The 144179-nt window shown below is 39.5% G+C and overlaps 3 protein-coding genes across 11 annotated transcripts; all 3 read left to right on the top strand.

Annotated features, from left to right (window-relative positions):
- Window positions 1-8953: 8953 nt before the first annotated feature.
- On the top strand, window positions 8954-35555 carry sema3ab (sema domain, immunoglobulin domain (Ig), short basic domain, secreted, (semaphorin) 3Ab). The gene is made up of 17 exons (XM_075469728.1): window positions 8954-9729; window positions 19748-19908; window positions 20310-20372; window positions 23551-23670; window positions 24656-24746; window positions 25560-25679; window positions 27238-27380; window positions 28550-28664; window positions 28775-28844; window positions 28955-29099; window positions 29224-29443; window positions 29583-29674; window positions 29767-29808; window positions 30404-30561; window positions 31423-31490; window positions 32489-32634; window positions 32972-35555. Exons 1-17 carry the CDS (start codon window positions 9612-9614, stop codon window positions 33497-33499), a joined length of 2400 nt encoding a protein of 799 aa, XP_075325843.1. The 5' UTR covers window positions 8954-9611; the 3' UTR covers window positions 33500-35555.
- An 11179-nt stretch (window positions 35556-46734) lies between these two features.
- Window positions 46735-65638, top strand: sema3e (sema domain, immunoglobulin domain (Ig), short basic domain, secreted, (semaphorin) 3E). 2 transcript variants are annotated; one of them, XM_075469727.1, is made up of 17 exons: window positions 46735-47852; window positions 55497-55657; window positions 55901-55960; window positions 56832-56951; window positions 58654-58747; window positions 58992-59108; window positions 59452-59594; window positions 59686-59800; window positions 60023-60092; window positions 60173-60317; window positions 60668-60893; window positions 61088-61179; window positions 61931-61972; window positions 62273-62439; window positions 62776-62843; window positions 63101-63234; window positions 63639-65638. In XM_075469727.1, the coding sequence occupies exons 1-17, from the start codon at window positions 47720-47722 to the stop codon at window positions 64125-64127; spliced, it is 2376 nt and encodes a 791-aa protein (XP_075325842.1). In that variant the 5' UTR covers window positions 46735-47719; the 3' UTR covers window positions 64128-65638. The 2 variants fall into 2 exon arrangements, with proteins under 2 accessions (XP_075325842.1, XP_075325841.1); XM_075469726.1 differs by having other exon boundaries at window positions 62773-62843.
- Window positions 65639-78551: 12913 nt separating this feature from the next.
- On the top strand, window positions 78552-143912 carry pclob (piccolo presynaptic cytomatrix protein b). Of its 8 annotated transcripts, none has more exons than XM_075469718.1 (39): window positions 78552-78631; window positions 80030-81140; window positions 81597-82415; window positions 84052-84864; window positions 84996-85865; window positions 86086-87042; window positions 87276-88220; window positions 88430-89374; window positions 89597-90544; window positions 91562-92404; window positions 92618-93835; window positions 94127-95263; window positions 95715-96731; window positions 107885-108733; window positions 109305-116106; window positions 116560-118124; window positions 118319-118584; window positions 118965-119793; window positions 121131-122184; window positions 123858-123926; window positions 124242-124268; window positions 125506-125594; window positions 125733-125808; window positions 125916-126041; window positions 130479-130587; window positions 130814-130881; window positions 130984-131216; window positions 132035-132082; window positions 132212-132342; window positions 133204-133230; window positions 133642-133735; window positions 134454-134525; window positions 134884-135190; window positions 135388-135582; window positions 137779-137917; window positions 138053-138111; window positions 139238-139375; window positions 139505-139650; window positions 140669-143912. In XM_075469718.1, the coding sequence occupies exons 2-39, from the start codon at window positions 80250-80252 to the stop codon at window positions 140810-140812; spliced, it is 25065 nt and encodes an 8354-aa protein (XP_075325833.1). In that variant the 5' UTR covers window positions 78552-78631; window positions 80030-80249; the 3' UTR covers window positions 140813-143912. The 8 variants fall into 8 exon arrangements, with proteins under 8 accessions (XP_075325833.1, XP_075325832.1, XP_075325835.1 ...); XM_075469717.1 differs by having other exon boundaries at window positions 130981-131216; XM_075469720.1 differs by lacking the exon at window positions 123858-123926 and having other exon boundaries at window positions 130981-131216.
- Window positions 143913-144179: the final 267 nt, after the last annotated feature.

Genomic DNA, 144179 nt, shown 5'->3' with positions numbered 1-144179 from the left:
GCTTGGTAGTTAGTGATACTTTAGCAAAGGGGGGCCATACAATAATACCCCCTTCTCTTTCTGCGTGTTGTAGGGGTTCTTCCTACTTAATGTGCTGCAGAAACAGTAGTCATTGAGTTCACTATATTAACTTACACCCATGCAGGCTTTTTAAATAAAAGTAAAACTAAACACACTGCTCTTTCATAATGACATGTTTTTGTCTCCAGAGCACATATTTTTGTAAATTATTTTCTGTGACATGAAATTGAATCCGTTGAAAGTGGTTTTGTGTGTATGAGAGTGTGTGAGTGCAGTACTGAAATCAGCAACGTAAGGTAATTGCAAGGCTGAAAGTGAGGTTTCATGCAAAAGGAACATGATAATCAAATGTTATTTATGTAGTTGCCCCTGGCAAGTGCATGCGTCCAACAGTATACCTTGTGAAAAGGTTAAATATTGAAGACCAAAAACTTGAGTAAAGTTGGATGTGTAAGTCCGGCGAGGGGGAAAAAAAGCAGCATTTGTTTTCATGCAAGTATTGGTTAATTTATTATTCAAGAACATGGATATAGGACTGTGCCATGACATCCTGCAACAAGCTCAAATGACTGTTGGATTTACAGTGCCCTCCACAATGTTTGGGACAACGTCACACTTTTTTTTGAATTACTCCACTGCTCCTCAGTGTAACGTTCTAAATCAAACAATTAGGATGTTATTATAGTGCACATTCCAGATATTGATTTAAAGTCATGCCCCGAGACGAAAAGGAACTGCTCAAGATCCAAAGCATACCAGCTCATCTGTTAAACATGATGTTAGGGTTGTTATGGCTTCGGTATGTATGGCTGCCACAGGTACAAGCATATCTTCATTGATGTAACTGCTGATGGCAGTTGCACAAGGAATTCTGGGGTGTATAGAAACATCTTATGTGTTCAGGTTCCAGTAAATGCCTCCAAACTCATTAGACAACACCTGCAGCAACATAATGATCCCAAACACACTGCTAATTTAACACGAAAGTTTTTCATAGCTAAAAAATGGAAGTCAAGACAGTCATCTAATTAAATCCAACCGAGCATGTTTTCTATATGCTGAAGAAGAAACTTGAGATGGACAAGGGACAAGCCCCCGGAACAAGTAGATGTTGAAGGTACAGTCGAAACTTGGCAGATCATCACTGGAGAAAATACTCAGCACCTGGTGATGTCTATCAATCACCAACTTCAAGCAGTCATTGTGTGCAAAGGATGTACAACAAGGTACAAAACATGTCTACTTTAATGTACCAACCATTACTTTGTCCCAAACATAATGTGACACTGAAATGAGGGGGACTTTGCATATAAAGGGTTTTCATTTCTACATGCGATAAATTAAATGTATGAAAATGACTTTAAAAAGCCTGGAATGTGGACTTCAATCATGTCAAAATTGTTTGATTTATAATTTCATACTGAGGAGCAGAGGAATGAGTCAAATAAAAATGTGACATCGTGTCAATGTGAGAAAAATGACAAAAAAACTGTGGTGCGGTAAAACTTAAACTGTCACACGCATTGATTTAGCAAAGCAAGATTACTTTCAGTTAGTGTGGCCCAGTCCAAGGCTGAATGAGGATCATTTGGTTCATGTCAGTGCCAAGGTTCTGATGGAAGGTATAAATCTGGGATGAGGGATAGAGGCATTCTCTTTGACCTCAGCTCCATACCAGAAACCCCATTAGAGGAGACACCCCAGATGGATATATCACGGTTTTGCCTCCATTAGACACCCCTGCTCTTGACAAGGTCAATTAATCCACCTTCAAATGTCAGAACAAACTATGTTTATAGGTCACTTGAAACTGCTGAAGTGCATACTCTGGGATTGGTTGTGGAAAACAAAGTGACAATCAAAATGAGCAAAGACAAATCACATAAAGATTCATCAAAACCACTAAACCAAGGCTAACATTAATGCATTAAATTCCCCCTGACATGAAAATTAATCTTTAACTTTTATTCCATTTTATATTAATTCAACCAAATCCATATTTTCCACGGAAGATGATGATTGATCTCTGATTTATATTGACTGATTTGTTTCCAGAATTCTGGAGCTACAGACTCAAATGTTATAGTTAACCGTGACATAGGCTCTTAGTTGACCTCTTTTTCTGATCAAAGACTCAGCAGGGGTATAATCCACTGTGTTCAGTATTAGTTTTTAATTAAGTCTAAACTTTAACCCCCTTAAGCCTCATCAAACTATTACAATGCTAACTGCGATGCAACTGAGTTAGACTGACATGTTGACTCCAACAGCATGTAAAAGTATACACTATATTAGCCAAAGCTCACTTTTAACAGACCCCTTTTTTGTTCCTCGTTGAGAAAAACCATTGGAAAACATATTATTTCTGACTTTTGTTTGAGTTGGCAGAGAAGAGTAAGCGGGTAAAGATGCTTCTGTTAAAAGAGTATTGTATCAGCAGGTTGAAACTGGAGAAACAGTACAATCTGTGTGCTTCACTAACCACTACCTGCAATGAGCCGGGGGGGGGGCATTTTGCCTTGAAGAAGTTATTGTTATGTCTCCTTCCAGAAGGTATACCATTACATACTTGGCTAATGTCTTATGGTTCTTTTTTTCTTTCACTCTTTCCCAACCTCTTCCTTTTTTACAATGTAAGCTACTTAGGACTTTGTGTATCAAATACCAAAAAACAAACAGTTAAGTGTATGCTCTTGTCACTTCAGTTTTAAAAACTGTGAGAGGGGTGAGCTTTGAGGTGTCTAGACTGCTGCCAATCTGAGCATATAGTCAATAAACAGCACCACTGATCAGCTTTTTCTCATGCACCGCACACACACACACACACACACACACACACACACACATACACGTTCACACATCTTGCAAGCCAATCCTCTTCTTGCACCTTTTGCTCCTCAGACTGCCTTTTCCTGTTGGCTGAGGGAAAATGAAAACTGAGACTATGCTTTGACACATCAGCTTTGCAAATGTAGGTGAGTTATTCTCAAGTGATGTATAACTTTTTTCTACTGAACATGTGCAAAGCTGCAGCAGTTACCCAAGCCTCACATAAGCCGCTTTCGGACAGACCGTTCTAAGAAAGTAGTTATCAGAACTACCCTCCTCGAATTTCGTTCTGATAACTATCCTTCCCCAGCGGAACTGTTTCAGTCTGCATTCGCACATGAGTCAGGACCTGATAGGGACTGATGCGCCGCGCGCAGCCGTCTGCTTCAGTGACGTGTTAGCCGTTAGCCGTTTAGCGCTACATTCAAACACAAAACAAAAAGGTAAAAGTAAGGAGAGTAGAAAAAACACCACCAAGAAGCTAATATGGAGAGCGGGGAGGCCACTGTGTTTATGATCTGCATGATGGTGATATTAATCATGGACAATCACATCAGGCGTCTAATATCGAGGCTGGAAAAGCTCACAGAGAGAGTCAGGAGATACTTTTTTATTTCATGAAGGAAGAAAGGAGAGCAGAGCCTGCAGACAAATGAGACCAGTGTAAGTTTAACTTATTAAACACCCGCCGGTTGTGTCCGTGTATGAGTAAACATTTCAGCCGTGATAGCATGACATGGGGCGTAGCTACCGACCACCACACACCTCCGTTAGACTCGTTCTATAAGAACTATGAAAAGACCCGACCTCGGAGAAGGAGCTATAGTTATAGGAACTAAGGGAGAAAGCCCCGAGTTCCTGTATGTCCGAACACGGGAGAAAACGGCCCCGCGGATTAAAAGGTTATTAGAACTGCCAAAGGTTCCTACAGTCCGAAAGCGGCTATAGTCTACAATATATGTGACAGATATCAGATTTAAAGAAGATCTGAAATAGCCTAAAAAAATAGGTTTTACCCTTTCCAGAGAGTTCAGACCATGTGTCATATTCATATCTGTTTCAGGTTTGTCGTTTTGCTAAGTAGCTATTCATTGCTAGCTCGCAATGTCCGTTTTTCTTGAAAAATACTGCACCTGCTTTGTTGCAGTAACACTGAATTACTAGTATTTTCGGACAGAGCCACAAAGCCACAAAAGAGTGTCTAATGTCTTTGTATCTGCATGTGTTTTCCTTCAAAAAGCAGTATTTTTGTGTCAGGATCAGAGCTGACATTCATCAGTGAGCTACTCAGTAAGATAAACGGTTTATAGTTTCCAAGGCATGTTTATGAAAGAAGATTTGAAAAGGCAATATGGATTGTAGCGTGAGATGGTGTGTGTGTACGTGTGTGTTTTCCCCTAAAGAAGCAATTACACTAATATTATTCTACAGTTAAGGCAGCGATATACAGTTAAGACAGAAATGATGCATTAATTCTACGATACACTGCATGTCTGGTATCTTCTAACTAATTGCATAGTTGGGACAAATACGATTTACAACACACGCTTTTCACCATGTTGGCAGGTTGCAAAGGGAGAACTCTAGAAACCCAAGCAATCTAAAAGACTGTCAAGAAAATAAAACATGTCTGCTAAGTGGTGCTGTGCAGCTTCTCCTAGAACTTGGAACCAAAAGTAAAACCGTTGTTGAACATGTCTGCAGATGATATCCTCAGATATCATAAATACGGCTTAGAAAAGTTGGGGGCGATGCGGTATAAACTGCTTGGAGAGGCCATCATACATTGGGTTTATAATACTTTAACATTAAACAAATTCCTAAAAACTCTGCCAGCTCTAATGGCAGGCTTCTACCACTGATCCTGCACTCTACCTCATGGAAGGTGGATATATAAGAAGTATTTCATTATGTGTGGCTTTTATGTTGTTCATGATGTCATTAAAATTTCTTTTCATTTCCTGTTTTCATTTCCCTTTTCATTTTATTTCCCAGTGCTGACAACTGTTCCCTCTCTCAAATTATTTAGCATATATTGTGCTTTAGATAGTAAGGTGGTAAAAAGATCTAATATATGGATTTTTGCACCAATATCTCCTGAATGACTCAAAGAACCCTCCCTTATTTACTGTCAATAATGCCTTAATTATTTTTTTTCCTAAGTTTACAACCCAAAAACTGCCAAAAAAAGTTGTGGGTAATGTTGCTGTCTCAGCTCGCTCTTTGGGTCTAAGTCACTAGTGGGTAGATACATGTGACTCAAAGAGAGGCTTTGAGGCGTATGTGTTTTTGTTTTCTCTATCGACTTCTGATGCAGGTAGCCCAGAAGGCTGAAATATTGATGGATGAGGATAAATTCATGTTGCTGGTGAACTCATGAAGCCCATCCAAACCGACGTTGCACCCTTTGATTTCAGTGTTAATGTCTATCTGGCAAACTAGAAATGCCCTCTAGAGGAGTTATGTTGCAAATAATTTCTTGTCACTATATAGTGAATTTTGAAGCTATATATGCTTCAGAAGTTGGGGTGCTTATATTTTTTCTGCGTTCCCTATAAGTCCTATATATGTATATATATATATATATATATATATATATATATATATATATATATATATATATATATATATATGTATATATACATATAACCTAAATCACAGTGAGCACTTTGGTTGCCACAATAAGAATGTGTTTGCCTCAGTGGTAACAATTATACTCCCAGGATATTATTCATAGCTTTGAGGTTTTTTAGTATTTTTTTGCTATATACATATCATTAATTTTTCACTAAGAAAGAGTAAATTTCTAACATAATGTGGTTTGCTCTGTCATGAATAGTGCATTGAATACTCTATTTGTGCCATACTCTCATGGGTCTGCTTACATAGAGTCGGAGTGGATAATAGTCTTTCTACACTTTGTGTGATCACAGATATAATTGCTCTCTGAGCCAACTTGTGTTCTAAAATGAACAACCACTGTTGAACCATGGTCAGATTAGATGTGTTTTTCTTGTACATTGTCTCCCAGATACCCCTTGGGTAAATTGGTGAGGGTTTGAACTGATCCCAGTAGCTTCCAATGAACTGGGATCAACATTTCACTTCATACTAAACCCTACTGGCTCAAACAGCTGGCTTTCATCACTGCATGCTTATATGTGTGTATGCCTAAAATAACCACAATATCAATACATCAGGTCTGTCAAAAGTAGAAACCTTATATCCATACCATTGGGGCAAAACTGCGTCACTGCATCATGTCATCTGGGACATAAGAATATATCTAAAGTTTCATGTGGTGCATTTTAATTCTCACTAATACATTTTTCCACTCAGAGGCACTGATGGCTGACGGACTTTGGATCTGAATACTAGAAAATATTTGCCAAACCTGTTCTTAAATTTAGAGTATTAAATTTGACAGTTTTTATAATTTTTGGGGGGTTGTTGGGTTGTTTTTCTTGAATCAGCAATATGTGAAGCTCTATCCAAAGGTGAACTTTAGAAACTGGCGTTCCAAAAGGGTAGGTGGGTGGCAAAAGTGGTTAATTTGCCTGTCTTGGACTTATGGTTCACTATGCTGAGCCAAATTATTTCATTTAGAGGATTGCAGCAGGTTAGAGAAGACGAGGTGGAGGTCAGAGAGGATGAAGCAGAGAAAAGAAGAGGTGGGGTTGGTGGGTGTTGGGTTAGATGGAAGAATGAAGTAAGTAATGGGGTTTTTGGGGGGGTAGTTTGTGCATGTATTGGTGTGAAGTGGAGGGAGGTCATGTTGAAAGAGAAGCTGAAGAGGAAAACCTATTGTCCGTGGAGCGATCTGAGGGTTTGTGGTGTACTTTGTTGGGAGAAGGTTTAATGAGGTAGAGGAGCACTATCTAAGGAGAGCAAGTGAACTTTGATGGTGGGGGCTCCAGCTTTAGAAGGGGTATTGACAGATCCATGGCTGTTCCCACTTCACAGATCCTCATCAGCCCCACTTCCAAACATACCACGCCTCTTGACAAGTTAAAGAAGTCCTCCCCTCCCTTGGTGTACTCACACATATAAGCTGATGAACTCTGAGATGGTCAAAGTGTTCTGAGTCCTCTGCCTTAGTGAATAGAAGAGTTTAGACAATGTTGAATTGGTGCTTTAGAAAGGGACATTCTGACTGAAGCACATAACTCCTTTGGGCTCTGTAAAAACCTATGCATAGTCAAGGATGTGTTCGTCTTTTTATTTGATCGCTGTTGTACAAGCATGAACCTAAGCACGGTGGTGAAGGCAAAGAACACTGTGTAGCAATTTTATTAGAGTCTGTAAGATAAGAACATAATATTTTTTCAGTCCATTCAGTTAAACTAAAAAATTGAAAGTTTATAAAGAGCAAGGTTACAACACAGTTATAACAAAAAGTCAACAGAAAACGCTTGAGGAAAATGAAAGAGTTAAGGGCAAAATATCTAAAATGAACAATGTGATCGTTACCACAGACTCTGTGTTATTATTAGAACCTAGAACCTCTGAGCACCAGCCTACATTTGCATAACCGTGAGGCCCATCCCTTTTCTACGGGATTAGTTCAGCTCTCCTCCCACTGTCTGATGGCTCTTTATCCAGATCGACACAGCCTGTTAGAGGCCTTAACTACACCATTACTACTTGAGTCATTATCATTCACCACGAGCAGAAATCAGCTCACGGAGGCTCAGCTGTTTAGCATGAGACTGACATCTCATTTGGGATGGTTTCAAAGAGGGCAACTCCCCTTCAGACAATGATGGAGTAGCAAGTAGGTGCCCAATCGATCCATCTTTGAGACAATTTTAGACTGTTAATCTGGCCTTGTAAAAAGCTTGTAATAACCACATTCTTAAAACCAGTGGACAGACAGGCCTGACAAGATGTATTTGCTTATTTATTTAGATAGTTACATGCAAATGAAGAGCCACAGCTCTGTAATGTCATCACCCTCACAATAATAAATCAGACAAAAAAACTTCTGATCTTCTACATCACACAAGGGCCATTTAGAGTAGTTATGGTGTCTCTGCAGTTTCACTGCCTGGATCTACGGCAAAGGAAAGTAAAAGCTAATTTGTGATGGGATCATTGATATTCTTTTCTGGAGCCTGAAATAACAAAAGAACTAAAAGTGGTGGAAATTATTTCAGTTATGATACATTTAGCCTTTCAAAAAAGTATATATATTGAAGAATAGTTGTCAAAATAAATTAATTAGCTGAAATAATTTACCTAGTGGAGAGAAGAAAACACAAGAAGCTAAAGTTTGGGCATGGATAATGATGTATGATTGTGCCAGAAATGATTCATACCCAAGGCAACTTTTTGGAAGGTCTAACATTTTTCATATTATATTAGCAAGTAACAGCAAAGCCTTCGCTTCCAATGAAAGAAGCAAACTGTTTATTTTGTTTTCTCTCTTCTCTCTTCTACAAACATACACATTGGCATTTGCCCAAATTTTACATAAAATGCCTGCATTTGCGTAAAAATGATTAAAAAACATATATACATCAATAACTAAATATAAAATAGATATGTGGCAAATAACCTGTGGCAAATAACTTCTTTACTGGTCATTTGCCACATGCTTGAATAACATAAATTGTTTTTAACTTAACTTTTCTAACAAAATAGATGAATCAAAAATAATTTGATCTCCCATTTTGATCCAGAGTTGGTGTTTATTTTATGTGTTTTTATACCTTTTAATACAATTGTTTTTCTGTTCAATTGTGCTGTCAGCTGTTTGAGAGTATCTTTTATTTTACGAGTATTACCTTTAAAACTTTTCAACATAAAAAAAGGCAAAAGCAACCTGAAAGTAAAAATTAAAAAAATCTCACTGAGTTTTTTCAAAATGGTCCACTAGATTCTCTGCTGTTTTTGTTTTTTCACACTCTCTCTAACCTCTTGCCTTGCCCTAACCTTTTCTTTCCAACACTCACAACTCAGAGTTTTCTTTTCTCAGATGCTGTCTTTGCTTGATTTCACTCCTTCTCCCGCCCACACTACACTCACCATTTCTCAATCCCTCTCTCTCTCCCTCTCCCACCGCCTCATGCACTCTTACTATGCTGCCTGCCTCAGCTGTTCTTAGTTGCACTGAGTGCCTTGTGCGGTGGGGACAGAGTAGAGCTGGGCTGACTGGGGCTGAACTAGTTCAGAGGAGTGTTAAGTAGAACCAGAGGCAGATAGAAACACAGCCAGTGAGGATTGTGCTTACCAAGCAGACAGGATGAACAGCTGAAACAATCTGGACTGTTTTCCTATCGTTAGCTGAAGGTGTAACTAAAGATAGTGTCAATGGCTGTTTATTTAGAGTTATATGCTGGCTAGAAACTAGGACAGAAAACTATGGCAGGCATACCCAGTTCTTCTTTGCATTTATAATGGTGACAAACTCTTCTGCTTAGTTTGGTTTAGTTTTTCTTAGGCTGACTGGCTTAGGAGTTTCATTTGCAGAGGCATTGACTTATAACCCCCAACTCTGCTTTGCAGGTTCTGTCTCCTCTTGAGTTGGACTCTAATTTTGGCTTTTGACCTCTGAAACGGGAAAGGGATTTTAATCTGGCACTTGGAAGACCTAATGCGAGCCAGCCTGGACTAACCCACTCGCATTTTTTTTTTCACAATTACTGGACAACACTTCCATTCCTCGCAGCACCACTTCTTCCTCCTAAACCAGATCTGAGATTGTCTGCACAGGAGTTGTTTATCCAAAGGACCTATCTGGACTCTTCAGCCTCAAGACCATGGGCTCTCTCAGTGGCAGCTTTATGCTGCTGTGTGGGATGACTTTGCTCAGGATGCAGGGCGGCGGAGCTCAACAGACCAAAAACAATGTCCCCCGGCTTAAACTCTCCTATAAAGGTGTGTTTGTGAATTTGCATTGTCCTTATTTTACAGTAAGTGAATGAGCTCTTCACTGCTTTGTAAAATGGTAAAGCTTATATCCAGCCTTTACCTTTTACTCAAGCAGGTTTAAAACCCTAAACCACACATGGTTTGTGTCGATATGTGCCCATCAGGGGGAGAGAAGCTTTGGCTGTGGTTATTTGTGCAAATACTAGTAATATAAATGGATTTGAAACCAATAAATATATCTTTGCAAGGTAGTTTTACGTTATGGGTTTCTGCTCTGGATATTTGACAAGTTAATGCATCTCTATGCTGTACGGTTTAAGACGGGTTGGAAAGTCATTTTAAAAAAGCAGAAGTATTTATGTTCAATTACATTCAATCAAGCTTGGAAAAGGAAACTGTTGTGTTGTCATGGAAAGCTTGTTGAAGTGTTAAAAGTTTTTCTTTAATAGCTCAGCATTCAGCTGGGACTAATAATGAATTAGTTGGAATCATTAATTACACATGCCGTTATCCCAAGAGGACAGCAGTTTAGTGGAGTTAAGTAACTGAATGTGCCAGACTTTCCAGTCTGATGTATGTCTGGCCAGCTGAATCGTTTAATACAAAAGTCAGATAAATTCCCTCTTTCTCCCTCTCCCTGTCCCTGTTTTGATCAACTGCTGCTGTCAGCTTTGCAATGAAAAGTAGTGCCAGTTTTGGACTCCAAGGCAGCTGAGCATCATTTATCCTCCTCCCTCTTTTTTTTTTTTTTTAATTTTCCTGAATGTCATTTTTCTGCTCCATTCCCTCCTGCATGGTAATTATGCTCAGGATGAATGGTGCAGGTCTGTTTCAGCAGATGGCAGTATCAAAGTGAAATGTTTCTCGCTTAGCACTCGGGGATCCATAATTATACACACAAGTATGCACATACGCACACACGTACACACATGAATACATGGCCATCTGTAGATAGCAAATGATACCTGTGAGGGTATCAGTCATTTGGAACCACATGCTGTCAGTTTGGAGAAACACGCCCATGCGCTGATATCTCTATTGGAAGCCTTCAGGTTGCAGTCTGGCAGGCTTTGTTATTTCGCTTTAATCTCTACCTTTAATTTTTCCATTAGTACTCATTTGAATTTGGGCTGGTGAAAACCATATTTGGCACTATCCCCGACAGCAGAGTGATGGAAATATTGTTCATACAATAAAACAGAATTTCTAACATTATCCACTGTGGATCACATTAAAGTGACATGGGATTATTGCATCATAAATCATTTATATCCTCATATGAATTATTCATTACCCATGTGATGCGTGAATCTGATTTACTCATAGAGGAAATCAGATGATTCACTTTACAGAATTACAAAACAGCGCCTGCCCAGACAATAAGAGATCTCCAGTCCTGAGCAAATAATGTCCAATCAGTTAAACATGCGATTATGAGATGAAGGAACTCTGACACCTACAGGTCAATGGGGATACTGGAAATACATTTTATGTTAAAATTAATGTGTCAGATGTTGTGGACTGTCCAACAGACTTAATTGATAGGAACAAAGCAGGAGAGTGTTTATCTGAAAAGTGTAAACCTCCGCAGCAGCTTTCTCCACCATAATATGAGTCCCCCCCTGCCTGTGACCACATACTCATTGAAACATACATACCAACGTCCCAGTTCAACTATCCGCACCATAAACACAAGCCAACCCTCCCTGTTGAGCCCTAAGACTCCAACAAATCTTTGAAAGAGAGGGTTGAGATGCAGGAGGCCAGTGGAGTAGGGGGAAAGATAACAAGGGCACCCCATGGCTACCTCAACATAAAGTAAAAATCCAACTGTATCAACAACTGTGACTGGGTGATAATGAGGATATAGGAATAGGTGGCCATGGACTTACAGTGCACAGCAGCATCATAAAGTATATATAATCATAAATTGATTACAAGACAGACTCACACCCCCAGAGTGAATGGGTCCTTTGGGAAGTGAAGAGAGATTCATATGGTGTTCAAGTTTATTGGTCGTAAGAAGCAGACCACATGTTTTTAGCTGTGCAATGGAAGAAAGAGAAGGTACTTGAGTTTATAGGATGTGAGTGTTCTGCCAAAAATACTCTTTTTCTCCACTTGTCCACCCCTTTCTTTCGCAGAGCCAATGGGTTGCATAGAAGGCACATATTCAATCCACAAACACGTATTTGGGCAAATACAATAACAGCGGCTCAACCAGTATTACTTTTGAATACCAGGGCCAAAAAGAGCAAATGACACGAGAAACCACCTCACATTATCACTGTCCACATAATTTCTCTTTAAAAGTAAGAAATTCAGGTTTTTATGTTTCATGTTTTCGCTTCAGTGTGAAATCATTTTTAATCAGAGCTGGATTATGAAGAAGTTTTCTTCAATACCTTTAAACCATAAGCCCATTGAGAATCTCAGGGTGGATTGGGGTTTCATGGGGTGTGTACAGAATGTATTCTGAAAAGCCTGAATGGAACAGCATTTTGTACACTCAAGAGAGTTGGATGATTTGACATTCTCTAAGTATCTCTGGGCCCTGCTCTGACAGGCTTGAGGCATGTTTAGGATTTGTTTGAAAAAGCTTCTTTATTTATTTATTTTTTTTCACTTTTTTCTCTGTTGGCTTTCAAATGAATCTTTTTGTCAGTTAGGTTAGACTTAATCCAAACTTAGAGCAGTAAAATCCTCTCTGTTTATGCATGTTGCAGTCTCCAGTGTCCATGTCCAATCGCTCACATGTGGTTATAGTGTTATGCAGATTTGAAGTATGGTCGTTTACAGTCTTAACAAGGGAATTGTTCAATATACATGCAAAGAAGAATATAGTTAAAGTTTGAGCATGTTTAAAATGCTGTTACAAATATATCCTAAGTGTAATCTTTTATTTATAACAATAGCTGTCAGACAAGACTAATTTGCAATGTTTAGAAGAAAGGTGTGTGTCAGAAAGTGCGCTTGACATTGAACAAATTACCTGAATGAACCTTTGTGGCTTTCTCCCTGAGGCATTGGTGACTCAGAGACTCTTAAGAAGTACAATGACTGCTACATTTTGTTTTTTTCAGTGTGTAATCATATTTTAAAGCATGTGAAAGATTGAATATCTGAGTGACATCTGAGTCAGGGCCAAACACCAGTGTCGTTGCCACTTGTGGATTGTTATTAAGAAGTATATTTTCCTTTTCTTTGGAAGCACTAAGATACCACTTCATGTGCCCTTGACTTGAAAAAGAGAAAGAGAAAGATGGGGAGAATGTAGGGTAAAAGAGTTTATTTTTATCAGTCTCACATGGGACTGTTGATTCTCTGCATCTATTCCATCTGCCCTCTTATTGCTCTTTCTCTGTGTCTCTTTGTCTTTTGCTTTTCAATTCTAACTCATCTCTTCTGCCTGCCTCTTACTAGAGGTAGAATGGTGGATTTTTTAATTTTTTTCTTAGAATTCAAATTATTTTTCCTCACTTAAAGCAAAGGAAGAGAAAGGTCGTCAACTGACTAGGGACAGCTGGTGAAACAAGACATTTGCAGGCTCATAGACAGGAATACCTCAACAATTATAGGGGGAAACTCAACATTTGCAAAATATGGCAGGGCTGCAGCTGCCACCTGTTACAAGTCACCGATTTCCCCATCCACCTGTCTGTCTGTCACTTTCTTCCTGTCTGCTGTGATAAACCATCTGTTAGGCAGCAAATTCAACCACAAAGGTTTTGTGTAGCACATCATCCTTTTGTTTTTCTGTGAAAATGGCCACGGAGCATATAAAGAGTCAAAACCACCTTAAAAAACTCAGCTTTTTGGTTTAAAGTTACAAGTTAAACGGGTTGAAAGCAAGTGTTGTTTAATGTGTGCATACCCACCTGTTATAGTTTTCCAGAGGGGACACCAGTTCAGACATGCATAGGCTACTACCTCTGTTGTAACTTGGAAACAACCTGTTTCTCTCGAATAACACACAACACAACCTACTCAATAAACACACATCTGGTACATACACAGGTTTGCACACATTACCCGCCGAGTATCCGTCTCTGGACAATTAGCATTTAATAACTTAGCTGTAGTCTCTGTTGAATGGGCTGTTGCCATGGACACTACTCTCATAGACTTTTTTTTCCAACCGGAGATGTGTGAATGTGGATCGAGAGTAGATCTGGTGATGCTACTCTCCTGTCTGTCACATGATGTGGTTTGTGGATAAGTGCAATCATAAAACAACTTCATCATTCCATTAGCACTTATTTGCTTCCTTTAGAAAAACAAATTGTGGGGAAAATACATAGACATGTAATTGTAAGTAGTTTATTTTTGGGACCAGAAGCAGTATTTCATTTTAGCTCTTCCAGAAAACTCATAACTGTGCATTAGAATATGGGTACAGTTCTGTATGTACCTTGATGCATAAACAGCCTCATCTCATAATAAATCACAAAACTGGCATGAAATGAAAATAAACAAATTTGTGCATATGGACATACATTCCAAAAAAATGTTGTGACATTCAGGACAAATTATACTGCAGTGAATTTCAGCTTGCCCATACTTCACTACTTTTGCAGATAGAACAGGAGTGGTCACCCGAATAAGCCAGAAAAAGAAGATTTCTAACATGCATTAAACATTGTGAGAGGGTCTATTTTAAGCTCAATGTTTTCCTGATCCTAACCAAGATGATTCTAATGCCCAACCCAACAAAACACATGTGAGGGTAAAAGTAAACAGTGAGTGAAAAGACTTTAAAACAACAAAAAATAAGACGTCAGGAGTGTTTGTCTGCCGTGAGTGTCACTCCACAGCCACACCCTACTTTGCTGTGCTGTTGAGTTACACACATGGACTTTCTTTTTTTTTTGCCCATTAAGCTGGTAAACAATCCAGTTTACCAAGTTTCAGTTTTTTTTTAAATATAGTGACACAAGAGGTTAATCAATTCATTCATTTATCCCAAAGATCAAACTGTCACAGAAGCAGTCGCTTCCAAATTATACTTCAGGCGACTGAATGAATCCTCTGCCTATCAAAGTCATGAGCAAACTTCAGTCTGGTTGCACTCAAGGAGCCACTGACTATGAAAGATTCTCATGGATCTCTCACAGGCTGTAAGCCAACTCATACAGTAAGCGTGTTTCCATAACTCTTGAAAAAACTAATTATTGTGTTAGTCCAAACAAAAACTGGCCTTATATGCGCATCAACTTTTTTTTGTCAAACTGAAGTAATATGAAATTGAGCTTTTCAAAGCCAGACTAACACATGCAGATAATGTAGTTGGGGTTTGAGTAACCCACGCATCTATACGCTCAACTGGGCTCAAATGGGCTCAAATGGGCCAAAGCACACCACACATACTCAGCATGGTGCCAGGAAAAAAAATACCAAGAAGCACTTTAATCATAGCTTGATTCCAACAATGCTTAGTGTTACAGCTTTCTTCTTCACTCTGTTGTCTGCCAACCAATTACAATGAATTTAAGATAGACTTGACATAGTGTACCTGAACCAATTTATTTTTAAATGAAAGTCAGCTAAGATGGCCTCATTTGAAAAAGCATGAGTATAAGTTTGTCATGTAAGATTTGGTTTTATTAATGCTTTTGACTGAGGTTCAGAGACTGTATCATTGATGAGATACTGGCTTTAATTTGCTGGAAGCTATTGCTATTATATTGACCATTAGAACGTCATTGTCAACCTCTAGATTGTACGACATGTACTTGTTTTTTTATGCCTACATACTTGAAAAATTAAAAAAAAAATAAATCTTTAGCTCACAGGTTGTGACAGTTACTGCTGTGTGACTATGCTGGGGTACTATTTAGAGTGGATACCCTGAACCATATTTATTTTCCTGTCATAGGGACCAAAAGTCAAATATTCCGCTGGTGCAGCATTGCTTCGCTCTGGCTTCAGCTTATTTTTCCCACACATAGTCTCAGTACTGATGGAAAAGGGTCAGAGGTATTAAGTAAATGTTATATTGCTGTCAGTGCAGGGCTTACAGTTGATCCACTCTTGATTGATCACCATGACTACAGAGATACTTTTAACAGAAAATTTTTCATAGCTTTTTGCTTCTTTCCATTAAAAAGATATAGGGTATGTCATGTGAAGACTAATGAATTCTTTAACTTATTTAACTTATGTCTAATAATCCAAGAAAATATACACAAAAAAATGCAAATAGAATTGTAGGTTGTAACATTTAACACGCAAAACTTGTGTGTTACTTAGACGCACACATGTTGGAACTGAAAAGATCTGTCAGCACTTATCAAATTATTATTTGGACTGTGTGAGGTATTCCTGGATAAAACCATCTCTGTATGTCTTATCCAGCTTTTTGGTCTGGAACCAGTCCCAATTCGTATCTGAAGAACGACGGATTAGATCTCTTATTTACGATTTCATGAATACTTTCAAATCCTCCAGGGCTTATAACTTCTGATTTAAAAGTTAAGTTCTCGTAAGACTTGGAAGTAGGGAGCCAAGCAGCCGCAGGGTTGGTCGCACAGTTTAAAGTAGACTGTCAATATCCCTCCCCATCAGGTTTGAGAAAAACAGGAAACCACCAAAATCACCACCTTTATCCGTAACAAGGATACCAACCTATTATTGAGTCTGTACACTATTGACATTAATATATAAACTACATTGTCAAAATTATTCACTCACCCAACCAAATGATTAAATCCAGGTGTTCCAATCACTTCCATGGCCACATTCAAGCAACTAGGCACGCAGACTGCTTCCACAAACGTTTGTGAAAGAATGGGTCAGTGAATTCCAGCGTGGTACTGTGATAGGATGCCACCTGTGCAACAAGTCCAGTTGTGAAATTTACTACTAAACTACTAAATATTCCACAGTCAGCTGTCAGTGGTATCATAACAAAGTGGAAGCGATTGGAAACGACAGCAAATCAGCCACAAAGTGGTAGGCCAAGTAAAATGACAGAGCGGGTCTTTACATTACATTACGGTCATTTTGCAGACGCTTTTAACCAAAGCGACTTACAATAAGTGCGTTCAACATCGGTAGGCAAAAGAACTTCAGGTCACAAGAAATCATAAGTGCATTTCCTTCTAATACCAAACAGCTAAGAGCAAAACTAGTGCTAGAGTAAGTGCGATAACCAACCAGCCTCTCACCAACTGCACACCAGTCACAGCGGGGTGGGGATGCAAACCCTGGTTCGGGTAGGGGAAGAAATAAAAGAGGTAAGAAAAGCAGGACTGGGATGCAAACCCTGGTTCGGGTAGGGGAAGACATAAAAGAGGTAAGAAAAGCAGGAATGGGATGCAAACCCTGGTTCGGGTAGGGGAAGAAATAAAAGAGGTAAGAAAAGCAGGACTGGGATTCAAACCCTGGTTCAGGTAGGGGGTAATGAAAATATAGAGGGTGCCAGTGGTGGAGGAAACAATAAGTGCGTAAGGAACTAGGACGGCGCAGATGCTGTCCTAAGAGGGCGGATCAGGGTGGTTTTCAGCCTACGGCGAAAGATGGGCAGCGACTCAGCTGTCCTGATATCAGTCGGGAGATCGTTCCACCATCGGGGTGCCAGAACAGAGAAAAGCCGTGACCGTGTCGATCGTGCGCAGGGACCCCTGAGTGACGGGGCAGCCAGGCGCCTGGTGGCTGCACAGCGAAGTGGTCGGGCGGGGGTCTTGAAGGGCATATTACACAGATGTCGCCAACTTTCTGCAGGGTCAATCGCTACAGAACTCCAAGCTTCTGTGGCCTTCAGATTAGCTCAAGTACAGTGCTTAGAGAGCGTCATGGAATGGGTTTCCATGGCCAAGCAGCTGCACCCAAGCCATACATCACCAAGTGCAATGCAAAGCGTCAGATGCAGTGGTATAAATCATGCCGCCACTGGACTCTAGAGCAGTGGAGACGCGTTCTCTGGAGTGACGAATCACGCTTCTCCATCTGGCATTCTGACTGACGAGTCTGGGTTTGGTGGTTGCCAGGAGAACAGTACTTGTCTGACTGCTTTGTGCCAAGTGTAAAGTTTGGTGGAGGGGGGATTATGGTGTGGTTTTGTTTTTCAGGAGCTGGGCTTGGCCCCTAAGTTCCAGTGAAAAGAACTTTGAATTCTTCAGCATACCAAGAGATTTTGGACAAGTTCCTGCTCCTAACTTTGTGGAAACAGTTTGGGGATGGTCCCTTCCTGTTCCAACATGACTGCGCACCAGTGCACAAAGCAAGGTCCATAAAGACATGGATGAGCCAATTTGGTGTGGAAGAACTTGACTGGCCTGCACAAAGTCCAGACCTCAACTGTTAGAACACCTTTGGGATGAATTAGAGCAGAGACTGCGAGCCAGACCTTCTCAACATCAGTGTCCGACCTCACAAATGCGATTCTGGAAGAATGGTCAAAAATTCCAATAAACACACTCCTAAACCTTGTGGAAAGCTTGCCCAGAAGAGTTGAAGCTGTTATAGCTGCAAAGGGTGGGCCAGTATCTTATTAAACCCTGTTGATTAAGAATGGGATGTCACTTAAGTCCATATGCGTGTAAAGGCAGATGAGCGAATACTTTTGGCAATATAGTGTATGTGTGTGTGAATGTCTATAGAAAAAGTTATTGTTCTAACAAGATAATACAACCAAATGTACAAATAGAGGTTTGTTACTTTGTTATCTAAATTTTCTTTTAACATTTCATCACTTTAATCAAATATAACCTTTTTTTGTCTAATATCTCATGAAAGATAAAACACACTAATATGTTCATACTTTCTGAGTTTACAACTACCAATTTTTTATTGCATGACATTTATGTCTTATGTTGTATCCTGGATATTTATTGAAAAGAACAAGCTTATGGATGTGTAAAGTAGTCAGTGTGATACTCTCTCCTCCCTGGTATTTTTTTTATCTCTTATTTCAATTTTCCTTCAGCTTCCCTCCCTCTTGGGCTCTGACACACTTCAGAGAGAGGGGCGTTCTACCTGCTAAAACATTCATAAGTGTTTTTGTTTTTTATTTTACTCCCTGAGAAACAGAAAGAGAAAGGAAGAGAACACAGCGGGAGGCATTTCTTTGTGTGTTCCATAACTGTACACATTTCTATGTGGTTGGCCATGAGAAGATTATAGTTTGGTAAGACTTTGTTGCTAAAAACAAAATGTGAGAAGGAGAGATAATTAGTGTATTCGTGTATGGTGTGTGTGTATGGACACATGTTATACAAAAGGTGTTCTGATACTATTGACAGAATGTCACCTTTAGAGGTCAATACAATAATTATGAGTCTGTCTGTCTGCTGGGAAAGGTAAAACCAGTACGTTTCTAGACTTGTCAGACCATTGTATTAAATTTCAAAAAATGAGCTGCTGCCTAAAGCAAGTGTCCTATAATTGATGTGGTTTAGTGTAAAGTAACAGTCTGCCCTTTGAAAGCTTGGTAGGGCAATATGATATTACATATTCCTCGCAGTTTTCTATTGTGAGAGCACCAAGTTTTGCTTGGCTGCTCTGATGAAGGTCACTTCCCAATGTTGACAATCTGACTGTTGGCTCTCAGTTCTGGCTCCACTTTGGCTTGGCTGTGACTCTTTGCTATCTGTTAGCCTGGCCGAGCTTTACAATTTCTAGTCACTGGAACAGTTTGTAATGGGATTAGAAACAACATTTAGGTAACAACATGTAGAAACTGTGAAGAACAATTTTGTTAAAAAAAAGTGGAATATCAGCGTTACACAGTTAAAGGCACAATATCCAAATGTTACTTATTTTCCTCTATTCACTGTACCCAGGGAACAGTGATGTATTGTATTATCATTTTCTATTATTGTTATTTAGCACGTAACAACTGAGCAGGAGAGCTATGAGTTATGCAAAATTGAGTGTGTGGCCACACAAATCACATTTCAATAGAAGAATTACAATAAACATTGACTTGATGGATTTTATCTCTTTCTCATGCACTCAATATATCCTGCTGTTTTGATTATTGTAGTAAGCTGATTTTCATTTTTCTTTCCATTTTTCTCTGCAGAGATGCTGGAGTCTAACAACCTTGAGACATTCGAAGGCCTCGCTAATAGTTCAGCTTACCACACTTTCCTGTTGGATGAGGAGAAAGGAAGACTGGTGGTGGGAGCCAAGGACCACATCTTCTCTTTTAACCTCCTCAATATCAGCAAAAACTATGCTCAGGTAAAGCCTGTAATTTACAGTCTGTCTTTGATTATTTTATACATTCATGACCTTAGGTCCGTTTATATTCTGCCCAACTTAGCATACGACCGTTCTTCTCCCTCCAGAGTGCCTGGCTCAGGTATCTTGGGATTCTCTTTTCTGCTTCTACAGAAAAGTACTTCATGTATATTTCACGCAGTTATGCACTGTTCCAAGCATACCAGGTGCTCTCTGCACACCTTGATGAATAATGTAGTAAACTGAAACAAAGTGGATAACAAATCTCGCTGTGACCCCTTCAACTCTCATAAACACACATTCAGGCACACAAGCTGTAGGTCTATTAACTGACTAGTATTGATAACAGGTACAGATTATTTTCTAACTTGTACTATACTTGAACTCTTTTTCTGTTGCAGATCCCTTGGCCTGCTTCTCCCACCCGAAAAGACGAATGCAAGTGGGCAGGAAAAGATCTCTCGGTAAGCACTCAATCCATTCACCTTGCAAGTGGGTCAACTGTTAATCACACATAAGTTTAAAATGTCTCTTTTTCTCTTATATCATGTGTACTGTACAACTTCTGCAAGTTTTGAAGAATATCTACTATATAATTACATTTGGACCATCTGTACTCCTTTTTTGAGGCATTTTAATAGTGTGTTTATGCCATTGTGTTGAGAACATGTAGCTTAGGTTGCTATAAGTCTGGTTGTTATCTCAGAGCCTTCACTGAGAGCCATCATTTGACCCTAATCACTCACCAAGCCTTTGGCCATTCTTTTTTTTTTTTTGTCAGATTTTCTGGTATAACAATACTGTATGAGTAATAAACACTTCCATATATACAGGGATCATAGGCATTAGTGTTCCCATGTTACCAGAGTGTAATTTTCTTCAAGCATCTGCTGCTGCATTCAAAATGGCTATGTGGTTGTCCATCCTCCCTTTTTTAAAGATAGTCTCAGACTAACCTCAGGGAAAACATCAAATCTGGAAACAAACTTTACTTTCTTGCTATAAAAGTGATTCTTTCAGTCAGACTGATTTGTAGTATTTGAAGAAAGACTATTTTACATCAGTTAAGTCAACCCCAGTGCTTTATTGTGGCTAGAATTCCTATTAGAACTGTTTTCAAACTCAGTTTAATATTAAACCATAGTAAAAACCACGCAGATGAGCATTACTCATACTCAATTTTTCCAATAATTGTAATATATTTGACAATGAAAAATAAACACTACATCATTTGATTTCTAAACATTTGCACTGTATATGTTAGGATAAGGATATTTAATTAGCGTTCAATGAGCTCAGGTTGAAGCTGGACCTCAAACAAATCATGAGTCGCTTACCTCACTCAGCCCTTTCATTACATCACATCTCCCTGCATTTAGCCAAGTACACTTTCAAAGCAGCCAGGGTGGTGTGGTGAAGCACATTGAACACACACCGAGAGTCTCTGCTCCCTACAAGCCATGAATTTGATTTACCAAAGAGCCTGAGGCAAAAGGCTGAAATATACAGTCAAAACAGTGCTGTTTGTGGCTGAGTTCACTCACCAGAACAGGGCAAATGCCCCTGGCCTTCAGCTCTTCTGTGTGGCACATCTGAAGCGCTGTGAAGTCTTTTGTGTGTTTTCTGTAAACATTTTGAAATGGATGAATAAGGAACCCCAGGGGGTGGTCTTTCTGTTTTACAGTTGGATGAGAGAGAGAATTCAAGGGAAGAGGAGAGAAAAGGAGAGTGAGTCTACTAATGCCCCTTGATGTGCTCAAAGCAAACAGTTGTGCAGATGAAGCACAGGGGAAATAAGGATGTAGAAGGATGGGAAAGGCATAACAGTACATCCACAAGAGAAAAACAAAAGTGGGAGAGATTACATAGCTTAACAAATGTGCTTTAAATAAGTGCCAAGAGTTAGAAAAGAAAATTAGGAACTGCCTGTTGTAAGTTATTAATCTGTACTTAGATCCTTACGCCCATGTGATACGGGCTCTCACTCTTTCTCATCTGACAATCGAATATCAATTCAGATGGTAGCTATTTTTGTAACATACTTGAAATCTATCTGTTTGTTATTGTGATGATACGTCTACACCGTCAACTGCTAATGAAAAAAAAATATTTAAAAAGTAAAATATTACTATAGTCCTCCTGTGTGCATCAGTGTAAAACATCATGGATTTGCTTACAGCAGTGTATTACTGATTGAAGTTTGAACCTCAGACAAACTAACCTGCATTTAAGCTGCTTAAATGAAGACAAAAGCTTAGACAAACAGGGTCTGCTGTTTGCAGATGACCTAGTAAGCCAAATCAACTTAGTCATGCATAACTTGTGGTTTCTGTTTTCTTCCTTTTCTTTGTCTTTTATGAATAAAAATAAAGTAAAGGTCAGGGTTACTGAGGTACGTGCTGACAAAACACAAGGAAATATATCATATGGCATCAGAGTCATGCACACGTTTGGATACATACATCAAAAAGATACATACAGATACCTGCGGAATAATTAGCACAAAAGTAAAACAATAAGTACATTTTTGTTGTAGAATGATAAAAAGGAATAGTAAGCATTCCTCTTTTTCTATGAGAATAACAAAAAGAAGAGGACTCTAGATGGAAAAGATAAGACTAACACTTTTGTAATAATGCATACATATTTCTCCTGTAACACTTCTGTGTTTTTATGTGTTATAATCATGAAGAATTATGGTTGACTTTTATGATAACTTCATTTTATTGTTTTTATTTCATCTGCCATTTTTATTAACTTCTGCCTGTATGGATTTCACAATAGCTGCATTAGAAATTGCATGTCTCATTTGAATAAAATGTGTGATATATTATTTAAATGTCATTGAAAGATGTCGCGAAGTTAAGGAAAAAACACTACAGCATGCCTGTGAGCCAAGGTGGAGCTGCAGGGGAAATTATGTTAATAAGGAAAAACAGTGCTTTTTCAAAATATTATTCCTCGAATGATTATTCAGAAAACCTAAAAGGTTTGAGGCCACATAGAATTATGATAGAATCATATTTCCAAATGAGCTGGAAAAAAACGAATGCAATTTTTGTGACCATCATTGTAAGCCGCATGAAATCTAATTTAATTTTTAAGTGGAAAAATAGGAAACTTTTTTAGCGATTCTCAAATAGCTTCTGCTGGGAGATGAGGACAGTTCATAATTAAATTGAATGAGTCAAAATATCTGGGCAAAACTTTGTGAGGGACAAAGCCAAAATCTAATACTGAATAGATTCAGTCCCTCACATACTTCTTCATGAAAACAGATAGATTTTGTTGATAAAATCATGGCCTGAGCACAGGGGAACTTCTGAAAGCCATTTACAGTAAACAAAATATAATACTTCAATTACTGATGTCTCAGGAGTCATCGTTTCAGGTCAGGGACTAGTTCAAATGGTATGATGACATGATGGTGCACATAGCAAAGGTACCTCACACATCTGTCTGTGTTGGCACTAATAATGCTGTATGATCAATTCAGGTTTTTGAAAAAACTTATTCTGACATTTAACCAATTGTCTTTTTCAGAAGAGGTCTTTCTTAGTGCAGAAAGACAGTAATAAACTACTTTCAGCAGATATGACTTTACCATTTTTATAATTCCTCCTACTTTTTCTATCTGTGCAGAAAGAGTGCGCAAATTTCATAAAGCTGTTGCAGCCTTTCAACCAGACCCATTTCTATGTATGTGGAACAGGAGCTTTCCATCCTGTATGTTCCTACCTGGAGGTGGGCAAGAAACCAGAGGTACGTGCACATGCTACCTTTCCATTATCAGACACAATAATGCATTAATGCCCAGGGGAAAAGAACAACTCCCCTCCACTTTACCTCATTTAAGTGGTAAAACTTCTTCTTATATAAGGGTGAGTGAATTGTACATCTAATGAAAGATTTGATATGTGCAAAAAATATCATTACATTTGTCAAAATGATATAGAGCATTAAACACAGGATTTGACTAAATCACCCTGATATAGAACAGCTGCATATGCTGGTGTGTGTGTGTGTGTGTGTGTGTGTGTGTGTGTACTTGGTGTTCATTTCAGTATAAGAGAAGAAAATGGTTCTTTTCTCCTTCAAATGTCAGACTAGTTAGTTAGTTAGAAGGCTATATGGAGACAATTAGACGCAGGTAATGTCCCTTAGAAAATCCTCTATTTTTTGTGGATCATAAACTTGAGATCTAACTCATTAGTGTTGAGGTCACAGAGTCGCAGTAGTAATTACATTCATTTATTTCGTCTCACTTTTTTTCCAATCATATTATCTAATGTTGAAAACAGTATTTCAATAGATGTATAATGTGCACATTCACCGACATTTCTGTATGAGCACACGTTTGCTATACTCTATATGCAAACAATATTCAAAGCAGTGTGCTACATAATGTATTCTTTATGTGTTTACTTTGGTTATAAACTTGCCACAGATATGCTCTTTTATGTTGTTTCAGGAAATCATTGTGAAACATTTGGCAACGTGATTTTCCAGCTAGAATTTTGAATACCATTCTGTTGGCCAAAATACAGCTTATTTTCACATAACAATGCAACGCTATCACAACCTGAATGTTATGAAGTGCTGACAGAAAAATGTGTCCCTCAGAGAGAATCCCCTCTCATAGTGAAGCAGTTGTTTTAGTTGTGAAACTCTGTTAGCCAGAATTTAATGTGCTTCGTATTTAATGACATACTAAAGCTTTTGTTGTTTTCTATCTTGCTTTGTACAGGACAGTGTGTTCAGACTTGAGCCCCATGTAGAAAACGGCAGAGGGAAGAGTCCCTATGATCCAAAGTTGCTCACTGCATGCATGCTGATGGGTGAGTTTAAGGCCGGATACACTGTGCTATCTTTCTGTGTACAATAAATCCATGTGCGGCCAGAAACACCCTGTGCCTTGCTCTTTCATTGCAGTAGCTATATAAAGTGTCAATGTGAATCACAGAACAAGGGCATTTCTGTCATTCATTACATGTGGACCTGCTTTGCATTTACACACTGATAACCCCTCATTGACAAGACTGTAAACTCTATTTCAACCTGATTGCCCTTTATTTAAGTGTTGGGTGTGTGTGGTCGATGACACTTTATTGCATTTCCTTTGCTGTAATTCCACAATCTGCACCATTTTCTTTTCTGTTTTTGGCAAATAAAGCTGAGACATATGAGCACAGTGTTTCTCTGTACCCTCACTCATTACCAATAATCACACTGTGTTATACCACAACGTTTAACCTAGCAGATGGCCATTTTCCAGCCCATCACCCCTCATCTCCTCTCCCTTCTCTCTCTCCTTTCTCACCAGCATTACTATGTACTCCCCTTGTCTCACACCTCTGTCCAGTCCGTCCTCATCTGACCCACCATCCATTCAACTGTCATTTGCCTCCCTTCTCAGCCCCCTGCTTTGCCCTTTGTGTTAATGTCAATTTCACACTCCTGATGTTCCTCACGTCTGTCGCTGTCTGTTCTTCCTGGGCTACAAATCTACCTGTAGTACAGCTAAGCCCCAGCAAATTTTCTCAGACTTTATACATGGTTCTCTGCAAAAAGTAGAAAAAAAACCAACTAATTGAAATGTTCTTTCCTATATCCCCTACAATGTTAAGACAAATGATTTCTCTCCCTCTCAGATGGGGAACTATATGCGGGGACATCAGCTGACTTCATGGGCCGGGACTTTGCCATCTTTCGCACTCTCGGTAAACATCACCCAATCAGGACAGAGCAACATGACTCCCGGTGGCTTAACGGTGAGTGATGACATCCCATTATTAAAGTGTAACACATTGTAGTGGACAACAAGATGCTACAAGTCTGACCACTCTGTAACTGCAAGATCAGATTTATATTCTGCAGTTGGGCCATTGGATGCATAGCTTTAATATCAGTTTCTAATTTTAAACAGATGGCAGTCATTTGTACTTGTTTTACAGAGACATTGATCTCAGGAAATCAAACATCCTTAAGGTCCACCTGAACCCTATGATAGGTAATGGTAATCAATAGCAATGCAATAATGTGTGCTATTAGTTGAATCAGATCATGTTCACTCTTCAGTTGTATCATAGATACAAATGTTACAAATGTTTAGATGACTGTCGAAAATTCCAAAGAGTTATTCTATTTAGTCTTGACCCTGTATATTATTGCAATCCACTATACTCCTACTTCACTCAAGAGGCTTTAGCCTGTCTGCGCATGGCTCAAAAATTACAGTACAAACAAAGCACAAGAAGCACATAAATGTGTCGGCTTCTCTCCACCGGAGTTCAAGTTTCAATATAAACCTTGATTATAACGAGCAGTAGGCTGTGAAGCCCTTGGAAATATGTTAAATAGTTGTCATTATATAGTAAGATGGTTGGGCTAACAAGTATGTCTGCACATTGTTAACAGCACATTGTTAATAACTCATTGTGGACATTGTGTTGAATGTAAAACTAAATAAAAGAGTATAATTATTTGCAAATCTTATAATCCTGTATTCTATTAACAATAGAAAACGTGTCAAATTAAATAAAATAGTTGGGACAGGAACGTGTTTACCACTGTGTCGTATCTCAACTTCTTTAACAGCAGTCTGTAAACTTCTGGCAACAGTGGAGAGCAGTTGATGGACCTTTGACAGAAGAAAGTTACGCCATTCTTGTCTGATATAAATTCTAGCTGCTCAACAGTTCTGGGTCTTAACAATTTTACACAGACAAACATTATTCTGAAAATCTTCCACGATTTGTAGATGCAGTTTTTTGCAGATTGCAGAACAGCTGCCCATCTTTACCTTTGAGAGACTCTGCCTCTGTGAGGTACTCTCTTTCTACTCATCACATTACTGACCTGTTGTCAAATAAGTTGCAAAATGTTCCTCCGACTGACTTTTTTTTTACTACAGCTTACTTTTGTTATGGGGCCCTTTGTTGCCCCCATTTTACCTTATTTTAGATATGTTGCTGTCATCAGTTTCAAGATGAATTTAAATTTTTCATGAAATTACAAAATTTCTCACTTCCATTATTTCACATGTTTTCTGCACTCTATTGTGAATAGATATTAGTTTCTAAAATTTGCAAACCATGACATTCTGTTTTTATGTACAATTTAAGCCCCCCCCCCCATCATTTCAAGATTGGAAGTGTAAATTTCATTCTAAGGTTTTAGTTTTAACATAGTTTTTTGATCTTCTCATTACCATCCAACTTGTTGGAAATGTAGTATCAACATTTACCATTTAAAAAAAAAAAAGAGTAAATAGATTTATCTGTCAGTGAGTTTGATTTTATTGATGTCAAATATATGTGCTTCTTACAGAGCCTAGATTTGTCAGCGTTCATCTGATTCCAGAAGGTGACAATCCAGAGGATGACAAAATCTACCTGTTCTTCAGAGAGAACGCTATGGATGGAGAACATGCTGGAAAAGCCACATATGCTCGCGTCGGACAGCTCTGCAAAGTGCGCGTACACACACAGTCACACGGACACCTAGGCTGGCCCTCACAAAAGGGAATTTAGGCATACACAGCAAGATATACACAAAGAGATGCACACCGACATGCAACCATTATGTGAAATTGCCTCTTTATCTGGAAAATATTTGTCAGGTGTCTGTGTGGCTTTCATGAAGGCAGCTTTCAGGAGATTTTATCTGTGATTATTTTTAGCCTGAAGAAGAATAGGCTTTTTTTTTTTATCTATGACACCATTGCCTCCAAAGACAGGAACCTGAGAGAAATGTTAAATGTCACCAGAACCTGAGAGGCAAAGATGGCATCGATGGTAGCTTTGTTATCCTAATGCCTTTGGCTCTTACTGAGTTGGCAACACCCCTCAGCTCGAGAGGATGGTTAAATCACTGGCCTAGTGTCAAATTTCATGTTCCAAATCCAAAGAGTTCAGTAAGCTGACTGACGATCTGATGTCCAGCCTTTAACTCGAATTGGGCTGAATATTGTGTCTTCTTCATAACAGCCTAATTACCCAGAATGTCAGGAATCTGTTAACCGCAGCACACGACAAGCCATCCATTATGCAAGATGTGGTATAAATTTGGGCCTATGCATATTTGCGTACTTTCTAATTTACTGGCATAAATCAATGTAAGTGGAATGCATTTTTATGAGCCAGCACTTTGTGCATTTGTGTTTGTGTGCTGCGTTCTGGAAAACAAACTGTGACGCAGTAGGTTACAAAAGTGGATGTTTCTTCTGTAAAGCCTAGATTATCATAAATTGTTCTGAATGGTATGTATGTGTATTGTCATGTGGGTAAAATCTACATCTCTCTGTTGACTGTAACTGTTTAAACATTTCTTAAAGAAATATAACATATTACAAATTATTACAAATATATGTAATAGCAGTATTTACAAAAAGCAAAGAGACTAAATACTGACTTTCTCACTTCTCCTGATGCCTGTCTTTTTATATTTAAGTTAAGTTAAAAAGAAGTTGAATATGACAACATCAATTAGGGTTGCCAGTCCTCATGCTTTTAGAATAAAGGTTAATGAGCTGAATATAGAAAAAGAAAAGCTATAAGAAAAAGAAAATAAAAAGATTAGGAATTTAAAGAATTTGAAAACCAACCTGGTGCTGAACATCTCCATGTTATCTCTCTGACAGAATGACCTGGGAGGCCACAGGAGCCTGGTCAACAAGTGGACTACCTTCTTAAAAGCTCGACTTATTTGCTCTGTACCTGGCAGTAATGGAATAGACACACATTTTGATGAACTACGTGAGTGTCTGATCCTGCTTCTTCTCATCATATCTGCTGAATATGACAAGCTGGATTTTTGGCGCAGAATGTCCGTCTGTTAAACATCTAGCCTTCTGTTTGGCTTTCAGAGGATGTTTTTCTTATTAACACAAAAGATCCCAAGAGCCCGATCATCTATGGAGTATTTACCACGTCCAGGTAGTGTAGGTCAAATTGAAGTTTTGAAGTCTTCCCTGTAAGAACTAAGAGCATGATTTGGGCCTTGATCTTGCCCTGTTTTTCCCTGACTCATTCTTTCTTTCCATTAGCAACATCTTTAAAGGTTCGGCAGTGTGTATGTACAGCATGACAGACATCAGAAGAGTGTTCTTAGGTCCATACGCCCATAGAGATGGACCCAACTATCAGTGGGTTCCCTTCCAGGGACGTGTTCCCTACCCACGGCCTGGCACAGTGAGTACAGTATTCTCTTTACTAGTTTGGTGCTAAGAGCTTAACATATGTGTAATTAACTGATCTTAGAGGGTTTTGGTCCTTAATGTTAAGTAACTGTTACAATAACTTAATTTCTCCACAGTGCCCAAGCAAGACATTTGGTGGATTTGACACAACCAAGGACCTCCCTGATGAAGTTGTCACTTTTGCCAGAAGCCACCCAGCCATGTTCAACCACGTATACCCGATTAACAATCGGCCAATCATAGTCAAAACAGATGTGGACTACCAGTTCACCCAGATAGTGGTGGATAAAGTAGAAGCAGAAGACGGACAATATGATGTCATGTTCATAGGCACAGGTATGCAGTTTTTACATTTGTTGTAACTCAGTGCATTGCAACCTGAAATACTGACCCAGCAAATCATTAATTCTCTGTTTGAAAAAAAAATGACAGATGGTTGCATGAAGTTAGAATATGTGCTTCCATTGTGTTCCAGACATGGGAACAATTCTGAAGGTTGTGGCCATCCCCAGAGGCTCCTGGCATGACTTAGAGGAAGTTCTATTAGAAGAAATGACTGTCTTCAGAGTAAGTTAATCTAGTACCACCTGCATAGCTTCTTTGGGGAGTTTAGAATCTGCAAGCTTTGTTTAAATAAGATTTTTTCTTTCATTTTGCAGGAACCAGTTCCCATTACAGCTATGGAACTTTCAACAAAACAGGTATAGGCTGAAGCACCTATTTCTTCTTTCAAATCTTAGGCAGAAAATGTAACAGAACAAAACACTGCAGTCGAAGTAGTTCCACTAAACTGAAATTTAAAAAAAAAGTAAAAACACAACAAGTGCAATAAAAACTGAAGGCAAGCTTACTGGATTTTAGTGCACAGAGGAATGTGTAAAAATATTTGTGTACAGTGTGTGCACATGATGTGTCCAAAAACCTGTCTGGAAAAGCTTTTTCTTGGTGGTGACACACCTTGCTTAAGGGCAAAGAGACAGAACAAAGACACGTTTGTGTGCCCTGTTTAAACACTTTGAGATACGCCGCTGTGTCATCACACAAAGATCTCAATTGTTGGGCTTTCAACGACAGTTAACTTGTCAAGTTAAACGGCAGAGGGATAAAAACGCCAAGCTAATTGACAGGTAGGAGGGGCTGAGCTCCTGTACTAAAATGGTCTTTCAACATCTTGATCTGAGCCAAACATAATTCTGTTACCTAAAAAAACATCACACACCCACACTAAAACGTACGGTATCCCTATTAAGACGTCAGATATTTGATATTGATTATCCTCTATTTTTCTCCACATAGCAACAACTTTACCTTGGTTCAGAAATTGGTGTATCTCAGATGCCTCTACACCGGTGTGAGGTCTATGGGAACGCCTGTGCTGAATGCTGCCTTGCAAGGGACCCTTATTGTGCGTGGGATGGCACAGAATGCTCCAGATACTTCCCCATGGCTAAGAGGTAGTGAATACACACTTCCCGTTCATTCTTGTAATATTATATTCTGGTAACATGATTTATAAACATTGTAATATATATATATATATATATATATATAAATATTTATATATATATGCATGACACGAATGCCATAATTTCTTTTACCTAAACTTTGTCTGGGGGAGAAGGATCTTATAGACATGTTCAATGGATGAACAAAAAGGCAGAGTAGATAAAGTTATTTTATTTGTCATTACAATGGCACAGGCCTGATTTTTTAGCTCAGTCCACCTATTCTCATTCTCTCGTTTTTATTTTTCAGTCCTTCTGAAGTCTTTGTGTTATCCTGGCTGAGAGTAAAATTTGGGGTATTCTTTTAGACTTTGATACTATGAGTACACCACCAAATAACATCTAATTATGTACAACAATTCTAAACTGAGCATACTCTTACCCTCATTTAACACCTTTGGATAAAATCATTATGATGCAAAGGGGCAAAAACTACTTTGCTTAGGTGTTCCCATAGCTGCTTGAGTTATTATTTGTAGAAAATATCCTCAGGGTAATGTTGACACTTAACATGACAGTATATAGCATCTGTAGCTAAGAACAATGACAGGCTGGTGAGATTGATTAATTTTAATTCCTCTTTCATCACACCCCGTAATTAAAGTTTTTCTGGAAAGCTATGGTCTGCCTTCTGTTTTTCTGTTTGTGTTGGCCTCCATTGTTACTGCACACCCAAACCTCAATCAAACACACACCTACACACTCACTCACACAAACTCCCTATTATATTCTCTCTCTTTCTCACAGACACACATACAACGCGAATGTCTTTGCTGAGTTGTGAAGATGTTTATTCGTGTGTTTCTGCAGGAGAACAAGAAGGCAAGACATCAGGAACGGAGACCCACTCACTCAGTGCTCGGATCTGCAACACCACGGTACATTAAATGAAAAAAAAAACAAAAAGACAAACAAACTTGTTTTTACAAACTGTCATATAACCAAGGCAAATTCACTTTTGCATGGTACTGAATGGTCCTAAAGGAGTATCTGGCCGTTCCTGACTTGATCAAAAGAGGGGTGAATCCAGTAGAATATGTGTAGTGTTGTATCTATGTGTTTTACGGGTTTTCTGGTGGTGTGAAAATTAGGGTCGGTTCATGTGAGGCTTTTAATTAACATGGCCAGGATTCCTTCAGGCCTCCTCTCAGTCGCCAAGACCTCCAGACTACTGCCCTGTTAGTGGCCTTGATCCAACATCAAGACTCCATCTGTGGTCTGATATACTCAGTCTGTAAAAAATATAGTTCTTTCATGTAGATCACAAGAAAAACGGAAGAGATGTTTATTAAAAGCTGGCAATTTCAGATGCATACTGTATCCTGGCAATATGCCATGGGCAGTAAGACTTTTATTTCTACATTTTTTCTAAAATTTCTTTTGCAAAAACTAAATATTTTGGGAAACAAAATAGATTCAGGTTTTCACGTCTTAGAATAAAACAAACCTCACTGAATTTTGAATATCTAAAACCAGAGCTCAGCATTTAAAAACCGATCCAACAGGACAGAAACTTGTCAAAAAGTTGCACTTACTTGACTATATTAAAAAAATGCTTTGTATGTGGAATTGAGTCACCGTCTATTTTACTTCAGTAACTTTAACTGTGGTACGAGTTGCACAATCAGCAAATGATTGAGAGTGACAGAGTGAACGTTGATAACAAAACGTGACAAATCAATATAAGATGCATTACTCTGACTTAAGCAGTAATTGGTATCTTAAGACTTTTTTTCGTCACAGAAAAAAGTAACGAAACGGACTGGGTTTTCAAAAATCTCACATAACATTTGCCCATAAGCACATACAAAAATGCTTTAAGAAATGTTAAAAAAAAAAACTTGTGTGCCTAAAATAGACTTTTACTTTTATCCAGATGAGCTAAGTGGACAAGCAAACCTGCTGAATAAGACTGTGTATGGCGTGGAGAACAGCAGCACTTTCCTTGAATGTAGTCCAAAGTCCCAGAGAGCCATGACATACTGGCAGTATCAACGTTCCACTGATGACCGAAAACAAGAGGTTGGTTTCACCTCAGCACCTGTGTTTCATCTGTTCAGCTCATACTTCATCTGTTTGTTATTTGAATGGACTTTTACTTTAGTTGTTACATATTCCCTGCAGAGCAGACAAATGTTAATAAATAATGCTTAATCATCAGGAAACTTTTCAGTGGATTACACAGGTTCACATTTTATCAATGTTTAATGTCACAACTTAATTAATTCTATGTGAATAAAAAAAAGCAGCAGAGCTAATTAGATTTTTAGGCAACTTGGCATTATAATAGCTCTTTTGATAAAATATATTTAATTTCGTTCCCATCTTTGTCTCTCTTTGGCCTCCAATTTTGTAACAGATCAAATCAGAGGAACGTTTTATCCGCACAGACCAGGGCCTCCTGATTCGGACTCTTAACAAGACAGATTCAGGCATCTATCTGTGCCAGGCAGTGGAACATGGCTTCATGCAGACGGTTTTAAAGGTCAATCTGGAAGTCATTGACACAGAGAGGCTGGAGAATCTTCAACATCGTGATGAAGATGGAGCAACCAGTGTCCATGCCGAGGATGTTTCTTCACCTAGAGAAACTCCCAATCAGAAGCTTTGGTACAGAGACTTCCTGTCCTTGGTTAATCACCCGACCTTGAATAGCGTGGATGACTTTTGTGAGCAGGTTTGGAAAAGGGAGAGGAAACACAAGCGGCAGAAAGCTCACCTTGTGCAGCCAGTGCAAACACGCCATCAGCAGCAGAAGGTCGTGGTGCACCCTCACAACCATGCGCATCCACAAGGGCTGGCATCCAAGTGGAAACACCTGCAAGAAAGGCAGAAGGGGCGCAACCGTAGGACCCATGAACTGGAGAGGGCTCCCCGCAGTGTCTGACCCAAAAACCTGGATTTTTCCCACTGAGGCTTGAGATGACAACCACACTCTGTAAACCTGAAAAGCTTATCATGTTTTTCTCCATCATTATGTGAAACAGACATCTTCCACAAAGACTGAGCTGAAAAGTTAAAAAGTAAATGCTACCCTGATCTGCCAGCTGGTGCGTTCAGTGAGTGGGCAGTCGTGTTTACAGTACCACAGTACGGAGGACTGCAGGAAACAGGATCTTACTGTATTACACCGGACCATTTGAGCATATCATCTCAGCTGGCCTCTGTGACCTGTACTCTGCAAAAGGACAGGGTCGACCAGCACAAGAACTGGAAACACATAACAACCTTATAGACTTGACTGACTACACTGGCCTTGACAATGTGTCACGGTATGTTAGTTAGGTGTCCTTCTTAGTGTGCACATGAGCACATATCTTAAATAGTTGATTTTCTTTTTCTACAACAAACACAAGGAGAGTAGGTCAGACTCTGCTAAAAGCACAGACTTAAGGTGGAATTCCAAACAAACAAAATAAGTAATTCTCATGGAAAGGATAGTGTGCGATAGTTTTAGGTTTTTGCATCATAAATTGGTCAATAAGCCAGCATGAGACGAAAATATGCCCTAGAACTGCAAGAAACTAGAATGATCATAGACCATTAGTTTGACAAATCTATTCATGTAATTAAGACGTGTAAATACTTTATTTTATGTCTCATCACAAGAAAGGGAATGGCTTGCAGTTGTCTTGTTGGTTCTTGTTATTTTCCCAGATCTAAATTTATTTAAACAAAATTTTGCAAAGCAGTTGTAAACAGAGATTTTGTACTAATGTGTTTGTGTCTATGCCGTAGATAAGCTTTCCATACAAAGAGATTTTAATATTTTGTTTTCTTTAGAATCTTTCTGGTTTCATTATTTACAATATTGCTTTGTCTCAGTGTCCAAAATGCCGCAATGAGTTCTTCCGTGTATACTTAATTATACGTTTTATCTACTTTGTTTCCACCACTTGTGTATTTATTGATAAAAAGTTCTATACATTGTGAAAATTTAAATGTATATATTTTCATGTTCAGGCCTTTTTTTCCCCTAATGATATCTTTTTTTGCAGGTCTTTTGATCTTATCATTTGCTGGACCAATCTGGTAAAAAAAAAAAAATTGTGTTATCGCAATAGAGGACTGGAAGTTAATACACAAGTACAGAAGTACATACACGTCAAATCAGATGCACTGAGCAATAAGCCAGTATCACTACTACAGTGTATTTCTTGCACATTATTGCATTATTGTATTATCTACAGAGTGCAGTGTAACATTTTCTTTCACTGCATGTCGCATTAAGGAAATCTACAATTTTTCAGAATATTAAAATTGTTAATCAAGCAGTGCACAGGCAAACACAAACTTGCAATATAGCTGTGAACATCATGTAAATGTAAATACTGTGGTCTCTATTTGACAAATATGACACTATGTACTAGTGCATGTGAATACTAGTGTAGTGTTCTTGTTCTGCTATGGCGATGATATACTAGTCTGATGTTGTCACCATTAAGTTGTTGTTTGCTTATGCAGTACACAACAGTAGCAATTTCTGATATGCACATGCTACTTCTGTAAGTACTCAACAGTGTACTTCATGTAAACAGGAACCCAACAGGATCTCTTTTTGGATTCCAGTGTCCACATACCACTTACGAACAATGAACAATGCACAGTTGAGCTTTGCAACACATCAATGTGTCAGAAAACTGTGTAATGAGTGTTTGCAAGCTTCATCTGCTTTTGGAAGCCATGAGGGGGGAAGATGAGAAACAGCTGGAGTTGGCCTCAAGAGATTTTAGACTAATGAGACAAGCTGAACACTAGAGCTCAGGATGTGCATATGATACGACTACCGTTATAAGGAGAAAATACAGAGGGACCTGTCTGACAAATGGTGGGAGTGAGGAAATGAAGTGCTGCTGTTGCTGCTGTTTGGCATGATGATGATGGTGGTGATGTATTCTACTGATCTAATAAATGTGTCTTCATGAAGTGCTGGTTTCATTAAATCTGTTTTTCATAGGTACTTCTCCACTGTACTTGTCTTTTCTAACTAACTCCTGCTGACATGAATATTGGCTGTTCTAAAATTTAATTAGCTGAGGTAATTAACTTAACATCCCACACCTTAAAATCAGTTTGGATTGTTTCTTAAAAAGTGAAGCTGAGTTCTGTGGTGTGGTATTTCTGCTGTCTCTAACTGAAGCATAGCATTATCTTAGTATACCAACAGGAGCTGCTGCTCAAATGCACTGGTATAACTAAGCTGTCTTTGTTTGTAGCTCAAGCAGAGCCAGAACAAAAGGAAGAAGACCATCCCCTTGCGGGGTAACGTCAGTTCACATCATTCACTGGATGTCTTTTCTGCATATGCCACAAGAAGATACTGTGCTGCCCTGCCCTCTGGTGGTTATGTCATAAGACCACATATTCATTATTAATGAATTTTTTTTTTTTCTTTTTATCCATACAACAGCATGCAATTATTGTACAGCATACATCTGTATAGGTCTCTGAGAATATGAGACCTCTTGCTGCAGTTTTATCTCAATAGGGCCTTTGTTAAAACCTTTGGCCCAAGGTCAAAGGTCAGCCGGTGTATGACTCACCAGGGCTTTGACTGTGACCCCTTTAGGCTTTTCATGTGCTGCTGTGGGATCTCATAAGTTTCAGTCTAAACAGCTCCAGACATAGTCTTCAAAGAGAACATTAGTTTCATCTGGGAGGAGATGGACCCTTTCAGAGACCATGAACAAAGAGACACGAGTTTGTCCGTAGCATATATGACCGTGGAGGGATTCATATCGGTAATATTTGTTTTTATTTGAAATCATTCACTGTTGTTATAACATCCTGCAACATATGAGCTGGATGAGTGTATATGAGGTTATGCCTGTGTAGTTTCAACAGAATGTGAGAAGTCTTGCAAGAGAGAGAACAAGCAAAGTTATTTGTGGGTTAAGATGAAACGGCAATTTAATCCTGCACTGCAAATTCTTATACTCTGGTATAATTGTAATTTTTTATGCAAGAATAGCTTAGAAACATACCATGTGATGAAAATATCATACATTATTAGATTATAGGAACATTGGGTTAGATATTGGCAGCAAAAGCTCTCAAAATCGCAAAGAAAGCATGTTCTTTTTTATCCAATCGTTTTTATTTTATATTGTTATTGTAAGGTCTCAGCAAAAGTGATAATTGTGTGATTTCATAGCTGTGCAAAAAGATATCCTTGACAGGATTCCCACTGGTGTTGCAATAACATCATAACACAGTGCATGGCTGCCCTCGTGTGGTAGAGAGGATGGCATTTATTACGGTTCAGCTCCAACATCGCACTAAACCTGATGGAAAAAAGCAGCTCCCTTTGACTCCTAGTCAAGACCATGTATGGGTGAGAAGGACCACCCTCAGTCACACACAGTGGAAAAACTGAGTAACAAAGAAAATACAGAGATTAGGGAGAGGTTAATAACTTGCTTCCTTCCTTGCTGCTGCGTGCAATGCATTGAGAAGGCTGTAGTTTTTTAACTCTCTTTAACAGGAGATTTGAATTGAACTGAAATGAATCTATTTTAAGTTAACTTCATTTCAATTGAATTGAATTTATTCTGCTGATGAAGAAACATTTTGAGAGTACACTCGAACAAAAACTGGAAAAAGTCTGATTGCCCACCTTTGTGTTTCATTATGTGAAACTGATCTTCCCCACGAAAGGTGGAAAGGTCGTAAGAAGTCATCTGGGATGAAGCTTTGTGAACATGTTAAAACATGTTAGTATGCAGAAGGACAAAATCAGACTTTTTTTCTTTAACAGTTGTTATTTCATTGCTACCACATTGCTCAAAGAAGATGTGGGAAAAAGGAATGAGTGTATCTTCTTGCATCTAGGGCGTTGGGAAAAGTGAAACAGAGTAGAGATTCATTTATTTTCCTCTAGTGAAAATACACTTGATGCTTCACTTTGGCAAGTCCATTTCTGGTGGAGACTTGTACACACATGCACGAACCACAGGTGCATTCCAGCTGCTCTGCTCTGCACCACCTTGAGAGACAACATGTTGCTCTACCCAGAACATCCATGGAAACGTTAAAAGGCAGAGGGCTTCGCAAGCTTTTGGCATTTGCATAGAATTTTGCAAATGGATATGTGAAATGTGGATTAATGCTCCTTACTAAATTTAATCTGAATTGATTTTATTCAATTTTATATGTGAGCTTTTTCCATAAACATCTACACAACCTAAGACTGACCCAACACCATCCAGTTAGAGAGGAAGATCCCACTAGGACATACCTCAGTTCAACCACCTTATTAAACTATGATAAGGTATGCTGTGTTTTTTCTCTGACTCTAGATTTCTGGGATGTTCATTTCTTCATCATAGAGCCAATACCAGTGTGAAGAGTACACATTAAGTGCAAGTGTGAGGATGGTGTTATAAAATAGTCTTTTGAAAAATCTGTCTTTGCAGACCGGTCAGCTGCAGGTCATTGTTGAATAATATTATGAATCAAGATAAGGCTTCTGTGTGTGTGCACATGGGAGAGGTTTGCTTTAAGGAGTTCCTTATAGCCAAAAAGGCTTTCTTACACATACCGTAGTTTAATTTGTGAAGATTTATCTTAACCCAAACTGCGATCTTTTGCTGAACGCAGCCAAACAGTAATTATACACTTAAAACAATAAAAACTGACAACCCATAAAATGTCAGTCAAGTATACATGGCTTCAGGAATTCTTAATACTGTCTCATTTGAGTTCCTGAAGCTTTTCAAGCAAAAAGCCCTGAAGACGAACCTACAAAAAAACACTGCGTCTGTGCTGATAGTCCTATATGTAATCCTTCTATCCACTGTAACCTGCTTCCATAAAAGCCTTGAGAGAGAAAAACAAAGCCAATCTGTTAAGTTCAGGAAGTAATCGGGTTGTGGATTAACCTCTTAAACTTTTTGTTATGTTTACTTCCTACCGAGAAACACTGTCAAATCAGTCAGTAACAGCTCCAAAAACATAAGGTCAAACTAAACAACCCGGGGTTTTGTGGAAAAGAGACGCTTGGTAGAATTCTGAAATACAGTAAGTCTCCGTATGTTATTGCAAAGGCAGAGTTAGATTTAAAAAACTCAAGCAGAATTTGGCATACTTACCTTCAACTATTCATAACTGTGAATTTGAGTTACTGGTAGCTTTAGAACGACGAGTCACAGCTGTTAAGTCTTTGAATCTTCAAGAAGAGTTCTCATCTGCTACCAAAGTTTACCAAATGTGCTGCAACAGAAATGCACAACAATCTTACTTTAGTCAAATTAGTAGGCTATTCGGCAGCTTCCTCAAAAAAATGTCACGTAGCCTTCTTGACAGTTGTTGGGAAATTATGTGTATTGTGTTTTTTGAATGAATACAGCCAAGCCAGCACAAGCATGTGCAGTTGTCATCATGTAACAAGCTTGGAATGAGATTCGCGTCTCTGTGTGTCCTCTTCATCAAGCTAGCATTTTAGCTTTGTGTTAGCTTGCAGGTGTTTGGGGTACAACAGAGGACTCTTCAGCTGTGGCAGATTCTGAAGTTTGGCAGTGATGGTGTCATTGGTATGCTACAGGGTTGGCAGGCACATCTGATGCTTCTCTGCTGATTTAGACTGGAGCTAAAAGTAGACCTTAGCTCATTTCCTAGGGGCCAATCCTTTTTTTCTGACATACTTACAGTGTCTTGCATATTATAGAACAAACACATACTGATGTCATAAAATTCTAATGCTTTAGATTTTGCAAAAAAAAACAGCAGTTCAAACTATTGTTGCACATACAAACATACGTATATTAATTTGGCAAAAGGGGGACATGTAAAATCTGATTATACATAAAATCTCCTCTCTTCTCTTTAGATTGTGTAGCTGTGTGAAATTGTTTGTTACTCTAACTGTCTCTCATTGTCTCTATCTGTACAAATATAAATAGGAGTATATTATATCAAAATACGAAATACAACAACCACTCTTTCTGTATTAAATGTTAGAGTAACAAACAACAAAGAGACAGGAAGAAACAGCAGTGGTATATTATGAAATAGCTGTTTTTACTGTAAAACACTGAAACAAGTGCAAATGCATCTAATGATGAGTACCTCTGTAGCTAAATAATTATAACACATATTTGTTGGTAACACGTAACTAAGAATGCAAAAGACTTGTGTAACACTTTTATTCCATTATTTCTTCGCTGCCTCTTCAGTAACAAAAGATAAAATCAATACCTAATTTGAATTGATATTCTGTGAATCAATTATGATTTGGTTTTATTAATATATGAATATATATAGGCTATATTTATATCTGATATGATGTCATGACATTAATTTAAATATATATATATTAATGTCATGACATCATATCAGAACAATCTGCCTTTTTTAATCCCAGACAACAACTCACAGATAGAGTAAGCAACAAAGAATTTTTTTTTTCTCCATTCACCATTCAAAGCTGATGTATTAAACACACATAGGAACCTTCTATTTACAGCGGGACACACGTCACTGTAAATCAGAAAGAATCTGTTTTTAGCATCACTGATTGTTCATTTTGCGGCCATGTTAAACATTCCAAGTATACAGTATATATATTCTGTTTTTCTTTGTAAAATCCATTAATACCACTGGCAAGTGGTTGGGTCTGGGTGAAGAATGTTTGCACTGAAGACATTGCATGTAAAGAGTTTGCATATGTTTTTTCTGTCATCTTCCTAAATCTGTTAGTGGACTTGGCTAGTGGAAAGTAATGGATTGTGTCATTATTATCATTATTGTTATTGAACTGCAAGAAAAGCGGATGGCTAATTGTCTGCAAAACCTTCAATGGAAATGAGAGAGAGGTAATGAAAACACAAGCATGAAAGCTGCTGAAAGGTGCTGATGAGATAGGATCAGACAATGAGCTAATAAGGCCTCTGGTTTGACCTCAGCTGATCCTGAGATGGGTCAAAGGTGCACCGAAGAGCGGAGGTCAATTTATCTCAAGAAATGTGTTTGGATATTGTGCCACGTGTCTGACTCTCGCTTGGCTGCTCCCTTCCACACTTCTAATCTGTAGCTGATTGAGATCTGCTTAAAAAAGGTTTAACTGGGACTTCTGGAACACATCACCGAGTGGATGACGAGGTTTTGTGTTAGTTTAGGTGGAAACTAGGCCTTTTCTTTCTGAATTTTACAAGGATTTGACCTTTGACCAACAATTTCAAATCAATTTCAGCCTTGTGTTACAGAGAGTAAACATTTTCACCTGCGGTTTGTATTATTGGGAGCAGCAGGAATCATACTTTATAAACCAAAGTGGGGAAAAGAGCATCCAAGTCTTGTAAGGCATAAGGTACAGTGAAAAAAGAAAAAATATATTCTACCAGGTGTACCTGGCTATTAAATTTCATGTGCTTTGATAATTACAAAAATCTTACAAGGCCTTTCAGAAACTGCATTGTTTTTCGGATTATTTTGATTTATCGATAGCTGTCAGGATACAGGGAGCTATTTGCCTGGAGGTGCTGTTAACAGGAGCTTTAATCACAGGTGTGAGCTTTAAGGTCTTTTCTTGTCAAGTTAACCATTAGCTGGCCTGTTCATGTGGTGTACATATGAAAAAAACACATCTGTTTTGTGCTGTCTCCACATTATCCAATTAGTGGTTGGGAAGAAAGTTCTGAGTCACCACATAATCTGCTTTTCAGAGTTCATGCTGGCCGTGTAAGACTGTGCCAGTGAGTATACACTGATGAATCAAGATATGTGGCTCAAAACAACTGCATTTCATTCCAGGAAAAGTGTTTGTCAGTTGACATATTGTGGGATTTATTGAGACCGAAAGCCACAGTGTTTACCTCGAGTTCACCTCGTAGGTTTAAAGCGGATCTTTACTGGTTTCTGTGGAATTGTAAGTCCAGTAATTATGGACGCATCAAGTGACAAACAAAACTGGTGGAGGTTTCAGAGGTATGAAACGGAAAGGAATGCAAAAATAGACATAAGTATTTGTGGCATTCTGTCCTGGTGTCAATCTGGTGCTTATTCATGGATACATAGCATAAGGGAGTTTGTCTTTATTGTCTTTATTTAATTCAATGAATTTAAGTAAAATTTAATTAAACTGTTGTGTTGTAGGTGAAGAGAGACAAATATAAACATACTAAAATGTCCTGTACTTATGACAAATGCATGCTTCTGGTTTTAACAAGTAAGAGTAACAAGTAAGCAAGACATTTCCAAAAATGCAGAAATGCAAAAGTGTAAAAGTATTACTTTGAGGTATTTTATTCCAGTGGGGGAATAAGACAATGCTGTGCCTATGTTATTTTTTTTAAACCACGGTTTTTGTACTCTCATCATCCACATTCTTGCATTTACCTGTGCGTGTAAGAGTTCACACCTACAACGTCAACATGCTTGTGTTGCAGAAATCTCTGGAATGCCTCATCCTAATCTTAATGACCACTAGAGGTTGTTAATCAGAGTTGGGAAGAAATGTAAACTAAGTGACATCTACAGATGGATTAACAGGAGATTTTGACACGAGTCACTGATAATGTCTGCCAAAGCACTGAGTGATAAAGTGTAGGTTAACAGGTTAACTGATAGCTCACCAGAAGGAACGCTTCCTGGACAAGAACTGCACTAATATCTTCCACTGAATTCTCAACTTCCCACTCACATTCTTTGTCATGTTTGTCAATAGGGAAAACTTAATCTATTGACTTGTTTTTCATGCTAATGGACACAAAAACAATTACACAGACGGATGCAGCGTTACCATATTTGATTAAATAGTCACAAATTAACTGTTGCCTAAAATTCAACGTGACAGAGTTGATTAGGAAGTCGGAGGAAGTAGAGGACAATGTTACCTCACTGTACAACAACAAAGATAAAGTTCTGACCAGATGCTCTACTTAAATACATTACTTTAAAAGACATGCTAGAGCGTGCATGGAATATACAGAATGTATTTTCATTTGCACTAACACATAGTTTTCTGTTTAGTGACTATTTCTCATTTTGTTGTGAAACCAGGCTAACGTTTTCAAGAACTTTAACTTCAGTTTTTGGCTTCCAGATGAATATCTGTCTTTTAGATTTGTTGAGCAGTTAGTGTCAGGATGTTAATATGGGAGTGGGTCTTTATTGGTCTCAAACCTTCATCTCATAGGTTTTTCAGAAACTTGCTCTGGAGCGGGATGGAAGCATTGATTCGTCATCACTTTTCCTACTAAAAAAGAACAGAGGCGCATGCATACCATGATACATACACACACAGTGCACTCATAAACACACCAAGAGGCATGGGTTACATATGCACGCACAGTTTGGTCAATTATACTGCACGTGAATAGGTTTTCCTTGTGCAAAATCAAAAATACAGTTTGGTTTATACATGACTGCATTTCCCAAAGTCATTCAGCCTCCACTGTTTTTCCATGTATCGGCCCTTGTGTTTTAGTTTCGGTGCTGATTTAAATGTGTATAAATCGTTAAGAGAGAACTGCAGTTAAGTACATGTTGGAGGCAGATGTTTAGTCTATGCCTCTCACCATGATTATTATATCTATCTTTATTTTGTCTGCCAACAGTAATCATGGTACGTTTAGGACACATGGTCAAGACAGTAACAAGACTACATTGAAGAAAACCTTTTAAGTGGCCTGCTTTTTCAATCTAAAACTTTTTAACATAAATAGTCACATCACTGTGCAAGGCATGAGCAATGACAAAGTGCAGGAGGATAAATGGGTACTTCCACATGTGGCCAAGCTTTTTAATCTTGCCAGAAGTTGCAAAAGGGTTGCCAGCATTCACCGGTAAGCACATAAACACAGGCATGCAATATTCATGCATTCACAATGATACACCCTCACTCACCTGTAGATTACGAGATGGTTACCATGATGATGGATGTGAATACACATGAGACCAGATGGTCACTTCCCCGTATCACTCTGGAGGTGTAACCCATTCCTCCTCTTCGCCATCTGTGACTGTAGTGCGTTGGCTTGGGCTGGGTTTCCCATTACTGACCCTATAACTAAAAAATATGTCCCTAAAGCTGAATCACAGGAAGAAAGAAAAGCCAAAATAGAGGCCACATAGTTCCTTTGTTGGCGGTTAAACAGAACTTAGATGAAACACTGTAGTCTCTAGCTTTATATGAGGAAAGCTCTGTTTACCACGCTTTGGTGCCTCAGACACTCATGCGAGACGATCACCTACTTACAGCCTCACCTGAGGGTTAGTAGCACTCAGTAGGATGTTAGGAAATGATGGGCTGTAACAGAATATAAACAGACATTTTTCCACTTATCTACAGACATATGTTAAAAGTGGTTACAGGTATAAATTTTTTGGTTTAGCACTGTAATGTGTGCACTCAGCAAACTCAACAAAGTCAACCATAACACACCTGGCTTTCCTGTCAAAATGGGCCGCTGCCTGTCGCTTTCTTCATTCAGTCATCTGTGGCTCATCAACAGTCACTCCCTCTCTCTGCATGATATCGCACACAAGGAAACATGAGCACTCTGACAGAATCCACAGACTGTAGAAATAGGATAAACATGTATGTGTCTGGATGAGGTTTTCTCATAAAACCTCTGATAGTGTAATCAATGATCGCAAGGAAGCAAATAGCACTACCTGCTTTTCAATTCTGATTGATGTTGGAGAAGTGTTTGTGCTGTAGTTGGCCATATGACTGCCACCTGTGTAAACGATTGGAGTATAACATGACTCTGAAACACTGGATCCTCAGAGTGCTGCTCATGTTGCTGCGGGAGACCAGAGACATGACCTCTCTTTAGCAGGGGGTAGCACAGCAGGTGGTGAGCAGTAGACATTAGGTACACTAACGTAGACACAGTATTATGTACAGATGTAGTCATACATGCTCAGTCAGTTGCCAGATCTTACTCTGAATCTGTATATTTCCTTCTCTCTCTTCTCATACATTCTGCTGTTCAGTGCATGTAGCTCGACAGCACTTTAAATAAAAACAGAGTGAGTGTGTATTCTGGTGGCAGGAAGAGTGTGCATGTCTGTCTCTGCAGGTCAGACAGGAGGTGAGAAAGGCCTCTGTTGAACCGGGTGGATATTGACACAGCATTAGCATGAATGAAAATATTTTCTGTGTTCAGTGAGCTTGAAAGGAACGCTGCGAGACATTTGGACATGGCTTGTTCAAACAAACACTCGACATCAGCACTCCATCAAACTCACATTCACAAACCCTAACTTCCTAAAAACAGCAGCTAGAGGAAGAGAGCATTAAAAAATGTGACAAGATGCAGGAATCAGTGTTGCCCACTTTAAAATTTGATGCATCTACAGAGTAGACATATTGCAGTGCCAATATTTCTGCAGTGTTCTACACACTAGATGAAAATTTTAGGTAGGCTATAGGTGGAATCTCAGGAGCATGTCTCAAAGAACTGAATTTCAATGCAGGTGGTAAGAAAGTGGGTGTATGGCTGCAATATTTATTATGTGTAGGAGTGCTGCAGGGCCCTTGGTGCAAGCTACAAGGAGAATAGTAAGGAAAATAAGTAGAGAAATGGACAATTGAGCAACCACTGTTTCTAGTCTGAGGCATATTTCTAACAGATTGCAGCTATTAAAAGGGGAGACAGAATTAGAGAAGGGAATGTGATGCCCACTGGTCAATGTGCACTTTAAATGGCTATTAATCTAAGGTAGTGGTTTAAGAGATCGGAAATGAAAATCTGCTGGAGTAGATTTTCTTCAGGCTGCAAAGCTGAAATATGCTTACATTAGTGCCTTGGTTGAGACTGATGAAACTGTGTGACACAATCAGTCTGATAGTATCAGCTCCAGGGAAGCTGACGTTGAACAGTTGTCTCACACCCAACAACAGATGAGAGACTATAATTGTACCATGCAGTGGAGAAACATAGATTGTGTATGTTACTAGACCTCCACTAACACAAAGTCCTGCTGTTCTGGTAGGGAACAGGTGCAATGTGGGAGTTGCTGTCAGTCATCAGATCCTAGGGTGGTACAGGGGTGTGGGGGTGGTACCACAGCTGCTACACCCCTATGCAATCATTTACAATTCCATTTTACTGCATGGGACTTAATTTACGGGCTTGCTGTTTGTCAATGAGAACTGATTCTGACTATGTAAATATCTCTCTTGTTCATCCTTTTTACTGCTTGTCGACCCTATTGCTATTCATTCTCTTCATTTAACTACATTTCTTTTCTTTGGATTTGGTAATAATCAGTGCAAAGATCTAAATTATAAATGGATATTGCTGCTGGGAAATGCCATAAAATATTTTCAAATTCCAAAAATATAGTCCATTCTGGATGCTTCAGTGTGGATCAGCATGACTTAATGTTGATGTCAACAGAGCCATGGGAAAGAGATAAAGACAAACAGATGTATTCCAGAGAGCTGTATAGGAGTCAGACATGGCTCTGCTCTTGTAAATGTTTGTCTGTGGGGCTTTCTTTATGGGGTATTGCATTTGCAACGTGAGTAATGACACCAGTATTATCTTGCACAATTGTTTGTTCACCTTGAGACAAAACTACAAAGACTTATTACAAAACTGCATGTTATTTAGTTCAATATTCAATATAATATAAATTTAACACTAACTGGATTACTGTTCTTATTCACTGGTAAACATACAACAATAATTTAGTATTAAGAGAGACAGTGACCGTTTTTTTTATTTAGACAAAATATAGTTGCAGGCAAACGGAATACACATGGTTTGAGGAATTAAGGAGAGCATGTAGGGACACACTGAAACAAACAAATAACTAGGTTTAAAGGAACTGACGAGAATGACTGATAGGTCGGAAGATAAATAGAAAGAGAGATTAAATGGGCAGAGAGATGAAAACCTCAATGAAAGAAAGCTTGTGCATGGAAATCCATGGTAACAGTGATAACAACTATCCACATGGAAACAAGCACAAAGAGCAAAAATTGAAAATACAAAAAGTGCCAGTTAACCTTGGTTGAGGTCCACGTCAATGCAGCGGGAACAGGAGCAAAAAGAAAAAAGAAAAAAGGCAGTGACGAAAGAGAGCAGTCGAGGAGAAGCAGGGGGTGGTCTGTGGACTGACATGGGAGGCAGCATTTTTTAGAGGAGGGGAAAGACTTTCTAAATCGCACCGGGAGAGACAGCACACTTTATTTCAGCTGGCAAGGAGGGAAAAGGAGATTTCAAGACACCCTATAGGAAAATATAGGCAATTTTAAGCCCTTCTGACTGATACAGACTCAACACATTACCAACTACCCTGACAGGCTTTTACTCATTCACACTGCATTGTGGTCGGTGGCCTCAGATCAGTAGCTGTGCTAGAAACCTTCTCAACTGGCAGAGGTCTGAGCTGAGGTTTGGATCCTTCTTGATTGCTTGAGCATGAACAGAGTTAGGAGCTGAAACGTCACTTTCTTCTCCAGTGCAGGGAGACTGCACGCCAGACACGAGGCTCCCTGCTCCTCCCTGCTCCTCCCCTCTTCCACTCTTTTTCCTGGGCTCTGGTCCAGATAATGACTGGCTCCAGAGGACCCAAGAGGGGGAACACGGACTGAACACACCATACAGCATCTCCAGCTCTACCTGCTTGCCTGCTGGGACAGACTTTGATTTCACAAATTAGGAGCTCGCCTTTCTTTTTTTTTCTTTTTTTACTTTTTTGTTCATCAGATCAGAAAAAGTGGATCTCAGCTGTAAATGTAGACAGACAAACAAACAGAAGGACTGACATATGGACAGAGAGCAGTGAGCACTGCGGCGTGAATGTAGCAACTGGACTTCTCCCTGGTTACTAAGACCAAACAAGGATAATAGCCAAAGCACTATCCTCTCCACCAAGGTAGTGGGTGGATGCAGCTTTCAGTCGGCTATAGGAGAAAGCAGTGACTGCATAGACGCTGCCGAGATACATCTATTTCATCCATATTGTGGTGATGCTTAAAAAATGGACTGTTGTCTCAAAGCAGATTCTTGTCGGATACTGAAGACTATCTCATGTTAAGCAGTGCGTGCAGGAAGTTAATACAAGGACCTGTGGATTTTTTTTTCTTTTTCATGGACTTTGTTGCTCATGCTGAGTGGACTTACGTGCTGTTTATCTAGACAAATACAGAATGTGTGTCACAGCTATGATCGCAGGATGCTTAAGGACTTTAATTCTGTTACCCATGCTGCTGTATTTGATTCTGCTTGGCATGACTCACACAGCACACAGCATCAAGCCAAGGATACGGCTCTCCCACAAAGGTAAGAAATCCCTAATGTGTGTGTCCATTAGAATACCTCAGAAACCTGTAGGAATATGGTACAAATTCAAATGCTCTGTTCTGCTACTTAAGTATTAAAGGAAACAATGATATATTATGCAGTATAGTCACTGCAGTTCAGGAACTGGCTTTCTCTGTTTTGAGCCATCACTACAGAGTGAGATTAAGACAGGTGCAACAGAACATGTCTGATAGTCCTTTTTTCTCAAATATCTATCTAAAATTAATAAAAAAATTGTGGTTAAAAAAAAACGAAAGTGTCTTTATCTATTGTGTTACTGAGGAATTGTGGTTAAAAAATTTTTTTTTAACTATTAACATTGGTATAATATGTTTAGGTAAGGGCATATAAATCATCAGGACAAGACAGTATGTGTCTAAAAAAAAACAGCAACAACAAATCAACTCACAAAAATGCACTAAAAAATAGTCCAGAAAAAAAAAGTCACGAAAGCAGGGTCCTCTGCAAGTGAGTAAAAGAAGCTGCACGTGTTCGTTTCCATGTAATGATATGGTCATTGGAGATTTATGTTTCAGCCAGGGAGGAAAAGTCACCGTGCAGAAGGGGGATCTGAGAAGGGTCTCTTCTGCTCTGTGAAGTGCAGGCTTTTTTTTCACTCACAGCTGATGCTTTGGGAGCCTCCTTGCAGTTTGTTTTGGTCCCTCGGCCATGGTGGCTGAAAATCTACAATGTGTCTTTCTCTGATTCCATAGTGGCAAAGCGGTGGGACATTTATTTATTTTTCCTTTCGGCATGGGAATGTGTTTGAGAGTGTGTGCATGTGCCTGTTTGCGTGTGTGTGGGAGTGTGTGATATGGATGTGCATGCACTGGTATGTGGACTGATTGCTGTGTATCTCTGACAATAATGAGGGTTTTATCTTTGCAGATAAAACTTGAGTAAACATAGTCTTTTTCTCACAGTTTCTTTGATCTCTATAGCAACAGAAGGTGACGATTCCACATAAGCCTGTTAGTCATGGTTGAAAATAGGTGTGGAATTTGGATGGTCAGGAACTCATACAAATGCGCTCGGAGTATATGATGAGAGATGACAAGCCTTGCACATGAGTAGGATTTTTTTTTCATTAAATATGATGAATTTGAGTTATGATGAGTTCTTCTTTTTTATGTTACAATTCCTCAGTAACACAATAGATAAAGACACTGTAAAACTCAATTCTCTAATGAAAATTGATGAATTGGATTGGCTATAGTAATCTAGAGTTCATACAGCAACCAAAGTCACACCTTAGTCACTTATTCCACAAATGTATCGGTAGTGGTTGTGACTTTCATATGTTCTTCAATAACCGCCGTAGGGGAGAGCTGCTACAGTGATTGACATCCCACCCCCGTCTCTGTCTCTATCTGTCTCAGTCGTCGAATACTTGTTCTGGCTAGCACAGAGCTCTTTTAAAACGCTGCAGTTGGATCCTATCATTATGGAATGATAAACATCTAAGTCCTAATACATGCCTCATGGGCTCCACAAGTGATTTTTGTACACACACCCTTCAGTTCACACAAACTCATACATACACATAGAGAGAGACGCATGCACAGACGGAATAGCGTGAATTCTAACAAGCTGTGGGCTTGGACACAGTTCAGAGAGATTGAGAAGGATATCGTGCTTTTAAGTGTTCATCCATAGGACTATTGCACTATTACCATAACATCTGGTATCAAAGCAAAGTGGGAAAAATTATGATCTTTTAGAGAAAGAATGATAATGGGAAGTGAAAGTTAATGATCAATACCGGAATATTTATAACTTACTTCTGGTCAGACAGGCTGTTATATAGTGGGATCAATAGAAAACTCAATAAAATATGAGATCAGCTTTCTCATGGTTTATAGGCGAGAACTCCTTTGGGCATGTTATCATGTGTTTCAAAGATGACCTTAATGGTATACTGTATGGATCCCAGCATGCTTCAATGTTATCCACACTTTGCACATGTTGTGATAGAATATTATTCTTTTATTTTCTTTTCCATACATTCCCCTTTTTCTGTCTAGACTTTTTGGACCAGTGGAGATTATTTCAAATGCATTTAAATCACTTTATCCCATTCATCCTTTCATTTACTTACACCCCCAGTTAACTCAGGGCTATTACCCAAATCACACAGAGTATTGAGTTTCAAACACTGAGGCTGTGCTGCCTTCAGAAATAATTGACCCCAATCTTTGGCTGCACAACATCGAAAGACTTTGAACTCATCTTTAAAGATGTTAATACACATCGACTGCTTGAACTTTAAACTAATCAAATCCCCCCAAATCCTGAATTATTTTACAGAGAAGTGTCCCTTCAGGCAGATAAGCTCACTACAGACCTGAAATAAAGATGTACTGTTTGGCATGTAATATTATATGCCTTTTAACAAAGCTCCATGTGATTTGAGTTGTCGTTACTCAGGTCTCTTGCCAGCTTGTTTCAGACCACTGACCCTGAGGAGTGAAATGAGCTTGTCCTTCAGGACAACCATCAATTGTACCACTAATGAAGCTATTGCGTAGTCAGTATGTGTCAGAATGTCAGCGGGCTGCAGGTAGGTGGCCAGGCTTAGATTTATTTTGCTGCTTCCACAGTTCTGCAATCATGTTTGGCTAAAACTGCAGAGTGTGATATAATGATGACCTCAACACACATAAGTTGTTTCCAAAAGCTCTTCACCACTTCATAATTAAATGTTCCAGCTAACTGGTCAAGCAGAGCTGCAGAAATACTTTGGTTTCTGTTTCTGTTGTTTCCTGTCTGTTTATTTCTTCTTTTTTTGTTTTTTTTTCGGCCAAATCCGGGCCAATGCAATACTGGTTCAGCAAAACTTGAGAAAAAGTCCATCTACATCATGGATACATGACCTGTGAATGAGTATGAAGCCAATCTGCTTTTGTTCTATCAAAAATCTTTGATGAAAGCAGTTGTGGAATAACATTTTAAAATAATTATAGTAGTCATGCATTACCGAAGCTGTCTGCCAAGGACATTCTTCCTCAAATGTTGTAAGGGTTTAGTTGCATAAATGGTTTTATTTCAGCAGACCTACAAAGGTGAATAAAGTTAGACCGTGATGTTAAGTGGCTCTGGCAGGGTTAACGTCGTACTGTAAATGTTCACTCATATAAATAAACACACGTGCTCTCTGAATTTTAGCTGGACATTTACCTCATGGCAGATTTAAACAAAGCTGGATTAAAGCCCCTGGGACCTGATTTTGCTCATGTATTGCATTTGCCCAAGCAGAGCATACTCCTCTAAAGCTGAAGAAATGAATTCATAGACATAAATTAGTAAATATATTGGTTTAAAAATGCAAATACTTTTCAGAGCATATCCCTTTCTCAGCGTCTGCCGTAAAACTGTGAGATTTAGGCAAAAGGTGCTCAGGTGTACAAAGGTGTAAACACAAGGATTACTCAGGTGGCAATTACCGGTGTATAAAGCTTCCCTTTGAACTATACAGTAATTCAAACTTTCTTCTGCAGACAAGTAAAAGCTCTCTCTGTGCATTTAACAACTTTAAATGATGAGGCTGTAGAGGACTTTCTTCTTAGGCTCAGATGGGAAATACCAGTACAACATAAAGTGCATGGCTTAAATAAAAAAAAAAAAAGGTGGGGATTTTTTATAATTTCTTTTTCTTTTCTACTTAAAGCTAATTTGGCAAGTGAGAATTCCTATTAAACTTTCTTCCGTCTGCATGTGAAGAGGCCTATATTTAACTTTTACCACAGTGGAGTGTTGCCATTGCACAGTCATACTGTAGACCTTAAATCAAACCAGTGGAAAATGGAGGATATAGCAGTGTTTGAATAAATCACACCTCTTAAGTCAGCAAAGAAAGAGTGATCATTTTTCAAACCTCCTCCCCTCCCCTCCACACTCACCTTTCTCTCCTTCTCATTTTGTCTGTGTACATCTCAGCGTCATTTTCTCCCCCCATTGTGTTATGTGTGTGCTCTCCAGTTCATTCATGAGATGTCCAGAGGGGAAGGCAGCTGGTGAAATTCTAATATCCTTTCTGACCTTTTCCTGCTGAAGGGAAGAGGGAGAGGAGATGAGTTAAGTTTGTAACATGGGGAACGAGGGAGGACAAAGATTGTTTGAGTCTTTAGGGACTGAGCTGCAATATTACTAAAAGAGTAAAAAGAAAATGAGGGATGACAACAGTGAGCAGCTTGAAATACAGAAATCCACAGTGGATATTGTTTATGATTGATTAGTAAGAGAGCAATTAAGAATTTTACTAGGATGTGCATTAAGTTGTTTGCATTTTGTTTTAAAGCCATATTCTCTCAAAAAGATTCTGAATCCTCCCCTGAGCGGTCATCTTTTCATGCCCTCAATTGGCTCATTACAGTGTCCTATAAAGTACCACCACTCTTGGTTAAGAGTCAGAAAAGAAATACAACTAGCATAAGTGTTTCAACATCAGAGAAGATGTCAGTCCCCAGTCTTTCGTTTAAGAGGCCACAAAATCCTCATAAGGATGGGGGAGGATGGAGCAGCTATGCACTGTGCTTTCAACCACTGGCCTTTGTGTGACATGAAAATGAGACCAATTCTGTAAAATGACACTTTTGTCACTTGGTAGTTGGGTTGAGGCATAACACTTGGTTATTGTAATCAGGGTTCGGGCCTAAAAAACATTCTTTTTAGAACTTGACTATACCATCACAAACTCAATTTTTATCCTCTTTGCGCAGTTACTGTCATGACCACTAGATGTCTCACATTCTTTCAACATAATCTTTCGCCTCATCTGCCTGCACGGACAAGCGCCACATGGGCATACTTTAGGGAAAAAGACTGTTTCAAGAAATTGACACATTGCACTGTGTTTTTACCCATGAAGTGTCCTCAAAGTTAAATGCAATGACATTAAATCATGCTAGTGCTAAATGCAGATTTGCTTATGTAGTGAAAAACAAAAAGTTTGAGATATCCCATGAAAATAAAAGGATATTTGAAGTTCAGTTTATCAGTCAGTAGTTTGTGTTAGAAAGTATCTGTGAGGCTTAAGCTGTTTAGTTCGCAGCAGATAGGAACAGTAATTAACTGTAATAAAAAAAAAACTGGAATTATTCATAAAGAACTCTGAGTTTTGGGACATTTTCTTGATTTTTAACATAAACATGGGGTTATTACAGAGAAGCAGACCTCTCCCTCTCTCCATCACCCAACATGGGAAAACCATATGGCTTTCATATGCTCTGTGACATCATTCCCCCACACATGGGAACACAAGGCCATATACCGTTAATGGCACCCCCTCCAACCCCACACTCAAGGAGTAAACATATCAATATGAGCTCATGTGTGTTAAACCCTAACAAAACATGAAATTATGATGGAAAGTTTAATTTGGATTTTAAAGTTTTCTGTAACGATTGTCATGTTCTTCCTTGTGTTTATTCAGTTGTCCTGATGTGTGGCAGAGAGCCCTGTTTAACCTGCACATCGTGCCAACAGAAAAGACACAGGCTCCCCAGTGTAGCTAAACAGTCTCCATACATGGAAAAAGAGGAGATCAAAAAGTTTATTTTGAATTCGCTTCACCAAATCTTCTCCAGCATGTCTCAGTGCTCCTCCGACAGCTGATGATAGTGTCTGTCTTGAGGGAGTCCTTTTTCCTCTGTGATTTCCATTTGAAGCAGGATCACAGTCGGGCCCCTGTGTCTCCCTAGATCAGTCGCTGATGGAGAAACGCCCTCCTTCTCCTCCCAGCTCCTTAGCCGATGGCAAAGGATCCCTCATTATCTGTTGATGGTGCGAGAAAGAGACACACAGAGAAGTTTGGAAATCCCCTCTTTTTACCTTATTCAGCCTGATCACCGGCTGACACACATAATGACAGAGGAGAAACCTTTGAAATACAGCTCTGAAGCATCCGTCAGCGTGTCTGTGTAATCAGGAGATCCACCAATTGTATTTTGGTAACTTTGATTACCTGTAATTATTATAATCAACACATATTTTTAAATGAATGTGACTATAGTTTTGCAATTGTTTTCTTTCTTTCTTTCTTTTTCTTTCTTTCTTTCTTTCTTTCTTTCTTTCTTTCTTTCTTTCTTTCTTTCTTTCTTTCTTTCTTTCTTTCTTTCTTTCTCATAATCAGCTCCTGCAGGTCTTTTGCTAAGTACTAAATGTCCCTATGAATCAGCTGCCACTCAACTTTATTGACAGAGACATTGAGATGAAAAAACTTGACTTGATTTGACTCATGCACCGTTAACTCCATCACTTTAAATAGCCATCTAAGTCTGTCTTCTATGTAAGTGGTAACAAATTTGACTCCACATGAAAGAGATGATTGTTTTAGGGCCAAAGTTAGGGGACTGTCATTGGTACAAGTTCTACTTAACTCAGAGGGAACCAGCAGACAGAGACATCTATGTGTAAGAGAGACAGAGCACAGCTCACAGTGTGTGTGTGTGAGTGTGTGTGGATTTTATAATTACAGGAAGCATGTCTGAGCCGTGGCACAACATAACTGCCACATCCCCTCTGTCTCTGCCACTGAACCACCCAAGACCTAATGCAGTTCAAACAAACAGCCGCTTGTCTCCAACATGGAAATCTTATTAACAACAAAATATACAGTCACCCGCTCCTCTGTGGATACCTAATCCTATTTTAAACAAATAAAAGTCTCGACAGACTGAAGTGTGGTTGCTATGAGTGATCTACAAAAATAGGATAAATACCTTCTTCTTCTATCTTGGAGATCATGTATCACTAAAAATAGACAGATGCTAGAAAAACAAATCTTGCAATTACCTCCTGCTACGCCAGCATGTTGAGACACTAATGTCAGCATTATTTGAGGTACCTAAATGGTTGGTTTAATCATGCAGTCATTTGTGAATAAATTACTCATTTAAAAGAATTTTGTCACATATTTCATGGATGCCTTACCATGTGCATAAAAGTAGGACAAACAAATCCTACAACTCAAAACCTGGTGTGTGTGGTTGAATCTCCCAAGGTCTCAGGCACTTTTAACACACCCCTGTTTTTTTGGTTGTTTTTTTTACGAGGGCACTGAGTCCAACTCTATCATGTGTTAATGAAAGGTTTTTCAGGCCAGTGCAGCCCAAAGGAAGAGCACACCTCTGGCGGTTTAAGACTTATTTTAAATCCTTCACCCACAACCTCTCAAGGAGCTTGCAGATAGGTGGTATAAGAAGAGATTAAATTTACTCAGGCAGATAAAACTCGGATTGGATGTACACTTGTGAGATGAGTACATCAAAGTGTACATCAAACTTACAGTTATTCTGCTGAATGTATGACAGTGGTTCGGTTTCCAGTTTGATAAAACTGCTTCCTCCTGGTTAAAAGGACCACAGGATAGAGACCGTATAACCCAAACACAACAGCGTTCATCGAACCATTCCTGCTATTTCGGAGTGATTGAGCTTTATACAAGGCTTAGAAAGAATCCCTTCGGGAATTTATTGATTTTTTTAAAGTTGAAGAAGTACTCAAAAATCTCGAGAGGGGGAAGTTTCAAATGTATCTATCTATCTGTCTGTCTGTCCGTCTGTCTATATAGAGATATATATACAGTCCATTGGTCTTATTATTCCTCTGTCGCTGTCAATGCAGATCTTTGGCAAATGAACAGGACCTGGGTGTTCCAGGGACATGGTGCGCCTCTTCAGCCCCAGACGATGCTACTGGATGAGAGCCACCAGAAGCTTTATGTCGGTGCCAAGAATGCTCTTTTCTCCCTTAGCCTGGACAGGGTTAACACAAACCACCGAAAGGTAGGCCTGGCTTCATTCCTTGCTGCTTGTCAGGATTTGAGACATTTGAACTCTTACACTCAAATTGGATGTGCATGAGTGTCTCATTTGTAGGTCTGTTGTAGGTCTGTAGTTTTAGCCAGAAATATCATAGAGAAAAATGCTGATTTAGAAACATCTTCAGTTATGTCGCACAATATAAATGCCAAGTATTTCACAGTATACACAGCATTGGAGATTTGGTGCAACTGTGCTTTTTTCCAGATAATCTGGAGCAGTACAGACCTTCAGATAGAGGAGTGCATGATGAAGGGGAGAGAAAAGGTAAGCACTGTACATGACTGTCGGTATGTTTGAATGGATTTTCATGTCTCGTTTTAACGAGACGCTCTTTTAACTGGACTTCCCAAAAAGAGCATTAAACATCTGCAGCTCATCCAGAACACTCCTGCTAGAGTTTTAACCCGGACTAAGAGATCTGAACACATCACACCAGTTTTAAAATCTTTACACTGGCTTCCGGTCAGTCACAGAATAGATTTTAAAAGCCTGCTGATGGTTTACAAATCCCAGAACGGTTTAGGCCCAAAATACATCTGTGATATGTTCAGAGAATATAAACCCAGCAGAGCTCTTAGATCCAAGGACTCAGGTCAGCTGGTCCAGTCCAGAGTCCAGACTAAACATGGAGAAGCAGCATTTAGCTGTTATGCTGCAAACAAGTGGAACAAACTGCCAGTGGAGATTAAACTTTCACCAAATGTAGACATTTTTAAATCCAGGTTAAAGACATTTCTTTTCTCATGTGTCTATGCATGAAATATCTTTTAACTTATCTAGACTGTTGCCTGTTTTTAAATTCATTTAAATGATTTTATTTGTTTCTCTTTATATTCTTTTATGTATTTTTAATGCTTCTTGCACTCCCTGCTGCAATGCTTTTATTTTATGTAAAGCACTTTGAATTGTTTGTACATGAAATGTGCTATACAAATAAATTTGATTTTATTTGATTTGATTTAGTTTATCAACCTTTGTTTAACCACAAATATCGACGTTATTGACGATGCAGTAAACCCAGACCTTTTTCCATTAAGCTAATTTCACTGTGAGGCCTCAACTGTTCCTCTCAAAGCACAACTTACCAACCCCACTTTATTTACATTTTGCTTCAGCTCTGTATTTTTCCCAACAGCCTGAGTGTGCAAACTACGTCAAAGTCTTGCAGCAGTACAACCAAACCCATTTGTTGGCCTGTGGAACAGGAGCTTTTAACCCCATTTGTGGTCTGGTCAGAGTGGGACACACAAGCCAGGTGAGTCCCAAGGCAAAGTTGTCTTGACATCTACTTAGTCATCTTAGCTGTGATATTTTGGTTTGTTGATCTAATTTGAAGAATTGTTTTTGATATTCTCGACTAAGTCCTTCATGTCAAAAGATGCCAAAGATATATTGCAGGCGTCGTTTAGGATTGTGTCCCACAATGGTAGATGGACATATGTGGCCAGAGCCTTCTTCACACTGTTTTGATTATATTTTAGTCAGGAGCTCCTGGAACAGTTAGTACATCTTGGACCTCTGAGCTGTGATACTCTGCACATGCTCCAGTAGATGGATTCATGCGCATGGCAACAAGGGGTAATGTGAGGTGGATATGGAAAAGACAATGAAAGAGAGATGGAGAAATTCCGTTTTATCCTGTGAGAGAAAACTATTTGGCACAGGGTTAGCATTTATACAATAAAAATCTGGCGCACGTAGCGTCCAGGTAAACAGGGACAAAAGGTGCTGCGATTTGTAGGTTGGAGGAGGTTTGCTGTCAGAGAAGACTAATGTAATATGGGTGTATGCATATGGGTGTAAGTAGAACTTAGCTGCCTTTCATACATTATGGCATGCAAGCAAAATTAGCTGCACACATCAGTGTGAGCATCTTTGGACACAGTATGACGCATATCTCCCCCAATGTCGAACACAAGACAGTCCAGGTGTGTTTATGTCTGCGTCTGGACTGAATTTAAAGAGAGGAGGGAGTAAAGGCTTCCACCCTGCATTCCTCCACTGGTCCAGCAGGTCAACCAGTGGCAGCTTCCAGATAGGAACCACGCTTAACCATCACTCATCACTGGAATGCTCACAGCTGAGCAAAACTGCATCAGATATGACTGATTTATATACTTTAAGTATAGAAAACTCAACAAAACTGTCTCACACAGATTATATACTGTATGTGGTCATGATACTGCATTCATCACATAGTTACCATTAAGTCTGAGCTGAATCATATTTACATCACAATATAGTATGATAAGAAATGTTTTTCTTATTGATCATACTAACCACAGAGTGAATCATGTATTAAATCAACAGTGGAGCCAATATTTTGATAAACAGTACCTCATATTTCAGAATACTGCTTATAAACCAATATTGACTCAGCTTATTCTCGCAGTTTTTCATTTGGTTTTCATATATTGCTTCATATGATGGATGGGTTTAAGGCAGAAACTGATTTCTGTTGCTGCCAGAGCACAGTATGCCTCTCAGATATCAATGCAGTCCGTTACATGAACCTTCAGAAATACCAGTGGCTGTCAAGAACACTGTGATTGCCCAAAACATACAGAATGAGTTGTGGTGCTTCTGGGAGTTCAGATCTGTGTGTGTTTTAACCACATTTTGGAGTATGGAGGAGTAGGAGTAGCTGCTACTCAACCATGTAAGAGTGAAGCAAAGCTGGTTATACACATCCAAATAGGAGTCCTTCATTTGGTCATCCATCACTCCTCGTCTCATCCATCTTCATCCCTGCTTGACATCCATCACTTTCTGATCCTTCCTCTCTTTAATTCATTTCTTCCACCTTCTTCACGCTTCACCTTGTGGGAGTTCTCTCAGTGATGTTAGAGCCTCTGCGGAGTCTAGGTGTTCAGTGTGTTTTCATGGCCTGTATGTTTGTGTGTAATTGTGTCTAAAAAACATTGTTCATACATGCCTGTTTTGTGTGTTGTCCTCAGGACACGCTGTTTGCTCTTGAAGAGGAGAGTGTCATGAGTGGCAGAGGACGTTGTCCATATGACCACAACAGTCCCTGCACGTCTACACTCTCCAGTAAGACACTGCTAAATGTATCGCTCATTACCTCAGCATCAGCTAAAACACAGTTGTGAGACTACTATGTATGCTTTCATTTCAGTTGGATGACAACAAAAGAGGTTTTGCCCATTCTCTTCATCTCTTAATGGCCAACACTGCCACCTTGTGGTTTTTCTTCAAGTCTGTTGCAAGCACAGAAGAAGTGGTTGCCGTTTGGATAGCATATGCATTGTTACTAATATGCCTGTGTGTTCATCAGGAGGAGAGCTCTACATTGGCCTGTACAGTGACTACTGGGAGAATGACGGTGCTTTGTGTCGGCTGAACAGCTTTACTTACACACGCACTGAAAGAAATGACAGGCAGCAGCTCAATGGTCAGTTTAAATTACAGAAAAGTAATAATATCTCCCTATGAATGCTATCAAGCACATGTATATATATACATAAAAAATGTATAAATATGTTATCAAACATGTAAAATGGTTCATAAAATGTAGCACTGATCATGTATAGACTATGCACTACAGGCCTTTCAAGTGGTATGGGTTGGCTTTATTGGAGGATTCATAGTGTGTGCTGTTTTTTACTTGAACATGGTTTGAAAAATTTCACTGAACACATTTTTAAAAATTGCATCTTCTTATTCTTTTTTAATACCATATCAACCTTTCTGCTTTTTAATTCATAAAATTGTCTCATGCAATATTCTTCCCACAGAACCTAGGTTTGTGGGTTCAGCAATCATACGTGACAACGATGACAGAGATGATGACAAAGTTTACTTCTTCTTCACTGAGCGGGAGATGGATGCTGAGGGAAAGAACAAGGCTGTATATACCCGCGTTGGGCGAGTCTGTGCGGTGAGGATGCCACAGTTGTAGAAATAGCTCTTGGTATAATTCAGGGTGTACTGACAGGACAGTCACAGTCTAATCTGGCCTCGTCTCTCAGAATGACCAAGGAGGACAGAGAATGCTGGTAAACAGATGGAGCTCATTCCTGAAGACTCGCCTCATCTGCTCTGTGGCTGGACCAAATGGCATTGATACACACTTTGATGATCTTGGTAAGGCTCCAGCAGCACTTGCTGAATATTATCTACAGCATTTTCTCTCTTTATGTTTGTCAAAAAAACATTTTTTCCCAAAATGTTACAAAGCTCCAGAGGGTTGGATTTAGCCATAGCCTATTTCCACATTGTCAAGACATTTAATAAAAAAAGAAAACTAACAGTTATAGTTAAAATACAGCTTAAAATAAAGATAAATCTCTGTGTTTTGTGTTGCAGAGGATGTGTTTGTGCTGACCAACAAAGATGATAAAAACCCAGAAATCTTTGGCCTCTTTAGCACCACAAGGTATGACATCAACATTGTGTTAATGAATTATGTTATAGAATTTTCTTCTCCATTAAACCACTGATAAAACTTCTTTGCAGCGCCGTGTTTAAAGGCTATGCAGTGTGTGTCTATCACATGGATGACATCAGAGCAGCCTTTAACGGTCAATTTGCCTATCGAGAGAAACCTGAGCATCACTGGACACCTTATGAGGACAGAGTCCCCTACCCTCGACCTGGATCTGTGAGACTTGAATTCTAAATATATAATGTTTATGGGATTTAATTACCAGATTGCCCATCATTATTCATTCTCCAGTTCACCCAGTCTATGTCCATGACAGATGCCCTTTGAAAAGAACAGTGTTGAAAGAATGTAGGGCTGCTTTGCTGAATGTCAGCACTGTTGTAGCTACCTCAGCAGGTCACCCATGGACAGTGTGACCCTTACTAATGAATATCGTTTTTTTTGCTGTTGTTGTTGTTTTTTTTTACACTGCACAGAGCTGACACAATAGACGTAGTCTTCTTTTGTCTTAGTCGAAATCTTCTCCATTTGCTCTCTTCATTCATGTCACACCCTCTCTTTGACAGTGTGCCAGCAAAGTCAATGGTGGAGGCTTCTCCAGCTCTAAGGAGTTTCCTGACGAGGTTCTGCGGTTTGTGCGATCTCATCCTGTAATGTATCGTCCAGTCCTCCCACATCATCATAGGCCCATCCTGTTGCAGACAGAGCCGGGAAAAAGAAAGCTGACCCAGATTGCAGTGGACAAAGTCCAAGCCCAGGATGGACACTATCATGTCCTCTACATTGGCACTGGTAAAAATTCATATGTAGAAGATTCAATAAAAATTTGGCTGTACAAAACCACCAATATATTGGTGAAATACTAATTCAGCTGTTGCATATGTTTGTACCTAAAAGTTTAGTTTTGTAAACAAAGGAGTTTCATTTTATCACCAGTCAATTTTTTGAGTCAGCAACAGTGTAACATAAATGCCTTCTTTCACTAGATGACTCTGTGGTTTTGAAAGTTATCACCATCTACAATAAAGACACAGACACAATGGAGGAGGTGTTGCTGGAGGAACTGCAAGTATTCAAGGTACTCAACATTTAGCTACAAAACTTGAAGATAAAGTGGACGTGTTGAATGCTGGACCTGATCCCTATTTCTCCCTGGCTTGTGTGATTCTTGTTTCGGGTACAAAAAAGTCCTGGATTCAAATGCTGGGCAAGCTATTACACGCAACAGATTTAATTGTATACAGTGAATAGTGAATGTGGCTTGTGGTCCAAAGTGCAGTGAGGGGTTAACAAAACTAGAAAAGTCAATTTACCATGCAAGTTACTCCTGTATTTCATGCCATATATATTGTCTATTCATGCAGAAATGACAACATCAGAGAGAATTTAAAAACAGAAACAACTCATTCATTTCCTTTTCGGCATTATGAGGGGAACAGCTATGAAAGAGTAGCCAGCGTGCCTAATCTCTGAGACTAATGTGCAAGCGGTTACTTTAATTTTAATTAGACATGATAGATAGATAGATAGATAGATAGATAGATAGATAGATAGATAGATAGATAGATAGATAGATAGATATCAAATCAAATCAAATCAAATTTATTTGTATAGCACATTTCATGTACAAACAATTCAAAGTGCTTTACATAAAATAAAAGCATTGCAGCAGGGAGTGTAAGAAGCATTAAAAATACATAAACGAATATAAAGAGAAACAAATAAAATCATTTAAATGAGAGGCATGTCAGGTGCCCTCCAATGATAAAGTACTTTAATTTGATTCAAATTAATATTTAAATAACAGACAATGTGCTTCCCATTTTCAGGTGCCAGCACCAATAACAGAGATCCTAATATCACCTAAAAGGGTAAGAGCCATTACTATCTATCTATCTATCTATCTATCTATCTATCTATCTATCTATCTATCTATCTATCTATCTATCTATCTATCTGTCTATCTATCTATCTATATTTTAGTAAATATAATTTCTGCAATTCTGCTGTTTAGCCACAAGATGACAACATTGGAACATTTTACATTACAAAGTACTGACATAATTCACAAGCACTGTAGCCTACTTATTGTTAATTCGCCGAGATGGATGCGGAAAAGAAAGAACAGGTATGAAATGTTTTAAATACCAATGTTCCTATTTATTCCACAGCAACAACTATATGTGGGCTCAGAAGTGGGCGTCGCCCAGGTCAGACTGCATCAGTGTGACCTCTATGGTTCAGAATGTGCTGATTGTTGTCTGGCTAGAGACCCATACTGTGCCTGGGATGGTCTCACCTGCTCCAGATATTACCCTGCTGGAGTCTACACCAAGAGGTAACAGCTCGCACACTCTTACTGCAGATCTTTGTGGGGGGTGTCAGCTGTTCTCGCCTGTACCAGCAGATCTCCTTGCTCCAGAAGTCACAATGTTCTTATGCAGGTTTACCAAGTCATTATCACATGCACTGAGAGACATGACAATAAGGTGTTATGTAAGGCCTATCAGTATGCTTCCGATCACCCCCTTCCTCTTTCTATATTTTCCTCCTTTCTATCTTTCCCTTAATCTTTCTCACACTTTCACTTTCTCCCTTCCTTTCCTCGCACATATCTTGATCTTTCATCACATGTTCAAATGACTCCCTCTCTTCCTCCCTCCCTTTGCAGCAGACGATTCAGGCGACAGGATGTTCGCCATGGCAACGCTGTACAGCTGTGCAATGGGCTGCAAATTGATGGTTAGTGGTGCTTGAGTGTATTTATGGATATCCACAATTTTTTTAAAAAGAAAGAAAACACGGAATAAAAGCCACACAGAGTCTAAAAGAAAAAAAAATCTTCATTTGTCATTTTAGTTCGAAATCACTGTGAGGTCAGTGTGTTTGTTCTGTGGAATAAAAGCAATCAGTTGTACATTACCCATCTAATGAAAGGTCAATACAGCCCATTGCCACCATTCCTGCCTCACTGCCGTTTATGATGTGTTTGTGTGTAGATGAACAATGGCAGAGAGCAGAGGAGAGGCTAGTATACAGTGTTGAAAACAACAGCACTTTACTGGAATGTGTCCCTCGATCACTTCAAGCCAAGGTCCTCTGGTTCTTTCAGAAAGGAGGGGAGAAACATGAGGTGAGCCTGAAGCCCCTATGCATGCAAATACAAATCTACAGTATATATCTGAACAGTCATCACGTTTTCCCTGTTACTTCTGCATGCCTAAAACATGCTAGTTCCAGATTGAACAGATCTGTGCAGCCATGCATTCACCCAAATTTCATTTCACATCAAGCTTAGATTTTTGCTATTTATACATGTGTGTGTTCTGGAATTGTATAAAGCAGCATATGTGTCACTGGACTGATTGAGCTCTTAAAGTGCTACTCCTTCTTAATTTGTTAGTACACTGTAGTTTTCTTATCAAAATTTCTTCTTTCTTCTGATGCAGAAACAGTGCCACAAATGACCGAATTTCTTGGCTTAAATAATTAGATCATAAACGAACAGTAATTTCCCCTCTTTAATCCTTCATGTAGGTTCGAGGTGACGAGCGGGTCATCCTGACATCCTATGGACTGCTGTTCTTACATGTGAAAAGCTCAGATGCTGGCATGTATGTGTGCCAGACTGTGGAGCATGGATACGTACACACATTATTACGGATCAGTCTACACGTGCTGAGAGGAGACAGGGTGGAGTCAGCGATCCGCATGACTAAGGATGGGGAGGGAGAAAAAGCTGAAGCTCCATGCCACTCGGTCATGGGCCCCAGCATCAGCCCGAGATCTCTGGTGCCACAATCAGTGCCACACCACAGCTCTAGGCTGTGGTACAAGGAGTTCCTACAGCTAATTGGTTATGGTGATGCTCAAAAGGTAGAAGAGTACTGTGAGAGAGTGTGGTGCTCTGATAAGAAACGTAAAAAGGCCAAAAGGAAGTATGTTCCTCTGGTTGGCGAGAAGAGAGGTAAAAGAAAGGGAGAGGAGAACTCCCACAGAGCTCCCAGACACACCTTTGACACCTGAGGAGAACAGACTCACTACACACACACACACACACACACGCACAGTGTCTAAAGGTCAAACACACTAACCATTTGCACCATGTAAAAGCTTTTTGCTTTAGCTTTCAACAAGAGCCATAACAGAAAAACAACAGGAGCAGACTGCCTCGCAATTAAAGTTCAAAAACCATGTCTTACCTTTTTTGTGCTGTGTAAATGTATCATTTTGTGCGGGTCCTGGGTGAACATTACAAACTTCGCTGTCAGCGTGGAGCCAAGACACTGGCTGGACAGATGGACAACAGGTTAAGTAATGTTGCCTATAATCAAACACACATCATGATATAACAACTCCAGTGGACTAAGCCAGCTGAACCCTGCTGTCCGTCAAAACGCACAGAGACGTTTCAATAAATCTCTGCTCCGCCACTTTGAAAGGCAGAATATCACAAACTCTTATTGTATATATTATTATAGAAAATAACAATGTTTAAGCGATTTGCTTTTTTTTTTGGTATTATGATAACTTATTTTCTCTGTTTCTACTCTGAATCATGTCAAAAACTGGAAAATAGAGTGTCTTTTTGTACAGTGAAAACTCTTTGAGTTTTATGACACTGGTAACTTGCCATATTTGCAGTCATGGTTGACAATGTGTGGTAACAATAGCCACAACAATTAATGCTACAGTGCCACTATTATGGATATATGGCATGTTTCAATTATAACTATGCCCTTAAAGAACATAGTTTCTATTTAAGCACTTGTAGAAAACATTACAGTAGAATAAGTGATCTTATCAGAGGCTGTCATTAGTATCTTATTCATCTATATCTACTACAATTACGACCACAAGTGTGGTCAAATGTATTAACACAATTGTGTGAAATGTATTTTGTATTTATCTTGGATTTCTTTGTGTGCATCTCAATATATTATGGCTATGTATAAAAAAATATAATTTCTCTCTGCTGGCTACGCTCTGTTTTCCTCTCTTACTCTGCTCACATGTTCTCTTTCCTCTATCACCTTTCATTCCCTCAGCACTCCTCCAACCGCCGTTTGTTTGTTGTCCGCAATGTTGCAGATGAGATTTGTAATCATCACCATAAACAGCAATGTACAACACCTTGTTTTCTTCATAAGAAAAGAGGCAAATAAGTGTTACAATGACCATCCAAGCATGTCATTGGAAAAAGTGAGTCTTATGAATATTCAGTTAATCTTGAGATGGCAAAAACAACCTGGTGTCACAATGAAATGCAGTGTAGTGGTTGTACTAATTGCAGTATTCTGAGGGATTGTTTGTATTTATGTGCCATGCATTATTTATTTGTTCATTTTCTCACTTGACTGTTTTGACACTGTCTAAATGGAATTCATGTTGTAATGACAACCACCTTGTCTCTGTCATAACCTTATGTCATCATAAATATAATCGCTTAATATTCCTCAGCTGAGACTATTAATGAAAATATTGTGTCTGACGTACCTTTTATGAATGCCTCTCATTAAAAACAAAACTTGCTTTCAGCACTGTGGTTTGTCAAATAAAAGACAGAGTATGTTTTAGCACATGCACACACACAAACACACATACAGAGGGCCATGTGTCATTAAAGTTTGTTTAAAATCCGTACTGCAACTACTCTGTAAACATGTCAAATGGGAATCTTATGTAATAAAGACTAAGAGTAATCTAGGAATGTAATATTTATCTTTTTTAGGGAAACTATTGTTCTGAAATAACTTTTCTCACAAAAATATCCGTATTCAAAATTACAATTTTTTCATATGCCGCTGTCAACTATTGCCCACTCATAGCAATATCTCAATTGTTTATCAAATACATGCAGTATATGTTGACAAAGACCTAAATCTTCTTATTAAACATCATAATTCGAACACATCCAATTCAAATTTGTATTGAACTAAATTTCTTTGCTGTTTCTTATGCCTTATCAATATAGCATATCTGTTGGTGGAGGTTAGAGGGGTGGAACAGGATTAACTCACTGGACCTCAACTCACTGCAGTCTGACACCATAGACACAATATTGATATGGTGATATGTTGTGTGTATATGTATAGCCTATACATGTATAGCCTTTCAGAAACCTGCATGTTCAAAGAGTCACAATGTGACAAGGTGGGAGTGACATCAGGCAATTCAGATTTTTTTAATTCAGTTTCCATGCAGTTAAACAATTCATAATACCAAATGGAGAAACTTGATTAAAGTGTTAAAGAAATCAAAAGAAAAGAAAATCCACAATTAACAGGTGGTTTGGATTCTTCTTCCTCGTCACAATGTGCTGCTTACTAGGACACCACTCTAATTCATATTCTGTCGAGGTCCACATGAGTCAGTGGGGTGCTGAAGGCATCTGAAAGTGGAATTCATGCTGCCGATTTATTCCACATGGCTACCATAGCAACAGGCTGTGAACCAGTTCAACTACCCTCCTCATCAAAGCTCCCTCTTCTTTCTCTCTCAACTTTAAAATCTGTTACTCCTGGCCTCCTCGCAGGTCCCCAGTAGTCACTTCTCAATCATATTCGAATATACAGTATGACACTGGTTGTTTTAGTTAAGTATGGAGGTGACTTTCCTCCCCTCTGGAGCTGAACCTGGCTTTTGCATTTGGGGTGAATGTTCTGTCTCTACACACAGATGCAAAATAAGTTTAATCTTTAATCAGGAACTGTATTTATCTTTTTATTAATCTAAAGAGGGATTAAAAGGTAAAAGGATAAATTTCAATGAGCAGTCTGCTTTATATGTTTTTGTGACTGTGAAGATGAAAGTGTTTTCTCTATTTCTCAATTATCTCACAGGTTTTTTTTTTCTGTCAGGAATCATTGCACCAGAATGCTTTATTGCACGTGAAAATGTCACAGAGGAAAGGAGAGGTTATTGGAAAATGAACAAACAGATCTCTAAAGCAATAATATTCAGTTTGCTGTCAGTGCAATATCCTGTATGTGTATGGAGAGGCATGTTTTTGTATGCAAACATTGATCGCGTTTGGTTTAATGGATACATCCTTGCAAAAACAAATGCGAGTCGAGTGTTCTGTACAAAGTAACTTCAAACTGGCAGCAGCTTCACATGCAAAGCACTGCGTCGATGTAACTTTTTCTTTTTTGGAGTATTACTACAAATTAAATTCATGGTTCATTGCTACATATTCATGTAAACTGTACTGTAATCTGCAGTATTTATCCTGTATCAAACTTTTTTTTTTTCGCTTTTAAATGGTTCAATGCAATAACTATGACTGCAATGCAAAACCCACATGGAAAGGCTACTGATGACTGGAGGGTAAAAAGTAGCTGGTCACCTGTGAAGCTAAACCTCTGTATAGCTGTACCTGGTAAGCAAACGAAAGAAATACAAGAAAAATACTTTTTGGGGGTATTGGTTAATTTCTTAAATTTGAGACGTAACATTTTACTACACTGAAGAGACAAACAGATAATTTGTTCACACATTTTGATGTGCTCAATTTTACTTCAATGAAAAAAACCTAAAACTTAAATGAGTCATTTCGGAGCTTCTTTTTATCCCATTCTCAACATGCCCTTAACAAGACAGCAGCTCCCTCAAAACACAGTACGTGTCTGTGTCGTGGGCCTATTAAAGACTGACAGAATTATTTTTTCACCACGCATTTCTATTTATCATGGATCATACATAAAATCAGCAAAAATTAAACCAATTGGTTTTTCCACAAGTAAGTTTACGCCTGAGTACAGAATGACACCATATGACATTGACACAGTACATTTCTATTAGTTTCTGTCTTCTCTGAAAAGGCCCCACATCGGTCATATGCATAGACGGATATGGACTACAATAACATTCAAAGAGTATGCGACCACAAGTTAGAGCACCTGCAAGTGAAGGGTAAAATTGCCATCCATGACGTCCATGTTGAGTTGTAAAAAGAATGTATTTCTGACCCTTAACATGAATATTTTCTTACCCTAGTCAAGCAGTTTGGTTTTTTTGGCTTTTATTTTTGTCCCTGTTGTGTTTACATGTTATCATGGCAACCTGTAAAATGGCAGTGACAGTTGCAATGACAGTTGCGTTGTAAAAAGAATGTATTTTAGCTGGAACCCTGATTGTTTTCTCAGTCTCATGTGTCACCACCCCTCTTTCCTCCCTAAGCTATCAGGTCCAATGTGAAAACACTCAAACGAGGCATACGATGCCTATAAAAAAGTATTTACTTCTGGTGTGAATACTTTTATGTATATGTTTATGTATATGTAAATGTATATGTTTTTCCCTTCTGCTTTAATACATGAAATCATGGTCAATACAATCACAAAAAAAAGCTTATTTCATGTCAAAGTGAAAACAGATTTTTATAAACTAATGTCAATTATTTAAAAACATATAGTGTAAAGCATATGTTTGAATAAATATTGCCCCCCCCTGACCTAATTCAACAGAGGTCCAGCTAGTTGATGCCAGCAGTGTCACAATTAGTGAAATGGAGATCCCCTGAGTACAATCGATGTGAGTCAAGTGGTTGTAGTATGAAAATATCTGTCTGGGAGTTCTAGTCTCTGGTTCATCAATATTCCTGCTACAATTTCAACATGAAGAGAAAAGAACACTCAAAGCAACTCAGAGAAAAGATCATTTAAAAGTATGTAATTCAAGAAATGGCTACAAAAGGATTTCCAACTCACTGGACATCCCATGGAGTTCAGTTAAATACATCTTTAAGAAATGGAAGGAGTATGGCACTTGTCTATTTCTGCCTAGAGCTGGCCGTCCTCACAAACTGAGTGACCGTGCATGAAGAAGACTGGTGAGGGAGGCCATCAAGAGACCTACCACTCTGAAGGAGTTAAGAGCTTCATTGGCTCAGATGGGAGAGACCGTACATCCATTTATGTTGCCTGGGTTCTTCACCAGTCAAACGCTTCCACAACACTTTTTTTTAGGCATTGTTATTCAAGAGGTATGAGCGAACGACAGATAGGACTTGTGGACAAATACAGTGGAATATAGCAAGATTTAAACCATTTTGTAAGACCGATTGAGCATTCTAAAATTGGAAAAAAGAAAACACGTACAGTATATCTGTTCCTATGTTAACAGGTGGCTCTCTTTCTCAATCATGTTGGTTCAGTTGACGCTGAATGAATATGAATCCAAAAAAACCTCCCAAAAAATAGGTTGACAGATATTAGAACAGTTGAAAAAAATAACAGAAAAATAGAGAAGACAGATAGAAAAACCAAAATGTATTTATTTGTACAGAGATCGTAGGAAGAACAGCGTAAAATTCCTGTAAAAACTCTTTTTTTTCCTCCCATTAATTCTGCAGGCTACAGAATAAAGCCTATGGGGGGGTGGGAAAGCTGTTTGTGTCTCATAAATTTATATTTACATTACAATATTTTGTTGCTCATCTTGTAGCATTTGCATAAATCATTGATCATTCCACTATTATATTTGTTTATGTGCTCAGACAGGGTATACGCCTTCTTTTTTTATATCTAAATGTTATTAGTGTGACAAGTGAAGGTTATATGTCACATACAACTCTTTTCACATTGATAGGTGAATTGATAGGTAAAGAAAAATCAATGAAGGCACAGACTTTCCCTGAGTTTCTAGATCAAATAATAGTTAATCCAGTGTATTTCTATCACGTTTACTGGGACCAAAAAGACCATTTGGGAGAGGGGGATAGAACATTGTTCCGAAATAAATAAAGTAAAACTAAAACAAAACACTGCACACAAATAGTAGCATGTCAACATGTACTGTGTGTTATCTCACTGACACAGATGTCACGGAGCTACAGTATTTTCCCAGCCAGTTAAATAATCAGCAGCAGGAGAGGTTGGACTGACCCCTATAAAATTGTATTCATCCATCCATTTATTTATCTTTATCGTCTACCATCCAGGTTTCTACATATCGTAAGGTTTGAAAAAAATCAAATGAAAAACCTATACAAGATAATGAAAATCCAATCCATTGATGCAGCATGATTCACTGGACAGCATGTGTGTGTGCTTTTCCATGATCCCTTAGAGGACCTCTGTATATGTATAAAAGAAGCTGACCACCCATCATCCTGTGATGTTTCCCACAGCTCCCATTCCTCACAGGACACAAAAGGCTTAGAGAGGACAGGCGAGGGAGAAAGAAAGATGGAAGGTGTAGATCATCTGGCTTTTTTTCTTTTACAGAGAGCCAAGGGAAAGCAAGGAGGCAGAATGAGTCAGTGAGCAAGATAGTGTTAAATGAAGGCAGAGGAGGGAAATGGGAAGGAGAATACAAGGGGGAACATGTACCCAAAAGGGTTGTGATGAGAGGCTCTCTGTTTATTCCCCTCGGGGCTATGCCTTTCTTGGAGCTGGCAATCTGAACTGGAAAATTGCCAAGAGAATGACCAAATCCAAGTAAAAACATAGATGCATGTCCAAGAAGTCCTCTAATGGAAACAGTCTCATAAGTTGTTTGTTTATACCTTTCAATAAACTCATTACAGGATGCTGTTAAGTACCAGGGGAAATATGACTCGTGTGAGCACTACCACTTCAGAGCTGACATCACTCTTAAGTCTTTCGTTTAAGAAGTCACATAAGTCATGAATTAAGAGCAGTGCTTTACACCATGGGCCCTTGAGTGACATGACATCAACATCAACATTCGATAGGTGAATAACTTGACAACACAGTTAAAATACTTTCATCACTTCCTGATTGGGTTCCTGAAAATAGTTGATAAGAGTTACTTATTTGGCTAGGGTTACAAATAAATCACGGTTACAGATAAAGACATTATTTTTACAACTGTACTATCACGGATATCATTTTTAGAGTTTATATGTAACTGCTCTCATGAACACTAGAGGTCGCTTATTTTTTTAACATTAATAGCCATACCTACCTGCGTGAACAACTGCTACAAATGCTACATGGGCATGTTTTGGAGAGGACAGTCTCTGCATATCAGATAGTATTAATTCTTAATGCTGTTTAGCACAACAAAATAAGAAAAAATAATGTTATTCTTCTGCTGGTATCATTGGAATACATTCTTACCTGAATATCTGAAAACAAATGCATTTTTAAAACTAATGTCTCCATGACTACAAGCATTAAAGTACATAATACTCAGTAAAAGTAACGGCCAGGTCATGAATGTTTATGCATCACTGACGCAGTGAATGGAGTGTCATTAAGCTGGGTGTAATCACTACATTTGTGGTCTTGTGGGGGTTGTTCCTTTCTGTAATCCCTCCCTATATCTCTCCATCTTTCTCATTACATCACTCTGACCTTTGCACCATGTCAGCCCCAACAGCTGGCCGTGGTCGTTAAACAACAAACAGCACACAAAGTCACAGAACACATAATATAGTTTACTGGTTGTACATGCTGAGAGTAATCAGAGATTCCAAGAGTCTAGAATTATTTGCAGAAGCATACATATGATAGTGGATTCACATGGGGATCACAGATATCTTGACTGCAAACACAGTTATGAGCTCTACTTAGGAATGCAGTGTGGTAGCAAAGGCTTCCCTTTGCTGGATGTCCCAAAAGATTCGTACAGGTATACATGTATGCATGCTTACTTTATAGGCAACCAGAATGCCTGCTTGTTCTAATGGTGTTTGGTGATCAGTGAGCCACACTGTTTAATCTAATCAATACACTGTGTCTTGATCACAATTTTCACTCACTGTCTGTCTTTACCTGAATGTGTGTGTGCAGAAATAAACCGGACTATATCTAATGATTTTCATTTGATATTTTTTTTGTTAGAGTCAACAAACCCAACTATGAGAGGAAGAAAAAACAAAGAATAGGGACAGATGTCCTTAGAAATGTCCTTCTTCATAAAAGAAACCAAGGACACTAAAATTCAAAATGGATTACACAATGAGGGAATACATTAATCGGCTTTCGTGATATAAACTCCGAGCAAAGGGAAGTTGCTTAGTCAGAGGGAATCAAACAGGACCAAGTGTAATATTTTGATGAGGAAGAAACATACAGCATCCCTCCACTGCAGTGAAGAGATAAGAAATGAGGAAAACAGGGGATAAGTAAATATTTTACTCAATGCTGAATTAGGGATATGCTTCACACTGAAAACTGAGAGATACCGCTTAAGGCTTTGTGGTACCAACAGATGTTGCAACTGCAGGTAGAATTATCCACAGAAAAAGCAAGGCTTTATGTGATTGATTTAATTAGAAGTCTAACGCAGACTGTTCAACCTTTATGATATTTCAAGAAATGTTCCTCCCAAGTGTCTGGTAGGCAATAACACTTTGTAAATTAGATTTGTCTTGAATGTCTAACCTTCAAGAAAATAAAAACTGCAAAATAGAGTCGAACTTTGCAAACATATCTCAGCAGTTTGTAAATATTAATGATAAAAAAAAAAAACTTTATCAAGTATCTATTTTGCAAAAAAAATATCCTTGAAAGTGATTATTCTCGTGTATGTTGTGAAAGTGTGTTGGTAATTAGCTGAAATATATTTCTCCAAATGTCTGTAATATAGCAGTACTAAAACAATGCATTGTTGGAAAGTAGTTAAGCCAATAAATAAGACAAAGGAACTTAAAACATTAAGCCTGGCTTGAAGACCAATTGATTACTCTACCACTTTATCGTTACCAAGTCAAGTTTTTGAGTATTGGTTATCAAGAATTGTTGCTATTGTAGCATTAAAAATAAATTCAATGTTGTTAAAGCAGACATGAATGATGCTTTTAAAACATGCATGAGGCCACGTCCCTAATGTTCACTCAGAATGTACACTAACACGTGACAGGAATTGTGTAAATTTGAAAAATGATTCACAAAACAGACTGTTCAAACATTGTATGAGACACTTTTTTCAGTAAATACGTCAGGAACCAATACCACTGCAATGTGTGTGCATTATAGCAGCAGCCAGCTGGGAGCCTGTGGTTGCTTGTGAATATTTGATGAGAGAACGGATCCTCTCCCTGGGCAGGTTGAGTACAGTGTGCGTACTCAATCACACACACGAGCTCTCACAGAAACACACAGGCAGACATGCGCAGGTGTACACATGAAAAGCCCAGATGGAACAGTTGCCTTGTTGCTCAACAGTTTTACACCAGGCAGGTGCCAGTGAAGGTGATATTGGAGTATATTACATGACTCCCTGATGAAAAGCACACCAGAAAGTGACGCCTGTTATTCTTCATGGTCGTCATTTTAAAAAGTGATTGGGACACACACACTCATGCACACATGCAAGGTCATCTTCTTTGATTCACAAGTAGCTGTCGAGTAGCAAGAGAACAGCACTAAGAGAGTCAGAGACAGAGGCATCTTGAGACAGGATTATTATAACTTCTCGAGTATTTTTAGCCTTCCATACTCTGGATCATTGTGGCTTTTCTCAATATTTAATTCCATCTATTAAAAAATGTATATATTTAAAAGTTGATTTGCTTTTTGTTTTTTTGGAGGTGGGCCTGCATTTCGTTACTGTCTTTGCATTTCAGATTAGTGGCCATAAACACATAAATACAATTTATCATAAACCACTCAAAATAATCCAAGCTTAGACACTTTGCACCGTACAAAAATACAAAACGTTAATAGCAAAGTATGAAATGATGCACAAATATGAATGCACCATATGAAAAGTGTCCTCCTGTAGAATCCTTGGGTTCTTTTAAGGGGAAGATATGCCTTTTAAGTACAGTACCTGTATGTATTTTTGGACACAGGTTACCTCTGGCACTGTACACTGGCAAGGCTGCACGTAGTTTAAAACCCCATCTTCTTTTACACCTCTTCAATTATATACAGCCTGCTGTCTAGACATTATCAGTGATTCTAAAAGATTTGATGTTCATTTGGCAACAACATCATAAATTGGTCCGCGATTACAAGCATTGCAGAAAACATAACACAGGTGTGGTATATTCACTTTCCAATGTCAGCATTGGGGATTACCACTGACAATAAGATATGTCTGAAGCAAGAGAAACGGCAGGCATGAAGTTCTTATTTAGGGAATTTACCAGCTTTGATAAAGGCTTACATTAGCATGGCTTTAGAATGGCTTTTTCACTATGTTCCTGTCCTCTAAACTGCCCTTGACCTATTTATCTCATCTTTCTAACATCTATCAACTCAGGTTTCTTCTTTTCAATCAGACCAGGTGTATTTATATACTGTATGGTCTCGGATTTATTTTCTTCCACCCTTTTTCTTTTTTGCCAATCTGACTGATTTGCAACAATATTCTCCTCACTGATCTGTGAGATTTGGGGGCGTGAACTGTTTTTATCATCTGAATTCTCAAATGAAATGGCAGAAAGGGGAGGGGCTGGTGAAGGGGATAAAAACAAGATAAGATCAGGAAGAGCAGATGATAAGGCCACGCTGATGTCTTGTTGACGCTGTTTCTTTAAGAGTATTTTTAGTATGGGAGATAGCAGTGGTCACTCATCAGGAAAAAGGACTGGGTGGCTAAAGAGGCTTACGGAGTGCTGTAGGAAGATGCTGAGAGAATAAGAGCAGAAAACATTCTCCCGAGAGAGACACAGCGGGCTGACAATGCTCACTGCAGAAACTCCAACTGTGCATCATGCACATTCACAGAGAGTCAAGTTATCATTTAGTTGGTTGTTTGGTTCCATGCTTGGAACATAATGTCCAACACAGTTCTGGTGTTGAGTCCCCCAGTGGAAAATGATATTTGCAATAGAAAAAAAAGACAAACTATTAAAAAAAAAAATATCAACAGATAACTTTTTTGTCATTTTTGTTTATTTGCTGTCAATGCTTAGCTTCCAACATTGCAAGTCCATATTTTCCCCCTTCTCATGGCAAATATGTAAATTTAATGACAGTGGCAAAGAGTGTGAGATCAGGTTACTGTATAGATTACTGGTGGCCCTGCAAAAAGCTCAGGCAGAGAGACCTAGAGACCTGGAGAGGACAGCAATACACTTCCATGCAGGTTACTACTCCACAGTGCTACGGCTCTTCTCCAAAGAAAACCATGCCGGGGAAAAACTGCTTTGCCTTTCTCAAGGGTCAACGTCAGAGGTGTGTCTTTTTGCAAACTAGTCCCAGTACTGAAATAGTTTAAAAAATGTTGATTGTTCAGTGACTGGTTGTTGTTGTGGAAATTGCATTTTCATCCATTTAGAAATACAGCAGAGGCTCACACTGTTCCAACGTGTGAGCTTAATTGAAACGAGAGTGAGATAAGTATTGCTTCTGAGTTCTGTTCAGTTGAGTTGGTTTGCATATAAGAGAGCCAAATAAAGTTACAGAGAGATGTGGGTGAGGACGCTGGGATCAGGCTCAGCTGCGGAGAAAGGAGTGAAAATGTTGTATAGTAGGCTACATCTTTTGAATGGAGTATGACTGAATGAGCAGAAAAAGATGTGTTGCCATCAAATGCCTCATAGGACATGCTAAATTATCTTTTGGAAAATGAAAAACAAGAGCAGAGACCAATTTGAAGCAATAATACCAGCAGGAATACCACATTGACCCGATTGTGTTCCTCACTGGTAAACTGCCTTGCATAAAAGTACCTGCCAAATGAATTAACATAAAATGTATTGTAGGAAACTGGGGTTGTGACAGGTTTCCAATGAGGTTTGATGGTATGTATTACTGCAGCACCAGAGTTTAAAGCCATGTCAGTAGACTCACCTGCTGAAAGACCCCTACGTGTGAATGTGTTGGTACGGCTCGTGATCTGTGTACTCTGCATCTCTCCCTATGAGTGTCAATCCCCGAACCTTAATGTGGATAGGTATCACCCCATGGAGATCAGCTTTCAGTTCACGCTGCAAAGCATGAAGGGAGTTTAATCTGTGCTTTATCTAAATTTAAACTGGAGGGACAAACATTTGTATTGGCCTGTCAGTCAACAGGTAATATTCTTACATACCCATTATACATTTGTATTCATTAAAGCATGGTAGCCCTTGCTTTCCTTTATAATGATGCATTGAATTACTTGAAACATTAAAATGTATATGAAGAATGTTACTTAAAGGGCTTAATGTGATGGCACAAGTCTTGTCTTTATTTTGTCAACCAAAACTTTCAAAATGAGAGGTTGATGTTGCTCATGGCTTGAAAATGTGAGTCATCTGTTTCTGTGTGCTCCTTAAGGGATTCTACATTTCATGACAATGACACCTGGAGGCAAAACACGTTTTAGTATGCAAGTTTTTCAAACCACTCCCCATGTGCAGCAAGTCTTCTTTCACCCCTCAATACACATGAGTGCATGCTATTCATTTTGGTGAATGAGTGACACGGCTAAGTCGATGATGCTTCAGCTGTGTTAGATCAGAATTTAAGTCGGCTGTGCTGACTGTACAAGAAAACCACATGACAGCACCACATCTGGTGATTGCCTGCTGTCTTTAAGTCTTACATAATACAGCTTTTGTTGTGTAGAAGGATCTAAACAAAATAAACAGAATGATGTGAATGAAACACTGATGATAATTTTAGGCAGTTTGTTTAAGTTCATGTTTGATAGATTAACAGTCCCTCTGTACTGTCTTACCATAAACTTAGTAAAGTAGTGAGGCGTAAAAATATTCATATACATTGAGATAAGTTTTTATTCTGAACTCAACAAAAATAGGAAGAGGATCATTGCTTATTAGGCACATGAAAAAGTAAGCAGATTGTGAAGATGAGGTACACATAAGCAACCTAAAATCGGGCTACGTGGTGAATTTCCGGCCATTGTACAAGCCCACAGCAAACTTACAGCCTATATACCCAGATGGAGATTGTGCTGATGAATGTTTCCTCTGCATATGTGTGTATGTGTGTGTAGTGAAGCCAAATCTGGCGCTTTCCAAAGAGAGACTGTAGCGATTCTGCTGCTCACGCATCACACATGACGTAATTCTTCCACACACCCACACAACACTTGCTCTCCATTCTTCCCACACATCTCACTCACGCTCACCACACATTGCTTTGGTTTTTATTCATTGTGTGCTCTGTGTAAATTTTCATGCAAGTTTGGACCTGCCACTGTGAAAGAATTAAAGTTAATAGAAGAAAAGCATATATTTCCCTGCTGTAAAGGGATAAACTGACATATCGATATGACATGATGAAAAAACAACAGAATCATGTCAAGAATTTGATAATGGTAAACATCTAGCTTTGATTAGTATTTTTAAAAAAGCCAGAAAGTCCTTTGTTTTCTTTTTCAAAATATAACTGTGTAGCACAGGATGAAATTACCTATGATGCCTACTTATATCAAATCTGATCTTTAAAATTACTCTTATGGGACAAATGCCAGACTAAGAAGCCAGTGTGGGAGAAAAAATAAGGTTACATTGACTGGAGTTTTGTGCCTTTGGGTGTTCACTTTCTTTGACATGCTTTCTTTCTCCCTTAAGAATTTTGGATCCATAAAAAAAATGCGTGTTTACTAGAGAATGGATTAGTGAAAAAGAATATCCATGGTCCAGACAGTTCTTTTTATATATATATATTTTTAAAATGAAAATATATATTTAATAACTTGTAATCAGTTTAAATTGGACTAATCTTCACAACAGATTCTATACTTTGAGCAAGTTGGGTGAGAGAAGGGGTATATTTGATATACTGACAAACAGGGACAAAAAAGAAATGGTAATTTACAGATATTGAGGGGATGATTTCTTATCAACACTGCTACTGATTGGATGGAGGGTGGATGTTTTTTGAGATAAGTAAGATTGAGAAAGAAGATCCATCAGTCTAGCTCCAAGGTTCTCTTGCTTTCATCAGATCAGATTGACAGATGTTCTCATAAAGACAAAGGGGACTTGTGGCCTGCCCACTCTCTGAGTGATGTCCTGACATGCAGAAATTCCTTAAAAACAAAAGACATGAGGTCTATAATCAATCCATAGAGGAAAAATACTCTGGGGTTTTCTATTGATTTTTATTCACGGTACAGGAACCAGCAAAATAAACATTAAAGTTTATTAATGTTTAATAAACATTAATAAACTTTAATGCTAATGCTCGTAGCTTTAACACTAGAACACTAATACCTGCTACGAGAAAGAAGATTTAAGTAATCATGTGGAACGGGATTCAAAGTGACTTGAATATTTCTAATGTTGCTTTTATGGCTTGGCCTGATCCCCCTATCGTGCTCATCATCACCACGATGACATTTCAAATGCGTCCACGCCACAGAGAAAATGCGCAGTATATCATGCCTGAGGGTAAAAATCCATGTTTTCCCCGCTGATCACACGTGACTCTAGAGGAAATAAATCGCTTGTCCCCTTTAATTTCAATTTCCGTGCGTGATATATATTGTGATCACCTGTCAGATGCGGCGCCTGCGCACTAGATTCGGAGGCGGAGTGGGTGCTCTCTATCTGCTGCCCTGTGCCCTCCATCCCTCGGCGATGTACAGACACGGACCGGGGATTTCCGAACAGGTCTGAGGAAAATGGGGAGGCTTATCGGCTGCTGATGAAGGTACAATTTCCGGCGATTTCACTTGATAACCGCGCTTTAGTGTTTGACATTGTGACCGTAGAGGGTGAAGGATGCTCGGCTGCAGGATGGGAGGGAATGAGCGGGGAGACACGGCGCGGATAACAGATTGTGTGTCGTAAAATGACAGCGATGACAGGGCTTTCGCAGGGTCTGTTCGCTATTTTACGCAGGTTTTTTTTTTTTTTAATAATTTGGATTAGTTGAACATTGGTATCATTTCAGAATCTGAATAGACGCCTGGTCAAGGGCATGCGAATTGGTGATAATGTGTTTTTTTCTTTTTTTTTTCTTCTACACTCACCCGTGTGATTGGACCTGTCATCACCCTCTGCGGACTTACACGTTATGCGATTTAGAATGGTCTGGCGTTATGCATGCTGTTTTTTCATTAGGGTGAACAGCTGGGGATACATCAGATCTGCCTATATGAAACATTGCTGCTTGTGGGCAGTGCGAAGTAGCCTAAACGTTTTAGGCTTAATCCAGCTGTGACAGCCCATTTAGAGAGATAGTTGCTCCCCCCTTGATGTTGCTTTCGTATGATAAAAGTATCACCCACATGCAATATTTGAAGGGCCCCCACCCGGATGCTTCTCCATACAGAGCGCTCCCTGTGTTTACTTGTCTTGCTGCTGTAAAACATGTCCTGCATGAGATTTTTGACTCCTCGACAATCAGCGCCACTTGGGCCATGGCATGAACATCCAATTTTTTTTAGGGTGGAAGAGAAATAGCAATCTAGTTCTGTCATTTGAAATGGGTTTGTAGAAGCCGGGTTCATTAATATTGCACTAATTTGTATATTGCACTGCTGGATGTGAGGGTTCTTTTAGAAACATGCGAGATCGTCAGAGCGACTCTGACACTGTCCGTGGTCCTGACAGCAACAGTCGGTGCGGAGTAAATCATTGTGGGGTTAAATACCTAATGACCTTATTTATATAACTTGCTATTTTTTTTGCAAATTTATATTGTTTAAGTCGGGATGAAAGCACATTTTATTGATAAAGGACTGGTGGATACGCAGTTTTCTCAGATTTAAAGTGCATTCAAATATAAATCCATCTGCTAATGTGCAGTGGTTGGATTTAGATAAAGATGCTCACCTCTAAATGTTAGACAAATATAATATTACAATGATGCTAGTGTAAGATGAGTTATGAGTGATAACTTGTGGAGCAGTTAATTAGTGGATGGTTGATGATATGTTCTGCATTCCTTTTCCTGTGACCATTATTGAGGATGCCATTATTGTTCATTTGCTCAGAGGGAATAGGGTGTATGTGGTTCATAAATTCCTACGCTTTGTCAGTATCTCTCCTCTTCGTGTGTTCGCTCATCTCACTCTTCTTTTCTCTTTGTGTGTAATGCATTTAGGAAGTCTGATGTAGATGCTGAGCCAGAGGAGAGCCCAGGCAGCAGCAGCAGCAGCAGCAGCAGCAGAGGGGCTGTAGATGCCCCCTCCACAGGTTCGGCTCCAGCACAGGCCACTGCTGGAGAGCCAGGACAAAGAGCAGACAGCTCCTGCTCTGACTCTGACAGTCCTGTAGATTCCAGCTCCTGTGAGGAGGAAGACGACGAGGAAGAGGACCCGACTATGTTTTCTTCCAAATTTCTTAGCGGGGCCAACCCCCTGAATGCTGTGTCTTCTGCCGTAAACAAATTTGGATTGTTTGGAGATGATGGGGAAGGGGATAAAAAATCACCTCCTCAGCAGGGGAGGAAGCCATCTGGAGAACAGCAGCCTGGAGCAGGCCATGGAAAAGACTCAAAACAGCAACCGCAGGCTCCTGCTGTGCAAAAGTCTCAGCCTCCTCCGAAACAAGGATCACCAAAGCTGCATGGGAATGGACAGACTGTACCCACAAACAAGCCGGCGGGACAACAAGCTGCTTCAAATACTGGAACAGATGCCCCCAAAAAACAACCTAAGGGTCCATCGCAGCAGGGTTCACCTATGCCTGGAGTTCAACAACAAGTTCCGACCAAGAGTGGAGCACAGCTAGAGTCTCCAAAAGCATCATCACAACAGCAGGTTCCACCTAAGACAAAGATGCAACAAGGTCCTGCTAAGACTGGTGTACAGCAACAAGAATCTGCAAAAACTGGGGTACAAAGGTCCACTAAGGATGGAACGGAGTTAGGACAGCAACAGCAGCAGTCACCTAAAATTGGACAGCTACAGCAGGACTCATCTAAGGTGGGACAACAGCAAAAAGGCATCAGGGCTACGCCTCAGCAGCAGTCTTCTGAAAGACAACAAGGCATTAGGGGACCAGGTACACCCGACCTGACACCAACAGGGTCTCCATCACCGGGAGCGACAAAAGCCAGATCTCAGTCAAAAACAACTTCTAAATCTCTTTGCCCTGTGTGCAACCTGACTGAACTTAATATGCAAACAAAAGAACCACCTAACTTTAAAACCTGTACAAAGTGTAAAACGGAGGTGTGCAGCTTATGTGGCTTCAGTCCTCCAGACTCTGATGTAAGTAATACCTTCTCATTTAATTTCTCATAATTTCTTTTATATAAGACGATTACATTTATACATGCATGTTCCTACTATTTTAGACATTCCTATTTGTTTCCTATTCAGTGCTGATTTGGTATTTTGATAGAGTTTTACCAAATGATGCTTTACTAAAAGCAATGTTTGATTGAAGCCCACACTGTAGCTATGATGCAGCATTTTCTAAAAAAACATCTCTGTGATTACCTTTAGTTAAGATGAAATTAACAATAGATAAGCCCCACCAATATGACTCGGTCAATTTGTTGCCCATGGTTAATCAGTCGTTTTTACAATGATTTATTATTGCAAGTTTTCAAGGTATTTGTGATGCCTCCTAATAAGTTTTGAGGGCAGCATTTTTACTCCCTGTACCTTTGTGTAATATGTGCACATTTTACCCATGTACATTTGTGTTTATTTTTTGTATAGGGACGTGAGTGGCTTTGTCTTACCTGCCAAATACAGAGAGCTCAAGGAACTTCTGAGCCACCCGGACCTCCCATAAAAAAGCTCTCACCCAGCAAAGTTTCTGCTCCACAAACCCAGACACAATCTCCTTCTGAACCTGTCAGAAAAGATATATCAGCAACAGGTTCACCTCAGAAAATGCAGTCTAAATCAATAAAGATGCCAGCCAAGGATGAATATGCGAAACAACCAGAAAATCAAAAGAGGGCCAGTTCTGCATCTACCCAGAAAATGACACCTGAGACTCAAAGGGCATCGGGATCTCAAAAGCCCCCTCAGACTGATCAAACTGAACGAAAGAAAAGCAGTGCCTCCCTGGCTTCCCAGCAGGAGTCAGGGGGTTTATTTGGCTTTGGTGGTGCTAAAACAGAGTCAGCAAAAGCAGAAGAGTCAGTATCTGGGAAGATGTTTGGTTTTGGCTCCTCCATTTTCAGTTCTGCATCTACTTTGATATCTTCTGCTAAAACAGAAACAACACCGCCCGTTTCTCCGAAAGCACCTCATGTCCAAAAGTCAGAAAAAGACAAGAGGCAAGTGCAACCTCAGCAGGCAAAGTCTCAACCAGCAACACAGGGTAAAGTGGAAAAGTCCTCTGCAGAGGCTCCGAAGGCAGCAGCAGCCTCCCACAATGCTCCCAAAGGAGGCCATTCAACTTGCCTACTCTGTAAGATGGCACTCAACATAGGCTCTAAGGATCCTCCCAACTATAACACCTGCACTGAATGCAAGAGCACTGTGTGTAATCAGTGTGGATTTAACCCCATGCCAAATGTTAAAGAGGTAAGACTTATGGTTTCCACTGATATAACTGAGAGATAAATTCATGGATGAAAATAAAAGAAAATATATCAAGAAGATACATTTATTCTCAAACCAATTGTCTTTATGCAATTTTACAGTTTTCTAGGCAAGGCTAATTCATTTCTTAAGTGATTACCAGAACTTGTTTTGGTATGTGTTGTTATTTTTATTAAAAGTGCTAATTGCTCAGATACAGCACAGAACCATGCACAAAAAAAATTTTTTGCAACTGAAAAGTTTATTTTCCAATGTTCAGATGGGGTATTTCAGCATTTTAATGCCATTATCTATTAAATAAATCTAGAATTAAACAGTTTTAAACCAAGTAAACCATTTAGAATTATAGAAAAGAACAATTAGCACAAGCTAATGTCAGAGTACCAAAGAGATTTACATTACATCTGTTTGGAGTAACATTTGTCTGCTTTTTTTGTTCGTTGCCATTTTCTTTCCAATCCTTTGACTGAGTCACAGCAAGAAGGCTGTTTGCTATAAAATAAGTGCTATATTTGGTTTTGCAGTAACGTTAAAGCTAATGCATTGGTAAATAGTTGATTTAAAGATAATTTCCCCAGAAAGCTCATAACACTGTTTATTGGCTTATTCATTCACTGTCCACACTGTGTCAGATACTGTTGCTGAACTTTAGTCAAAGGGATTTACTTTGAAGGCTTTATGCGAAAGCACACATTGCATAGACACACACCTTATCAGTATTGTCTTGTAGGGAATACCACATACAGTGTAAAAAGGCATGACTTCCTCAACGCTAGCTGCAGCACAAAGGACTTGACACTTGACTCTGTAATTCAATGCACAGTTAGAATCTACCAAGGACCGTCTAAGGCTACTTGATCTTGTTATACTGCTTAAATCAATGGCCAGAATAGTACTGGACCGTGATAAATTAAAAGATTTGGTGAATTCTGTGCAAATAATATACAGGACATAATGAATTGTAACATTTATGGACTAAACTGAAGAAATATTGCTTTCTAGGGGTGCACCGATCGATCGATCCCGATTTCCTTAATTTTGGGTGATCGGCGATCGGCCAATACTTGCATGTGAAACCGATCTTATCCGCCGATTATTATTATCCAACAATCTTATCTACCTCCGCAAAGGTCTGAAAATCAGCCCCTGTCCCTTTTTCTCTGCTGTGAGAGAGGTCTGACTGACTACCTCAAGTGAAGTTAAAACAAGTTTGTATTGTTCCACGGGTATTGTTCAATGTTTTTCAATAACATAAGATTTGGACATTGAAGGTGTATGCCGTCAGACTGACCTTATAACACCTGAAAGTGTCAGTTATAAAAAAAACTCGGTATCGGCCAAAATCGGAATCGGTAGGTCAGGCTTTTTAAAGATCGGTGTTCGACCAGAAAACCAGTGTTTCTTGCATCATAAAACTTAAAAATGTTTCATCAGCCCAGTAATGTCAGCATAGTTCTTTAGTGAGTCTGCCTTTTGCATTCCATCATTCAGTGTCTGTCTGTATTGGTTGTTTTAGGACATCTCAACTCATAGCTTCTGTATGTTGCAATTTACCCAAAAACCTCATGGCGAATATGATCTATTTATCTGTATTATTTATTCATTTTATTTCTTTAAGGGAAAGGAGTGGCTATGTCTAAACTGCCAGGTGAAACGAGCTGCTGGAGGAATTGAACCCCCGAGAGACACAGCCTTGGCAAATTCATTTAAAAAGACCCCTGCAGCACAGCCTGCACTACAAAAGACTTCTGCACCAGGCTCTCCTCAGAAAGAAATATCAACACCAGCAGCACAGCCAGTCAAGGTTGAAGGACCAGACAGCCATAAACCAGTCAGCCCAGCTCCTGGTCAGAAAACACCTCAGCAGAGCCAGAAGATAGGTCCTCAAAAACAAACAGATCAGACAGTCCCCACTGTAAAAAAACAGGGAAATGTTACAACACAAGAGTCTGGAGGCTTCCTTGGCTTTGGTGGTCCTAAAAGTCAAACTGCTGCTGCAAAGCCTGTTGATTCAGTGACTGGGAAAATGTTTGGTTTTGGTTCCTCTATCTTCAGCTCTGCTTCAACTTTGATTACCTCAGCTGTTCAAGATGAGTCTAAAATTACACCGCCAGTTTCTCCCAAGATGTCTCCTGCAAAGAACCCCAAATCTCCAACTGTAAAGAAACAAGGACAAGAACAGAAACCACAGCAAACACAGCAAGCCAAGGATTCACCATCTGTGCAGCCAAAAGCAGACAATCCTCCATCAGAGCCAAACAAATCTTCAGCTTCACCTGTTCTCTCCAAGGGAGGTCATTCTACCTGTCCTCTCTGTAAAGTGGAACTCAATGTGGGCTCTAAGGATCCACCTAACTACAACACCTGCACCACATGCAAAAACACTGTCTGTAATCAGTGTGGATTTAATCCTATGCCAAATGTTAAGGAGGTAGGATAAAAGCTGTTTTGGAAATAACAAGGGAAAAAAAACACATGTGAACAATGATTGTAACACCCTCTCATTTTACTGGTCAACAATAACTTTGATTTAAATTTCACTTAATGTTTGCTCTTTTACAGGTGAAAGAGTGGCTTTGTCTCAACTGTCAGATGCAGAAAGCACTGGGGGCGTCTGAGCCTCCAGGAACTCCACAAATGAAACTACAGACCTCACCAAATAAAATTGTTGCACCTGCCAGTGCCCTAAAGACGGAAACTCCCCCTCAACAAAAAGACATTCAAACATCTGTGAAATCTAAGGAGACCTTACAATCAGGCTCCCCTCAAAGGAAACCACAAAAATCAGATGAACATCCAACAAAGGCTGAAGTCAAGGAAGAACCTGGAAATCAGAAACAGATCAGCCCAGCTGCTGGTAAGAAAATTCCACAGCAAGGCCAAAAGACAGATCTCCAGAGATCACCAAACCAGACAAATCAAACTGAAAAGAGTAATATTCCATCGACTAAAACAGAGGAAGCCGGAGGGCTCTTAAAATCTGGTGGGCCCAAACCTCCTGATGTTGCAAAACCTGCTGAATCACTGGGTGGAAAAATGTTTGGCTTTGGTTCTTCTATTTTCAATTCTGCATCCACTTTAATAACCTCATCTGTCCAAGATGAATCAAAAACGCCACCAGTTTCTCCAAAATTACCAGCAGCAATGGGAACCAAAACATATGTTCAGAAACCTGAACAGAAGAAAGCAGAGCAACCACAACAGCCCAAGACCTCTCCTCTACCACGAGCAAAAACAGAAAAAGGACCAGCTGAATCTCTGAAGGATGGGGTGGCTCCAGATGTTCCAAAGGCGGGCCAATCAACCTGTCCACTCTGTAAACTGGAACTCAACTTTGGCTCCGAGGATCCTCCCAACTATAACAAATGCACTGAATGCAAGAGCACTGTTTGTAACCAGTGTGGATTTAACCCAATGCCAAATGTGTTAGAGGTAATAATTTTTTTGTTTACATTAAAACCAGCAACAGTTTGTAAAGGCATACCTCAGCCAAGGCTGAATAAATAAAAAAAAGATCCAGAGCTACCCATTTGACAGCCTTTAACTGAACCAAAATACTTGTTTTACATAGTTTGGTTGTGCATGTGACTGCAGATATTTGATATAGGTGTTTTAACTGACTTGTGTTTTCATCTTTTTTTTCTTTTTGTAGGTTAAAGAATGGTTATGCCTGAATTGTCAGATGCATAGAGCTCTTAGTGCATCTGAACTTGCTTTACCTTCCATGAAACCACAAAGTGGAGATAATAAAATTTCTCAATCTGCTGTACAGCAGAAAATAACAGCTCCAAGTCAGATGGAAAGCTTAAAGAAAGAATTAGAAAAACCTGCTACAAAGACAGAAACTCCAGTCCCTGTTCCAATACAGAAACGTGAAAGCTCCACACCAGGTTCTCCTCAGAAGACACAGCATGCAGCAGCACCTCTGACAAATAAGGCTGCTAGAGGAACAGAAGGTGAAACACAGGTTAGGCCAACTCCTGTTCAGAAAACTCCACTGGATATCCAGAGGGTATCAGATACTCAGAAACTTACTGACCACGCAAGTCAACCTGGTCTAAAGCAAAAAGTTACACCAGGTCAACAGGAGTCAGGGAAACTTCCTGCTTTGAGCAAACCTAAAACAGGGCCTGAAGCTTCAAAAACTACAGAATCTTTGAGTGGAAAGATGTTTGGATTTGGTTCCTCTATGTTCAGCTCAGCATCGAATTTGATATCGTCTGCTGTTCAGGAAGAATCCCGGACTACACCACCAGGCTCTCGTAAGATGTCTGCACCAGTGCAAGTCTCTCCCAAGATGTCTGCTGTGCCTAAGATTTCTCCAAAAAGTACACCTACACTTTCTCCAAAAGTATCACCAGCAAAAGAGCCAAAAACCCTTCCTCAGAAACCAGAAAAAGAGAAGAAACCAGATGAATCTCACAAGGACTCAGGGGGCAAAGCTCCACCCCAGCAGGCAGCAGGCCCAGATGCAGTTCAGACCACCTGTCCACTTTGTAAGGTCCAGATGAACATCGGCTCCAAGCAATCTCCCAACTATAACACCTGTACTGAGTGCAAGACCACTGTTTGCAACCAATGTGGATTCAACCCTATGACAACTGGGGAGGTTAGTACCAGAACACAACATTCTTTGTTTAACGACATCCTTTTCATTTAAATTGTTTGAACCCTACACCACATTAAGTATCAGAATAGTCTTTATTTCTTACACCATCACTACATATTTTTTATAATGAATCAGCTAACTTGTGTTTTATGATTATTTTCCAAGTCTTCTGGTTCACTACTGTATTTCTGTATCCTAAAACAACATATAACCAAGTGACTAATGTATTTTAGGTAAAGGAGTGGCTTTGTCTTACCTGTCAGATGAAAAGAGCAGTTGAAGCCTCTGAGCCTCCAGGGCCTCCCACTATGAAGTCCCAAACATCTCCAAATAAAGTTCCTTCACCTGCTGCAGTTCAGTTGAAGGATGATGCCAAACCAACTGCTCCTCAAAAGAAGGACATTCCAGACTCTGTGGGGCAAAATAAGGAGTCCACAGACCCAGTCTCCTCACAGAGGAAACAATCGACACCATCAAACAACCCTGAAGCTGCTGCTGCTCCAATGAAACAAGCTAGTCCGACACCCGATAAGAAAAAAATACAAGAAAAAGAGCAAACAGTTCAAGAGAAAATGCCCGATCAGGCAAGCCAACCTAGCCATAAGCAGAGTAACGCCACCCCAGCAACAAAGCGAGGGTCAGGAGGCTTCTTAAGCTTCGGTGATGCTAAAGGTGAAGGTACAAAAGCTGCAGAGGCAGTGAGTGGGAAAATGTTTGGCTTTGGGTCCTCCATTTTCAGCTCTGCATCCACTTTGATAACCTCAGCTGTTCAGGACCAGCCCAAGACAACTCCGCCAGTTTCTCCCAAGATGTCTCCTGCAAAACAGTCCAAATCACCCAGTATCCAGGAAGTAGAGCAAGAAAAGAAACTAGAGCAACCACAGCAAACAAAGGGTCAACCATCTGTACAGCCAAAAAGTGATGAGACCAAGTTACCTGCTTCCCAGACCCCAGAGCAGCAGAAGAAAGGACATGTTAAAGTTGACGAAGCCCCATCTGACACACTAAAGTCTGAAGCAGTTCCCCAAGTATCAGTCAAACCGGACCAATCTACCTGTCCTCTCTGTAAGGTCAAACTCAACATGGGCTCCAAGGATCCACACAACTACAAATCCTGCACTGAATGCAAGATCACTGTCTGCATCCAGTGTGGATTTAACCCTATGCCTGCTGGAGAGGTTAGTACCAGAACACAACATCCTTTTGAGTTTCATTTAGATGTTTTAAACCCTACACCACATTAAGTATCAGTGCAATATTTTTGTCTAACACCATTACGACATATTTTTATAATGAATGAGCTAACTAGAGTTTTATAATTATTTTCCTAGTCTCTGTATTTTTGTATCCTAAAACAACATATAACAAAGTGACTAATGTATTTTAGGTAAAGGAGTGGCTTTGTCTCACCTGTCAGATGAAGAGAGCAGTTGAAGCCTCTGAGCCTCCAGGGCCTCCCACTATGAAGTCCCAAACATCTCCAAATAAAGTTCCTTCACCTGCTGCAGTTCAGTTGAAGGATGATTCCAGACCAACTGCTCCTCAAAAGAAGGACATTCCAGACTCTGTGGGGCAAAAGAAGGAGTCCACAGACCCAATCTCCTCACAGAGGAAACAATCGACACCATCAAACAACCCTGAAGCTGCTGCTGCTCCAATGAAACAAGCTAGTCCGACACCTGATAAGAAAAAAATACAAGAAAAAGAGCAAACAGTTCAAGAGAAAATGCCAGATCAGGCAAGCCAACCTAGCCGTAAGCAGAGTAACGCCACCCCAGGAACAAAGCGAGGGTCAGGAGGCTTCTTAAGCTTCGGTGATGCTAAAGGTGAAGGTACAAAAACTGCAGAGGCAGTGAGTGGAAAAATGTTTGGCTTTGGGTCCTCCATTTTCAGCTCTGCATCCACTTTGATAACCTCAGCTGTTCAGGACCAGCCCAAGACAACTCCGCCAGTTTCTCCCAAGATGTCTCCTGCAAAACAGTCCAAATCACCCAGTAACCAGAAAGTAGAGCAGGGAAAGAAACTAGAGCCACCACAGCAAACAAAGGGTCAACCATCTGTACAGCCAAAAAATGATGAGACCAAGTTACCTGCTTCCCAGACGCCAGAGCAGCAGAAGAAAGGACATGTTAAAGTTGACGAAGCCCCATCTGACACACCAAAGTCTGAAGCAGTTCCCCACGTATCAGTTAAACCGGACCAATCTACCTGTCCTCTCTGTAAGGTCAAACTCAACATGGGCTCCAAGGATCCACCCAACTACAATTCCTGCACTGAATGCAAGATCACTGTCTGCATCCAGTGTGGATTTAACCCTATGACTGCTGGAGAGGTTAGTACCAGAACACAACATCCTTTTGAGTTTCATTTAGATTGTTTAAACCCTACACCACATTAAGTATCAGTACAATCTTTTTTGTCTTACACCATTACGACATATTTTTATAATAAATGAGCTAACTTGTGTTTTATGTTTATTTTCCAAGTCTTCTGATTCACTACTCTATTTTTGTATCCGAAAACAATATATAACCAAGGTACTAATGTATTTTAGGTAAAGGAGTGGCTTTGTCTCACCTGTCAGATGAAGAGAGCAGTTGAAGCCTCTGAGCCTCCAGGGCCTCCCACTATGATGTCCCAAACATCTCCAAATAAAGTTCCTTCACCTGCTGCAGTTCAGTTGAAGGATGATTCCAGACCAACTGCTCCTCAAAAGAAGGAGATTCCAGACTCTGTGGGGCCAAAGAAGGAGTCCACAGACCCAGTCTCCTCACAGAGGAAACAATCGACACCATCAAACAACCCTGAAGCTGCTGCTGCTCCAATGAAACAAGCTAGTCCGACACCCGATAAGAAAAAAATACAAGAAAAAGAGCAAACAGTTCAAGAAAAAATGCCAGATCAGGCAAGCCAACCTAGCCATAAGCAGAGTAACGCCACCCCAGCAACAAAGCGAGGGTCAGGAGGCTTCTTAAGCTTCGGTGATGCTAAAGGTGAAGGTACAAAAGCTGCAGAGGCAGTGAGTGGGAAAATGTTTGGCTTTGGGTCCTCCATTTTCAGCTCTGCATCCACTTTGATAACCTCAGCTGTTCAGGACCAGCCCAAGACAACTCCGCCAGTTTCTCCCAAGATGTCTCCTGCAAAACAGTCCAAATCACCCAGTATCCAGGAAGTAGAGCAAGGAAAGAAACTAGAGCAACCACAGCAAACAAAGGGTCAACCATCTGTACAGCCAAAAAATGATGAGACCAAGTTACCTGCTTCCCAGACGCCAGAGCAGCAGAAGAAAGGACATGTTAAAGTTGACGAAGCCCCATCTGACACACTAAAGTCTGAAGCAGTTCCCCACGTATCAGTCAAACCGGACCAATCTACCTGTCCTCTCTGTAAGGTCAAACTCAACATGGGCTCCAAGGATCCACCCAACTACAATTCCTGCACTGAATGCAAGATCACTGTCTGCATCCAGTGTGGATTTAACCCTATGCCAAGTGAAACAGTGGTGAGTCAAGACAAAAAAAAAGAAAGAAATATATTACATTTCCAGGTTACTGCTGGCAGACTGTTAAAGGGATAATCCGGAGTAAAATGCACTTTAGATCAATTTACGGGATGTTGGGAGTACATACGTTGAGTTGACATCAAAATCATGTCATTCGGATGTGTTTTGAGAATTTCGATTTGACCGTTTTTAGCCAAAAGTCGTTAGCCTGGAGGTGAATGGGGCAAATCATGTCACCGCTACAAAACGCTATTTTTATACCTTTTCTACAGCTCCAAACAACAAAACACTTACGTGGTAGTGAGTAGAGGGTCCCTAAAGCCAAACCAAAGTGTCCCGAGGTCTTCATGTGGTCGGATATAGAGTCCAGAATGAATTTAATCAAGCCAGTAGCTTTCCGGAAATGTGTCTGCTGCAGCTGCCGCTGCAGACCGTGGTGAAGTTGGTTTGATATTGGATATTCGACAGATATTCACAATAAGGAAATAAGGTGTCTTTTTTTTTCAAACCAATATCAAACCAACTTCACCACGGTCTGCAGCGGCAGCTGCAGCAGACACATTTCCGGAAAGGTACTGGCTTGATTAAATTCATTCTGGACTCTATATCCGACCACATGAAGACCTCGGGACACTTTGGTTTGGCTTTAGGGACCCTCTACTCACTACCACGTAAGTGTTTTGTTGTTTGGAGCTGTAGAAGAGGTATAAAAATAGCGTTTTGTAGCGGTGACATGATTTGCCCCATTCACTTCCAGGCTAACGACTTTTGGCTAAAAACGGTCAAATCGAAATTCTCAAAACACATCCGAATGACATGATTTTGATGTCAACTCAACGTATGTACTCCCAACATCCCGTAAATTGATCTAAAGTGCATTTTACTCCGGATTATCCCTTTAAAGACTGACACTTAAAAAAAAAAAATTCTTTCTAGATTTTTATGAATTATAAAACAGGTAAGTATTTACAGAAAAAAAGATACAGTATTAAACGGAACCATTTTTCCCTTTCTTAGGTGAAGGAGTGGTTGTGTCTCACCTGCCAGATGCAGCGAGCCCTTGGAGAAACACAGCTGCCAGAAGTTGCTTCTCTCAAATCTCAGACTCCTCCCAAACCACAGAAGAATGACATCACTAGTTCAGCTGAGCCTGACAAGAAAGACACATCAACACCGCAATCGCCTCAGAGGAAACTGTCTACAACAGCACAGCCAGTGATATCTGCGAATGCTAACAAGCCAGTAGTGCAAAAACAAGCCAGTCCACTTCCATCTCAGAAAAAAACACAGGAGAACCAAAAACCATCAGGTCCTGACAAATCACCTGTCCAGATGAGGCAAACTGAACGTAAGCTGAGTAATGCTTATGCAGCACCACAGAAAGAGTCAGGAGGCTTCTTTGGTTTTGGTGGTGGTAAAACTCAGCCAGATGCTGACAAGCAAGTGGAGTCTGTGAGTGGAAAAATGTTTGGCTTTGGGTCCTCCATTTTCAACTCGGCATCCACTTTGATGAATTCAGCTGTTCAGGACCAGCCCAAGACCACTCCACCAGTTACTCCCAAGATGTCTCCTGCGAGAGAAATCAAATCCCCTGCTGCCCAGGAGAAGAAGCCAGAGCAACTACTGCAGAACAAGACACCTACAGTGGTGCAGACCAAATCAGACAAAGCTCCATTGGATACTCCAAAGGCTGTAGGAGCCTCTCAAGTTGCTGTCAAACCAGGCCAGTCTACATGCCCACTTTGTAAGGTGGAACTCAATGTAGAGTCCAAGGATCCACCAAACTACAATACCTGCACTGAATGCAAGAATACAGTCTGTAACCGATGTGGATTTAATCCAATGCCAAATGAGTCAGAGGTAAGATTGGCTTGTATGTATTTATGATGATTATTTTATACCATATGGTGTATATAAGCATACAATTTACCTTCGTTTTGTTTTGGTTTAATGACTGATGGTGTGGTTTGCTTTCAGTTGATATTTTCAAAATGTTAGTAATGGTGTTGTGTTGCACTTGCATTGACTTTGATATTTAATATACACACTAAAAATACTGTTGTTTTCTGACAGATGCAGGAGTGGTTGTGTCTGACTTGTCAGATGCAAAGAGCTCTCAAGGCCACCGAATCAGTTCGGCCTCCACCGATGAAACCACTGGCATCACCCAGCACAGAGTCCACACCTGCCTCCTCTCTAAAAGATGCAACTACCAATCAAAATAAAGATATTATTGCCACACAAGAAGCTGGGGTTACAGACAAAATTCAGGGCAGTCTACCAAAAGATGCCCCACAGAAGAAAAAGGATATTTCAAAAACATCAACTACTGCCTCGCCAGCTGTGAAAGACACTACAGCTGCTGTTTCAGACCCAGCAAAAGAGGAGAAATCTACTCTACCTCCTGCTGATAATGCTCCAACCTCCTCTGCACCTCAAAGCAAAGAGACAGGGCCTGTTGTTTCAGACCTCAATAAACCAATGCTTGCTACTCCAGTGACTATCGACGTTCAAACTTTGGATCAAAAGACCACTCTACCAAGTTTTGATCCATCTGAAGTGAAATTAGAAAATAATGAAGAGAAACCTGACAAAATTCAGAAATCGACTGATCAATTTATCACAGCCTCAGATGAAGTACAGGATCAACAAGCACTGAAAGAAGAATCACACCCTGTTGACACATCACCAGCTGAAAGTGGTCCACCACCCCCAATGCCAGAAGGTCACGAATCAGGAAGTTTCCTCAGCTTTGGTAGTCCTAAATCTCAGCGTGTTGCTCCAAGAACAACTGAAGTGGTGACTGGAAAAGTGTTGGGATTCGGATCATCCCTCTTCAGCTCAGCATCTACATTGATAACATCTGCAGTTCAGGAGGACGCTCACACAATACCTAGTGCCCGCAAAATGTCTGCCCCACAAGTCTCTGACAAGACATCAGAATGGCAGATTTCGTCAAAAGCGAGTCCCCAACCTTCTCGAAGGAGGAATTCATTAATGGAGGGCAGAGCAAATCAGATGCAGAGAGCACAACTGGAAAATATACCAGACCAGTCTCAGGAGGCTAAGGCTCTTCCATCAGGACAGCGCAAAGTTGATAAAGATCCATTAGGGCTTGCAAAACCAGAGGATTCCCAAGTAGCACCTAAAGTGGGCCAGTCTACTTGTCCACTGTGTAAGGTGGATCTTAACATGGACTCCAAAAATATTCCCAACTACAACACCTGCACTGACTGCAAAACCAATGTCTGCAACAAGTGTGGATTTAGTCCAATGCCTAATGCAACAGAGGTAATTAAATGACAAATATATATATATATATATATATATTTATATATATATATATATATATAGCTGTTAAGTCAAAGTCATATTTTGTGTTTCGAATTTCAGAATCTTATAGAATTATTAATACATTTTTCTTTTTGTATACTGTATACTTTATTGTTATTTATAGGAAATATGTTAGTTTTTTGCTTTTTCTGTTCAGCAACATGTGTGTTTATAAACAGATTAAAATACAAGTTGAGATGTCTTTATGAATAACTCCTAACTCCGCCATGTTTTGTGTTTGCGTTTTAGGTGAAGGAATGGCTGTGTCTCAACTGCCAAATGCAGAGAGCACTTGGTGTTTCTGAACCTCTGGGCCTTCCAATGATAAAACAACAGCCTTCACCAATTAAAGAGGTCCTTGCAACTATACAGAAGAAAGAAACTCCAATTCCAGCTCCTCAGGAAGACATTCCTAAACTAGATGCACCCAGTAATGAGCTTGTTAATATTAGTATAGCAGAAGAAACAAAGCCTCCCACTGTTGGCACACCATCAAATAAAGTTACCCCTACAGCCACGTCATTGCCTGAAAAATTGCCTGTTTCATCCACTGTTACAAAGGCTGATGTTTCTCCAGTCTCACAAAAGCCATCTTCAGAGATGCCCAAAGGACAGCCTGCTGCACTCCAGCAACAGGCTCAAAAAGTTCAGACTACCTCTAAGCCTGCTCTTCCACCAGATCCAGAGGCAGGAAAACTATCCTTACAACAGCCCCTAAAAGACATTGCTTCTCCTGTTAAGTCCGCTCTTCCATTAGATAAAAAAGCAGGAAACCTACCCCCAAAACAGCCTCCAAAAACTGGAACTTCACCAGCTAAATCTGTACCACCACCGGTTCAGCCTGCTAAACAGGAATCAGGAAGCTTCTTTGGTTTCGGTGGCCCTAAAACACAGCCCACTATAGCAAAACCTGCAGAGTCTGTAACGGGAAAGATGTTTGGCTTTGGTTCATCTTTCTTGAGCTCTGCATCCACTTTGATATCTTCAGCTGTCCAGGATGAACCTAAAACCACTCCACCAACTCCACGGAAGATGTCCACTGCAGACAGAGTCACCCCTACAACTACACCTCCAGCCTCTCCAAAAACATTACCTGCAAAGGACACAAAATCACCTCCTGTGCAGAAGACTGAGAAGAAACCAGAGAAACCACAGCAGGATAAGATTCCTTCAGAACAAGCCAAAGTGGACAAAACACCACCAGATCTCCCGAAAGAACCAGTAGACACTCGTGGCGCTTTAAAGGCAGATCAGTCTATGTGTCCACTTTGTAAGATCAAACTCAGCATTGGCACCACAGATCCACCCAACTACAACATCTGCACAGAGTGCAAGACGACTGTCTGCAACCAGTGTGGATTTAATCCAATGCCAAACATGTCAGAGGTAAACCAATGTTACTACGAGAGTAACTATTTCAGTATTTTGATTTAATTTAATTTAATAAATAATTCAAGTTAAATTAAGTCAATTCAAATTACCAATCCATTTATTATCTGAGTAGTGGCAATGTATGGTTTAATCTGGCTTTGTCATAGCTGGCCATGTGAAATTCTGGGCAGATACCAATTCTGATGGGGCAATCGTCAATAGCCAGTTCTGATTGTTTTTGTCATTTAATTTCCATTAAATGCCAGGGAAAATATGAAATACAGTTCAGAAAAAATAACTGCAGAGTTTTAAACATTTTTTTAGAATCAGCATTATCAAAATTTGGGGTGGTCATGTTTATATGATTTTCTTTTTTACTTTGATTTCTTCTCTCCTTGATTTATCTGTAAAAGAAGTGTTGTACCCTATTTTTAATCAACGGTTCATGTCTTTGCACTTGTTTCAGGAACAGGAGTGGCTTTGTCTAAACTGCCAGGTGCAGAGAGCCCTGCGATTATCTGAGTCCTCTGAACCTGCAATGGTAAAACCACAACCCTCACCAGGCAAGCTTTCTCAACCTCTCTCTGAACAGAAGGAGAAGCCCACACAACACAAAGACATCCAAAAAGAGGTCATTCAAGCAAATCTATACAAAAAAGAGCCTTTGGAAGCTGAGGCCCCAGTGTCAACTGGAATCCAGGCGATGGCATCACCACGGCGAGATTCTTTGCAAAAGGCACAAGTGGTTTCAAGTACTGAACAAGTAACACCAGCAGATGAGGCTGCCCAGCCGCAGTTAGCTAGAAAGCAGCCACAAGTACAGGTTTCTCAAACTACAAAGCCAGAAGTAAAGCCAAGTCCTCCAAAACAGGAAGCTAGTAAATTACCACCGCAGACATCAAAATCTGTGACCCAACCTGTCAAATCTGCTCCACCAGCACCTCAACCTACTAAACAGGAATCTGGAGGCTTCTTGGGCTTTGGTGCCCCCAAAACCCAACCTATGGCAGCAAAGTCTGCTGATTCAGTGACTGGGAAGATGTTTGGTTTTGGTTCATCTATTCTCAGTTCAGCATCTACAATGATAACTTCAGCTGTTCAGGACGAACCTAAAATTACACCTCCTACACAAAGGAAGTTGTCCACTTCAAGTCCTGTCTCTCCCAGAGCTACATCACCAGTTTCTCCAAAGGTAACCCCTGCAAAGGACACCAAGCAACCTGTTACGCAGAAATCCGAGCCACCCCCACAGGCCAAGCCAGCACCATCAGCACAGGAAAAAGAACAGAAAGCTTTACCAGAGACTTCAAAGTCCACAGACGAGGCTAAGGTTGCTCCCAAAGCTGGTCTGTCCACTTGTCCACTCTGTAAGGTTGAACTCAACGTGGACTCTAAGGATCCTCCCAATTACAACACCTGCACTGAATGCAAGAGCACTGTCTGCAATCTCTGTGGATTTAACCCCATGCCCCATACAGGAGCGGTAAGTGCAATACCTGTAATTCTTACATTTCCACTTTTCACTCCCGTTGAATTGCCTAATGTTGAAATATATTTTAACAGTTGAAATTACTGTAACAAATCTACAAATATTCAGTAATCAGTACTGTTACCAGGAGCAAAAAAATACAGGTTTGTTGTGAGGAGAAAATTGCAAGGTTCTCCATAATGGAAGAGAAGAGGTCTTTATCTTTATGTGTGTGTTTTAATACTATTCAGAGCATTGGAAATAACAACTTTATATTCTATTTTGCATTGTTCATATGTAAACACATTGATACTCAAATGAATACAAATGCATATAAGGTTCAAGTTATCTTTATACAAATAGATAGATAGATGGTTTCACAAGCTTTATTGTTTAAAAAAAAGCACTTACACAACAGATCCTTTGACTTTCTGTCTGAAATGCTCTGTTGTGGTTCCAGTTTGTCAGTCTGCTGGCTGTTTAGTAATGGTGCTGCTGGCACACCATTTTCTTCCATATCAAAAGTAAAGCTGTACATTCTGTAACATGTAACGCAAGAGCCCTTTCTCAGTGCTCATGTCACATAGGAATGTATGAATATTGATGAAATTGAAATGCATACCCGGATGTCTATTTAAAATACTTACTCTAAAGCACAGTTTGTTTCTGTATAAGTATTATCTACTAATAGTCACACATGCTGTTAATTTTCATGTAATCAAACGCCTTCTTTTTTTGTGGTAATGTGAGAAGTGGAGAATAATTATTTTAGTCATTAGCCTGTGCAATATTCCACAGCAGTGAAAATGATGGAGAAATGGCAAAGAGTGGCTGTCATGCCTTTTATTCTTATTTAAAATAGAGCAGGAATGATGTAGATTTTTGTTTTCTCTGCTGTTTGAGTTCTCTTGACAAAAAACATGAGTTACAAGAGTGTTGGAATATTAGATGAAGATGGCAAACTAGATAATGTTAAGAAGAGCTTGATTGATTTTGTTGTCAGACTATGACTATGAACAGAGGTATGTGATCAGCTAATGTTATCTGTTTTAGCCTTTGAGCTTAGTACCCACTTTAAGAGATCTGAAACAAAATATTCCAAAAAAAACAAGCTACATGATGGCTGACTGTTGTGGTTTTCTCACTACTGGACAGGCCAAAGTTATTGCATAACTGCTCGGCAGACCGGCAGCACAGAAAATGTATTAAAGTGATGATGGAGGGTTGTGCAACGGCATTAGTGTGATGGGATTTGCTGCCATAGGAAACCAGGGAACAGGGAATCACCTAACCTCGTGAGAGATTTGAGATGGAAAGTCCTGTGATATGCCAATGAGCAGAGGTGAAACGAATTAGGTCTATCACAACACGTTGCACGGTGCATTTGAACCAGACCGTCAGGCCGTCTGCTGTCTTAGAGATCAGTGGCTCCCTGTTATTCAGCAATTTCCTCTTCATTGTATGTGGGTGGCAATAATACACGTGTTCCTGCTTTGTGACTTATCTACACATGCAGGTTGTGATGGATGCAACGCTTTGTGTCCTCTTTTTGTCATTACTCTATATCTCAGGTGCGTTAATACCTCCCTGTTCACGCCATGTTTTTTCTTCTTTTGTTTGTTTGTTTTTTAATGTCTGGGCAGCTCACATGGGGCTGGTTTCACATTTAATCCATTATCTTGATTTGTCAGGCCTCAAAGATGTAACAGATAAATTGAACAAAAAATTCTCACCTGCTTCCTTTCATTCCTGCTTTCTATTAGAGTAAGGACGAGCATCAGACAGTTATATATAAATATAAATAAATCACAACAGGGAAAATCTTCTCCTTGAAACTAAACAACAAAATTAATATTTGTGATTACATTTTTTTTCTCTTTTTTTTCGATTTGTATCTTAGTTTTTTTTTTCCAAAGATATAAATTAAGCTCCTGGATGCTCGGCCTGAATACACACTAGTAATAACGAGTAATAACGCTAAAATATGATGTACCTTTTATATAATTGACAATTCTCATATTCATGTTGATACAGTCAAAAAGGGGAAGGATTGAAGTTGGATGGGGGAAGGGAAAAGTACAATTGCTGATGTGTGTGCAATGTAGACGCATTCTTCTCAGAAATAACCTGGCCCCAACACACATGGATAGAATGAGCTGCCCTGTGGCCTTATTTGTGCGTGTCAGGCATGAATGTGCGTGATTCATTCAACAGGAAGAGGGAAATGCAGCCTTTTAGAACACAAACATTACTTGTAAGGTTTTAAAGAGGACCAGGCTGCTTCAGACGAACTGAGTGCTACCATAATACCATAGCAAACCCCTTTGCCTGTTGTGCTTCAGCTGATGCCATTAAAGGCCTGGGAGTGACTGCTGTCTGATAACTAGGGCACACGTGTGTCGTGTTTTGCCAGCTAAAGCTTTATGTGTGACGAACAAGATGGCATGAATAATAATTTCTGAAATGTTACCCTGTGGCTATGGTTTGGCTCAGAATAAACTATTTTTATTTGGGTACTTTCAGGTATACAGCACTGGTTTTTGTTTATCTATGTCATGGTGTATGCGTTTATTACAAGATTCACAGTTAAGAGTTCTGATTTCCAAACAAAGCACAGCAGGGCTGCTTTTAGGAGATGAATGTGACTAAGGTGTAGCCCTTTTAACACATGTTCAGAAGTAACTGGCCACTTGGCTAACATGATTCTTAATGTAACTCAACTACAGTTTATATTTATATTCATAATAATATTTAATCCATATCATCTGGATATTGTTGCAGCAGTTTTTTTCTGACCTCATATTGCATCTTTTATTTATGTGCATGTTTATCAGTCAAACACCGACACAATTTTAGGCACAGTCTTGAGATATTTTTATTTACAGCGTCTCAGCTTAATGAACATAGAGAAAAAATAAAAATGTAGAGGTACATGCACACACAATGACAGCAAGAGTGAACCAGATGAAGGGAGGATACATTTTCTTTTGAGGTGAACAGGTATTTTCAAGATTTTCTATTAATTTAGGATATTCTAAAACATTTTTTCAAATCAAAATGTTTTTTATAAAAGTTGGTCCTTCAACTCTTGGTTTCTGTGACTCAGTAAACTTTTATATTTATGAGCATTATATGGATACAATTATAATGTATTGGATTGAATTAAATTCATTAGATTAAATTCTAAGACATTAACTGTAAAAGAAAAATGAAATAGCCTTCATTTTCATGACATGTAGTCGTATATTATGAAATAAACGCATTTTATAAGAATAACACATATTTAACATTCTGTAATGCTTGCATATTACAAACCGCAAAAGCAATCGTAAAGGAATTTATTATAACCCGAAACAAAAAAATAGGATATTTTTCAGTTTATTGCCCTTGTTTGATATCACTGTAAGAAAGTCAGCAGGGGCCAGGCTGTTGTGGTGACTTGGCAGCATTTAATTCATTTTCAGAATGAAAGGACACAGTGAAATTACACAGTGACCAGATGAAAGTTTCCCTTTCAGAAAGATCATAATGTCCCAACACCTCTTGATGCAAATCTAACTTTAGATGTGATGGCCCTTGGGAGAAATGAAGCCCTTCAACTCTGGGCTATATGTATATTTTAAATTTCTCTTTAAAGTAAATAAATAACCACATTTTCCTCCAAGAAGAAGAGACAACTAATGCTGGCATTATATATATATATATACATATATATATGTGTGTAATATATATATATATGGTGTGTGTAAAAGAAAACCATTTATGTTGATTTAAAAAAAGTAAAGGTTGAAAAATTATAAAACACTGATAGGCTGTCGGCTCCATAATATTTCCAGATGCAACTAGACGTCTTAAGTGGTTCAGAGGTACTTGTTGATATTTGTTCATTTTTGAGAGTTCCTTCAGTTCTTTTGTTGTTATGCTTCTCTTTTCATTTTAGAAGGAATTAAAAATCATGTTAATCCTTCAAATTTTTGTGTCACAAAGAAAACAAAAAAAGGAAACATGTGGGGGAAGTTTTCAGTGGCAGACTTGGCAGCGACAGACAGTAGACGAAAATGAGGATGAGACATCCGCTGTTGCACCAAGTGAGAATGTTAAAAATAGTCACAGTGAGAAGACACCAAACACAGCCTACCTGCTGTTGTATCACAGCTCCCTTTAGACAGAGCATTGAGGTTGGCCATTCTCAAATTGAATATGTTCCACTCTGATGCAGCTATGACACATTTTGAATTAGTTTTTTTTTTTTTTTTATCAGTGTGAAGAATGAATTTGGTGTTATATTCACTTGCATTGAAAACAGACTGAATTACTCTATGTGCTTACAAAGCAAGTTGTATTTCTAAGGTTGCGATATTTATCTGTCAAGCTGTCGTGACTTCTCTGAAAAGAATTCATGATGCTTTTTTTAGTACATTCAGTGGCTTTCAGGGAAAGTTTGCTGATGTACCAGTTGTAGGACTCAAAAAAAGCACGGGATGCATTTCCTTGTCTGTAGAATTAAGCACTCTGCTTTTTACAGATTAGTAGGTCAACATTCTTCATTATTAGAGGGTTTGATTTATGAGAAATCCAGCACTGTGGGGGCTGCTGAAAGCCCAAGTATATTAGCAAGCTTCGCTTCAGCCAAAGGCATCTGCCAGAAAATCAATAAGAGCCACACTAGTTCCAGTAACAGCGGCAAGAAAGCACTGAGGAGAGACTGAGAAATGATGCAATTTACAGAATAAAACTATAAACCTAATCTCAGTAAATTAAGCAAAACAAATGGGTACACCCTAAAAGGTCAAAGATGGAAGGATAGCTGGTTGATGTTGTTTTTTAGTTTAATCAAAGTAAACCAAGTAATTATGTATCTCCAACTTATGCAGGACACCTGTTTGTCAGGAGCTACATTTCTGACTGCTGTCTTTGTGAAGGTCTAGTAATCCAGCTCAAAGGCTAATCATGTGGAGCAGCCTCTCCCACAGCTCTCTCTACAAGGAGCTCCCACTCTTGACTCATAAAACAGATTTAATTAGACAAAAGGATGATGGCGACTTTCCAAACCCCATAGCAGTGATGCATGACTCTGAGACTGCTGCTGAGATGCAGTGACTGACGCTGGAGGGGTGTGATAGGATTAGGTCTCTCCCTCTGTCTCTCTCTCTCATGCACACAGACACATTCTTTCTTTCTTTTCAGACTGGGATGTATCTTTTTTCATTCTTGTTTTTCTTATGGCTGACCAATTTAGATTAATTAGAAGGTTAAATAAATTGTCAGATGTGATTGGATCTTATTTTTTGTTATGCAATGCAAAAGAGCAACCACTAATTTGGAGTATTTTGCCTTTGTCATTTTCTGTCAATCTGTTCTTTAGTTTGCTTTAAAATTCTTAGTAATCATGCTGGAACATAGGCCTGTGCAATACTATCACATGAAGAGGGTCAGGGTCAGGAAAGAATAACACTATACAATCAGGCAGACTATTGTATATTCAAAATTTGTGTTCATATGGCTCAATGGCTGAAAACATAGGCCCAGTGACGAACTTCATCTGACTGGAGGACTGTAAATGACATGTTAAGATGGTTGAGAATAACTTCTGTCAGTCTAGATATTCTCCAGAAGAACTGCAGAACTGATCTGATTTTACACTCAAAGGCACACATTAAATTAAATGTGTTGTTGATTTTTGCCTTTCTTATTGTTTTAGAGTATGTCAAAAATAGCATAGAATAGATTTTGAAATATATTAACGTTTAATCAGACAATTACATACAGGTATAATTCAGTTAAAGATGGCATCAGTGCACATCAGCAGCTTCTGGTAAGGCCACTGACCTAGCTCTACAAAAACCAACAAACAGCAAGAGAAGGAGTTAGTTAACACTAATTTATTATTATGAATAAACACAGTAGTGACATGATTTTGCTGGTTAGCATACGTAAGCAGCAGTAGCATGTTCCTCATTAGCTAACTACATCCTGTAGACAGGGTGGAAGAGAACATGGAGAGGATGCAAAGGGATGTGTGGAGATTGAGCAGTTTATGGATGTTTAAGTCAGGGTCAGTAGGGGAATTAATAAACTACTTTGTTTTCTATAAGATGTAAATTTTTATGTGGACCAAGTTTCTTTGACGTTATAGTTAAAGGAGAACTCCGGTATTTTCAACATTAAGCCTCTTTTCTGAGTCGTCTGCAATGTTTTAGAACCCCCCTCACCGCGTTTTTGATGTTTACTACTGTCTCCGGTATTTGCCTAATTTTGATTCTTCTCAACCTGCTTCAGAACGGCAAGTCATGCGCATGTCTACAAAGGTCCGTAAAAGCACAATAAACGTCCGTTTTCAAAATAATCAACTTACCGGAGTGGTTACTGGTGTGCACTGGTAATCCATATCAAATTTCGTGGCGAAAAGTTGCTTCTGTCGTGTTTTATTTGGCAGCTCGTTCATGCTCGCACTATTTTCTTAGCGGTGGCGGAGTGATATCAACGAACATCCAGTACAAAATGTCAAATAAAACACAACAGAAGCAACTTTTCCACACGAAATTTGATATGGATTACCAGTGCACACCAGTAACCACTCCGGTGAGTTGATTATTTTGAAAATGGACGTTTATTGTGTTTTTACGGACCTTTGTAGACATGCGCATGACTTGCCATTCTGAAGCAGGTTGAGAAGAATCAAAATTAGGCAAATACCGGAGACAGTAGTAAACATCAAAAAAGCGGTGAGGGGGGTTCTAAAACATTGCAGACGACTCAGAAAAGAGGCTTAATGTTGAAAATACCGGAGTTCTCCTTTAAGCATTGCTGAGGGTGAACTTGCTTCAGATACCACCAAATTAAAGTATAACATTATAGTGCATAAGTCTAGAAATCATACACTATGCTGATTAGGTAATATCACATTTCTAATTGAAACGTAAGAGAGTCAACAACAGCATCTCTGTTTCAGTCAAAGTGGATGTATTGGTGTCAGTTTTCAATTAGTATAAGTAATTAGTAATAAGACTTTACCCATCAAAGACTGTACATGTGATATGGTCTCAATGAAACCCTGTTTATCATATATATATATATTCTTCAGTCAGTGAAAACATGTACAGCATTGCAGCTAAGCATACATTCCTCTTTTGAGAGTTAGACCAAATTCTGTGAATATCAAATATCTCTAAGTTTCTAAAGACAATGAGAATGTCCATAAATTATTTCAGATGGTGGAATCTTGCCACTTTGACCAATAAGTGCTTGATTTAGCATTATCTTTAATTTGGGAGTATGATCTTAAAGGAGAACTGCGGTATTTTCAACATTAAGCCTCTTTTCTGAGTCGTCTGCAATGTTTTAGAACCCCCCTCACCGCTTTTTTGATGTTTACTGCTGTCTCCGGTATTTGCCTAATTTTGATTCCTCTCAACCTGCTTCAGAATGGCAAGTCATGCGTATGTCTAGAAAGGTCCGTAAAAGCACCATAAACGTCCGTTTTCAAAATAATCAACTCACCGGAGTGGTCACTGGTGTGCACTGGTAATCCATATCAAATTTCGTTGTGAAAAGTTGCTTATGTCGTGTTTTGTTTGGCAGCTCGTTCATGCTCGCACTATTTTCTTAGCGGTGGCGGAGTAATATCAACGAACATCCAGTACAAAATGTCAAATAAAACACATGCGCATGACTTGCCATTCTGAAGCAGGTTGAGAAGAATCAAAATTAGGCAAATACCGGAGACAGCTGTAAACATCAAAAAAGCGGTGACGGGGGTTCTAAAACATTGCAGACGACTCAGAAAAGAGGCTTAATGTTGAAAATACCGCAGTTCCCCTTTAACATGATGATAAAGTATGGTTTCTCTTTATGAAGAAAAATTAAATTTACAGAATTGAACAGCAAAGCTATAAGAGCTGTCCTGGCTATGACAAAGGAAATATGAGAGCATTTACTCAAAAGTGCACTTTAATGTTTAGATTAATTATCAATTTATTCTTACAGCCACCTAATACATTATCTCATTGATAAAACTATCAAAACTTCATGGTGTTCAAAAGGATATGTGTGTAGTAATCTCTCTGTCTGTGCTGTCTCAGAACGGCTCTTGCTGGCTCTGCAGAGGCAGGCGCATTGCTGTGATTTGGTCTGCTAGATTGCTAGTACAGACACACTGCTTTATGTATTGACAGCCTTTGCTTTGCTCTCGTCTTTAACTGTCCATTGATAGAACTTAGATGTGATAAAACATGCAATCAGAGGATTACATTTAAAAGTAGTAGCACTCCTTACCAGATGCGATTAGCTCCTCTGCAAGGTAAGCATCTTTATTGCCGTCTTACAAGTGATGTAAGGTTTATTGCATTAGCAATGCTATTTTGATGTAGACCACAAGCTTTTAGTGAAAATGATAAATGCTTATGTGTTAATGTGGTGGTTTTTCAGAACAGATCGTGTGAACTGACAACTGAATTGATAGCCTGGAAAACCAGCGCCAACTGCTGGACGGCAAAATGTTTTGCCTGCGGTTGGGTCTGGCCTCGATCCACTTGTCATTTTGAAAATACTGCCCTGAATCTGGCAGATGGCAACTAAACCAATCACAACGCAGAGATGTGTTTTGAATCAACGCGGGCGGGCCAGAGGGTTCTGGTGCGGGGTTTTGAGGGAGTGACGACAGAGCAGTGCGACGTTGGGCAGTGGAAGCGAACATAGACAAGCGAAAGCACAACAAGAAAGATGGCGGCGGCAATGGAACAGTGCTCGTTTGATTCAGCCTTGGCACACAGCCATTATAACGAACAGCCTTGCCACTCTGTATTAAGCCCCATTGTACCGGCTTTTTGGCTGCAGTTCCACCAGAATTCCACTGGGAGCGTCGGTGGAGACCAGAATGAATGGGGCCCAATGGAGCTAGATGCTACAAATGGTCAGTGTCACCTAAGTCTCCTCAAGAGCGCTCAGATTTGAATGTAGTTTCTGAGAGCTCAACATGGGTTTCAAGTAAAAAATCTACTGAACGAGTACATATATCCCTTTGATTTCTTACTGGTTGGCTTCTTGTTGTCCACAACGCGCTAGCATTGTGCTAATGACAGCTGGTCGACCAGCTATGTATGACGTCATATACACTTCAAATCCTTTTTTTAAGCAAATGAGTGGCTCTAAAAATCTAAAACTCAGCCATGGGTATTTTCTAAACACCCTCTTTCGAAAACAACATTCGAATTACTAGAGAAAAAATTATATCTTGAGATAAGGGCACGAAAGGGCGTATAGCTCCATAGGACTCCATTCATTCTGGTCTCCAAAATTGGGCGCCCCACGTGGAAAGAGGGTGGAACTGCAACCAAAATCGCCTCGTTGGAAACCGGAAATGCACCGTGAGTGGCGTATCTGTCCTATTATAGAATCTGTGCTTGGCATCAGTTTTGGAAGAGTCCCCTCCCACCAAAGCTTTCTGTCGCGCTTACTACGTCACAGTCAGTTGCGCTGATTGGTCAGAGCGTTGGCCTATAGGCACAGACGCGGTTTGAAAGACAACGGGTTGTGCTCATCAACAATGTTCCGTTGTATCCATTGATCGGTGCCAGACTAAATTAGACATCCAATCCATTTAGGCTGGTTTATCAGGCTACTGAATTGACATAATTTAGGGGGAATTGACTGTTTTTTTTAACTACATTTTTTATGTTAATGGCTAAACTTGAATATTAAGTTGTAAAATTATGAAAAGTATAAGTTCTTCTTCAATATAAGACATAGCATTACCTGACTGCCAGTTGGAACATGACATATTGTAGAATTGCGATATTATGGAATAATTTAATTTTTCTGTGTTTGAAAGCATATACTGTACTTGGGTGTCGTAAGCCACTACCTACGACAAAACTCACAAAGTAACACATCCCTTTTTATTTGGTTTTAAACAAAACCGAGAGGAATGGAGACACAGTAAAGTTCAATAAAGACAGTAAAGAGTTTATGGAGATGATATGTAATAGAGGAATTACAATGCGAGTTCTCACTGGTTTTATTAACCAGCCGGCAGTCATTACAATTTGCAGTGCATGTTTTAAATTTTAGTTCAACATATGACTTGGGTCAAAACTATGCCTAAACGAGGGATCAGTAGCCCACCAGAACATAATTAAACCATGGTACCACTCTAAAGGGTGTGTTATAAATGGAAATAAAAATGTATATGTTGTATGTCAGCATTTTTTTTATTTATTTTTTTGTTCTTTTTCAATAATTTAGAATTAGGGCAGTCGTATTCCTATATTCTCAGCAAATTATCATAGTGCTGTTTTTAAATATCTGCAGGTATGATACATGATACTCTGCGACCTCTCAGTGTCAGGGCTTCACATATGCATGTCTACATTCTAGTGTTTTTTACTGTATCTTTAGGGGAGACAGAGGTCAAAGTCAACAAAGATTTATTTTCTTATACTTCTTTGGTTTTGGTGTTTTCTTTTTTGTGGTTTGGTGGTGTTTTTCTTTTTTTTCTTTTTTTACGATTTTTTTGTTGGCCCCTCTTGGCCAACAACTTTTAACCAATCAGCAGTTGATATCAGCGTGTGTCATCACCAAGATCTATGTGCCTCTGTTTTTTAGAAACCGTTGCCTAAACATGGAAAGCCTGCTGTTTAATGTTTTGACTGGCTAGTCAGAATCCTATCTATGGTTTTGTTTTATGGTTTTATTTGGTACAAAATGAATGAGATAGTTCAGACTTGATGATGAATTTAATTTTATATGACTTCATTGAAATTAATACAAATGTTTTAGAATACTGCATCTACCAATACAGGTGGCATAAGCTTTACAATCTTTAACAGCAGTGAAAATATAACAGGCTTCAAAAACAAATGCTGTGCTGGTGATTTTTATAAATGTAAGTTGGTTTGGTGACATACCTTAATCATTGATCGGTCACATAAGTTAAATCAGCTTTTCCACAAATTCTTCTTTGTAAAATGTCCCTCAATGCATAGTATTACTGTGATCTAAAGAGTAATCTGAAAAACAGTGATTAGTATCATCTTCTTTACTTAGCATTAACGTTTTCAATTGTGCATGTGAAGCAAACAAACTGAACAATAACTGTTTTTTTTTACTTTTATCAATATTTGCGTAATGTGTTTCCTAATTTTATTTTGGTTTTGTGTCTTGGATCACAGGAGGAATGGTTGTGTTTGAACTGCCAGACTCAAAGAGCTTTGTCAGGACAGCTTGGAGACTCTGGAAAAATACCTCCACCTACACCTATGTCTGCCAAGCCAGAGATCCAGACTACACCTGCAATCAAAATGGCAGAGCCCAAAACTGCACCCACAAAAGTAGAACCCACACTTGGAGCCACTGAACCACAAAAGACCATCGCTACTATTTCTTCCACACTAAGTGAACTTGATACAACACCCATGTCCACCACAGCAAAGGTTTCAACAGCTGCAGCAGAAAAACAGCCTTTGGCTGCATCTTCAACAGAACCCTTCATAGATGTTACAATGCAAATGCAACAGGCAGAAGTTGCACCAAAAGCTGAAGTGCCAAACAGCAAAGTTCCAAAGACTACAATCATAGAAAATAAAGACACGTCAGAAAAATTCCCTAAAACTCAAGGATTCAAACCTGAAATTACAGAAACTGAAGGCAAAGCAGATGTAACTACAACTTCATCTGTTTCAGTGGCTAAGGTTACAGATGTACCCATAGCCCTTATTGCTGCAGAGATTGCAGTGTCAGAAGTTGTTCGAGAGACTGAAACAAAGTCAGAGCTCTCTGATGTTGAGAGTGTAATTGAAGAGGAACAGCCTGATGATCATATAAAACTGATAGAACCAACAAAATCTTTGACACAAGTTGAGCTGCAACCGATGTCACAGGAACAGCAGCTCGTAGTGGAAGCTGAACCAGACCTAATAGCTGACCGCAAGGAACTGGCTGATGGAACGATTGAAAAGATTACTGACATTGTCACATCTTCAGAGGCACAACCAGTATCTACAGAAAGCATCATTTTAAAAGTAAGAATGGATCCATCTTTGTTGAAATATTTCAGTTTAACATGTTATGAGATCTTATTTATTTAGAACAAATAAGGTACAATAGAGAACTATTACTAAAATATTATTGGCTATATGGTACTCTTACTGATTGAAAGTTACTTTAAAATTGAACATCGATATCATCTTCAAACCATGAAAGCATCTTATTCTTTTCTCTGTTCAATGTTTCTCTATAAAACTGGCAAACATTGTGCAACTTAACCAATATTTTCTCTAACAGTAGGGAATCTTGGGTTTGAAAAACAAATTTTACAAATGTGATGCATTTTTCTGTATGTTCTATGGAAAGATGCAACTTAAAGCCACAGTTTTAGTTTTAAGTCACACTTTAGTCAAGAGGGACTGAAAGTTTGCTTAGCGTATTTATATGTGTTTTCTGCAATATACAAGAGAACACTGCTTGAGAGGAATAGTGTTTAGATGAATCATGAATCTTCAAACTGCATTAGATCTAAGTGTTGTTTCTTTTATCTGGGAAATGCATCTACTAATATATATATTTATATAAATATTTTTTCTCATTTTATAGAATCAAGATGAAATCAATGACGAATCGGTGGAAAACAGAAAAGTCTCTTTACCTACAGAGCATGTTCAAACAGAAAATGAAGTTGGCCCTGAAACAAGTAATCCCAAATCCAAAACAGAAGAGCATGATGAAGATCAACCTCAGATTATACCTGTACTTCAAGAACTGAGTGAGGTACAGATGATAGATGCAAGCAAGAGTGCTATAAATAAAGATCCATCCATGCCAGTCAAAGAGATTAAAGCTGAAAGAAGGCGTCTGAGTTTCCAAGCAATGAAGGAGAGTAGTGAAAGTGAGCTCACACCATCCCCTAAAATCCAAAGGAAGATCCTAAAGGTTAGCGGAGTCTCATCCAGCAATGAGGACATCAAAACAGAAAGTGCTGACTCTTCGATTGAAGATGATGAGTTCATCCGCAAACAGATAATGGGAATGGGTGATGAGGAGGAAATGTCCGTATCAGAAGATGAGAAAGAAAATAATTTGGCAAACATACAAGTTATCAAGGAGGTTGAGTTTAATAATGACACTGTGACAGCCAAACCTTTCTCAACAAAAGGTCACACAGATAATGAAGACAGTCAAGCCAGGAATGAACCCCTCCAAACAATTATCACTGCAACTCTTAAAAGTGCTCCTGAAACAATTACTGGGACTACTTTCAAGAAAGCAATTCCAGTCACAAGGCAGAGACAAAGCACTGATGAAGAAGTGGAGAGCATCACAGAATCCCTGTCAAAAGGTTCATCTAGTGTTCAGGCATCTAGCTTTACTCCAGGATCTTCACCTACGTCTGCCTCATCTCTAGAGGAGGACAGTGATAGCAGTCCCCATCACAGGAAAGTTAGTGGGGACAAACAACATCGCAAGAGTAAGCACAGGCAGGCAACCAAGCCTCTCCCCACCATTGAAGATTCTTCTGAGGAAGAGAAGGGGAGGGCACATGGCCAACCACTGTCTCCAGATGGATCTGCTTCCTCCACAGAAGATCTAAGAGGAGTCACTGTAATTGATGAAAGCCATAGAACATCTGGTTCTGAGTATTCTGCCAGTATAGAATCAGAAGCAGAGAATAGGAGACCTATACAGAGAGGACGTAAACCTTCACTAACAGTCATTCCATACACCTCTTCTGATCCATTTAAAGAAAATGACGCTATGACAAAATCATTGAAGAGTGCAGAAGAAGCATATGAGGAAATTATTCTGAAGACACAAGCTATTCCTGGGGAGAGTCCACCTTATATTGAGCCACTCTATGGGGGAATGGCAATAGAGGACTATCTTTATGAATCTTTAGTTGAGGAGCCTGAGGCAAAATTAAGTGAATCTCAAGAGGAAGAACCCAAAAATGATACTGGCTCTCAATCTCTAAAAAAACTCCGGTCCCCAGAGGAAGTTTATGAAGAGATGATGCAGAAAAAAAAAGAACTGATGATGATAGAGAAAGAATTTCAACAAGCCCAGACTGCCATGGAATCTTCCTCTTCAGAGGCTTCCGTCCATGGCCCTCCCTCAGTTGCTGAGAGCTATGTGGTGACCATGCCCACAGAAGATACACAGATCACTGGACAAAGTGCTATGTCTCCTCCAAGCATGGATACTTTAAGTGAATTGCCAGTAAAGAAAAAGAAACGCCCAGCCCCTCCACGCCCCTCAGAACCCCCTAAGCGTACCGATATAACTGTTGTTCCAAGCACTACCAGTGGATCTATAAGTTTTGTCAGGCCTATGATTCCTCAAGATCCTGCACTCATAAAGACATTGTTCCCCATACCAGACCTTAAGATTACTCAGTGTTCATCTGGCGAGGAAGATGATGACAGCCTTGCAGACGAGTATGCCATAGGTATTTCTTCTGACATTACCCCAAGTGATGACTCTGAGACCAAGGAAGATCTATCCATGAGTCCACCTTTGTCTGAGACCACTGAAATGGAGCCTATATATGTGGTCTGTGAAATGCCAGAGCCAAAACCAATTCCATCTCCAATATCAGCCCCAGAACTAACCACTACACCCTCTCCTGTATCACCAGTTTCCCCCCCTACTTCACCAGCTACTCCAGATTCCAGTTTGGCTTCTAACGCAACATCTTCATCCACATTTCAGGTCCAGACACCCCTTTCATCAGATTCCACCCCACTGTCAACACCAACACCCCCAACTTCGTTGAAAGACCAGTCACTTCAAGAAAACTCAGTGCCAATGCCTGCCACAGTTGCAGCAGTTACATGTAGTGAAACTTTAATTCCTTGTCCAACTCCAACAACTGTTATAGTTACCGTACCTGATGTGGTGTCTGATCCATCCAAAACTCAAACAACTGAGGTACTTCAAGTTATGAGTTATACAATGGAAAGCCCAACTCCACCCCAAGTAGACATATCTGTTACTGTACCTGTTGTGGTCCAAATGCCTGACTTGGTTTCATCTCCATCTCAGGTACCCATTAATGTTTCAACTGTTTCACATGTCTCAACACCAAGCCCAGCACCTGTAGTTGTCTCAGCTCAGCATACTTCCCTAGATAGAGCTCCACCTCTTGTAGCCTCAACTCTAGCTTCAGCCTCTGTCAGTCCAGTATCATGCCCTGGACCAGTTGTTGTCCAAATGCCTGACCTGGTTTCAGCTACAGCTCCAATCACTGCACAAACCCCACAACCAATCTCAGCCCTCATAACAACCCCTGCTCAAGCCGAAGCCAAAGTGGTACACTCAGTCCCTGTACAATCAGCCATTCCATCAATTAGCCCTATGGTAGTCCCAACTGAGGCCCACACTGGACAGGTACCTCCACCAGCTCCAGCATCAACTACTGTTGTCAAAAAGAAGGTCCCACCTCCCCCTCCCCCCCGGTCTACTTCAGTATCATTACCTGAGACTACCACAGGAATGCCTGTTGTAAAAAGTGTTCATGTCACGCCAACTACATCAGCTACTGAAACCACAGTGGCTACCCAGCCAATGCAGTCAGTAGTTGTGGATATACAGCCGCGAATGGAAGAGATACAGCCAGGTAGTGCATCTGTACCTCAAGTAGTGACCCCAACCAGACAGGGTCATGTTGTCATTATAGTGCCAAGTGTGGAAAATCTATCTCTTATTGGACAAACAACACAAGATGTAGCTAGCATAGGACAGATAGCTGATTCTCATCACTATAGTAGTCAAATCACTACACATCCTGCTTCAGATATACCCAGCAAGAATATACTCCCACTATCTCCTAAGGTTTCAGCAGCGCAAGTAGTTTCAGCTCCACCACTTCCACCAAAACCCTCAGTGGCAATGAACGTTATACATGGTGTTGTAAATTTAACAACATCACTTCCTTCTACATTACCATCAGTCCCCACTCCAAGCTCAACTGCTGCTGCAATAGAATCACCAGTTTCTATCACAATGTCTGGTCCAAGTCCAACCACCAAGCCTCCCCCACCCATACCACCTAAGCCTATATCAATTCCAGCTGGACTGGTTTTCAGCCACAAGGCAGGAGAGACTGTCAAGCCACCCCCTCCTCCTGTTCGACCTAAAGCAGCAACACTTCCTAGGATGAAAGAACCTCCGAATGCTCTGTCGCTTAGCATGACACGGCCTGTGGAGTCTAAGTTTGGCACAACATCTCCAAAGTCACCTGTGTCCCCAAGACATACCAAATGCTTACAAACCTATGTAGTGATTACTCTTCCATCTGAGCCTGGCTCACCAACTGAGAGCATAACAGTCCAGGCACCTGTGAGGCGAGGGTCCATACCATCTTCAAAAGTTTCAGGAGTACGGACGACACCTTCAGAGCAGAAAACAACTATGGAGGCATTCTCAGCACAGGCTACAATTAGGAGAGCTTCTGTCCCCACTGTAAAACATCAACCTCCAATCCCTGTTGCTCCAACTCTGGCAACAGAGCAAGTCACATCCTCTGAGGAAGTAGGTACCAATGTGCAAGCCAGGATAGACCCTGTAACCTCTGCTTTGCAACCATCATTTTCAGTAGCCGATATCATCACAGTGCCATCAGATCAGGACACTTCCATTCAAGTCCATAGTGTACTTCTTCCAGTTAAAAAACCATATGTGCAGCAGCAACAGTCAATAACTCAGCAACTGCCAGCTCCTGAAATACAGTCAAAAGTCGTCACAATGCACGAAGAGACAAAGGTCCACATTCTACCACTAATAGTTCAAGCCATGGCTATAGAACAGTCAACACCAAATGTTCCTCAGAAACCAAGCATAGTCACAGTCGGGACATCACTTCTAACAGGTTTGCCTGAACAAACTGCACCGGTTCAACCAGACACTCTGACAGAGGTTATTGCTGTACCACTGCATTCTGAAGTACCGTTAGATGCTGTTGTCATCCAAGGTAGACCAGCTACATTAATTTCAACTGTTGTTGATCCAACAATGTCATCACAAATGTTACAGGAAGAACAGGACGTACTCACTCAAGTCATTGTCACAGAAGCAGCTCTGACAACACCAACAGTACCAGCAAAGAGTGAGGAAATTGCAGCTCCAGGGCCACTCACAATATTTGAAGCTGTGATTCACTCTAAAGTACAAGAATTACCTCCAAGTTTTATCAACACTTCCCCCTTTTCTGAATTTGTTTTACCACCACAAACTACAAAGTCTTTTGAAAATCTGCCTATAATGACAGAGCAGCTACTGACGCAACAGCCAAATCTTGTGAGTGATGTTATGGCCCTCCCTACAATGGCTGAAATTTCCACAAACGTTATTACAATTGGCACTGGTGTTATAATACCAGAAGTAGCAGTGGCATCTCCAGTTCCTGATCCTGTAACTGTGGTAGCTGACATTACATCAACATATGTAGTACCCGAGGTAATGCCACCACCTACAGTTGCTGAGACAATAACTATTACTACTGCTGACGAAATACCAAATTTTGTGATGGAAGTTCAAAATATTACAACACACCCAGATGCACCTCCTGTTGCTTATATTCCACAGGACTATATGGCAATTACATCTTCAGTGATACCACAGTCAATGATGCCACCGGTGGTCATAGCATTACAGCCTGGGCGTGAAACACCCACTAGTATCATAACAAAGGACACTGATGTCAGAAAAGCTTCAATGCCATCATCAGAAATACAGCCTCAGGCAATGGCAGGGATGCCAGTTATTACAACCGAGGAGACTACCTGTAGGAGAAAGATGTCCATATCATCCATAACACAGCCACCATACCCCGCAGTTGATATATTTACCTTTCCCAAAGACTATGAAAAGCCCTCGCAAGTGGTTACAACAGAGGCCTTTTCAACAAGGAGACAATCCATAACAATGCAGCAACCATTACCATTTGCACAAGTAGTAAACGTACCAGCTGAAAAAGATATTCATGTGGATAGTAATGCTGCTCAAGTCCCCTACAGGAGTGGCTCTACTCCTTCAACAGAATACGGACCACAGATATTGACATATTCATCAGAATATGATCATCCTCTGGAGATAATAACTACTGAAGCATTTACCAGAAGAACCTCAATCCCAACTGCCCAGGACATTCCACAGGGTGTAACTGTGGCTCCAGTCACCATCACTAAAATTCAGCAAGAGTCCATAGAGAACCAAGAAATAAGAGGACCAGAAAAAGTGGTCTCTAGTATGAGTCACATCTATTCATCTTCAATTTCCACCTCAGGCCAACCCCCTGAAAGCCTGCCTAGCTTGGTCACTCAGGTGGTCACCACCGAGGTGCAGAGGACCACTGTTTCTGTTGTTCATGAAAGACTTCCACAGGTCCCTCCACCGAGTGTAGCAGTCACTATACAACCAGACTTAGCAAAAGTACAACATGTGCCGAAACAAAATGGTAGGATAATCTATCCTGGGGATGTTATTGATTTACGAACTATCAAGTCTGACATAAAGATTACTGAGCAAGGCATGGACCTCACTCCACCTGAGTCGTGTCGACAGTCTTTTTCAAGTGACTTTAGTGGACGTCAAATCACCGCAGTACAGCCTGAGATAGTAAATCTTAGTGCAGAGATCACCCCTACAACAACATTGTCTGTTGTCACTGACAGCATCACAATAGTCACATGCACAGCCACCATTGCTTCATATAACAATACTCCAGCAGAGAAACCACTTGATTTGCAGGGCCCTGTTACATCATTGCCTCTTCCTCTCACCACATATAAACCATTTGAACCACTAGCACAAATTGTATATAGACCTGTGAAGGCCCCACCCATAGTCAGTGCATCTACAGATCAAGACATACCCATTAATCTTTCATTTGAGGCCCTTCTTTCCTCTGGAGGAAACCAGTCAATAACTTCAGTCCCTGCAATTTTCAGCAATGGAGGTTCAATTGTTTCTCTGGAGACCACAGGAGCAATGGACTTGTCAAACTACAGACCAATGAGGGCTATGGTAACTTTATCTGGCACAAGCCCAGGGGTGGTGACCACTGTTGTAGAGGATGATGGAATTCCAGTGGACCTTACAGCTGGTAGGAGGAGTGTATGTTGTGATGTAATATACAAGCTTCCATTTACGGGAAGCTGCAGGACACTGCCTCCAGTTATAACCCAGCCCGAAAACCGTTTTGGCTACAGAGACGATCACTATCAATATGATAATGCTGGACTGTGTGGTATCAAAGGAACTAATGGAATAAAAGCATCAGTGTCTGAGACCAATCTTACAGAGGCTGGATTGTCCTCATATGATCTCAAGAATGACTATGACTACTTCAGTGGATCTGCAGATAGTGCTATAGACCTTACTGCTGCTAAACTTTCTGCTGGTGAGTATGGGACTCTTTCTGCATGTTTCAAGTATTTTCTTTTTATATGGTGAGCATGTGCTTTGTGGGCTTGCATTTTATTGTGTTAAGAGATTGTAACTCAGTAAAATACTTATATTTATTATTTTCTTTCATTTATTGTTTTAGTTCAATGCTGGCTGACTGATGATAATGTTTCTTAGTTGTTCAGTTTGTTTTGCTGTTTAATATGCATGATTTTATTAGATAATAACAACTTTTTTTTCTTTCACACAGATGCATGTGTGTGCCTGCGTGTACTTCCTCAATATTTTGGTTTTGCATCTTGCTAGCCAAAGTAACTGCAGATGTGCATGTACAGTGGAACTTCAAATTGATTTTTATTTCAAATCATATAATGCACAGTTTCAATTATCCTAAAATGATAAGCTACTTGATAAAGTAAAATCTACACCTTTGGACTTATTGTGGCAGGTGAAGCGCTAGACTACACAAGCAAAGCTACCAGAGTCTCTCCTGCGATGATTACTGCTCCATACTCCCAGGTCCCTGCTGCTGGATTTGGTGTAAATAATGCACTAAGAACATCAGAAGGAGTGGTTTATTCCTCTATTGGTGCACCAGTTCCATCCACATATCCTGTTACAACTCAGCCAGGCTCCATCTTTAGCCCTACCTTAACACCTACATCAGCAGTCCAGGACCAGTCCTTACCACATCCATATGGTTTCATTCCTGTTACAGACTCAGGACAGATCATTACTTTTGAGACAGGGCTACCGAAAGAGCTTCTACCTACAGCTTTGGCTGACATCATAACAGGCTACCCAGACATGTACTCAGACACCACCCTCGAAGCCATTGCTGCCTCTCTGGATGCTCTAGCTTCTTCCCCAATATTCCCTGGCCTAGACAATACCAAGATGGCCCAGTACCAGATGGAGAGGGAGTTTCTAGAGCTAGAGAAGCTAAAGCAGCTATGTCTTGCTGAGGAGTTGGAATGGGAAAGACAAGAAATCCAGCGTTACAGAGAACAGGAGCAGCTTATGGTCCAAAGGGAGCTTGAAGAACTTCAAGCTCTGAAACAGCAGCTTCTCCTCCAGCAAGAAGAGGAGTATCATGCCCACATGGTGGCCCAGCAGGAGACCTATGCTCAGCAGAAGGAGCAGTTGCAGCAAATCCAGCAACTCCAACTGCAACTCCAGCGGCAGTTAGATGAGCACTATGGTACCACTGGTACAACAGGAAACCTTTTAGATGCAAAATATGCAGGAGTAGGAGACAGTGGCCAGTACTGGCCTGTCAAGGATGAATCTACACCTCCGTCTACAGGCGTTCATGTAGAAGAAAGTTATGATCAGCTTAACATTGTAAAGCTTCAAGCTGATCAAGACATCGGGAAAAAAATACTTGACAGTGGAGTGCAGACAGATGATGAAGACTCAGCAGAGAAACAGTATGTGGGAAGGAGAAAGAAGAATAAAAGGAATATTGATAGCTCAGCTCAAACTGATGATGAGGACCAAGAAGAGTGGGACACTCCCACCAAAGCTCGGCGGCGTTCTCGAAAGCACAGCAGTGATGGGAAACATGCCTCTAAGGTCTCTAGCATTGCCATTCAGACAGTTGCAGAGATATCTGTCCAGACTGACCACTCTGGAACTATTAAACGGCCCAATGTCCAAATGGACACAAAGGTAGAAATCATCAAACATATATCAGCTCCTGAAAACTCTCAAAGAAGTGGCAGTCTGAGCTGCCAGACAGACTTAGATAGGAGGCATACACCCATTGAAGTGGGCTACAGCACACACCTAACAGCAGACATCCCATCTAAGTCTAAAGTTCTCTACACCACAGTGTTGCCCTTATCGCCTGAAAAATCATATGGAGGGCAGAGAATGCTAACTGCTGACCCAACCAGATTTTCCTCTGGCCCTCGGATATTAAAGGCTGGTCAGAAGTCTCTATCTGATCCTAGACCCCTTAGTCCTTCCACAGAAGACAGGATGGGTGGATACTATGCAGACAGCTATTCTGTAAGTCTTTGACAGTAAAAAAAAACATTAAGTTGTGATGATAATTCATTTTCTGATAGTATGCAAATTATTAATGTGTTTTAAATAAAAATATGTCATGTAACAATACAGTAATCTGCAACATATTTTTAAAGAAAATTTGTAATCAATATTCAATCACTAAAGTATGTGTAAAATGTTTTTATATGTTTAAGGGCCGAGGCTCTTCCACTGGTGCAGGTAAGAAAGTAAAACGAACATTGCCAGACCCCCCTCCTGAGGATGACTCTCTGACAGGAAGGTCAGGCTACAGCACCAACTCTGCTCGTCGCCGTCTTGCCCGCAGTACAACAATGGCCCGGGCAAAGATTCTGCAGGATATTGACAAGGAGCTCGATCTGGTGGAGAGAGAATCCTCTAAACTTCGCAAGAAACAAGCTGAGCTAGATGAAGAAGAAAAGGAGATAGACGCTAAACTGCGGTGAGAAGCTACACATTTAACAAAGATATAATTGACTAAATGTCACAGGATCTCCCTTTTTTTTTCTTTGTATTCATGTCTTGTGACATTATTCCATTACCTAATAATAACAGTAGACAATGTAGACAAATTTAACTGATACCATTGCATTCTTCCATCTTATGTCATCATCATCTTATTTTCATCTGCATGATTTCCTTCCCACCATGATAGCTTATGGGCTAAAAGACTACCTTGACAACATTCAGGGAGACCTCTCCACTCTTATACATAGTAACAGGTACAAATGTGTGAGAAACTGGAACATTATTTGCGTCTTTGGAAGGTATGCTAAGAGAACTGTTAATTCTTAAATTGTACTGCATTTTTTGCTGCTCTAGGTATCTGGAGATGGGTATAAACCGCCGCAAGGAGGCCTTGTTAAAAGAGAGAGAGAAGAGAGAGAGAGCCTATCTCCAGGGGGTGGCAGAGGAAAGAGACTACATGTCAGACAGTGAGGTTGGCAACATCAGAGACACCAGAGGCGATGGCCTTGAGAGGCCACGGACGGCCCCTCAGTCAGAATTTGACCAATTCATCCCTCCTCAAACGGAGGCTGATTCCCAGTACAATACGCTAACTAGTCCCTACTCTCACTATGCTCAGTATGTTCCTCAGACCCAAACCACCAGCCACTATACCCAGCAAAACCTATATCAGCAGCAGTCCCTTTACCATCAACAGGTGTCTCCTTACCCAACACTATCCCTCTCCCATGCCCAGGCACAGCCCAGTAGCTACCAACATGCACTGCTCCTGCAGCAGGGAAAGCAGAGACAAACCACCCTGTCTGATTTAGACCCTAAAATTACCACCAACTATGAGGTAATACGCAACCAACCTCTGCTAATAGTGCCAACCTCCACAGAAAGTGGCTATGGGGTGGCTCACTTGGGGGGCAAGTACAGCAATTTAGACTTGAGAGTAGGTCTAGAGGAGAGGAGCATGGCCTCTAGTCCCATGTCCAGTATTTCAGCTGATTCCTTCTATGCTGATATAGATCACCACAATGCCAGGAACTATGTGCTGATAGAAGACATAGGTGAGCTCACCAAGGCCTCAGCAGGGCTTAGCAGTACTGGCTTGGGGTCTGGATTCAACCTGCCTGATAAAGAGTTATCCAAGGCAGACAGACTACTCAGGGCAACAGACGTCAGGCGCACTGCAGAGGTAAATACTGTACTGTTATGTCATCCTCTAGATTTTACCATCTTTATAGATTAATGCATGTGGAAACTATTACAATTACACTTTTTTGTTCATTATGCTCTGTGTTACAACACATTTGGTTGGAAATTAAATAATAGAACCAACGTCTCAAAGTATTAATAAGTTATTTGTTGCTAAAATTTCATTGCTTTAATCTTGGAAATTAAAGTGTTCTTGGGGTTTTTAATTGTGAATGTCAAAACAGACCCTCTTAGAGTCTAGCCATGAAGTTTGATCACTGACAGGATAGTTTTTACTCACTATTTGGTTGTAAATGTTTTTATTTCTTCACTGTACAAAAAACATTCTGATCGCCCATATGACTTAACCCCTTGTATAACATCTATTTTGCCAGTTTCCCTGACTCTCTTTGATGTTTTAAATGTACTCAACAGTTATCTAACTGTTATCTGAAATAATTCTTGCTTTGGGGTGTCTGTCTTATTATCTTTTTCAATTGCAAAGTCATGTCTTCACTCCCCATAATCCGAAACTTGTCCACCCTAATTTGAATAACAACTCTGAGCTGTTAGCCAGAGCTGATCACTTTTGCGTATTAAAGCAATACTATGTAACATTTCTACCTTACAATAACAGCTTGAAAAAAATTGTGCGGCTAGAATGAGTTTTAATATTACGATTGGCCTGTCTCCTATGCCCTTCGGGGGTCTGAGTTGAAAAAACTGCGCTATGTAACTTTGCTGGACCGGCCCGGGAGCGGCCCGGGAGCTGAGCGGAAGTACTTCCACTTTCCGCTTTCTGGCACACCTACCGCAAAAACAAATAGACCCCTCTCACGCTCCCAGGTACATTTGATTACTCTTACCTCCTCGGTCGACATAGCTTGCACCTTCTGACTCCTCGCCGGTTCGTCAACAAACGTGAAACGTGAAAGCGAAAGGGTGTTGTATTTACGACAGTGTAACCGTACATTACCTCCAAGCCTGTAGGGGGAGCTCCATAGTGGGCTTTTTGAGAAGTTACATTGTATTGCTTTAAAAACAAAAATACCGACTCAATAAAATGCAAGCCCTAAGTACATGTGCATCAAAAGAAAATGCTTCAAACTAAAAGATCCCCAAAAAGAAAAATGTATATGTAGGTTTTCAGTTTCAATTTACCTTATGGAGATTGGGTTAATGTTAATGTCAATGATAATAAGAATCCAGCAGCTTCTAAAGTGATGTCACTGACTTGCATGTAATATGCATAAAAAAATTATGTGTGATTGTGTAAGTGGAATTCACATTTCTGTTTGAAAAACAGTAAACATACATTATACTATTTCCCTGTCTTAGGTGGCGGAATTTTTAGGCTCATCTCGTTATGGTAAAGGGGAAGATGACACTATGGAAGAGCCTTATGAGCTGAAGCTACTGAAACAGCAAATCAAGCAAGAGTTCAGGCGAGGAACGGAAGGACTAGAACATTTAACAGCCCTGGGACTTCCCCAGTATCTCCCCAGTGATAGTAGTTTTCGCCACTTCCCAAAAGGAGAGAAATATAGCATTGGCAGGCTTACTCTTGAAAAACAGGCTGCAAAGCAACTACCGGCAGCTATGCTTTATCAGAAACAGATTAAAAACAAAAAGGCCCTAATAGACCCAAAGGCAATAACTAAATTTTCCCCAATTCAAGAGGGTAGGGACCTTGAGCCTGAATTTGGAAGCTACATGGGATCTGGGGCCTCCTCTGTCTCCAGTCTGGCAGCTAGGGCTAGGCTACTTCAGGATGAAATTACATTTGGGTTAAGGAAAAATTTGTCTGAACAGCAAAAATATTTGGGCTCCTCCCTTGGGGCAAGTCTCTCTGGTTCTCTTAATCTTGGACAGTCTCTTGGTCTTGGATCCACTATTAGGGCCACTGCTCAGGATGATGGCACCTACCCAAGTGGTACTCGTTCCCGTCCCTCTTCTCGCCCCTCCTCCCGCCCCTCCTCCCGCCCCTCTTCTGTCTATGGCTTGGATTTGTCAATCAAAAGGGACCTGTCCAGTTCCTCACTCAGACTCAAAACAGAAGGGGAGGTCCTGGATGCAGCGTTTGCCCCCGGAGTCGCCCGAGCAAAGCCCACCAGTTTACCTATCAGCCAAAGCCGGGGGCGGATCCCCATTGTGGCTCAGAACTCTGAGGAGGAAAGCCCCCTGAGCCCAGTGGGGCAGCCTATGGGGATGGCTAGAGCCTCTGCTGGTCCTCTCCCTCCCATCTCTGCTGATTCCAGGGACCAATTTGGATCAAGCCATTCCCTTCCAGAAGTACAGCAACATATGAGGGAGGAATCTCGGACACATGGCTATGATCGAGACATTGCATTCATCATGGATGACCTGCAAGGCGCCATGTCTGACAGTGAAGGTAAATGGAGCCTGAGACTGTTGCAGCAATTTGACTGTCCAGACCTGCTTGTCATGCATGCTAATGCAGAGTGGTCTTATTGACTGTGTGTATTAACTGGTTCTTTCTCAATTATTAGTGCTCCAGATAATTATTATTGGTTTTTCCTTGCTATATTTTCCTCTGTCACGGTAAATGTTGCAATAGATGTTTGCATGCCCTTTCTTTTTCTATTTTCTATTTAAATCGTCAGTACATAATACTCTTGGGCTGAGTTTATGTATGTCACTAATAATTTCTATCCACATTTGTTCTGTAACTTCATAGCATGCTTCCTTTATTTTACAACTGCTTTATTTCTTCATGATTAAATAATTATATTTTCACTCAAAACTCAGTGCTAGCAGACTTGCTAACCATACATGTTCTCCACACATTACAGCTGTGTACATACAGTGCAAACTGTATTCTGCAGTCTACACATGGCACATTCAGTGACTACATATATCACAACTTTAAAGAGAAAGAAAGAAACACACGAAGGACAATATCAAATAGGATTACTTACAAGATTAAGCTGGTTGTTATGAAGTATGTTATGAAGGTCCTAAAATATTGAAAATATCGCATAATTACATGACACAAATTGTTTAAGAAATACAATCAAATATTTTATCATTGTGTCATATGCAATGTGTCCCATAAGCATAAATCACCAAACCTATTATTTACAGATGTATAGAAAATATTTGGTTGGGTGATAGCATTTAAATAGTTGCTGACAGAAAATCTGGAAACTGTCTTACCTGAAGGTATGACAAGAAATGCCCAAGGACACCTATTCTCATACACATGTACACACACAATCTGCAGAGGAAAGTAGTGAAATGTAATTCAGTGTCTTAGAAAGACAGATTTGCTTTACTAAGGTACTCACAGCTCAATCATGGTGATGTATATTTATTCATTCTACATGATCAAAGCTTTCCAATTTCATTGCTACGTTTCTCCAACCCATGGCTAAGTTAATGATACGCCAGTGTAGAGCAATCCAAAATGCAGTCCGGCTTGTGCCGGTCAGCAGGCCATGCTGTAATGGAATGACTTTCTCTCATGGACTTCCATGCTGTTTTGTGTACTTTAGCGTTAGGGTCTTGTGTCTCATTTGTGTTGTATTAACTGTTTATCTTTGTTTGTATAATCTTTGATTTTCTATTTGTGTCTGATTTTGCATCCTTGCATGTTGTGTAATACATGTTTTCCATTTCCACAATAATAATAAAATTGATATTTTTGGCTTGTTTGCTGTTGTTGGATGTCTCATTGCAGTGTGAGATGTCCATTAGCATAAAATATATTCACCATCTCAATCTCCAAAAATGTAGGATTGATAGTGTTCCATAAGATAAGGTGAATTTTAGGTAAAAATGACATTTTATGTTCAGCATACTTTGATTAAATTAATATAAATTATTACAAAAGGCATGTGCAAAACAAATTGTTTGGGCTACGTTATAGAGAGTGTAATGTATTCTACATTTATTGTCAGGCATGTTAGTCACAGAAACAAGTGCCTTTCACAACTTAAGCTTTCTTTCTGAGTCATATACAAAGGATCAGTGTAAAGAAATTCTTTAAAAAAGATAATACTTGTCCTGACGCCACGTTACAGTGTCCATTTGCCTTGATTACAGCACTAAGTGAGTCCATGCTGGCTTTGAACAGAGATGATGCCAGAATCTTTCATGAAAGTATCAGACACGGTAGAGTATCTTACAGTACTAGTTTATTGAATTCCTATCAAATTATTATGGCTCAGTTTTGCAATAAGTCATGTGGCTTTATTCCGCCAAAATGCTTTTTATGTTTTTTGATAATGCCTGTGCTCAAATTTGTCTGTCAGAGTAATAATGTCATAGCCTCCTTGCAGTAGTTTCAAGCATGCATGTTATGGACTATTGCTTTCAGTGCATGTGCTAAAGTGTTCTCACTATAAATCTCGTGTTAGTGTACTTTCTATAGTTTGTGAAAAACAAATGAACGTATTTCTGAAAAAAGCATATAACTCTATACCCCAGCTGGAGGCCCAAACTGGAATATAGAAGGTGAGACTGCATTCCTTCATGTAGTTGCATAGAGACTGTACGCCTCCATGCCGCACATCATGATTCTGAACGGTCCACTTCTCTGGCTGATTCTGTATACATACCAGACCCATTCTTGAATGAACCACATCTCAGTAGTATACAATACATACCATTTAGCATATCTCTAGTAGCTGACATGTTAGTTCCATTCTGGAATGAACCATAGTGGATTCAATTATACATCATTCAGCAATGTTTGCTCTGTGGTTCTGTAAGCATATCAGACCCATTTCCAGTATTCATGTTCATGCAAAGAAAATAAATCATGCGTATATTGTGGATAAGTGTTATCACAAAAAAAAAATGTCAATAGTGCTATTCACTGCTTTTTACTTCAAGACATGCAGCTGTCCATTTCCAGTCATCATTACTGGTGCACCTTCTTTGTAAAATAGGATCTCTGATCATACTGTACAAAGGCATTTGGTAGATGTGTATATTCAAACCGTTTTTTTCCGAATATATTTTTAAAGTTTTTCTTTTGCTGCACAACAGTGATTGTAAAATATACTAAATCTACCAGTGATTACATATGTTTAAAAGGTATCTGACATCGATGTGATGAGTCTTGTTGGAATTTACAGCATATTGCATTTACAAGTGTGAGGATTTTGTTAACATAGAACAGAAACACTTCACAAATACATGGATCTTCATTCTTTGCTTGGTGGCTAGAGTGAAACGTATCAAATTCAACATGGTGTAAATGCTTACCTTTTAAACACTGTTTTTGGAAAATCTTTATTACAAATAATGGAACAAAACACCCAAATAGTAATAGGACAACCTCAGCTATCAGCATTTGTACTTCAAAAACAAGGAAATGTGGACAAATGAAAGAAAGAAAAAAACCTTCAAAAGAACAAACAACCAAAAAGTTGTATTCAGATAAGGACCCATGCATCAAAGGTATGCCAAAAATTATGTTTTCAATGCTACCAACTGGAAATTTAGCCATCCTACGTTTATTTAGTAATTCTTTGTTCAAACAGATGTTATGGATAGGGTGGGACAGAGTTGATATTTTTTGCTTTTACATATCTTGTGAGGATAGATCAGAGATCTTCCTGCATTTTAGCAAATGGGGGTTTATGTACAAAAAAAAAAGAAGAAAACTTGTGATCTATGCTAGAAACAGTTTTCCAAACTGTGTTTGTGTTTGCATGACTATTAATAACTCCTTCTTCTTGTCTAGCCTACCACCTGCGGAGGGAGGACACAGACTGGTTTGATAAGCCAAGAGAAGGGCATCCTCAAAGCGGACACTTGTCAAATCGAAGACAGGTGTGATCCAAGCAAAGAACTTTAACCTTCACTCTTTTTTTACTCTGTGTCCTCAATTTTTCAATATGAGAACCTTTTATGTAATCAGTGAATAAACCTGCTCTGTTCATGTTGTAAATTCCATGAAATTTCCCTCAGATGAATCTGGCCCCTTATGCCTTCCCTCACACTCGTATCAAGCTTAAGAGAGACATGAAAGACCCCAGTGTCTCAGGTAGAACACAAACACAGAACACACAAACATTGTAAAAAAGACTAGGGACAAAAGATTTCCTAATTTTGATATATCTAATTAGAACTTTTATGCTTATTTTATCGCAGGAAATGGACTTGGGATCCGTGTGGTGGGTGGAAAGGAAATTCCGGGAAGCCGCAGAGAGATCGGAGCCTATATTGCCAAGGTTAACCCTGGTGGTGTGGCAGAACAAACGGGAAAAGTTGTTGAGGGTAAGAGGAGAATAAAGGACAACCATAGGCCTGAGGAGCCTAGCATTATGGTAAAGGAGAATATGACACTCCTTTACCATAATGAAATCATCAAAAGCCCAAGCAGAATAACATATTAGTGTCAAGTTTTGCATGGCCTATGTATACACCCTGCAAGTGTTTAGTGCATGTTCTTAACATGTAGAGGTTTGGTTTAACAGGGTAACCAAAATTTTGACTAGTTTGTGATCAGTTTGGTGGTTTTCAAATATACCTCAAAGTGTAGCTTGGAAGAAAACCCAAAAGAGCACACTCCAGCCAACCAGTTATCATGATGAAGAGAATACCATCCATTGCAGAAAACGGCTGATGATGAGCCCATGATGCACTTGGCCTCTAGATATATCCCTTTCTCTGGCAAAGCTGTTAGCAGCATGACAAAGATCTCAAAGTGGGCACAATATAAAAAGTCTTACAGAAAGGAGTGGGTGAATAATTTGAACCTGAAGGCCATCTAAAGCTGACGATATCGCAAAGATTACTGCAAATTTTAAAACACAGACATATGGGCACTCTTGAGATTTGGACCTTGCCAAAACCAAGAAACACGTAATGCCATGCCAGCCCACAGCTAAGCCTAATACAGTAAGTAAAGCTAACATAACAGTCATTTGTCATGACTTGAAGCAAAGTGAACTCTGGAAATTAATGGATGGACATGAGCTACATTTCCTCCTCCACAACAGCTGTAGGGATGTTTGACTCATCCTTGCAGGAAGCAGCTCACACATACAGACTACGATTGTCAAAGTCAAAGGTGGTTTTCAGCTTTGTTCTGGATATGTTTGTTCAAGGTAAAATTGACAGGTTAGGATTCCATCAACACATCTTCCTTTAAGAAAACATATGAAGTATGAATTGAACATTTCTTTGTAATTAAGCAGTTATTTCAGATATTTTAGAATAATATATTCTACAGTAAAAGTGTTTTTCTTTCCTTTTATTAGTGTTGAATGAGTGCTTGTGAATGGAGGAGCATATGAAGAGACTGTACTTTCATTCTCTTTTCCCATGACAAGTTATCATTGATTGAAGTTTTTGCTGTTGTGGAGAGCAACAATGTATGGCAACAAATACTTTAAACTGGTGGTGAAGAACTGCGGTCAGGCAAGCCCTCACTTTGTTTTGTTGTGCGCGCATACTTGGGAGATTACGGTATTTGCATGGTAAAAGGTAAAAGCATGAAACCTCTGGGCGGTATTTCATGTTTGGCTTGTAATCATCACAATGAAAAATTTTAGAAATAATAATAGAAAATTAAGCAATATATTTTGTAATTCCCACAATACTCTTGAATTGTGATTTCAGTTTTCAAAATGAGATCCCTGTTAGATTTCAGTGTGTGTGTGTGTGGGGGGGGGGTTACATTTACCAGTATCAGATTAATCTTTAAAGGGACATTATGTAATTTCTTCCCCCATCTAGTGGTGCAATTTTATTTTGCAAAGTCGAATGAATTTGCTCTCTAGCGCCTCGCGTTTTCAAATGTGCATTGCAACTTCTTGAACTACGGCAGGCGGTATGTGTCAAGATTCAAGAAGCAATGGCTTCAGACTCAAGATCCATACAAACAAAAAGACATCAAGACACACAGTACAAAGGATTACATAACACACATACAACAACACTATGAATACAGATGACAGATAACATGTCAGATAACATAAGTTGACATAGCCTTTGGTGTGCAAATCATATTCCGGGAGTTACCGGAAGTGACGTCGACGCAGCAGTATTGTTAGCAGCAGTGTGTAGTTGCTATCTGGATGTTCTTTTAAATAAACTCCCGGTAAACTTACAAACTTTCTAATGCCTCATTTTGTGAGTTAAGAGCCTATGTGTACTACGGCAGAAGTTTGGTAACAATCAATGCATTATTAGTGGGATAATTTACGAGATAAAATCTATTTACCATTAGCGCCAGTAATAAGCCATTCGGCGGACGTGACGTCAAAATCATTTCCGCTTGCAGGCCTGGCGTTGGGGAAAACGCGATTCGAAGTGCTTTTTGTCCCTCTCGGTACTTTGTCGTTTTTCATAGACCGGAAGGACATGGCAGCCTCCATAGAGCTTGCCCGCTCTATGTAGATACAGACAAGTTATTCTTCACTCAGTAGGATAATTGAGATTTTTGACAGAGATGATTTTACACCAATGAGGACTAATTTATGAATGAACATGTTGATTTGAGCTAATAAATGACTTAATTTATTACATAGTGTCCCTTTAAGTGTTGTTTTTACATTCCAATTCTACTTAAAAGTACACATCCTCAAACTCAATCAAATAAAATTGTCTCCTGAGTATACCAGCTCTGGGAATCAGGTTTTGTAGTTCCAATTATAAGACACTTTAAATGTCTAATATTTCTTGTATTCTGGATATATTCACATTCATATTGAAAAAAATCTCCACAGACCAACTTAATTTCAAACAGATCTCCTCAGAGATATCCATAAATTATACCCAAAAACTGAAAATTAAAGCTCCAACAAACCGTCTAATATTATCTACATTTTTTCGTATTCTAAGCCATATCAATAGAAGCTGCCTGTTTCTACAGGCCAATTTCACCATGGATTAAGACACTCCACTAAAAAAGTTACCCTAATTTGGTGTTGCATTTCAAAATTAAAGCCCATGAAATCCTAAAATCTTAAAAATAAACTCTTATTATATTAATAAAGTGCTTCTCAAAAAAATTGTCACCCCAATCATGCCTTACTTTAAAAACTGCTCTTAAAAACATGAATACCGTAATCATGCATGAACGCACAACAAAATAGAGTTAAGCTGGCTTGACCCCAATGGTGAAGGCTCAGAAAACAAACCACAAACATCATTGTTATCTTTAGCTAACAAACTATATGCAAAATATGCTAATTACACATTACAAATTACTCAGAAAAGGTATTTATATCTCCCCTTTTGTGCATGAACTCAAAAATGTAAAAAAAAAAAAGCTCCACAAATTAACACAAAAACATTTTATACAATTGAGAATATTGTTGGTATTTTGTGTTTTCCATCATCTTTTTATAATGTGAGACTTCAAATGTTGTGTAAAAGCTGTTCATGGAAACACAACAACTGGTGAGTTCTTTTGTACTGAATTGGCAGCTCTAAGGCTTTGCCACAATGATGGCTTTGCAGAAGAGATTAAGTATTTATGTAAAAAAAAAAACTTTTAACAGCGGATTATCATTGGGCAGTATATACTTGCTATTCACTGAATATCAATGGAGATGTAATAGCTGTTGTAGCTTTAAAGTGCTGTTACGTCATGTCTTATTGTTGGGCACATCACATACTAATAGAAAACTCATCCTCCACATCAGTGGGCTGGGTCAGTAATTAACTAAAATTAGCATCATTATAAACGCCCCAAATTCATAGCACTAAGCACAGCAAAATGAACACACTGTGAATTTCCCAAAAATCCTGACACAATTTGTACTGAAAACATGTAGAAGTTACAAATAAGACAGAGAAGGGCCAAAAAATTGGTGGCAATTTGAGTGAAGGGTACTTTTAGGATAATTTTATGTTTTTTCTCTACAAGCTATGGGGACTACAAAATACATTTCTTTAATTTCGGATGTATTCAGTTTTCATTTGTTTAATTTTTGTGAGGGTTTGTATAAAACATTATTCATTTTTATCACATTATTTCTTGCACTAAGGAGTAAAATGGTGGTAAAGCTGGCTTAGTTTACTCTCGATTATGTGAGTTGCAATAATGCAGACGTGTTTATGTTGCACTGAAAAAGCATGGCAAAAGAACATGCCTTTAGGTGCTGTGTGGAATAAATTGGGGGAGGCTACAGATTATAAAGAGAGAGCAAAGGGAAATTCTAAATAAGCACCGGCTCATGCAGAGGGTTCCAGTCTTTGTATCCTACATCATTGACTAAAGCCTTTATTGTCACCACAGCCCATGATTTGCATCCTAAACAGAAGTCAAATCTGAAGATCAGGTTTCTGTTGTGTAAGTGAGGTCTCATAAAGGTCTGGCGTTGGGTTTGAAGTTTTACTTAGCTATATATTGAGTTGTGCATATTATCACCAGTATACAAACGTCAACATAAGTATTATATGTTTCTTGTTTTGGTGCAGTTTGTTTTGCCTCTATTGTGTTATTTTTCATCCTACATTACAATGTGTGAGCCAAATAGATTAGATAATCTACAAAACTCTTGTTTTATGCAGTTGTACAGCGTGTTTGACTCTTTTAAGTCAAACTCAACACATAAACCAAACTGAAAACAAGCTTCTCATCTTTAATTAATGTGAGTTTCTATATGGGTTATGTCTGACTGAGGGCTTTAACATATTGTCTGGGAACTTATTAAACCTCTTTGCCTCTTTTGCCGTTTTTTTTTTTTTTTCATACCACAGGAATGCAGGTGTTGGAATGGAACGGAGTCCCTCTAACAGGAAAGACTTATGAAGAAGTGCAGGGCATTATGGGCCAGCCATGTGCAGAGGCGGAGCTCTGTGTGAGACTGTGAGTAACATCTGTCATCATTTATCCTTCTGTCTCACTGAAAATCCTAAATGTTTAGCTGCAATATGGTGGCTTTACACCCATGATCATATTTGCTCCTCCCTCCTGCTCCTCACATTTATTCCATGTTATTTTATCTGCCAAACATCACTCTCCTACTGATTACTGCTAAGAAAATGGCACTAGTTGTAATTCCATTATATATCTCCTCTATGGATCCAAACAGTGACCTTAATATGCTGTCTGACCCTGAGCATCCACAAGCCCTGGAGCAACATGTACAGCTGAAGGCTGGTATGTGCAAGGATTTGTTTATACATCTGCAAATATGCATGCATTTATGTGCCAATTTTGCATGAATACAATGTGGATTACTATACACATTTGTTTAAGTAGGCGGGCAACGTTCTCCTGGAGTAGATCCTAAGCAGTTGGCTGCAGAGCTGCAGAAAGTCTCCCAGCAGCAAACTCCTGGCATGATTGGAACAGGACAAGGCAGCTTGGGGGTCCTCTCTGCATTGGACCGCTCTTCCCTCCTCCACTCAGGCACTGGGTCAGCTGCTTCCAGTGGGGTCCCAAGTCCTGGCCAGCCAGCATCCCCTGCCATCAACAAGAAACAGCGACAAAAGGTAGTTAATTTGGCTTCTTAAAAACATTCCATTTTTTCCTCATTTCAGACTTAGTACTCACAACAGCAGAGAGGAGCCAATGGGACTACAAAAGGGAACACAAAAGGTGTACAACAGGTTCATGTATCAAAGGCTGACATAAATCTTGTAAATAACTCTGAATGAAAAATATCATTAATGTGTTAAACTGAATGTGTTCAACTGCAGCCTGAGGAGCTCTGTGTGATTTATCATGCGCCTCGGCTCCTGTGATTCCATTAGCATTACATCAAACAACAGCACACGGGTGGATGTGAAGGTCAAATGGTATGACTGTGTCCATCAGAGAGTGAAAGGGAAATTATAGTGGAACTAGAAAACAGTGTGGTGCGGTGCTTGCCCCTGGGAACAAGTGCCATGCAAATCAAATGGGAAAAATATGCAAAAGTGCTTCCTTTCATAAAATGTGAGAATACCTTGATTAGAATATGAAATAGTTAGAATATGTTTGTACTTCCTAAACTGTCTAAACTGAAGTTGAAATCTACATAAACTTGATGAAAAAACTGTTTTCATCAAGTTACAGATAGTTAAATCTTTCCTGAAATATCCAATGAAAAATTTCAACACTCTCTCTTCAAGGACAACTGTTTGCTAATAATGTGTACTGCAAACTAATCCCCAACCAGCAGCTGATTTGAAATTTTCTTAGTAGGCCATGTAAGGTTTTTCAGTTTATGTTAATTTGATTATATATAAAATTCAAACAAAAAGTTTTTTACTACTTTGTTGCTACACTACTTCCCACCCACTAACTCACTAACTTTTTCCTTTTCTAGCCAACAGAGATGATGAAGACGCCTCATCCCATTACTGGAGAAATTCAGGTAGAAAGCATATTCAGAAAACATACCAGCATGTTTTGTTTTCTTCTTATAAGCTGCAACAAAATGAAAATTCAGTCCTGCAGTTTGATTTCTCTCACAGAGCCTCCTCTCCACCATTTTTTCCCACAGCTCCAGATCAACTATGACAGGAACCTTGGAAACCTGATTGTCCACGTCCTGCAGGCTAGGAACCTGGCCCCCCGGGACAACGACGGCTACTCTGACCCTTTCGTGAAAGTCTACCTTTTACCAGGGAGAGGGTGAGCTCTGAGAGTGACTGAGTGTTCACTGATGTCTGTCTGCCTCTCTGCTTCTGTGTCTGTCTTGTTTTCTCTCCCCCATTTTTTTCTGAATTTGTACTTACTGTGCCATGTAGCACTGACTAACCGTTGCGTTTGTATGAGAGAATAACACAGGACGTGATGATATGAGGCAGTCTTTTGCAGATGATTTCCTTTTAATTTCATCTGGGTGTTATGATTAATTTGTTGGGATTGTAGACTTCATACAAAGCTTCAAGAGTGAAAAAAAAATGCCCTACTCCTATAACAACACTTTACTTTGTCCAGTTTTGATTCAAATGAGCGTTTTTGTATTGTCCCTGATGTTTCAGACTTCCTCCTCTTATCCCTGTTTGCTCCAATATCTCCCTAAGAGCCTGTGAATAGCAAGAGCAGGGATCAATCTAGCCTTTATCTGCTTTGTAACAATATCTGTTCGTAGATAATGACTCCATCAGGTTTGTTTATGAGATTATACTCTCTCTCTACCTCTACGTGCTATATAAGATAGAAATTAAAGCTCTGTGAGAGCACTTTAACTCCTGTTTTTTTTTAGCTTTTTATTGAGGAGTATTTTTTAAACGCATTTATCTGACATCAGCAGAAAAGAGCACAGCCACATTGTCCCAACAATCTAGATACATTTTTAGGTTCTTCTTGTTCTTCTCTCACATCTGTTATTTGGGCACAAAACACATGATACACCCTTCAGAAAATTTTGAATGCCTCAGCTCTCTATCCTTTACTGCCTTTTTGATTTAGCTCTCTGGGCTTCTCTGACTGTTTTGCTTTTCTTGTTTGTGATATCTGCCCTCCTCTTCCTCTTCTGGACTCCCTCAGCCAAGTCATGGTTGTCCAGAATGCAAGGTAGTGTGGTGCTGATCTTTGCTTTTAGTTTGTGTTACTTTTTTTCTTTTTTTTTCTTGTGAACAATGTCTCCAAAGTGCTTTTCCATCCTTTTGTTGTGGCCTTTGTTGTTCGTCCAATGATACGCTGTTTTTTTTTTTTTCACAGTGTTTGAGCACTCTCCTATCACTGCATTTTCTCTCCATGCCTCTAACTTTGAGATTTCTTCAGCTTCTACTTTGAGTTAACTTTTAAATTTGCTAAAGCATTTTAGTCGAAACAGACAATAATTAAAAACACAACATTTCAATTGTTTTGTCATCAGACAAGTATCTATTTAGTCTATTTACTAAGAAAAAATCAAGCGTGGAAATTATGCATTCTTTAATGTATTACTGACATCCTCCTAATATCAATGTTATGCATTACCAGTGCTGATAACAAGAGAAGGACCAAATATGCCCAGAAGACCATGAACCCAGAATGGAACCAGACTGTGATCTACAAGAACATTCATCTGGAGCAGGTACTGTGCAGTCATAAACTCACATACAGTTCTAACACACACACACACACACACACAAATAAACCTTCATAAAGCTTTTATAGTGCAGTTCGCTCTTTGCTGTGAGCCATTTTGGGCAATGTGGATGTCTTAGCCTGTTATGCATCCAACTAGGATTCTGTTATCATGCCTTTGCCCCAGGGCTGTTGTTACTATCCCTATGAACCTTCTTATCAACCATCCCAAAGCTCAAATGAGCAACCGACATTTCTGCTCACACATTCTCAGCAGCCTTACTGCAAGTCATTTTCACAAAAAAAGAGTTACAGAGAGTGATAGCCGATTCTGTTCATGTTCGCTCATCTGTGCAAGCGTTACTCTGTATTTATGAGTGCTTACGTTTATTCTTGTGTAAGAAGAAATGCATAGATAGATAGATAGAAGCACACGCAGGCAAATCTACACATGCACGCACACTGGAACATATCAAACGTAACTCTTTTATAAGAGTAATTCTTTTTTTAAATTTCTGATTAAATGTGCTCAAAAGGAGTTTGCATTGACTGCTGCTTTTGACGAGTTTCCTTTACACAACCCCCACCCACAATCACATTAACACGTGTGCAAACACGCACAAATAATAAAACGTTTTTATTATTTTTTCCCTCTCTTATACTAACACACACAGGATACCTCATCAGTCTGTAACCCTCTCATCTGACTTCTTTTTTATATCCAGTTAAAGAAAAAGACGCTGGAGGTAACAGTGTGGGACTATGACAGATCTTCGTCCAATGACTTTCTTGGAGAAGTGAGTGCCTCTAGTACCTGAATCCAGTGTCTGAAAATGTCAAATAAATTCAGTACTTTCTTAAGACAACAGGTTTCTGTTGCTTTTTTGTCTAGTTTGGCTTCATGTCTCTAGACCAGAATAATCAGCAGTCCCACATACCATGAATAGAAAATCCAGATGTATCATTGTTGTTTTGCTTACAAACTGTTAAGCACACCACACTGTGATGCCTCGTATTAACCTCTATACAAGCTTTCACTTGTTTCCTTGTACCGGTGATATTTACCCACTAGTTGTACTTTAGTTTTAGAGTCTTGTATAATTCCTTTAATTTCTGTCATTGTCACTTCCAATTCAAACTATTATTGTGTTTCAGGTACTGATTGACTTGTCGAACACAGAGCAGCTGGACAACACTCCCCGCTGGCTGCCTCTGATGGAGCAGAGTGAAAGCATTGAACATACCAGAGCCCACCCTAATGCCCAAGCTCCACCAGGATCAGGGTCAGGGTCAGGTCAGGTTCATGGTCAGGGCGATGGCCAAGGTCAGGGGCAGATGTCTGGTTCTGGACAGGTGCATGGAATGGATCAAGCAGCAGGGCAGAGAGATGTGAGTCAGGATTTACCTATAAACTCTGTGATCAAAAGCAGGAGCCATGGAATCTTCCCTGACCCAGCCAAAGGTAAACGTTTGGCCTCACATAAATCTAAATAACATATCTTTATGTCCCCTGATTTCCACATAATCTTAAAATATATAATTGGCATTTGAACTTAATTATAACTTGAAACTGTAATTACACCCCCTGTGCTTATCATCTTCTGTATCTACGCTCGATATAGTCAGCAATCATAACCCTTCTTTCTATCTTCCTCCCAGACATGCAAATGTTGCCTCTGGAAAAGTCACACAGCAGCCCAGGCAGCTCAAAGTCTTCCTCGGATGGCCAACTGCGCTCCCATGGCCCCTCCCGAAGCCAAAGCAAGAGCAGTGTCACTCAGGCCCACCTTGAGGACGCTGGGATAGCCATTGCTGCCGCAGAGGCTGCGGTGCAACAGTCCCGCCTGCAACCAAGTAATTCCTTCCCCTACCCGCAACACACTTCCTATGACATGCCTCCTTTTCCCTATGCATGCAAGTTTTGAGATTGTTTGATAAAAACCTAAATTGTAGTGCATTCATATCCTTAACATTTTACCTTTGCCTTCTGCTCGCCTCAACTTACTTCTCTCTGAGCACAGTGATTTGTTTTGGTCGGTAATCTCGTTCAAATTTCAGCTTCCTAAAGCAATTTAATCATTGCAGGCAATAGACAAAATCCAAAAGTCTAAACTTGCTGTAAATTGCTCATTCTATTTAACCAGCAACGTGAATATTAAAATGAATATTTTGAAAATTGACAGAAGCAGAGCATTAAAAATGTTTAAAATGATTGTAAGAAGAAGAGGAATTTACAATTACTTTAATATTTTTGACAACCAACTTGGATGTTTTAAATATCACTTTAAGTTGACATACAACTGGATAGTATTAACACAGCAGAGGAGTTGCATAACCTACAGTAAACAAATGATTAAATGAAAAAGCTTGGGCATACTATTAAGTGATTTAATTAGCTCCAAATGTGTGGCCTTAAACCCCTCTGTTTCTGTAAGCAGTGTAGGAGTGTGCATGTGCCTATCCCACGCATATGGTTTCTACAGAACCCCAGTGTGGATTTCTCCAACACCAGTATAGAAACCAAGCCGGGATGGCAGTCTCTGACATGTCTTTTGTCAAACTATGTTCACATGGTTAAAATAATATCCATTAATGTTATGTAACCCTCGGTGTGATGTCCTCAAAATGAACAGAATTTGTGATGCTTTTGTGAGATGAGTCAGCCCAGACTGAGTTATTTAAGCATGATGTTTAAAACTCCCACACTGCTGTTTTCTTGCCACTCACTACTTTGTGGTACTAAGTTATTGCTGGGTGTGTGCATGTGTGTCATATGAATGAACCCCTTCGAAAAGTCACAAAAGACACACACAGGCACACGCGGGTATGGCACACAGTTTTCCCACCTTTCCCAGTCCTTTTCCATTCCTGCTTCCTTAAACAAAGGGGACACAAATGTGAGACTGACCAAGTCAAACCAAGAAACACAGAAACACCAAGAAGTTTCAAAAGTCAACTGGAAGCTCACTCTGCACTCATCGGCCAATGAGTAAAGCTTGCGGCTAACCATGACAGGAGCAGAGGTGGCAAGGGAAGGTGAGGCAAAATAGGAAAAATGTACTATATGAATATATTGATAGGTATGGTTAACCTACCTTTCAAAACATAATGACTAAAAACTGAAGCACAAATGATCAAACTAAGTCTACCAAATAACCAATTGTGTCAATAATGTAGTAAAGTATTTCAGATATTATTCTTTCAGTTTTCCTATAGGCCTAAGTCTGTTAAAGTGTGTTTTTGCCCTATATTTCTGTATTTGTATGTTACTATTGTCGTGGTCATTTGCCAATGTATAAAAGCCCTTCTGTGTTTCAAACATAATCTGTACGTCTCCCTTCACCCACTTTCATACTGTTCAAGAGTAACAGCAGCCAGATTGGGCCAAGTACAAACAATGAAGTCTTTGAACAGATAGAAATGATTTTCACGTGGGAATCAATTTTCTTCAGCTTAATTTATTTCATTTATTGATTGAGATGATACACTCTGCTACAGGATGCAAAGATATACTATCATCTACACTGATGTGCATCCTTTAGATGCTCAAGTCCAAGTTACGGACTGCAGACAGCATCAAGTGGCAAATGTTGTGTGAACATGTAGACGATAATGATGATAATAATAATATTAATAATACTTATTATTATAATTATAACCTACATGTATAAGAATAAACATTCTAGTTTCAAAAGGTGGAACGTAATTAGCTTTTCGAATTCTCAGTTGAAGGTTATTCCTTCTTTGGTTTTGTTGTTCTAATTTACGGAGCCCGTCTGGTGACATTAGTGGGGGGAAAAAAACAAGGCGTGAATGACTTACTAATTTGTGGGAACGAATTTATGATATAAGATAACGGATTGTTAGTTAGTGATCTAAAAATTTGCAGAAAAATTGTAAAATTAATTCTTAATATCACTGAAAACCAATACAGTGAGGCTAAAGCAGAAGAAAAGTTTTGTAAAAGCTGGAGGCAGTTCATAGATAGATAGATCGATAGATGGATAGATCGATAAATGTCAGAATCACACTCTGTCTTACCACCCACAGGACCAGGGCACCGGCTGGGTGATGTGTCAGGGTCAGTGGTGCTGTCGGCCCCGAGCCTTGTTGGAGATACCTACGGAGATCTTGGGGAAGAAGGTGTTGGCACTGGAGTGGACAGTGCCATTTTCCAAGTGCCACGCATGTAGGACTATTTTTGTCTCACTTTTACAAAATCCATATCCAGTACTGTTTTAGATGGCTGACAAGTAACAAAACACTAATTGTTTCAGTGAACAAACTGTGCTAATTTTGCTTTTTTTTTTTGCTTTTCTTGCAGTGGCAAAACTATTCCTAACGGCACTGACAAAAACCAACAAATTACCCCAGAAAATGAAGGCAAGCCCCTGCTGTTTCCTTTTTTTGTTGTGGGCCTCCTCCTGCTGGTCCATTTGTGTAACTACGTTGTGTTTTTTTTTACATACACTCTTCTTTAAACACTTTTAAACTATGCTTTCATAATGAGTTGCAGTGTTAAATGTACAGTTAAATGCTTATTATCAGTGAACTTTATTAACTCTGGATAATGGCTTAAAGCTATGGTAGGTAATCCTAGAGAGCTAGCAAGAGAGCTAGCAAGATTCGAAAGTGTCCACTCCTCTAAGCTCCACCCCCCCCTCCCCATTCCGTCAGTGCTTCATCCAAAGCCGGTGGAACCGCATGCGCACATGGAGCAGGGAGCCGGCAGAGGGGGGCGTAGGCAGAAAGCAGAGGCATCTGATTGGTTTTTTGTAGGCGACCAATCCGAGATCAGCGTCCCGCTGATCTCGGATTGGTCAGCTTTTTCTCAGTCCTGCAGCTGCCACAGAGGTCTGATTATTTTCGTCCCTTTTTCTAAATACATCTTGTATAGATTTCTCTCAGGATAGACGGACCATTTCACCCAGTATTACAAAATGTGTTTCTGAACAGGATTACCTACCATGTCTTTAATAAATGGTTTAGAATGGTGGAAGAGAAATGGATGTCACACTATCCTACATAACTATTACTACATTTCATGTAGCTCACATGTCACAATGCCTCCCCCTCCATCTCTAGTTTCATCCTGTAACAAAGAGCTCAGGGTCATTTAAGGCTGTAGCCTGACAGCTGTTACACAGATGAGTGTCAGGAGGTCATTTCCATGGTGCCTGACCACTTATTTACCACATTTTACTAAACTCTTCCTGTTAAACTCTTAAGCGTAATTAGCTCTAGAGACACCTTACAATTGAAAAGATCCATGTGAAACCTCAGACACGTTCCATGACCTGGTTTCATACTTCTGAGGGGCTCAGGTTTGGGGATGTGAAATTTTAAATAACTTTGATGAGCTTTGATCACGCTTGGAGTACATGCTTTTCAGTGCAACAGTACAAATCCATCAATAGGTACAAGGTGTAGTCAGGGCTTTCTTAAAATAGAGAAATACTAAAATTAAACCATGATCTGAAATGGTTTTCTCTTTCACTTTTATTGTTAGGTGGAAAGACACAAGTAATGGGAGAGATCAAGGTCGCTCTTAAGAAGGAGGTGAAGACAGAAGGGGACCAACTGGTTTTGGAGATTCTTCAATGCAGAAACATCACTTACAAGTTCAAAAGCCCGGACCACCTACCAGGTCTGGATAAAATGTGAAATTTTTTCCTACATGCACTGTGTAAATCAACTTTCATCATATTTGTATTCTTTAGGTAAGCTTTATGATATCAACTTATTTATGCTTGTCTTTTATCTAAACATCCTCCAGACCTGTACGTGAAGTTGTATGTGGTGAATGTGGCCACCCAGAAACGGATCATCAAGAAGAAAACCAGAGTTTGTCGACATGACCGGGAACCTTCTTTCAATGAGACCTTCAGATTCCCCCTCAATCCAACTGGACACTCCATACAGGTCAGCCCAGTTAGATTGTAGATTTTTGAATACGCTTAAGAAGAAAACATTTTTATTTGTGCAGATAGATATGTGATATATTGCAGTGTGGGATTTATTTTGTACCTACGCGACGCCATGTTTTCTTTTTAGTTTTTCTGTTTTTGCCTTGTCCTGTAAGCTAGAAAACCAGTGTTTCAAGAGAGAAACTCTTAAAGTGTCATATCAGAGGCATTCCAAAATTGTATTTTGATAGAGATAATCATACATGACTCGTAACTGAGACAACAAGGCTTCATAAAATAAGTTAATAATTCGAAAGGTAGAATTGATGTCAAAGTTTCTGTAGTGTGCTGGTGTGTTACTGTGTTTGTTTTGCTCTTCATATGACAAGGTGCTATGTTCATTATCACAATATATCAGCTTAATTGGATGGAAAGATTCCCAAGACAGGAAATGGGGAAACAACACAGACTGTATACAATGCTACATTCAAACTGTAGTTGTGATTATTTTGTGAAAAATAATGTATGCTACCTGCGAACTCTGTGAAATGTGTTGTAGCCAGCGCTTAGTGGACACCTGTGATAATGCATTTTAAGGCACTTTCACATGGGCTTCACTTTTTACAGCTACTTCCGTGTCCACCTTCAACATACAGTTTGTGGTAAACACATGTGCAGGAACAGAGTCTGTTATGCTACGATCAGATTGCACAGAGGAACTACCATTCTTAAATTCTTAAATCAAAGCAAAACATGAGTGTAAATAAATAAACCATAGATATTACTGAATATAAAACCAGGGTCTTGTGGTTGACTTGCACTTGTCTTCCCTCTTCTTATAACTGGAATGTATATGTTATATATATATGTTTTGTTTTTATTTCCATTTTTTTTTTTATGTCCACATGCATGACAAATGTTGAAAATCATGTCCAAGAACACATATTAATAGATCATTTTCCATGAATGATAAACAAACTATAAAAGGTTGTATGCAATAAAATGAAAACTTCTTTGTCTTAATGTACTTTCAGCTATTCTTGGTCTCGAACGGAGGGAAGTTTGTGAAGAAGACCTTAATAGGTGAAGCCTACATCTGGCTTGACAAGGTGGACATGAGGAAGAGAGTGGTCAGCTGGCACAAACTGTTTGTCAGCTCCACTCAGACCAACCCCTGAGAGACCATGTCAGAAAAATGCAACTGCAGTAGATTGGCGGAAGGTGAATGCAGATTATGAGCTGACAAACAAAGGATTTACAGAGAAAGAAGGGGAAGTAATAGACATATTAATTTGATTTATTTCCTCAGTTTGCAAGCCACGAAAGGAAGGGAGTTTTGTGGTAAGAATATTGCAAATGTATCAGTCCAACACTGCCAGCACACATGTCCACCTCCTCTCATATCAGTTTTCTGCAGACTGTGGACTTTGATTCGATGCAAACATGCAAACAAAGAGGCATGTACTGATAGGTTCTCCACAGCAAAATGGCTTTAAGGGCAGTGGTGTCTTTTTCTTACCATGATTCCAAGTGTCACAATCCAATTAAGACTATGTTGTTTGGATGCTGTTTGACTGAGCTACATCTAAGAAAGGGAAAGTCTGAAAGAAAAAAAATAATTTCTGGAACTACTGTATATCATTTATATGAGATTCACTGTTGTGATGTGTATCGTCATCAGTGGTGATATCTTAAAGGATGAGGGAATGCGTAAAGATTTTTGTATGATAGTCTTCCCATTTTATGGCTCAAGGAAAAGCATACAAAGACTAAGTAGAGCTCCGATTTTTGACCTTTGCAACGGGATGAGGATAAATGTACAGCACTTCTGACTGTAGATCAGATGCCGATCACATGCAGATTATCAAGCATATCAGAGAATTGTACAGTGTCTTATTTATGTTACATACAAATCTATCAGTTGCATATTATATCTAGATGCAGTATAGAGTATAAGAGTTATTATCTTGTCAATAGATAATATATGAAAATAAATAAAACAAAGTTCTTGCTAGATTGAGGCTGTAGGTGGCGCACTGACAATCCAGTAATTTAACAAGTAAGCAGCCCTCACAGCTGTGAAGTGAATGTGGACCTATGTGAGCTTATGCTTCTTCTCCTGATCATGTTCAATAGTTCCTTCAGTCCTCTGATCACACCGATGCACGACTATGTTGAACAGGTGTGTGATCAACGTCCAGTGGCTAGTTACGATTTCACTAGAATTATATAGCAGTGCAAGTTAGAATTACATTAAGAATGAACAGCATACTGTGCCCTAAAACCCAAAGCATATATGCTGTGTTGAATGTTACTACGAGTAATACGAGTGTTGAGGATGGAAAAAGTCTCATCTGTGTCATGTGTGCAATAGCTTACTTTAAGGCTGTTGTAGGGAAAATAAATCTTTATGTAAGTCCCTTCATGTTATCACGCTGTTGGTATTGGCATGTAATTCACACAAGTTGTGTCAAAAGCATATGTACATGTATGACATCTCTGCTGTCTGTGTGTTAGAAAAGTCCTCTGATCTCAGTTTTACCCAGATATGATTTCAAAATGAGTCAGTCAAATGTCAAGGTTCCTCTGTGTGTGTCTGGCTGTGCTGTGCAACACCAAAAGGTTTTGTGTCAGTGACTCCATTAAACACAGTGAATGAGCATCTTCCACTGCATGTGGTCAACGTTTACTCTCAGGCCTGCTTTGGTTCTTTCATGTCAAGAGTCAGAAGAACACATGGGGCCAAGTCTCAGTACTAACCTGTATACAGGTAACCCATGTATTCATCAGCGTTTGCCACCATATCTACAAAATGAAAAGAAAAGAAAAGAAAATACACTTAGAACTATTGTCAGAGTATTTAGGCATATTACAGGGCTGTTGCAATTTACATCTAACGAACACACTTAGAGCAAGATGTCACTTAAATAAATCTTATAAAAGAAAAAAAAGTGAAGTGAAGAAGGGACCACTTTTATTTTCATTTTTGCTGTGCCAACTTCGATTTAGTTATAAGTTATTATTATTTTATTTCTTACTTTATACCCCTGACCCCATTGGTTATTTGAAAGTAATTCTATGCAACATATGTATTTGAATGCATTTGCGTTATTGAAATTAAATGTTTGATATGTGAAAATATTGTCTTAAAACACGTCTTCTAAAAAGTACCTTTTATTTGTACATTGGTGAAAGAAAATATTGAAAATTATTATTTTTTACTTATTTTAATATATATATATACTGATGTTAACAGCTGTTAGCATCTACATGGAGCTTGCGCACTTTATTACCATGTTTATTTCGTTGTCTCATTTCAACTGTCATGACATGCAAGGTTATGTGTTTCGTCACTGAAACAAACTGAGTCATGGTGTATGTGGTGGAGGAAACTATTGTGGTGTGCATTTTGTATCAGTGTGGCAAAAGAAAAAGCATAAAAACATGTTGGGGTTCCTAAACACAATGCACAATCTTAAGGGGAATCACCATCAACTGCATCATGCTCGTAGTGTACTTAACAGTCAGTGTACACAATACAGTAAATAAGACGTTATCTCGATGCTCAGTCACAACTGTTTAACCCTTCGTGTTTCATTAGACTTCCCTTAAGCTAAATACTGTTTGTTTAGATCATCTGTTGCCTGTAATTGTGAAGCCATTTGTTGTCGTACTGAGGGGTGTGAATGTGACTCAAGTTGTCTGACGTGTGTACATAAAGTGTTTATTTTCTACAATGATTGAATGTTTATATTGTCCCAGGTTTGAGCATGTGAGTGTTAAAAAAAAAAAAAATCACAAAAGACTTACAACTGTACAGCAATGTGTGTCTGTAGTTGTACAAGGGGGAGCTAAGAGTGTAATCAAAACATGTGCTGTCAACCAACGACTAATCGTGCAACAAGGTCCTTTAAACTGCTGAATCAACACAAAGGGAAAAAAAACAACAAAAAAAAACTCTAATCAACTTCAATAGTTGTCTGAAACTTTATGTTTTGGATGTTGCATGTTTTGTTGATTGTTTGTCTGTATAGTTTGCAGAAACATTATGTTTAAAAAGAGAGAATATGTATAGATTTATCTGTATGCTGAGTGTAGAGAAATATGCTTGTAAAATCGTCTTGTTTTTCACTGACAGTGTAAAAACAAAGCATTTTATGTCATGGTTTATGTGGTTGTACACAGGATGTGTTGAGATATGCAAATTGTGCTGTAAAAAGAAAAAAAAAATGAATGAATAGGCAATTCCCCTGAGTAAAAAAAAAATAAATATTAAGAAGAGCTATATTCCAAACTTTGGCTTTGTTGTGTTTTTAATCATGGAACTGAATTTTGAGGAGTGTATACACTGACATTTTGATGAAAGAGCCAGACTTAGTGACATCTTACTTCGTGTCTGGTCCTTGTAGCCTTGTTTATTCCTTGTTTGTGAGGCTCGTCATTTATTATTCATGTCTTCTCAAGGACAAGTGCATTTCATTTTTGACCCTCTGCTCCCTGTAGATCTTGCATTCTTCCTCTGTATATAGCCATTCACCATAAGTA

The sequence above is a fragment of the Odontesthes bonariensis genome, chromosome 7 (genome assembly GCF_027942865.1).
Source record: "Odontesthes bonariensis isolate fOdoBon6 chromosome 7, fOdoBon6.hap1, whole genome shotgun sequence".
Lineage (NCBI taxonomy): Eukaryota > Metazoa > Chordata > Actinopteri > Atheriniformes > Atherinopsidae > Odontesthes > Odontesthes bonariensis.
The sequence above is the reverse complement of the archived record's forward strand: the minus strand, read 5'-3'. Positions and strand labels throughout refer to the sequence as shown.

Excerpts from the sequence above, each read along its gene's own strand:
- sema3ab (XM_075469728.1), top strand. The coding sequence starts at position 9,612 with ATGGGCTCTCTCAGTGGCAGCTTTATGCTGCTGTGTGGGATGACTTTG. Across the intron at positions 28,665-28,774 it reads CACACATTTTGATGAACTAC|AGGATGTTTTTCTTATTAAC; the intron begins GTGAGTGTCTGA and ends TTTGGCTTTCAG. Across the intron at positions 29,809-30,403 it reads TGGAACTTTCAACAAAACAG|CAACAACTTTACCTTGGTTC; the intron begins GTATAGGCTGAA and ends TTCTCCACATAG.
- sema3e (XM_075469726.1), top strand. The coding sequence starts at position 47,720 with ATGTGTGTCACAGCTATGATCGCAGGATGCTTAAGGACTTTAATTCTG. Across the intron at positions 55,961-56,831 it reads TGATGAAGGGGAGAGAAAAG|CCTGAGTGTGCAAACTACGT; the intron begins GTAAGCACTGTA and ends TTTTCCCAACAG. Across the intron at positions 56,952-58,653 it reads GAGTGGGACACACAAGCCAG|GACACGCTGTTTGCTCTTGA; the intron begins GTGAGTCCCAAG and ends TGTTGTCCTCAG.
- pclob (XM_075469717.1), top strand. The coding sequence starts at position 80,250 with ATGTTTTCTTCCAAATTTCTTAGCGGGGCCAACCCCCTGAATGCTGTG. Across the intron at positions 88,221-88,429 it reads ACCCTATGCCTGCTGGAGAG|GTAAAGGAGTGGCTTTGTCT; the intron begins GTTAGTACCAGA and ends AATGTATTTTAG. Across the intron at positions 124,269-125,505 it reads CCCAAACTGGAATATAGAAG|CCTACCACCTGCGGAGGGAG; the intron begins GTGAGACTGCAT and ends CTTCTTGTCTAG.